Source organism: Sinohyriopsis cumingii, unplaced genomic scaffold (genome assembly GCF_028554795.1).
Source record: "Sinohyriopsis cumingii isolate HCF-2022 unplaced genomic scaffold, ASM2855479v2 utg002414l, whole genome shotgun sequence".
NCBI lineage: Eukaryota > Metazoa > Mollusca > Bivalvia > Unionida > Unionidae > Sinohyriopsis > Sinohyriopsis cumingii.
In genome coordinates this window covers 480,072-624,250 of record NW_028316202.1, presented here as the reverse complement: position 1 = coordinate 624,250, position 144,179 = coordinate 480,072, and the positions used below count along the sequence as shown (strand labels likewise).

At 34.5% G+C, this 144,179-nt stretch overlaps 1 protein-coding gene across 1 annotated transcript; it reads right to left on the bottom strand.

Moving 5' to 3' along the window:
* Nucleotides 1-35,832: 35,832 nt before the first annotated feature.
* Nucleotides 35,833-123,318, bottom strand: LOC149770756 (E3 ubiquitin-protein ligase TRIM56-like). The gene is made up of 8 exons (XM_089949163.1): nucleotides 122,197-123,318; nucleotides 105,837-105,860; nucleotides 103,911-103,934; nucleotides 98,421-98,444; nucleotides 76,951-76,974; nucleotides 73,675-73,698; nucleotides 73,215-73,229; nucleotides 35,833-37,808 (listed from the first exon to the last, which is right to left on the bottom strand). Exons 1-8 carry the CDS (start codon nucleotides 123,229-123,231, stop codon nucleotides 37,770-37,772), a joined length of 1,209 nt encoding a protein of 402 aa, XP_089805289.1. The 5' UTR covers nucleotides 123,232-123,318; the 3' UTR covers nucleotides 35,833-37,769.
* Nucleotides 123,319-144,179: the final 20,861 nt, after the last annotated feature.

Below are 144,179 nucleotides of genomic sequence, written 5' to 3'. Positions count from 1 at the left end.
AGTTATCTTGATCACCTTATTATCTTGGGTAACATTTTGAATATAAACAATTAATGTATAGCACTTGATAAAATCGGTTTTTATATGTGGCATAATAATGCTGCAGTCAGAATGTTTTCAATCGTGTTCACAACGTTCATTGGAAATACAAGCAATCTCCTTGACGAGTTATTTAAAATAATGCGGCCCTGTTGAGATTGAATTATGTATATTTCACATCTCCTTGACGAGTTGTTTAAAATAATGCCGCCCTGTTGAGACTGAATTATGTATATTTCACATTGTATGATATGGACAGGTCATGACATGTAATCTCTAACCTTGTTTGAGCAAACTGGCCGAAAGAGGGAAGCTTGGAAACGACACATTTACACTGTTTACGTATTTAATAAAAATAAAACTCGATTTGATGGGAAAATCATAAATATGCCATCATTCCTTCTTTTAGATCTATGCAGTGTTCAGGTGGAAAGAACGTTGGTTGTTTGTTGATGATGGTGTTAAATGGTCAACACAATGGAAACTTGCATCAAATTGAGTTAGCTTTTCGAAAGGAAAAATCAACCACATATGTGATATCCATTTTGAATGCTGATAAATCAGAAGTTGTAAATTCGGAAATTCAGTTCAGTTGGGCATCCATAGATTATACAATATATCTAATGTTCGCTTTTTTTGAATAGTTTAATATGGTCTGAAGACACGATATAGACAAGGTCATGTAATCTCTAACGTTTATTGATCCAGAAAACAAATCCATACTCAGAAGTTCACTCAAAGTTTTTTTTAGTAAAATCAAACCATGAAATGGGAATCGTTGTAATAGAAAAATGGCGTGTATGACAATAAGTAATATGAATTTCTTTACTGTGTTAATGACGTCTATGGATGAGAGCTATGAAACAGACATCGCATGTCTGCTTTCCACTTGGTTCGAATATGTGTCGATTTCGTCTATGCTATGAGCCAAGTATTTAAAGACACGAGGAAGAGTAATTTGTATGATGTAATAAGAGTGTGCATTCGAAATGTAAGATATGGTATGTCAATGAAAATGTCATTGTTCCTAGTACAGCACAAATTGAAACCCGTTAAAGCCTTGAATAGTTTGTTAATGGAAATGTCAAACAGTTTTCATATAATATCTGACTATAAAACCAAAGGGCTGCACTTATATATTTCAAAGGCAATGATCAATGGGTTTATCTTCGGATATGGTTTTGCCATAATGGTGTAAAACTAAACCTTCGAAAATGACTTTTCATTTGGTATGAATCAATCTGTATACTCATTTGTTAATAAACATATATTATTCAGTTATATCCGCCAAAATTGTCGTGCTTTCCACTGTCTTGAAATGATTGTCATGGCGTTTACTTGTGGCATATACAATTTGTATATTCAAAAATCTATGAGTATGGCGATAACAACGGAAACATCGGATTTTAGTTTATCTCAGAGAAAAATGTCCAACTGACATCAAACTAAGCACGAATTTATAATGAATTATTATACCTTAAAAATAATTGTCTAAAATATATGTTGAATGTGAATCAATATTCTGCTGGTCAAAATCATTTAATTGTACGTCAGGGTGGTAGCTGATGTCGACACTTAGAATATTCTCCCACGACATGGTTGTTACGGCCCAATACACATAAAGTCGCAAAAATGAATAGACTGAAGTGTAACGTAACGAACTGAATTAGAATCAGAATTATACGAGTCATTTTGATGTGATCTATGTAATAAACATTGCTTGGCAATTCGCACATTATTTCACGCAGAAACAAAGAAATAAATCGAAATCAAGCATTAATATCTTAGAGTATGCATTTTGTGGCCCACGTGTACATGCATTTATTTACAGGCCACGACACCAGATCTTCGCATATAAAGCAACTTCACTATCCTTAGTTTAACATTGTCAGCCTTTTCACAATACTAAGTAAACATTTCCAAAGAATTGTTAGGACTTAATAATGACGAAGACCAAAAGCAGACCCGAGTACACTAGATTACGACATGGGGTGACAAGTGGTATATTGGATCAGTACGTGTGTATAGTTTTCTGAATATCAGTTTTAACAAAGCAGGGAGATTTTAAATAGATCTTCAGGACTTCAAAACTTGAATCGAAATTAAGTACCTCAGAGTCAAAGAAAATTATAGAATGTGGAATACCGTATAATGAACGGGAGACACTCAGAGAGGAAGTCAGTAATATGCAAGACCTAGTCGCAATTATACACACAAATTCTTCGAATTCACCGCAACCTTATGGTGTTAATGAATGTGTGTGTGTGTGTGTGTGTGTGTGTGTGTTACGATATCTGCATTATGCAGTTTATGGCGATGTCCAGCACTGGGGGACCAGGCTACATACCTGACGCATCATATTCTATCGTGCCACAATATCCTGACACCAGACCGACCAGTCCTAACACTAACCTCTCAATGCTCAACAACAAGCGAGGTATGCAGCTAGTTATCATTTTTTATACGTTTTTCGTATGAACCCAAGAACTACGCATCTGAATCGTACGCTCAGACCACTAAGCAACCAGATTGGTATGGTGTTAGTGAAAAAAGGGAAAGCTGGATCAAAAAATGCGATGCACATAGTTTGTAAAAAAAAAATTGTTTTTGATGCCACACCGGAGCAATAAATATATGGAATGTTTTCAAAATTGGCAATGCACCACTATTCCAAATTTGGATCTCGCTGAAGAATATTGCAGCAGCCAATCGCAGATAAGGCCACAAATAACCGTCAATCTCAAAATTTAGTTACGTTGACGATCTACTGGTTTACAAATCTTCCCAGGAATATGATTGTACAGCTTTAATAAACTTTTTCGGCAAATTCAACAAAGTCAATAGCAGAGCGAGCAATTCCAAGTGCAATATAGTATGGAAAATATTGTCAGTCTATTACGTCTGTCATGGTAATTGAAATTAAACAGTGACAACATTAAAGCAATCAGAGACGAGTCTAGATTAGAAACAAAGAAACTGTTTCTATCTCGCCTTTGGTTAGTCGGGTTGTACATGAAGTTTGTACCAACGTTAGCCGGTATGTCAAGCTTCTTAAATAAATTCACTATAGCAGGGCGAGCCAATAAACTTAGATTCACGCCCGTAGTGACGTTATAACACTCTTAACAGATAGTTGATCAGTGCACCAACCCTAAATTTGACAGAGTCTCCGACACGACACAGTTTCTTATACGACAACTAAAGGCTAAACGTGTCTGATACTAATGCAAGTACGCAGTTGCAGTCTTGGGAGCAAAAGCGGCTATAACATCTAAAATACTCGATGAGGCCAAAGAGTGAGTCCCATTTTTCTTTGGTAATGCTTATGATATGATGACTGAGGGTGGGAGAAAATTTTCTAGGGAAAATGTTGATGGTATGATGACCATCGGTGGGGGCAAATTGCCATGGGAGTTGGGGCCAGTATTTGTGTGGAAATGATCTAACTCACTGAAATAATTTTCTAATTTGTTAATCTGCTATTCCTCTAGATAGGTATATAGATATAGATGGATAGATAGATGCATAGATCGGAAACCACTGAAAATATGTTCTAATTGGTTATTGTTCTATTCCTCTAGACAGAGAGGTATATATATTTATTTTATTTTATTTCATGATATATTGATGACGTAACACGTTTGTTGAACTTGACAATGTCCAAAATTATGTTAATGTTCTACTTTACCTAAATCATTGATTTTTCTAAATACTGTCAACAACTAATGCATAGGTAAAAACATATTTGTGTGTATGGGTTTAATTTTAGGATGATTATTAATCTAATTAAGCATATTCATTTGGGTGTGGGTGTAGGTTATTGAATGTTCCTATAAATATGCATGGTCTATCTGCTGTATTCTACATTCTACATGATACATTTCCTAAGAACTATTACATTAATAACTAAATTTCTATCTTGAAAACATTATGAACCATCTTGGAGGATTTTATGCATTACGTAATAATTGTTTTTTTTATAAAATGCTAACTCTGACGAGCGGTCAAGTAGAGACTATGTATAATATTGTTTTCAAGAAAGAATTAATTCGTGCTGTAAGATCTTTGCTGTGTAGATTAATTAGATTTGACAGGAATTTATATATTCAAAATATGTATTCAATTGAAATACGAAGTGCTCTTCAAAAATAACATTGTTTAAAGAATAACTTAAATTTGTAGTGAAGTTTCAAATATGGGTATATTCTTGGATTGTATTATTGTGGTCCAACAAAAAATTATTTCCACATCATCACCGCACGGGCCACCACAGTCATATCAACAATTCTAGCATTATATTAAATTCGGATTTCTACTAACATTAATTCAAAACTTTAATGAATTGGACTTGAGTCCGTTATTATATGGTTTTATGGGGTTATTTAAAGTGCACATTATGTATGGTTGCTACAAATTGAAAAATAAACAATAATCCTGACGCAGATGGAGATAAGATTGTGGTTAATCTACATGTCACTGGCAAACTTTGTTTGGATCATAAAATCGATCCTATTGAAAACGAAATCCCTAATTTATATCAAGCTTGTGCAGTTAATAGAGCTATGACGAAGAACGTTTTTGAGAAAGATGCTGATGGGAAAAATATTCCTTTAGCTGACACGTGTTTTGGACAGGCTTTTGATGAGATCACTTCTGCTCCTCGTATTGATCAATAAACAGACATGGATCACAGTAAACATTTTTAACATAATGTAGCTTCCTAATCTATCCATTCTGATTAAGGGTCAAATTGTATGTGCAGACCTTTTCAGCAATTTATGCATGAGTGACTCGTCCAGCTATTCAGTCCAATATACGGAGAACTTCAATATGAAAACTTGAAACAAGTAATGTAACTAGAGATCAACGTGTATCCTTGTACCAACACCAGATAATACTTTCAGCATGTGCACTTACTATATAAAAGTTAATAGTGTGATTAAATCAGATTTATTTCAATTGCCATGAAGCGATGACAGCAGTTATACTATTGGATATGCAAACTATTTCACAAACGTTGACCTTTTGAAAGGAATCTGGAAAATTCAACTGAAGAAAAGGAAATGTCAGAATGTATGACTCCATATCAACTTCATCAATATAAGTGTATTATGTTCTGCATGAAAGGCCCTCCTTGTTCTTTCCAACGTTTAGTGAACATGATTACATCTAGTCTACATAATTGTGATGCTTACTTATTCCATGCCATCATCTACAACGACACCTGGAAAGATCACTTAGAGACAATATTTTTGACAAACTTATCGATACAAATATGGCAATTAATCTATCCACAAGCGGGTTTCGTTGTGCTTTTTTTTTTTACATTCCCAGAGGATATTATGGGACATGGACAGGTTAAACCTGTAGATAGTAATGGCACGGCTATCTTTGAATAGCATGTGCCAATTAGTGAAAAGCAAGAGATGCGATGACTGGATACTATCGGAATTTGTGCTCAAATTTCACTATCATTGCTGAACCCCTGACAAATTTGTTGAGTAAGACAACCAAGCGTTATTGGTTTGAACAATGCTTGCTAGTTGATATAAACATTAGTTCAAACATATACCAGATGCAAAATATACCAAACGTTTTTGATAAGTTGAACAAAAATCAAACGCGATAAATGTTTAGGAAAACACAAATATCGCTATAAAATGTATGGAAATTCAAACTGAAGAATGTGGTATTGTTCCTAAATCAGAAGAGAATGTAACTAGAAGAAAGAAATCATATCAACGTCGAATCAAAATTGTAAAGCTACAAATGATTGTCCTTATATTTCACATGGTTAGTATTGCAAATGTTTCCAGTGGAATTTGTGTTGTAGTTGCCAGACTTAGTTCTTGAGTTCCGAGGACAGTTGCACGATGTGGTATGCCGCGAAATTGTATAGGGTTTGTTGAAACCTTCCTTGGTTTGGGAGTAAATGTTGAAAACGACAAGGTACCAGAAAGTACAGTTTTAACTCACGATGAGATTTTAACATCTGCTTAAAGAAAGTTGGAGAGTGCTAATGCAATGGTAAGTAAAATGATAAGCGATACTGTAATAACGCAAGCAGAAGCCAATGCAATAGACACAGAATAGAACACATGGTTAAATATGCAGTAATATGAAAAGGGGCTTTTATAACCAAAACCAAGCTACAGCTCTGGGAATGTGCCTTCATTACCGCAAGCCTTTTCCCTGCAACATACATTAGTAAATCAGAGACAAGATCGTACGGGTGAGTTGAATTCGTTCTGGGCCATTGTATATAAGCTCCTCGTGCGGCAAAAGCCCCATGACCCTGTGCTTTCAGAGTGATTACATGATTGTTTTCCATATATACATTATTCGCGAATGCAGAATGTAAAGACTATATTTTACCAGAGCAGAAAACCAAACGACGTACTAATCTTGTAACCCAAGAATCAAATGCGACTAACATGCCCAAAACAGTTACTATTGTAATAATTATAACATATTCTGTGCCATAAATGGTCGCTGTAGCAAGTAAACCAGTAACAACTACAACGTTAAACCTGCGCTTATATTCTCCAAATATAACGGTTCCCTTTGAGTTGTTGTTCCTCTTCGATTGTCTATTTCGCGATCAGTCAGTCATTTTATATTAATATTCTTCAAGATTTGCTTAGACCCATATAAATAGGGCCCTTGCGTGGTGTTGTTAGTGATTGTTCTCGCTTTTGTCCAAGAACGTTTGAACGGTAATATGCGTCTTTGATAAATAGGTGTCTGCATTTTTCGTTCGCCAGTCACGTTGATATTGTTAATTCGATATAGCTGACTTTGAATGTTAACACAGTGTCTTTCTCGGAATATAAACAATTTTCTACTAAATGTTCTGTTTGCTTTCTTTGTCGGGGGTGTTTTAGTTCTACAAATCATTTGATACGTATAAAATACGATTCAATGTCTCAAGAAATAAAGTAGCTCTTTAAGGATGCTTCCGTGTGCACACGTTAAAATAAAGGCCATGTAGCCCCAGGGGTCCATATTCTATGGAAAGGCAACACACAGAAGTCTCAATTAAGTCATATCTGCTAATGATATGCACCGTAGATACAACTTCCAGTGAAATAGTTATTTTCTTACGGATAATAAAACATAAAGTTAGTGACTAGGTTATATAGAAAGGAGAGAATCGGTTGTTTTCTTACGACCACTTTTTAATCCATTACTGGTCATATCATACCGGGGAAATGAAAGATAAACGTAATTCCAAAGGACATACTAAAGCAGCAGACCTGGGTTGCCTAGAGAACTTCTCGAACACGCTAACCTTCGATTGCGAGTCTGAGGTTTTGAAATCTAGCTAGTGTATTCAATAATATGATTTATATATTGTTCTAAATGGCGATAAACAACGATTTACATTGGAAACAATATGACCTCTAAGTATTCAGGGATATAATACTACCATTTAGATGCAGAAAAAATAACATCGTATGGAAGCGTCATATACCACAAAAATAGACAACATCTAACTTAAGGATTTTTTTTCGTTTACCGTCTGTGCGACTTGCAGTAAAGAACAATCAGCTCGAGACATGAATAAAGGTACGAGGTTCACGTTATAAAATATTGAATTTACAATTAAACATGTTGAAAAGGCAAAGACAGACGAGTTTGAAAGAAAGCAATTTAAAAAGTGTGCACTTTTATATCAATTAAATATCACATATGTACGTATCTACGAGCTCTCTGTCTGTCTCTCTCTCTCTCTATCTATCTGTCGATATATCTATATATCTCAAATTCTTTCTCTCTCTTTCAACACGATCAGTTTTAACAAAGCAGGGGGAATTTAATTAGCTATGCAGATTTGTTTACATGCATGATATTTCAGAAATAGTAAAGATTGAAGTAACTTAAGTACATCAGTCAATGGAAATTACAGGATATTAATTACCTATAATGAACTGTAGGCAATCAGAGATGAAATAAGTATACTGCAGGACCTGGCGATACATGAAAAGTTAAACTGTCCGGATTCATCCCCACCCCACACTTTGGTGTTGTTGAAAGAGAAGGAAGGAAGAAAATAGTTAAATAACTGCTTTCTATAAGGCACCGATGACAAAAACAGAAAATTTGTTTTGTTTTCACAATTAGCAATGCACCATTATTTCAGAACTTGATCACAATAAGTACTATTGGCAGGTGCGCATCGCAGATGACGCCGCACGTAAATGCCATCGGCAAACTATAGTGTCTTTGATGATATACTCGTGTACAAGCATTGCCGGGAACAGCACTTTACAGATGTAATAACATTTTTCGACAAACTATTAATGGCTAATATCACATGTAGCACCAATAAGTGTACTATGCTATAGATGCATTTTGACCATTTATTAAGTCAGTCCGATTAATTGAAACCCGGCCTTGAGAAAATTGAATACAACATACGATTCTAAACTAGAAACATATACGCAGGTCCCATCGCTATTGGTTAGTCGTGTTATACAGGAAATTCGCACACAATTATGTGGCTGTTCCAAGTTCATTGACTAACGTGGCTTGATAAAGGTAAATCAGTAAATCGGGCTTCACGCCATAATAGACATTATAACACTCAGTGTACCAACCCTACATTTGTAAGAGGTTTGGATCAAGAGAGATTAAAATTACGCACATTAATACATATATATATATATATATATATATATATATATATATATATATATATATATATATATATATATATATATATATATATATATATATATATCTGTGTGTGTGTGTGTGTGTGCGTGTGTGTGTGTCTGTGTGTGTAATTGTTATAACTCTAACAATTTCTTGCATTGTATAAACTGATATCGTGAGATAGACGTTGTGTATTTAAGTGCATTCCAGTTTGCAATTACACAAAGACAGATATCGGAATCCTTTATAATTCGCTTGCACCTAAATATCAATAGTACTGTTCCACTTTAATTATGTATACAATGAGTTTTCAATTAATGTTTCATATTTCTAGTAGTTCAGTTTCATTGAATCTTAAGCGAATCAAGCCATACACATTAAGAATTTATTTCCTAAAACGATAGGGTCCATTTCCTCTATGAGTTATATGATTCATGTGAGGTTAATAATATATGGATTGATAGCGAGTTCCTTTGATATTTGTGTCATACATCGATAACATTATCTGAGGTATGGTTAAATTGGTAGAAACCAGCAAAATCAGTAAAACATGTTCAAGAATTTCTCCCTTTTCAGGTACAAGTAAAAAATCATCTAAAAGTTTATTAAACTAGTCTTGCGTTTATTATATACTAATTTTTCCTTTTAATAAATCCGACATACGCATCAGTCTCCTAACTCGATTAGCTGATTTTATTACTTTTGCTGTAATACCACTGTGATTTCATTATAATACTTAGTTTTTGTATCGTATTTATCTTGTATTTCCTTACTCCATCTTACCAAATATTTATTTTAATGACAAAAAAAGAAAAAAAACGCGGAATAACTATTGAATATGTATCGTAGAAAATTGTTATAGCATGTCTTTAACATAGATGTTTCTATTGACTTATATTAGGACTACTAATCTGCACCTAATATAGAGAAATAACATTTTCTTCGGGCTCGCAACTCTCAAATGACCTATGCAATTCTTTCCGTTTTACCAACGCAACATTGCCACAAGTATTATTTTTAAGTTTCTAAATTGTCTGTCTTAATGAAGCCATATTGCTTGTCTTATGGACATAATTCTTCCTAATCAAATATGTATTCACCATTCTTTCCCTTTAGTCATCCAGTCCTTAACCACATGGTCTCCTAAAAGTGCTTGTTTGACTATAAACAAAGTCTCTTCCATGACAACTTTTCGAAACAATAGTCTTATATATTCAGATTCTAACATTTTAACTGCTGTTTTGTTTAGATGTTTCATGCGTAATTATTGGCCGAATGATAGCTATGACATGTTATTAGATTGTTGGATCCAACTGGCGACATGTCTATTGACAACTTATAAGACCGATCAATCCTGACACAAAGTGTTATTCTAGTTACATAAATGAATGAATATATAAATAGATGAAATTACAACTACTGCTAGTACTACAGTTTATTCTACTATGCTTACTACTATTGCCAATACTACTACAACTACGACTACAGCCACTACTACTCGCAAAGTAATTATTATTATTTTCATCATTATTATTATTAGTAGTAGTAATAGTAGTAGTAGTAATATTGTTATTATTGTTAGTATTATTATTGATATTAGCAGAATTAGTAGTAGTAGTAGTAGTACTGGCATTATAATTATTAATATCGAAGGCACCATCCTTTCCACATATGTTAAATACTAATATGTAATATGTTTTATCAACTGGTACCTTTTTCTTTATTTAAAAGTTTACACCTGGCAGCAGAGGTATTACACTGAACAATAATATACTGCATAATTTTGAAACTGCTTTCTGGAAACAAATCAAAAACATTTCAGTTTGGGTATTGATTAGGTTTCTTGCATACAATATGTTAGCATGAAACAGAAATTGCATTTACGTGTCTTCATCAAACTACACATTGCAGTTTTTACTGTTTACGACATACTTATTACGGGTAAGATCTGGAGTGACTTAATTATAAAATGAGGCTTGTGATATGGTATGGCTTACATAGATCGAATGCAAGCTTGTCATGCCAGGAAAGTATAGTGATTTTTCCAAACAGGATCATTAAGAGTTACTATAGCTGAGTTAATTGACTCTATCCTATATAGCTATTTCTTGTATTAGTAGTGTTATGGCAATACATTTCTTAGAAGAGTTGTATATTATTCATTATACTACGGTGCACTTGAAAGAGTTAATAACATACGTTTAAACCTCAATTACATGGTGAGCAATACATTTTTAACAAGCCAAAAGCATTGGCTCTGTATCTGCCAAAAACAACTTTCACCTAATATTCAATATGCTCAATAGTACTGATATACATTGCACCGGATTGATTCAAAATTTGAAAATATATCGAATTAAATAATTAATTATTCTAAATTCCCATCAAAGTCTAATGAAATTTTGTAGTTTCTGTTAAAGCTGTGTACACAATAAGGCATAACAATTGTTTTGTTTTCTGTGCTAAAATAACCCGTCCAACAGTATGACTATAGATGGGGTAAAGCGGATAAAGCTGTACATGAGTAATTTGAATGCCATCAATTAGTTTCAAAGAGTTTATTTTGATTTGACTTTGACCATACTGTAGTGCAAGATGTTGAAATACCTTATGATGATAACATGTCATGACCATGCAGACTATCTTGCTTAAAATGGGTTTTTTCTTTCGACAAACTATTATTAAATAAATATTTATGTCTGAGGAAACTCGCTTTAACAATGCCACATGCAACATACTCTCACATTTGTTAATGTTTATCTCGTTTAATACCGTTCATGTCTCTAAATTATTACAAAATATCCTAACTAAATTCATCGATGTTAATTAAAGATTCAACGGAAATGTAATAGCAACCTTGAAACACTACACTAAAGACAGTGTCAGAAAAAGTAAAACATTCGTACGGCAAAAATAAAAAAAACATACCATTGTGATGCGGGAATTTCATAAGAGCAATTACACGTGGATAAAATCAGATTATATTTCTCATTTCTGGTTGGGTATCATACAATTTGCGTAATTTCCAAAATTCGAATTTTGCAGCAAGAATATGACAGTGATTATCTTTAATGTCATAGCTTTTGCTTTTGTTCGAACCCATTATAGACATTTTATCAAAATCGAATTCTCTCTGATAAGTCTAAGGGATAATCGTTGGTGCTGATAACATATTTTTATTTGAAATCTCTTTTTTAATATCCTCTTGCAACATTTCATTAATACTGATTTGTATTATTTGTCTTTAATCTTGGCTGCGTTTTTTGATCATACTCCTCAAGTGTTTGACATTGTTGGCCTTGTGGTGCTGATGACCGCGGTATAATGATCAGCTGGAATGGTTATTCTCTTATGTCTAAATGATGTGGCCTCCAGCATCCGAGGCTGATACTTTAAAAACTACATGTATGTGTTGAATATTGGGATGATTATTAATAAAAGTAAATATGTATTTGGGTCACGGCCTAGGCTATTTAATGCCCCGATAAATATACATGGTTATCCTTATATATTCCACATCCGATGTTATAACTTAGTAACAGACCTTTTATTTATAACTGATGTTCTATCTTGAAAATATTAGGAACATTCTAGAAAGATATTTTCCATCAGATAATAGTCATTGTTTAGAAAATGCTAACAACGACCTGAGTTAAAGTAGAAGACTACATACTCTTATTTTTCTAGAAAGTATTAATTCGTGATGTAAGGTCTTTGCATAATCGGTTGTATTATTGTTCTGTTCGGTGATTTATTGGGGCAGGAATTTATTTTTAAAATTTATTTATTTACTGGATATACAACGTGGCCTTAAGAAATAATATGTTTGGAAATTGAGACTTGCATTTATAGTGAAATTTCAAATAAGGATATATTTGGAATTGTATTATTGTGATTTAACAAAATGGCATGTGCAAAACACCATTACACGACCTACCACAGGCACATCAGCACTTCCAGCATTGGGTTTACTTTGGATTTCCGCTAAAGAAGTTTCTTCAGATAATTGATCATTAGCACTTGCTACGACTATTATCTTTCAGTTGATGGTTTTTATCGGACTTAAGTCGCAATAACGAATTTCTTTCTTTACATTTGTATTCTAAGGATATACATTATTTGCTGAATCGTACAAAACCTGTTCCTTCTCACTCTTGTATATTACTTGAATTGAGATCATCGATTATATATATATATATATATATATATATATATATATATATATATATATATATATATATATATATATATATATATATATATATATATAATGCGAATAATTAAGTCGAATCATATATGGTAATGGAATGAAATACTATATAATAATGTAATTCATAACCAGAATCGAGCAATAATGTAATATCACGCGGCAAGTAACGCTTTATACATCATAGAGAAACGAGAAAATGAACACATATAAAGCAGCTTGGCTTCGCTTAATGGCTTCCTCTGTTGATATTCTGAATTTAACACAACTTTTATCAATCTGTACATTTTGCAATATCTATTTGATTGTGTACATGCTGGTAAGCCTATCTTATCCTACCATAACATTGATATGTACATTACTCGATTTTAAATTCATTCATTTTTATTTTTGTATTCAAATGATACTTTTCAAACAATTATTGCCTTTTTTAATAATCAGCACTAAAATGTAGGCAAGACTGAATAAAACGACGACATACTGAAGCATATTAAAAGATATTGTTGCGTACGACTGGTTGCCTACAGTGTTGCTTACAACCGGTTGCCATATAGTGAGTTTATCCTCATTTCACATATTCGGATACAACGATTATTTTACTAATGTTGTCACTCACTCTCCACATTACCAGATCAACACGTGCCGAACATTTTGTCGATTTTGTAATGCTATATAGTTATTTACGACTATAAAGCTGGCTTACACTGATCTGCTACAGACATAATATTTTCCAGACACACGACGCCTGATGCTTCACAAACAAACTTCACTTTTTTGTTCTAATATACGTATATCCCATGTAATGGTCAGCTACATGTACTTACGTAACATCATGCTGTATGTTCATCGTTAATATAAACACTTACCAACTGAAAAGAAAGAAACAAATGCAATTAATGTTGTATCGTTATTCAAATGTACTATAACAACAGCAAGTTTAGTATGTTGTAGCATTCTTCAGACGTAATATAACAAGTGCATGCTCCATATGATGTAAGAACACAAGCTCCTGCATCACACCGACCGAAATCAAAATACATCATCGAAATGCTATTAGACACTATTACTATAATGGTAATACAACTTTTAATACAACAATGTTGTGTCTCGTGTTCGTTTCAAACATTAAAGTATTCATGCTGATTTTACTCGGGAGCACCTCAATGTTTACTCCGATAACCTCTGCGCTATGTAAATCATTTGCAATAACGTTACACATCATCTCTGAACGACCAACCATATGCACATCAACACTTCCAGCGCTGGAATTAATTTCGGTTTCAACTAAGGAACTAACATCTATCAGAAGTTTGATCTTAAGAAGACTTGTTAAGACCTTTATCCCTAATTGTATGATTTTATCGGACTTAATTCGCAATAACGAAAGTTCAATCTTTAAATTTGTATTCTAAGGGCATGCCATATTTGTTGAACTGCAGAAAACTCGTTACTGATCATTCTTGTCTATTACTGGAACTGAGTCCACATACTCCTTACATATATATATATATATATATATATATATATATATATATATATATGCGAAAAAATAAGTCGAGTTATATATGACAATGAAATGTTTGACTTCCTAATAATGTAGTGCATAACCAAACTCGTGAAATAATGTAATATCACGCGGAAATTGACGTTTTATACCTCAAAGTGAAACAAGAAATGGAACACATATAAATCAGCTTGGCTTTCTTCAACGGCTTCCTCTGGTGATTTTCTGAAGTGAACATAACTTTATCGATATGTAACATTTGAAATATATTTTTGATTTTTACATGCTGGTATGCAGGTCTTATCATACAGTGACAATGATATATACAATAATCGATTTTAGTTTTATTCATTATTATTTGTGTATTCAAAGTTTGTTTCAAACAGTTATTACCTTTTTTAATAATCAGCACTGAAATGTAGGCTAGATGTTATAAAAGTGACGACATACTTAAGCATAATAAAATATATTGTTGCTTAAGACGGGTTGCCAAGTAATAATTTCCTCCTCATTTTAAATAATATGATACAACGATTATGGTAATAATGTAGTCATCCATTATCAACATTACCAGATTAGCACGTGCGGAACGTTTTGTCGAGTCTGTAATGATATATAGTTAGGTACAACTATAAAGCTGGTTCACATTGAACTCATACAAAATTAATATTTTCCAGACAAACGTCGCCTTATGCTTCACAAACAATCTTCACCGTTTTGTGCCAATGTACGTAGAACCTATGTAATGGTCAGCTACATGTACTTACGTGACATAATGATGTATGTTCATCGTTAATGTAAACACTTATCAGCGGAAAGGAAATTACAAAATGCAAATAAAGTTGTGTCATTATTAACATGTACTATAACGAGAGCACGTTTCATATGTTGTATAATTATTCAGACGCACTATAACAGGAGCATGTTCCATAAGATGTAATAACTCAAGCTCCTGCATCACACTGACCGAAATCAAAATACATAACCGAGATGATATTAGACAATATGTCTATTCTGGTAAAACAACTTTGAATATAACATGTTCGTGTCTAGTGTTGGTTTCCAACATTGAAGCGCTCATGCTGATTTTACTGCGGGAACACTTAAATCTTTACACTGAATAAGTCTGCGCTATTTTAGTAATTTGCTACTATGAACAAAGTTCTCACTTATGTATAAGGTTATATTGCATTAGTTCATTCATCAACAAAATATCGTAAAACATAAGCAGTACTTAATATCAGTATATCAGGAGAAATGTGCCCCAACAATCAATGTTTGGACCACGTTTACTTGTACTATAGTAAAAGATATTGTCATTTAAATGCATTTTGATGGAAATTGTTGCAGCCGACACGTCATTATTAATGAATAGCGATTACACAATCTTAGCAGCTGACGCCTTGAAAGTGGACTTATATAAACTCAGTAGGTGGTCAGATTAGTGATTAAATCCATGTGTTTTCACAAGGAATATCAGCAACCACACTTAGGAATGACATAATCATATATTTATTAGAAATATCAATTATCATCAATAACTGTATTTACCTATTGACACTATTAAAATAAAAAACACTTTTGTATAAAACAAATGTAATGTGGTATGACATTTAGAACATCGTAGGCCTTGATTTCACCATATGCCCCACATGCAAACAATATAGGACATAGTAAGAGATCGAACGCAACACATATTGTATCAGGAATATATGTTTGTTTCAACAGGAGGTTTTTTCTTCATGTATACATTCAAAACAGCTTTCATACACACGTACATTCGTTTACGTTATAATTCAATATTAACCTAGAACAAAATCCTAAATTGTTACTCTCAACGTCAATTAGGACATAGAAGCATCTGATACACTGTAGCTCTTTAAAAAGATTTCTTTAAACCTTCGATTTACATGGAATGATAAAATAAATGCAGTAAACAAGAAAACAGAAAAAACTATATTTCAAATAAATGTGCATTTGAATTTGTCATTAAATTACAATTTTATCCTCTAAATGGAAAGTTTTCCAGGAGGAACTCTGACTGGACTAATATAATTTGCAGGTCCTTAATATATTTATAAGGAAACTGTCAGATCCACACACAGCCGACCAGCCTACGTAAGACACACTTTGCAACTAATTAAAATTTCTTACTGCGCGATTGTCTTGTAACTTTCTGAGCTATGACTCCACAAACTGTGTTGACCACTGTGTACTAATATATATCGTCCAGTAATGGAAGAAGGAACTTATGCAATATTTAATGTATATTTGAAGATTTAACCACACACTTCCCGTTTTCTAATCTGCATTGGGATAAAACAAAGATATATTCCATAACTGAATTGGGATTAAATGCACTGTTCTACAGTATGACTGTAAAGGGTGTATTTCATAATTCTCTTTTTGCATGCATCGATCTGTCTTAATCCAATGAGGCACATGTAACACCGACTTCAGGCCTAATGTTACACTGTGGTCTAGAAGTGTCAAACAAGTGAAATTCTTGGAACTGAGTATGACATGGGAAGGTATAATAGAGGAAAATGGCCAGGTATCAGCTTCTCGTCCTTGAAGGTTGTGTGGTGGACCTGGAGTCCTCCCGTGTAAATAGGGTGTTGTGGCTATGCCGGTACGACCCCTTGGCGTGCTATGGACTCCATCCGGTTAACTAGACATAGCCGCAGTGACACGCTCGTGGAAATGGGATCCTCTCCATTATATAACCGGTTACAGTGCTCTCTCTTTCTCTCTCTCTGTATGTGTGTGTATATCTATCTATCTATCTATCTATCTATATCTATATATATATATATATATATATAAACATTTATCTGCAGAAAAAAGGAAAGCACTGTGAGCCACCTAATTAGCATTTTATAACACAAACGCACACACACTCATAATATTGGTTATATAGTGACATAATAAATTTATTAAAGGTTGAATGTTCAATTGTTCTGTATGCTCTGTGTGAAATAATTAAACGATTCCAGAGATGCAGTCATGTGCTTCAAAACATGCATATAGGTAGAATTAGAGAAGAACGTTATAACAGAGTAAGTAGAACGTGTACGTGTCCACAACGATGATTTAAATGTGGTAAGGTTAAACAACATTAAAGAGTCAAATAGACTTCATCTCAAAACGCAATTGTAAAAATCATGCGGTAAAAGCAGTATCTGTTTCTGAGGCAAATATCCTTCACAAGTATCTCTCACATTGCTGCACAAGAACATTATATCGCTAACACTTCGTTTCCAAAACCAATGTAAAGACACGGCACTCACATGAAACAAGAAAACGTGCTTATGAGGAGAGAGTTTTATAGTTTGGAAGGTTGCTATTCGTATGGAAAAGGGTTTGTCCAAAAGGTAGAATATATATATATATATATATATATATATATATATATATATATATATATATATATATATATATATATATATATATATATATATATATATATATATATATATATATATATATATCTATATATATATCTATATCTATATATATATATATATATATATATATATATATATATATATATATATATATATATATATATATATATATATATATATATATAGCTCCGTTTTACGTGTGCAAACACCTTTAGTCATGTTATTCGGTTGAGTATCTATTGTCTTTTCCACAATTCGAAGAGACTGTAAGCAAACAGTATTGCGGTGGTTAGGACGGTAAGGTTTCACTCGACACCGTCTGTATAGACGTAGGGGTATCTCGGAGACTTCTTAGAGATAACCAAATGTCTGGCTTGAAATCGCACAATTCATCGTGTGTCGTGAAATGAAACATCGAAGCAATATATATGGACTATCCCATATACAACGTAACAATTCGAAATATTGAGTGTTCTAGACCCCATCTTTGTTACATTTTCAATTTCCCACTAGCATAGCGGAATAAACTAGGTCACATGTGGATAACAAGAAACAACTGCTCCGCTGTGTAGAAGGTGATATTGTCCAGTGTGATAAAACTTTGAAACACCGGAATGAAGACATTCAGGGTACATAAATACGTATAAGCTCTAAGATTAATATTACTCAGTTACAGAAAAAAAAATACTTTAAAAGAAAAAAGAAAAATCTTGTATGTGGTCTTGCACAATAACGTGATACCATTTTATTTGGATAGTTTCGTACTGGAAGCAAACACATTGAAGTATAAGCAATACTGTCCCATTGAAACCCCAAGACGTACAAGAGATGACGTAGTTCACGTGAAATTTTAATTGTATTTTTCAAGAATAGTCAGCTTCATAAATCGTATCGTTGTATATATATATATATATATAATTTGTTTTCTTTAACTATATGTTTCTAATAGTATGCATTTTTGTACTAAAATTTCTTCGAATAAAAAAAACTATTCGGATTCCACTTCCAGTTATTTTAGTATCAGGTGCTAATGTCAACAGACCATATATAAGGCATTACTGAGTCAACCCCACAAACTATATTTTTTTTGTACGAGAGGTCAGATTTTCATTGTAAGGTGATTTAGTGTAAATTACTAAATATTATCTGATACAAAAGGGTTTTTATAGCCAAAAGTAAAACAGCAATCGAGAGACAGACAGACGGATATACATAGAGGCCAACTACAAGTAAATATAAAACTGAAGAACTACTTTAGTACTGGAATTAGACGAATGAAATTACATTGGGGATCAATACGCAATTTGACCCGACCTTTGACACGTTTTGTCGGTTAAGGCAACAAACCATCCCTCAAAGCTGGACATATAGATATTAGACCTTATAATGACTTCCATAGCTGATGTTCTCGAGTACACGTACATTCTGCCTTCATTAAGATATACTCCCTTTTATCATTTATCAATCAATACATTGTGTCCATATCTAAAAATTATTTACCTAATGGTGGGAATATTTTCAAATATAGCAATGCTGATTATTTGTTGTTTTGAATTAGTGGATATGAATAGGAATGTTGCTACGCTGAGTGAAAACATATAATTAAAATAGTAGTTAAAAGACCAGTAAGAACTTCTACAAGATACCTAATGGGTATATCAATTTACGAAGCATACTGAGAATATGGAAGTCAAGTTAGGGCGAAAACAAAACTTTCTTAACTTCGAGAAGGCTTCTGGTGAATGTAGAGATATAGATGAACACGTAATTCTTTAAAAATATATAAAAACAAGCTAGAAGCAGCAGAGGCCGAGCAAATGGCATTGAGCGAACATGCAAAATGTAAGCTGTGACGAAGAAAAATAGACCGATAATATTCAAGTTTACATAGTTCAAAGACATTACTTCACGTGCTTGTGTTGCCCGGAATAAAATTAATCCAGTTTCAGTTACTAACAGATGCTAGGAATGTTAATAAGATAGCTACGGTAAACTATGACAAATTTATTATTGACGGTAGTGGATATGTATTTGATTTACATTTGAATGGTTTAATGTGTGACTATAAAGAACTTGCCTTGTATAAATCAGTAGTTGAATGATGAAGCGAAGATGACATACCAAGATCATATCGACAAATAGGTTTGTTGTTCATTAGCAAAAATTTAGTCAGAATAAACATTGGTTATCGTTTGTCTTTAAATCAAGATATCAAAATTATGGTTATATTATGGCACAGACCCACCTTTATTATTACAAAAAAGTATATCTTGTACAAATTTCAAAACAATTTCAAAATGCTATATACATGAAGTATGTTTGTATGTGTGTGGTAAGCGAATACAGGTTTAACTAAAATAAATTAATGTATTAGTTCTTTTCCTGTGTCTGATTAGATGTATGCATGGGCATTCTAATATTACTGTGTTACAGCTATTAGGATGCATTATAATGGCGTCACTATATATATTATCACGCAGCCTCTGTATGTGTATATACTTGCTCTACATTATTGAGCTTATCTCACCACAATTGTATTTTTATACGAATAATGTCTTGAGTGCTTAAAAAATTTTAGATGTTAATATAACTAGTATAACTTGTACTGCTCGTTTAAATTTCATTTTATCTCGCCAAATACACTGTAAAACGTTATTCCAATCATCATTATTTGTTATGTTTGCATGGATTAGAATACAATGCATTGTTACAGAGTTAGGTAAAACTATAGAGAATGATTACAATTCACCCATACAGCAACACGATTTTCCAGACAAAATCGCCTGATACTTCACAACAAACTTCATATTTTTTTTCTAATGTAAGCAGATCCCATGAAATTTTCTGCTATGTCTACTTTTGTAACATTATGGTGCATGTTCATCGTCAATGTAAACACGTACCCTAAACTGAAATGAATAACACATACACCGTATTGTTCGACGGTTTGTAGTAGATAAGACTATTATGCTGTTTATTGTGTTGTCACTTAGAACAAATCATCAGTTTACTCTTTACTGACACGTATTGTTCTTTGCACTCGCAACTACCAAGCGATTATTCTTACCAACACTAAGTTGATACTATTGATAGCTACATATTTGTTCAAATTTTCAAGGTCTTAAATATGTTATTGTAGCTTTCAGTATGGAGAGATCTTACCCTCGTAATGTACACAATTCAACTAAGTCCCCTTATGTCTACTAATTTCTGTACAACTTTCTTTCCTTAAACTACTTATATAATTATGCAAATAATCTCTTACAAGAAATTAGGAAGATACAATTTAGCAAAGATAAACATATATTTTGAGTAACATTCTTGGCAGACATCCAAGTATGTCAACTCATACTTTTGACATGTTACTATGTTACTGGTTTCGACTAGCGACAAGTCTATTAATCTGTGTCACTGCTTATTATATCCACCAATCCAGTTTATAAATATATCTACACATGTCCGGGAGTTAATTTCATTCAAATATATGACCATTGTGCTTGAAAAGAGTCCGAATAATGTCTCTCGCTAGTGTAAACACAGTTATTCGAATGAAGAAGCTATAGTAATCAATGATAACGGAGAAGGTGGTTACCACATTGATTATCAATTGTCAACATGCAAACACAGGATAAGCAACGGCAAGAAATACCATATGCAACATCAACTCGGATGACAAAGACAGGGATTAGGCGTCATAAAAAATTAAGTTAACACAACTAACATACAATAAGGGCCTCGGAAAGGTTAACAATTCATATCAACGGCTAGTTCTTATTTCAAGGATACAAGTAGACAGTTGTTGGGAAGAAACGATAAAGTGTATCAGAAAAAAAGCATTGGAATAAAATATGTATAGGTGAGAAACCAAACATATTAAAACATTTTATTGTAAGCGGTGTCTGATTTTTAAAAGGTTTCAGAGAATGGTTATATTGGACAAGAATTATATAAGCACTGCAATAGTATGAGAATTATATTGATAAGAATAATGTTCGTTATTAGCGAATATAGAGAAACGAGCGTAATACACCATACATAGATTATGTTTCAGCAGTTAATAATCTATCCCACACTTTTATGAAAATTGCCTCTTTACGTCGCCGAGTCTCTGAGTATACCTTTCGTTAAATGACTTGAAACATAAAGAAGTACTTTTAGATTCCTGTTATATTTTCTCTTCAATAAAAGGAGTAAACATTACAGTAACTCAATGAGTAGCAAATTATTCCCGATTATCTTAATATCATGGACACTATATGTCACGTGTTTAAATATTTCTCAAGTTTGGACAGTAGGCTAACGGTGAAATTTGAATAAGACTGAAGGGCACGTATTTCGGGATATCGCATATAGAAGATTCATCAATAACTGGTAAAATATAATATTTAATGTAGGGCTAAAATGTCTAGATGAATATCAATATATGTATATGGAGCCCTTTTGCCATCAATGCTAATTATTTTAGCATGTTGCTTGAAAACAATGTCAGAATTGGAGAAGAAAATAATACTGGAAACGTTTTGCCATGAAAGCATCTAAATTTCTGACAGACCATACACTATTACAAAAAAGTAAGTTTAGTGATTATGTCCAATATCTCTATGAATATATGATGTTATGATGTAATTGTGCAGTTGGTCACGACATGTGTTCAAAACACGACGAGGAATGAGAGCATAATCAAATAAGTAACCTGCAAGATAGCATGGAAAGAACAGATGAGTATGTATCAGAAAGGAATAAGCACTGAACTTTTAACGCAACAACATGGGGAGAAGGAGCAAATATTGTGTATATTGGAGTTATTGAAGTTATTGTAAACATATAGTATATGACGAGGCGTCAAATTTTCTGCCGTTAAAGTGACGTTGTGCGTATACTAATCCGTTTTCGGAACCATTAAACATACAAAACATATTCACGCGAAAATGCGGCAGAAACTTAGAGAATGGAACTAGTCTGATGGTCACAATGCTGCGAATATATGTCATAAGCGAATGAAAAAGGGGAAACTCTTTTGTCTGAAAATTATTTTGGAACACAACTTATATTTGGAACGTTTCTTGATTATAATCACAACTAACACTTTGTAGACTTTATTCAAAACTAAATATTTCCCGTATACCGTTGCATAATCACTATGACTATACCCTTTATTTAACTCTATCTCTCTCTTCCTTTCTCCTCCCTTAGAGCTACATTTGAAGCTTTATTGTTCAAATGTGTGCAAGCTTTATTCATTATACCATGGCACATTCACTCTAATTACTTGCGTCATATAACTATCTATATATCTCGTCTTCTTTAATGTTCGAATATGTGCACGTTAAGCACATTTTGTATACTGCATGAATTACCATCAATGATAATTTAAAGTCCCACGTTGATTCCAAGAAATATATGTAGTCATTGTTCCCTTGTTCGGTTTATTTGTTTCTGTTTTGCTTATATCTCTCTCAGTGTGTGCATACTTTGAATAGTTGTATCGGTTAATGTATAAAATCTTCACCAGCAGGATAACGTAAATATATACAGAAGTCTGATAGGTGAAGCCACACTTTCTAAATATCCATTTATATAAATTTGTTTTAAATTAAACTTAGTTACTGGTTCAAAACTAATGTCATATCAAGTTTGTCTCTTCTTTTCTTATCAGATTTATATTGTACCAGCACATATTTTGCATCCCAGTTATCTTGATCACCTTATTATCTTGGGTAACATTTTGAATAGAAACAATTAATGCATAGCACTTGATAAAATCGGTTTTTATATGTGGCATAATAATGCTCCAGTCAGAATGTTTTCAATCGTGTTCACAACGTTCATTGGAAATACAAGCAATCTCCTTGACGAGTTGTTTAAAATAATGCGGCCCTGTTGAGACTGAATTATGTATATTTCACATCTCCTTGACGAGTTGTTTAAAATAATGCCGCCCTGTTGAGACTGAATTATGTATATTTCACATTGTATGATATGGACAGGTCATGACATGTAATCTCTAACCTTGTTTGAGCAAACTGGCCGAGAGAGGGAAGCTTGGAAACGACACATTTACACTGTTTACGTATTTAATAAAAATAAAGCTCGATTTGATGGGAAAATCATAAATATGCCATCATTCCTTCTTTTAGATCTATGCAGTGTTCAGGTGGAAAGAACGTTGGTTGTTTGTTGATGATGGTGTTAAATGGTCAACACAATGGAAACTTGCATCAAATTGAGTTAGCTTTTCGAAAGGAAAAATCAACCACATATGTGATATCCATTTTGAATGCTGATAAATCAGAAGTTGTAAATTCGGAAATTCAGTTCAGTTGGGCATCCATAGATTATACAATATATTTAATGTTCGCTTTTTTTTGAATAGTTTAATATGGTCTGAAGACATGATATAGACAAGGTCATGTAATCTCTAACGTTTATTGATCCAGAAAACAAATCCATACTCAGAAGTTCACTCAATGTTTTTTTTAGTAGAATCAAACCATGAAATGGGAATCGTTGTAATAGAAAAATGGCGTGTATGACAATAAGTAATATGAATTTCTTTACTGTGTTAATGACGTCTATGGATGAGAGCTATGAAACAGACATCGCATGTCTGCTTTCCACTTGGTTCGAATATGTGTCGATTTCGTCTATGCTATGAGCCAAGTATTTAAAGACACGAGGAAGAGTAATTTGTATGATGTAATAAGAGTGTGCATTCGAAATGTAAGATATGGTATGTCAATGAAAATGTCATTGTTCCTAGTACAGCACAAATTGAAACCCGTTAAAGCCTTGAATAGTTTGTTAATGGAAATGTCAAACAGTTTTCATATAATATCTGACTATAAAACCAAAGGGCTGAACTTATATATTTCAAAGGCAATGATCAATGGGTTTATCTTCGGATATGATTTTGCCATAATGGTGTAAAACTAAACCTTCGAAAATGACTTTTCATTTGGTATGAATCAATCTGTATACACATTTGTTAATAAACATATATTATTCAGTTATATCCGCCAAAATTGTCGTGCTTTCCTCTGTCTTGAAATGATTGTCATGGCGTTTACTTGTGGCATATACAATTTGTATATTCACAAATCTATGAGTATGGCGATAACAACGGAAACATCGGATTTTAGTTTATCTCAGTGAAAAATGTCCAACTGACATCAAACTAAGCACGAATTTATAATGAATTATTATACCTTAAAAATAATTGTCTAAAATATATGTTGAACGTGAATCAATATTCTTCTGGTCAAAATCATTTAATTGTACGTCAGGTTTGTAGCTGATGTCGACACTGAGAATATTCTCCCACAACAAGGTTGTTACAGCCCAATAACCTTAGAGTCGCAGATATGAATATAACGAAGTGTAACGTAACGAACTGAATTAGAATCAGAATTATACGAGTCATTTTGATGTGATCTATGTAATAAACATGGCTTGGCAATTCGCACATTATTTCACGCAGAAACAAAGAAATAAATCGAAATCAAGCATTAATATCTTAGAGTATGCATTTTGTGGCCCAGGTGTAAATGCATTTATTTACATGCCACGACACCAGATCTTCGCATATTAAGCAACTTCACTATCCTTCTTTTAACATTGTCAGCCTTTTCACAATACTAAGTAAACATTTCCAAAGAATTGTTAGGACTTAATAATGTTTGTCTAAGACGTTATATAGAAAGAAAACCATGATTCTTCGCATCAAAATAATTGAGTTATACGTGAGTTAGGTAGCTGATATGGACAGTAGGCATATTCTCCATAATCAAGGATGTAATAGTCCGACAAAAATAAAGTCACGCAAATAGAATAAAACTAATTAGAACATCGCAATCGGCACAGAATTGAAAATATAAGATTTATGTTTACATTGATGACGCCTGCCACATATAGAGTTTCCTTCTCTATGTTTCTGTATCTCTCTAACTCCATTGCGAATTTCATCTTACTGTGAATTATTTAAAAGAGGTATTGTATAATGCCATTCTGATAAATCACTACTGTTGGCACTTTAGCATGTTTCAGGATATTGGTGGTATATTAGCACAATCGGGACCTGGAATTCGTTCGTACGACATACATATGTAGGACTGTTTTGGAATTAGTTCACAATACTGTAGGTTTCTCTTCAATTCTAGTTTTTCTAATTTAAGTAATTAAATTATTCCTTCCGTTTTACAAAACTTGTTCATTGTGCTGCCTTATATTGCCCTGTCTAAGACCAGAGAGTAACAACCTTGTATAAAATTTATTATGTAATTTTCCATGACGAAGACCAAAAGCAGACCCGAGTACACTAGATTACGACATGGGGTGAAAAGTGGTATATTGGATCAGTACGTGTGTATAGTTTTCTGAATATCAGTTTTAACAAAGAAGGGAGATTTTAAATAGATCTTCAGGACTTCAAAACTTGAATCGAAATTAAGTACCTCAGAGTCAAATAAAATTATAGAATGTGGAATACCGTATAATGAACGGGAGACACTCAGAGAGGAAGTCAGTAATATGCAAGACCTAGTCGCAATTATACACACAAATTCTTCGAATTCACCGCAACCTTATGGTGTTAATGAATGTGTGTGTGTGTGTGTGTGTGTGTGTGTGTGTGTGTGTTACGATATCTGCATTATGCAGTTTATGGCGATGTCCAGCACTGGGGACCAGGCCACATACCTGACGCATCATATTCTAACGTGCCACAATATTCTGACACCAGACCGACCAGTCCTAACACTAACCTCTCAATGCTCAACAACAAGCGAGGTATGCAGCTAGTATCATTTTTTATACGTTTTTCGTATGAACCCAAGAACTACGCATCTGAATCGTACGCTCAGACCACTAAGCAACCAGATTGGTATGGTGTTAGTGAAAAAAGGGAAAGCTGGATAAAAAAATGCGATGTACATAGTTTGTAAAAAAAAATTGTTTTTGATGCCACACCGGAGCAATAAATATATGGAATGTTTTCAAAATTGGCAATGCACCACTATTCCAAATTTGGATCTCGCTGAAGAATATTGCAGCAGCCAATCGCAGATAAGGCCACAAATAACCGTCAATCTCAAAATTTAGTTACGTTGACGATCTACTGGTTTACAAATCTTCCCAGGAATATGATTGTACAGCTTTAATAAACTTTTTCGGCAAATTCAACAAAGTCAATAGCAGAGCGAGCAAATCCAAGTGCAATATAGTATGGAAAATATTGTCAGTCTATTACGTCTGTCATGGTAATTGAAATTAAACAGTGACAACATTAAAGCAATCAGAGACGAGTCTAGATTAGAAACAAAGAAACTGTTTCTATCTCGCCTTTGTTTAGTCGGATTGTACCAATTTTAGCAGGTATGTCAAGCTTCTTAAATAAATTCTCTATAGCAGGGCGAGCCAATAAACTTAGATTCACGCCCGTAGTGACGTTATAACACTCTTAACAGATAGTTGATCAGTGCACCAACCCTAAATTTGACAGAGTCTCCGACACGACACATTTTCTTATACGACAACTAAAGGCTAAACGTGTCTGATACTAATGCAAGTACGCAGTTGCAGTCTTGGGAGCAAAAGCGGCTATAACATCTAAAATACTCGATGAGGCCAAAGAGTGAGTCCCATTTTTCTTTGGTAATGCTTATGATATGATGACTGAGGGTGGGAGAAAATTTTCTAGGGAAAATGTTGATAGTATGATGACCATCGGTGGGGGCAAATTGCCATGGGAGTTGGGGCCAGTATTTGTGTGGAAATGATCTAACTCACTGAAATAATTTTCTAATTTGTTAATCTGCTATTCCTCTAGATAGGTATATAGATATAGATGGATAGATAGATGCATAGATCGGAAACCACTGAAATTATGTTCTAATTGGTTATTGTTCTATTCCTCTAGACAGAGAGGTATATATATTTATTTTATTTTATTTCATGATATATTGATGACGTAACACGTTTGTTGAACTTAACAATGTCCAAAATTATGTTAATGTTCTACTTTACCTAAATCATTGATTTTTCTAAATACTGTCAACAACTAATGCATAGGTAAAAACATATTTGTGTGTATGGGTTTAATTTTAGGATGATTATTAATCTAATTAAGCATATTTATTTGGGTGTGGGTCTAGGTTATTGAATGTTCCTATAAATATGCATGGTCTATCTGCTGTATTCTACATTCTACATGATACATTTCCTAAGAACTATTACATTAATAACTAAATTTCTATCTTGAAAACATTATGAACCATCTTGGAGGATTTTATGCATTACGTAATAATTGTTTTTTTTATAAAATGCTAACTCTGACGAGCGGTCAAGTAGAGACTATGTATAATATTGTTTTCTAGAAAGAATTAATTCGTGCTGTAAGATCTTTGCTGTGTAGACTAATTAGATTTGACAGGAATTTATATATTCAAAATATGTATTCAATTGAAATACGAAGTGCTCTTCAAAAATAACATTGTTTAAAGAATAACTTAAATTTGTAGTGAAGTTTCAAATATGGGTATATTCTTGGATTGTATTATTGTGGTCCAACAAAAAATTATTTCCACATCATCACCGCACGGGCCACCACAGTCATATCAACAATTCTAGCATTATATTAAATTCGGATTTCTACTAACATTAATTCAAAACTTTAATGAATTGGACTTGAGTCCGTTATTATATGGTTTTATGGGGTTATTTAAAGTGCACATTATGTATGGTTGCTACAAATTGAAAAATAAACAATAATCCTGACGCAGATGGAGATAAGATTGTGGTTAATCTACATGTCGACAAACTTTGTTTGGATCATAAAATCGATCCTATTGAAAACGAAATCCCTAATTTATATCAAGCTTGTGCAGTTAATAGAGCTATGACGAAGAACGTTTTTGAGAAAGATGCTGATGGGAAAAATATTCCTTTAGCTGACACGTGTTTTGGACAGGCTTTTGATGAGATCACTTCTGCTCCTCGTATTGATCAATAAACAGACATGGATCACAGTAAACATTTTTAACATAATGTAGCTTCCTAATCTATCCATTCTGATTAAGGGTCAAATTGTATGTGCGGACCTTTTCAGCAATTTATGCATGAGTGACTCGTCCAGCTATTCAGTCCAATATACGGAGAACTTCAATATGAAAACTTGAAACAAGTAATGTAACTAGAGATCAACGTGTATCCTTGTACCAACACCAGATAATACTTTCAGCTTGTGCACTTACTATATAAAAGTTAATAGTGTGATTAAATCAGATTTATTTCAATTGCCATGAAGCGATTACAGCAGTTATACTATTGGATATGCAAACTATTTCACAAACGTTGACCTTTTGAAAGGAATCTGGAAAATTCAACTGAAGAAAAGGAAATGTCAGAATGTATGACTCCATATCAACTTCATCAATATAAGTTTATTATGTTCTGCATGAAAGGCTCTCCTTGTTCTTTCCAACGTTTAGTGAACATGATTACATTTAGTCTACATAATTGTGATGCTTACTTATTCCATGCCATCATCTACAACGACACCTGGAAAGATCACTTAGAGACAATATTTTTGACAAACTTATCGATACAAATATGGCAATTAATCTATCCACACGCGGGTTTCGTTGTGCTTTTTTTTACATTCCCAGAGGATATTATGGGACATGGACAGGTTAAACCTGTAGATAGTAATGGCACGGCTATCTTTGAATAGCATGTGCCAATTAGTGAAAAGCAAGAGATGCGATGACTGGATACTATCGGAATTTGTGCTCAAATTTCACTATCATTGCTGAACCCCTGACAAATTTGTTGAGTAAGACAACCAAGCGTTATTGGTTTGAACAATGCTTGCTAGCTGATATAAACATTAGTTCAAACATATACCAGATGCAAAATATACCAAACGTTTTTGATAAGTTGAACAAAAATCAAACGCGATAAATGTTTAGGAAAACACAAATATCGCTATAAAATGTATGGAAATTCAAACTGAAGAATGTGGTATTGTTCCTAAATCAGAAGAGAATATAACTAGAAGAAAGAAATCATATCAACGTCGAATCAAAATTGTAAAGCTACAAATGATTGTCCTTATATTTCACATGGTTAGTATTGCAAATGTTTCCAGTGGAATTTGTGTTGTAGTTGCCAGACTTAGTTCTTGAGTTCCGAGGACAGTTGCACGATGTGGTATGCCGCGAAATTGTATAGGGTTTGTTGAAACCTTCCTTGGTTTGGGAGTAAATGTTGAAAACGACAAGGTACCAGAAAGTACAGTTTTAACTCACGATGAGATTTTAACATCTGCTTAAAGAAAGTTGGAGAGTGCTAATGCAATGGTAAGTAAAATGATAAGCGATACTGTAATAATGCAAGCAGAAGCCAATGCAATAGACACAGAATATAACACATGGTTAAATATGCAGTAATATGAAAAGGGGCTTTTATAACCAAAACCAAGCTACAGCTCTGGGAATGTGCCTTCATTACCGCAAGCCTTTTCCCTGCAACATACATTAGTAAATCAGAGACAAGATCGTACGGGTGAGTTGAATTCGTTCTGGGCCATTGTATATAAGCTCCTCGTGCGGCAAAAGCCCCATGACCCTGTGCTTTCAGAGTGATTACATGATTGTTTTCCATATATACATTATTCGCGAATGCAGAATGTAAAGACTATATTTTACCAGAGCAGAAAGCCAAACGACGTACTAATCTTGTAACCCAAGAATCAAATGCGACTAACATGCCCAAAACAGTTACTATTGTAATAATTATAACATATTCTGTGCCATAAATGGTCGCTGTAGCAAGTAAACCAGTAACAACTACAACGTTAAACCTGCGCTTATATTCTCCAAATATAACGGTTCCCTTTGAGTTGTTGTTCCTCTTCGATTGTCTATTTCGCGATCAGTCAGTCATTTTATATTAATATTCTTCAAGAGTTGCTTAGACCCATATAAATAGGGCCCTTGCGTGGTGTTGTTAGTGATTGTTCTCGCTTTTGTCCAAGAACGTTTGAACGGTCATATGCGTCTTTGATAAATAGGTGTCTGCATTTTTCGTTCGCCAGTCACGTTGATATTGTTAATTCGATATAGCTGACTTTGAATGTTAACACAGTGTCTTTCTCGGAATATAAACAATTTTCTACTAAATGTTCTGTTTGCTTTCTTTGTCGGGGGTGTTTTAGTTCTACAAATCATTTGATACGTATAAAATACGATTCAATGTCTCAAGAAATAAAGTAGCTCTTTAAGGATGCTTCCGTGTGCACACGTTAAAATAAAGGCCATGTAGCCCCAGGGGTCCATATTCTATGGAAAGGCAACACACAGAAGTCTCAATTAAGTCATATCTGCTAATGATATGCACCGTAGATACAACTTCCAGTGAAATAGTTATTTTCTTACGGAAAATAAAACATAAAGTTAGTGACTAGGTTATATAGAAAGGAGAGAATCGGTTGTTTTCTTACGACCACTTTTTAATCCATTACTGGTCATATCATACCGGGGAAATGAAAGATAAACGTAATTCCAAAGGACATACTAATGCAGCAGACATGGGTTGCCTAGAGAACTTCTCGAACACGCTAACCTTCGATTGCGAGTCTGAGGTTTTGCAATCTAGCTAGTGTATTCTATAATAAGATTTATATATTATTCTAGATGGTGATAAACAATGATTTACACTGGAAACAATATGACCTCTAAGTATTCAGGGATATAATACTACCATTTAGATGCAGAAAAAATAACATCGTATGGAAGCGTCATATACCACAAAAATAGACAACATATAACTTAAGGATTTTTTTCGTTTACCGTCTGTGCGACTTGCAGTAAAGAACAATCAGCTCGAGACATGAATAAAGGTACGAGGTTCACGTTATAAAATATTGAATTTACAATGAAACATGTTGAAAAGGCAAAGACAGACGAGTTTGAAAGAAAGCAATTTAAAAAGTGTGCACTTTTATATCAATTAAATATCACATATGTACGTATCTACGAGCTCTCTGTCTGTCTGTCTCTCTCTATCTATCTGTCGATATATCTATATATCTCAAATTCTTTCTCTCTCTTTCAACAAGATCAGTTTTAACAAAGCAGGGGGAATTTAATTAGCTATGCAGATTTGTTTACATGCATGATATTTCAGAAATAGTAAAGATTGAAGTAACTTAAGTACATCAGTCAATGGAAATTACAGGATATTAATTACCTATAATGAACTGTAGGCAATCAGAGATGAAATAAGTATACTGCAGGACCTGGCGATACATGAAAAGTTAAACTGTCCGGATTCATCCCCACCCCACACTTTGGTGTTGTTGAAAGAGAAGGAAGGAAGAAAATAGTTAAATAACTGCTTTCTATAAGACACCGATGACAAAAACAGAAAATTTGTTTTGTTTTCACAATTAGCAATGCACCATTATTTCAGAACTTGATCACAATAAGTATTATTGGCAGGTGCGCATCGCAGATGACGCCGCACGTAAATGCCATCGGCAAACTATAGTGTCTTTGATGATATACTCGTGTACAAGCATTGCCGGGAACAGCACTTTACAGATGTAATAACATTTTTCGACAAACTATTAATGGCTAATATCACATGTAGCACCAATAAGTGTACTATGCTATAGATGCATTTTGACCATTTATTAAGTCAGTCCGATTAATTGAAACAAGGCCTTGAGAAAATTGAATACAACATACGATTCTAAATTAGAAACATATACGCAGGTCCCATTGCTCTGTTTGGTTAGTCGTGTTATACAGGAAATTCGCACACAATTATGTCGCTGTTCCAAGTTCATTGACTAACGTGGCTTGATAAAGGTAAATCAATAAATGTGGCTTCACGACATAATAGACATTATAACACTCAGTGTACCAACCCTACATTTGTAAGAGGTTTGGATCAAGAGAGATTAAAATTACGCACATTAATATATACATACATATATATATATATATATATATATATATATATATATATATATATATATATATATATATATATATATATATATATATATATATATATATATATATATATATATATATATATATATGTGTGTGTGTGTGTGCGTGTGTGTGTGTCTGTGTGTGTAATTGTTATAACTCTAACAATTTCTTGCATTGTATAAACTGATATCGTGAGATAGACGTTGTGTATTTAAGTGCATTCCAGTTTGCAATTACACAAAGACAGATATCGGAATCCTTTATAATTCGCTTGCACCTATATATCAATAGTACTGTGCCACTTTACTTATGTATACAATGAGTTTTCAATCAATGTTTCATATTTCTAGTAGTTCAGTTTCATTAAATCTTAAGCGAATCAAGCCATACACATTAAGAATTTATTTCCTAAAACGATAGGGTCCATTTCCTCTATGAGTTCTATGATTCATGTGACGTTAATAATATATGGATTGATAGCGAGTTCCTTTGATATTTGTGTCATACACCGATAACATTATCTGAGGTATGGTTAAATTGGTAGAAACCAGCAAAATCAGTAAAACATGTTCAAGAATTTCTCCCTTTTCAGGTACAAGTAAAAAATCATCTAAAAGTTTATTAAACTAGTCTTGCGTTTATTATATACTAATTTTTCCTTTTAATAAATCCGACATAGGCATCAGTCTCCTAACTCAATTAGCTGATTTTATTACTTTTGCTGTAATACCACTGTGATTTCATTATAATGCTTAGTTTTTGTATCGTATTTATCTTGTATTTCCTTACTCCATCTTACCAAATATTTATTTTAATGACAAAAAAACGCGGAATAACTATTGAATATGTATCGTAGAAAATTGTTATAGTATGTCTTTAACACAGATGTTTCTATTGACTTACATTATGTCTATTAATCGGCACCTAATATAGAGAAATCGCAACTCTCAAATGACCTATGCAATTCTTTCCGTTTTACCAACGTAAAATTGCTACAAGTATTATTTTTAAGTTTCTAAATTGTCTGTCTTAATGAAGGCATGTTGCTTGTAATAAGGAGATAATTCTTCCTAATCAAATATGTATTCACCATTCTTTCCCTTTAGTCATCCAATCCTTAACCACATGGTCTCCTAAAAGTGCTTGTTTGACTATAAACAAAGTCTCTTCCATGACAACTTTTCGAAACAATAGTCTTATATATTCAGATTCTAACATTTTAACTGCTGTTTTGTTTAGATGTTTCATGCGTAATTATTGGCCGAATGATAGCTATGACATGTTATTAGATTGTTGGATCCAACTAGCGACATTTCTATTGACAACTTATAAGACCGATCAATCCTGACACAAAGTGTTATTCTAGTTACATAAATGAATGAATATATAAATAGATGAAATTACAACTACTGCTAGTACTACAGTTTATTCTAATACGATTACTACTATTGCCAATACTACTACAACTACGACTACAGCCACTACTACTAGCAAAGTAATTATTATTATTTTCATCATTATTATTATTAGTAGTAGTAGTACTGGCATTATAATTATTAATATCGAAGGCACCATCCTTTCCACATATGTTAAATACTAATATGGAATATGTTTTATCAACTGGTACCTTTTTCTTTATTTAAAAATTTACACCTGGCAGCAGAGGTATTACACTGAACAATAATATACTGCATAATTTTGAAACTGCATTCTGGAAACAAATCAAAAACATTTCAGTTTGGGTATTGATTAGGTTTCTTGCATACAATATGTTAGCATGAAACAGAAATTGCATTTACATGTCTTCATCAAACTACACATTGCAGTTTTTACTGTTTACGACATACTTATTACGGGTAAGATCTGGAGTGACTTAATTATAAAATGAGGCTTGTGATATGGTATGGCTTATATAGATCGAATGCAAGATTGTCATGCCAGGAAAGTATAGTGATTTTTCCAAACAGGATCATTAAGAGTTAATATAGCTGAGTTAATTGACTCTATCCTATATAGCTATTTCTTGTATTAGTAGTGTTATGGCAATAAATTTCTTAGAAGAGTTGTATATTATTCATTATACTATGGTGCACTTGAAAGAGTTAATAACATACGTTTTAACCTCAATTACATGGTGAGCAATAAATTTTTAACAAGCCAAAAGCATTGGCTCTGTATCTGCCAAAAACAACTTTCACCTAATATTCAATATGCTCAATAGTACTGATATACATTGCACCGGATTGATTCAAAATTTGAAAATATATCGAATTAAATAATTAATTATTCTACATTCCCATCAAAGTCTAATGAAATTTTGTAGTTTCTGTTAAAGCTGTGTACACAATAAGGCATAACAATTGTTTTGTTTTCTGTACTAAAATAACCCATCCAACAGTATGACTATAGATGGGGTAAAGCGGATAAAGCTGTACAAGAGTAATTTGAATGCCATCGATTAGTTTCAAAGAGTTTAATTTGATTTGACTTTGACCATACTGTAGTGCAAGATGTTGAAATACCTTATGATGATAACATGTCATGACCATGCAGACTATCTTACTTAAAATGGATTTTTTCTTTCGACAAACTATTATTAAATAAATATTTATGTCTGAGGAAACTCGCTTTAACAATGCCACATGCAACATACTCTCACATTTGTTAATGTTTATCTCGTTTAATACCGTTCATGTCTCTAAATTATTACAAAATATCCTAACTAAATTCATCGATTTTAATTAAAGATTCAACGGAAATTTAATAGCAACCTTGAAACACTACACTAAAGACAGTGTCAGAAAAAGTAAAACATTCGTACGGCAAAATAAAAAAAACATACCATTGTGATGCGGGAATTTCATAAGAGCAATTACACGTGGATAAAATCAGATTATATTTCTCATTTCTGGTTGGGTATCAGACAATTAGGAGACAGTCCACCTTTGCGTAATTTCCAAAATTCGAATTTTGCAGCAAGAATATGACAGTGATTATCTTTAATGTCATAGCTTTTGCTTTTGTTCGAACCCATTATAGACATTTTATCAAAATCGAATTCTCTCTGATAAGTCTAAGGGATTATCGTTGGTGCTGATAACATATTTTTATTTGAAATCTCTTTTTTAATATCCTCTTGCAACATTTCATTAATACTGATTTGTATTATTTGTCTTTAATCTTGGCTGCGTTTTTTGATCATACTCCTCAAGTGTTTGACATTGTTGGCCTTGTGGTGCTGATGACCGCGGTATAATGATCAGCTGGAATGGTTATTCTCTTATGTCTAAATGATGTGGCCTCCAGCATCCGAGGCTGATACTTTAAAAACTACATGTATGTGTTGAATATTGGGATGATTATTAATAAAAGTAAATATGTATTTGGGTCACGGCCTAGGCTATTTAATGCCCCGATAAATATACATGGTTATCCTTATATATTCCACATCCGATGTTATAACTTAGTAACAGACCTTTTATTTATAACTGATGTTCTATCTTGAAAATATTAGGAACATTCTAGAAAGATATTTTCCATCAGATAATAGTCATTGTTTAGAAAATGCTAACAACGACCTGAGTTAAAGTAGAAGACTACATACTCTTATTTTTCTAGAAAGTATTAATTCGTGATGTAAGGTCTTTGCATAATCGGTTGTATTATTGTTCTGTTCGGTGATTTATTGGGGCAGGAATTTATTTTTAAAATTTATTTATTTACTGGATATACAACGTGGCCTTAAGAAATAATATGTTTGGAAATTGAGACTTGCATTTATAGTGAAATTTCAAATAAGGATATATTTGGAATTGTATTATTGTGATTTAACAAAATGGCATGTGCAAAACACCATTACACGACCTACCACAGGCACATCAGCACTTCCAGCATTGGGTTTACTTTGGATTTCCGCTAAAGAAGTTTCTTCAGATAATTGATCATTAGCACTTGCTACGACTATTATCTTTCAGTTGATGGTTTTTATCGGACTTAAGTCGCAATAACGAATTTCTTTCTTTACATTTGTATTCTAAGGATATACATTATTTGCTGAATCGTACAAAACCTGTTCCTTCTCACTCTTGTATATTACTTGAATTGAGATCATCGATTATATATATATATATATATATATATATATATATATATATATATATATATATATATATATATATATATATATATATAATGCGAATAATTAAGTCGAATCATATATGGTAATGGAATGAAATACTATATAATAATGTAATTCATAACCAGAATCGAGCAATAATGTAATATCACGCGGCAAGTAACGCTTTATACATCATAGAGAAACGAGAAAATGAACACATATAAAGCAGCTTGGCTTCGCTTAATGGCTTCCTCTGTTGATATTCTGAATTTAACACAACTTTTATCAATCTGTACATTTTGCAATATCTATTTGATTGTGTACATGCTGGTAAGCCTATCTTATCATACCATGACATTGATATGTACATTACTCGATTTTAAATTCATTCATTTTTATTTTTGTATTCAAATGATACTTTTCAAACAATTATTGCCTTTTTTAATAATCAGCACTAAAATGTAGGCAAGACTGAATAAAACGACGACATACTTAAGCATATTAAAAGATATTGTTGCGTACGACTGGTTGCCTACAGTGTTGCTTACAACCGGTTGCCATATAGTGAGTTTATCCTCATTTCACATATTCGGATACAACGATTATTTTACTAATGTTGTCACTCACTCTCCACATTACCAGATCAACACGTGCCGAACATTTTGTCGATTTTGTAATGCTATATAGTTATTCACGACTATAAAGCTGGCTTACACTGATCTGCTACAGACATAATATTTTCCAGACACACGACGCCTGATGCTTCACAAACAAACTTCACTTTTTTGTTCTAATATACGTATAACCCATGTAATGGTCAGCTACATGTACTTACGTAACATCATGCTCTATGTTCATCGTTAATGTAAACACTTACCCACTGAAAGGAAAGAAAAAAATGCAATTAATGTTGTATCATTATTCAAATGTACTATAACAACAGCAAGTTTCATATGTTGTAGCATTCTTCCGACGTTATATAACAAGTGCATGCTCCATATGATGTAAGAACACAAGCTCCTGCATCACACCGATCGAAATCAAAATACATCATCGAAATGCTATTAGACAATATTACTATAATGGTAATACAACTTTTAATACAACAATGTTGTGTCTCGTGTTCGTTTCCAAGATTAAAGCATTCATGCTGATTTTACTCGGGAGCACCTTAATGTTTACTCCGATAACCTCTGCGCTATGTAAATCATTTGCAATAACGTTACACATCATCACTGAACGACCAACCATATGCACATCAACACTTCCAGCGCTGGAATTAATTTCGGTTTCAACTAAGGAACTAACATCTATCAGAAGTTTGATCTTAAGAAGACTTGTTAAGACCTTTATCCCTAATTGTATGATTTTATCGGACTTAATTCGCAATAACGAAAGTTCAATCTTTAAATTTGTATTCTAAGGGCATGCCATATTTGTTGAACTGCAGAAAACTCGTTACTGATCATTCTTGTCTATTACTGGAACTGAGTCCACATACTCCTTACATATATATATATATATATATATATATATATATATATATATATATATATATATATATATATATATATATATATATATATATATATATATATATGCGAAAAAATAAGTCGAGTTATATATGACAATGAAATGTTTGACTTCCTAATAATGTAGTGCATAACCAAACTCGTGAAATAATGTAATATCACGCGGAAATTGACGTTTTATACCTCAAAGTGAAACAAGAAATGGAACACATATAAATCATCTTGGCTTTCTTCAACGGCTTCCTCTGGTGATTTTCTGAAGTGAACATAACTTTATCGATATGTAACATTTGAAATATATTTTTGATTTTTACGTGCTGGTATGCATGTCTTATCACACAGTGACAATGATATATACAATAATCGATTTTAGTTTTATTCATTATTATTTGTGTATTCAAAGTTTGTTTCAAACAGTTATTACCTTTTTTAATAATCAGCACTGAAATGTAGGCTAGATGTTATAAAAGTGACGACATACTTAAGCATAATAAAATATATTGTTGCTTAAGACGGGTTGCCAAGTAATAATTTCCTCCTCATTTTAAATAATATGATACAACGATTATGGTAATAATGTAGTCATCCATTATCAACATTACCAGATTAACACGTGCGGAACGTTTTGTCGAGTCTGTAATGATATACAGTTAGGTACAACTATAAAGCTGGTTCACGTTGAACTCATACAAAATTAATATTTTCCAGACAAACGTCGCCTTATGCTTCACAAACAAACTTCACCGTTTTGTGCCAATGTACGTAGAACCTATGTAATGGTCAGCTACATGTACTTACGTGACATAATGATGTATGTTCATCGTTAATGTAAACACTTATCAGCGGAAAGGAAATTACAAAATGCAAATAAAGTTGTGTCATTATTAACATGTACTATAACGAGAGCACGTTTCATATGTTGTATAATTATTCAGACGCACTATAACAGGAGCATGTTCCATAAGATGTAATAACTCAAGCTCCTGCATCACACTGACAGAAATCAAAATACATAACCGAGATGATATTAGACAATATGTCTATTCTGGTAAAACAACTTTGAATATAACATGTTCGTGTCTAGTGTTGGTTTCCAACATTGAAGCGCTCATGCTGATTTTACTGCGGGAACACTTAAATCTTTCCACTGAATAAGTCTGCGCTATTTTAGTAATTTGCTACTATGAACAAAGTTCTCACTTATGTATAAGGTTATATTGCATTAGTTCATTCATCAACAAAATATCGTAAAACATAAGCAGTACTTAATATCAGTATATCAGGAGAAATGTGCCCCAACAATCAATGTTTGGACCACGTTTACTTGTACCATAGTAAAATATATTGTCATTTAAATGCATTTTGATGGAAATTGTTGCAGCCGACACGTCATTATTAATGAATAGCGATTACACAATCCTAGCAGCTGACGCCTTGAAAGTGGACTTATATAAACTCAGTAGGTGGTCAGATTAGTGATTAAATCCATGTGTTTTCACAAGGAATATCAGCAACCACACTTAGGAATGACATAATCATATATTTATTAGAAATATCAATTATCATCAATAACTGTATTTACCTATTGACACTATTAAAATAAAAAACACTTTTGTATAAAACAAATGTAATGTGGTATGACATTTAGAACATCGTAGGCCTTGATTTCACCATATGCCCCACATGCAAACAGTATAGGATATAGTGAGAGATCGAACGCAACACATATTGTATCAGGAATATATGTTTGTTTCAACAGGAGGTTTTTTCTTCATGTATACATTCAAAACAGCTTTCATACACACGTACATTCGTTTACGTTATAATTCAATATTAACCTAGAACAAAATCCTAAATCGTTACCCTCAACTTCAATTAGGACATAGAAGCATCTGATACACTGTAGCTCTTTAAAAAGATTTCTTTAAACCTTCGATTTACATGGAATGATAAAATAAATGCAGTAAACAAGAGAACAGAAAAAACTATATTTCAAATAAATGTGCATTTGAATTTGTCATTAAATTACAATTTTATCCTCTAAATGGAAAGTTTTCCAGGAGGAACTCTGACTGGACTAATATAATTTGCAGGTCCTTAATATATGTATAAGGAAACTGTCAGATCCACACACAGCCGACCAGCCTACGTAAGACACACTTTGCAACTAATTAAAATTTCTTACTGCGCGATTGTCTTGTAACTTTCTGAGCTATGACTCCCCAAACTGTGTTGACCACTGTGTACTAATATATATCGTCCAGTAATGGAAGAAGGAACTTATGCAATATTTAATGTATATTTGAAGATTTAACCACACACTTCCCGTTTTCTAATCTGCATTGGGATAAAACAAAGATATATTCCATAACTGAATTGGGATTAAATGCACTGTTCTACAATATGACTGTAAGGCGTGTATTTCATAATTCTCTTTTTGCATGCATCGATCTGTCTTAATCCAATGAGGCACATGTAACACCGACTTCAGGCCTAATGTTACACTGTGGTCTAGAAGTGTCAAACACGTGACATTCTTGGAACTGAGTATGACATGGGAAGGTATAATAGAGGAAAATGGCCAGGTATCAGCTTCTCGTCCTTGAAGGTTGTGTGGTGGACCTGGAGTCCTCCAGTGTAAATAGGGTGTTGTGGCTATGCCGGTACGACCCCTTGGCGTGCTATGGACTCCATCCGGTTAACTAGACATAGCCGCAGTGACACGCTCGTGGAAATGGGATCCTCTCCATTATATAACCGGTTACAGTGCTCTCTCTTTCTCTCTCTCTGTATGTGTGTGTGTGTATATATATCTATCTATCTATATATCTATCTATCTATCTATCTATATATATATATATATATATATATATATATATATATATATATATATATATATATATATATATATATATATATATATATATATATATATATATGTATATATGCATACATACATACCCATATATGAGCAAGAATTTGTTGACCAAGGTGTAAAACTGACTCAACGTATGCAGCTGTGACAATTGGTTTAGATATAACTACAAGAATATACTAAAATAACACATGTAAACGAAATATCTAATGTAAACAAAAACTGGAAAGCTGGCTCAGTGTTCACATCAAATGACAAAAGCGTATTGTACTAATGCACTGCATTAATATGCAGCTGGTTTTGTATCCAGGAATAAATGTAACCAGCAGTGATTTGATGGCCTTTGCATAACACATATCTACTTTGAAGGTAGGATATATGTTGTTCAATTGAAGATAAATGTGGATGTAGGAAACAAGCATAAAGAGGTACATGCGTTCAGCCACTTATCTTGGTCGTGTACGTCCAGAAAACCCCTATGAATAGGATTAAAATGTACCTCTCATGCAAATATTTCCGATGTTTATCGAAGTATAAAATGATACTGATCATAATTACGTCACCAATTACGGAATAATTATGCACATCAACCACGTTATTTCATTGTCATGCTTACAAATAAAATGACTAACAGCATTCATATTAATAGCAAAAATATGAACAGTTAATTTTGCAAATGTACATATATTGGCAATGATGCCAATTTTCTCTAGTATAACCAATGAATAGTATAATTAATATCACACACCTATATACATCTATCAATGTATATATCTATCTATCTATCTCTCTCTCTTTCTCTCTCTCTCTCTTTATATATATATATATATATATATATATATATATATATATATATATATATATATATATATATATATATATAAACATTTATCTGCAGAAAAAAGGAAAGCACTGTGAGCCACCTAATTAGCATTTTATAACACAAACGCACACACACTCATAATATTGGTTAAATAGTGACATAATAAATTTATTAAAGGTTGAATGTTCAATTGTTCTGTATGCTCTGTGTGAAATAATTAAACGATTCCAGAGATGCAGTCATGTGTTTCAAAACATGCATATAGGTAGAATTAAAGAAGAACGTTATAACAGAGTAAGTAGAACGTGTACGTGTCCACAACGATGATTTAAATGTGGTAAGGTTAAACAACATTAAAGAGTCAAATAGACTTCATCTCAAAACGCAATTGTAAAAAACATGCGGTAAAAGCAGTATCTGTTTCTGAGGCAAATATCCTTCACAAGTATCTCTAACATTGCTGCACAAGAACATTATATCGCTAACACTTTGTTTCCAAAACCAATGTAAAGACACGGCACTCACATGAAACAAGAAAACGTGCTTATGAGGAGAGAGTTTTATAGTTTGGAAGGTTGCTATTCGTATGGACAGGGAATGCTCCGCATGTGTGGAAAAGGGTTTGTCCAAAAGGTAGAATGTATATATATATATATATATATATATATATATATATATATATATATATATATATATATATATATATATATATATATATATATAGCTCTCTTTTACGTGTGCAAACACCTTTAGTCATGTTATTCGGTTGAGTATCTATTGTCTTTTCCACAATTCGAAGAGACTGTGAGCAAACAGTATTGCGGTGGTTAGGACGGTAAGGTTTCACTCGACACCGTGTGTGTAGACGTAGGGGTATCTCGGAGACTTCTTAGAGATAACCAAATGTCTGGCTTGAAATCGCACAATTCATCGTGTGTCGTGAAATGAAACATCGAAGCAATATATATGGACTATCCCATATACAACGTAACAATTTGAAATATTGAGTGTTCTAGACCCCATCTTTGTTACATTTTCAATTTCCCACTAGCATAGCGGAATAAACTAGGTCACATGTGGATAATAAGAAACAACTGCTCCATGGACTCTAAGGTTCAGAAAACTTAACAGATATTTCGCCTGATCAATTTAAGCTATAGCAAAGACAAAAATTGGCATTGATCTCATCATCGGAGAACAATGTGACCGGTACCTTTCCTAAGATTTTAAACCGGTGGTAAGAATCAATGTAAAAAAGAATTTACCACGTCGGATGGTAGCAATTTTTTCACCTTTAGATATGGAATACGGTATATCATTGTATTGTTCTAGGATAATTCTGCACCAGGAACTCGCGATGTCGGCTGGCAAATGTGCGAAATATTGTAACCGTGGAGCTCGAAGTAGGTGATAAAGTGTTTATACATCTTCCCTCTAGTAGTGGCACATTGTAAGTCAAACGTAAAGGGTCATTTTATGTCATACTGGTGAAAGGCTAAATGTACAACATATTAGGAATGGACATAGTTTGGAACATATATGGAATATTTCATGCAAATAAGTTAAAGCGAGAAGTAGTAATGCCTGAGCAAATGATAGGATAGATATGATGAATATGGTATGTACTATGGTCATCGAAGACGAGTCGGGTGGCAAACTAAACGTATTCCCCAGTAACGAAATTGCTCTTGACTTCCCCATGTAGGTGGGAAAAGACGTAGTAGCTAATATTAGCATGTGTTTCTGTACAGCATCATTCTTTCAAATAGATTTTCTAATTTGTATAAGGACAGGATAACAAGCATGAAAAAGACGTAAGCACCTCACAATCAATCAAACTTAAAGGACATACAATACACTCTAACAATCGACTTAAAATTAGGTAAAATGCCATCATGAGGGTAATTGAACCATCACACTACACCTTCCCGTTCCGCTTGGTGTTGGTCAGAATGAAAGATGGCAGAAACATTGTTTTGTACTGACCTTCGCAAAACTATCGTTTTTGATGCGGAGCCGGTGGAAAATATGGAATGTTTTAAACGTGGTAGGGAAACAACATTTATAAATTGGGTCTCATGACCATTGCATCTAGCATATGTTGAAAGCCGATTATGCCATACGTTAAAGACATACCTAACCCCAAAATATTTATATAACTTGAAGTTTGTGTCTTTCGTACTAATCACTTCAGTCGCATCAGCATCCGTCATATGCGCAAATTGTTAAAAGGAATGGGAAATGTAATTATATTGACGATACTCTTCTGCACACGAATTACAGCAAGAAGTATATTACGGCTTTAATCAACTTGTTTGACAAAACCTATATCGCCAATCTCACAGAAAGAACCAGCAGATGTAATACGGTATGGAATGCTTTGACCATCGAATAAGTGAGTCTTGGTAGATGGCACCGAAACCTGAAACAAATTCAAGCAAACAGATTTGCTTCTGGACCAGAAACCAAGAAAAAAAATTAAATTGATCCTTTCTTAAATAGACCTTTACATGAAATGTGTATTAAAACATTCATTTAAAACTAACCCGCTGACTGACATGACTAGTAAAGAACAAGCCAATAACGTGTCTTGGGCTTTGTTCCCGAAAGAAAGATTTAACTCTCTTCTGTTAAAGTAGAGAAGTACATTAACCATAATTTGTCAGAGCTAAATAACCCATTATTTTAAAATACGGAGGCAACATGAGTGGAAGTTTTACTATTGGCGGAAAAGGGGAAAGCGTAAATTGCTCACTCTGGAGCAAAACTAATTCCTGATCGAAAATAATCAGCAGGCTGTGGTGAATAGGAAAATGTCGCGCACGCCTTTTCGGAAAGGAATGTGTTCATGAAATGTGTCATAAGCCAATTGTTTTTATAATAAACAGACATTTGCCGTCTCAAGATTAACAGATTTGGCGTTGATTATACATATGCATCGCTTACAGATCGAGGAAATTAATATATTATGTAGTAGCGATAAATCAGCAGCAGTAAGATCAAGGTGCAAAATTATAACCATTAAAATGTTCTTGCAAACACCTTATCATTTATTTGGATTCTTTAAATTTGTCAACCATCACTTGTTGACATCATGGATTATTTGTTTCGTTTAGATATGTTTCTATCCATTTAAGGAAATCAAAAGCATATGGACCATCAACATAGATTGTCGACGTTTGGATCCATTGACACGTATGTATATTAATTTCGATTATTTCCTGGTTTATCATCATTAGGTTTGTTAAAATACACATTGTTTGCTTTAGCGTCGATACTGAGTCAATCAATCATATCATAGTCTCTCAATATTTGTTTGATGTTTAATATTTTGTTTCAAACGGGCACCATGAGCTAGCACATGTTTACCAACAAAATGCATTGAGTGTACTTTGTAATTATCTAAAGAAACCAATATAAGTTATGTTTGATGGTTTGTACATATTATAAGGTAGAAATATGCCTCATATCTTTTTACGCTGAGTTTTCTATAAACTTGTTCGAGTTATTGTATTTCAGTTTAATTAAATCTTTGAATTGTATCAATGCCTGCTGATTGCTGGTTTTTTTCTGGAGGTAAGCGTTTGATCTACATCCTTGTTGTCTTATTGTGTTCTGGTTGTATTCATTTTTATATTGGGTTCAGTTATGTTCTGATGCAGTTTAGGAGGAGTTGTTTATTTAAAATTTGCTCATTTGGGAGTAGCAGGGTGATCATTGACATCCTTGTTGTCTTATTGTATCCTGGTTGTATTCATTTTTAAATTGGGTTCAGTTGTGTTCCGATGCAGTTTAGGAGGAGCTGTTTATTTAACATTTGCTCATTTGTGAGTAGCAGGGTGATCAATGACATTTTAGACTATATCATTTATTTAGAATCATTGCGAATTTATTCAAGGGCACTCTGGATTATACAATTATGATACATCAATACTTTTAGCACATCAGCTCTTCCTAGACTATTAGCACAACAGCACATTATATACTGGATTTCCTGGACTTGGGATAGCATCTTAAAGATTATTTGGAATTGAAATCACAATATTGTAATGTCATTTCAAATGTTCGTTTACCTTGTGTTTTACCTTGTATTCTAGGAAAATAAATTATTTCATGAATTATATTAAACTTGTTAATGTTTTTATTATTTTTCTGATGCATAGTGTAAAACCATATTGTAGTCCGAATTAAATAGGTTAATCAAGTTATACTTTGAATTGCCCTAATTCACTAGGTTTTCTATCTAATTGTATACAAAACCAATCAAATTAGTAAAGTGTTGTTATTGCATTTATACGCTTTCAGGTACAAATGAAATTTCATGTCATAATTTATTAAACGCTTATTTTTGATAGTTTGTACTAAGTATTTTCTTAGATTCTGTCGACATGCGTATAATATAAGCTTTTAGTTAACAAAGTGCTAATTATATCAGGCATTACAATTTCCACCTTTTTGTTATTTTTGCCATATAGCAAGCAAGTAGCTGCTATTTGCTTTCGTAGCTTTCTTAAATGCTAAGGAACACAGAATCAGTGAAGCCACTGCTAGCTACACCTAGAATTTGAATTTCTACACCTTGGAAAGTTATTTGCATTGTACTACTTTCTTTCGGTGAAACTGTAAGTAAAAAATCTTCATGAAAGAAGCGTTAGTGCACCGTTTTATAATAAAAAATCGAGTTGGTTTAGTAACTTTCTCGTGTTCACTTGCAAGTTATTGAGAGATTGTATTCACTGATTCTTTTGTTTCTACCTCTCCATTACTACACAGATTTCGTTATATTTGAACCGTATTTACATTATTTTATTCATCTATCATATCAAAAGTATCATTTGATAACAAATTCACCGTCTAATTGGTTCAATGCACACAATAAACAATTGTTATATATGATTAGTACTCTGCTTCTAGTGTTATAACTCTGGTCTAACTATCAGCAGCTACTTTAATGAAACAAGGTTTTCTCCCGGATTGCAATTATCAAATGATTAATCTCAATGTTTTTTTTCCATTATACAAGCACACAACTGCTCACCATTAACATTCGTAGTTTTTCAAATCGTCTCAGTTATTAATACAACATATATATATCGTTGTCTGAAAATAGCTCTTCGTCATACAATATTAATTACCTATTTGTCCGTTTCAGTCTTCAAATTTATGTACCACTCACTCTCCTTAAATTACATGGCTGATGACAAGCAAAGTGTAATATACCTATAGAAAAATTAGACAACTTTTTAGATTCTGTCTCTCTACCTATTTCATCTATTGGTATTGGTTATGATGTATCTATTGGCAATGAGCCAAATAAGTCAACTCATACATTTTGAAATGTTGCTAGGTTACTGGTTTAAATGGGCGACATGTTTATTGAAATGTGATGCGACTTATTAAATCCTTCAATAGGTCCCATGTTATATCTACCAATTTTCCGGATTCATTATACGTACAATAATTTTCCAATTAATCGTAGAAGACTCCAAATAAATTCATTCACTGGTACAAACGTTTCGTCTGAGTAAGTGGATATGTATCTATTTTACATTTCTTCATTTAATAACGCCATAATGTGAGGTCATATAACTTATTCCAAGGACAACACTGCATTTTGGCTGATTTTAACTTACGAAATAAGTAAACGCATGGTGTACACACTTTACCTAACTTAGTTTTACTTTCTTAGTCTAGGCATCTTTTGCAGTGACAAAGATCACTGGTGGAATACATTCATGGCGATTATTATAATTTTATTATGTCTGTATATCAACTATGCCTGACTTGAACTAGTCACCTACGTGACTAACGTAATAACAATATAGGGATTTTTTAAAACTACTTTTGTAATGTGTAAATAAAATATTTTCTCAAGCAATCTATACGCTTGAAACGCTTTATCCTATTGTGGACAGTCAGTTTAATTTGACCCCAACTGATTAATAGTTATGAAGACAGCGAGACTTAATAAACATGCCATATCTCCTTTAGGTATGGTTCCATATAATAAGAAAAGTAAGTTTCACTTAATTGTTATGGTCGATATCATCGATGATCAGCAAATTATGTAATACGTAGGCATAATAAGCAATGCAGTTATAAATGTACAATGGGTAGTAAGAAAGACAAATGTCGATATTAGAATTACTATTCAAGATATAAATATTACATGACTCGTGCACATATATTCGTAACAAAACATATCGCATACGGAAATTGGACATAAACTTAGAGGATAGATCTCGACTGGCAGGTGATGAGGCTGGGGATTCCTGCCATTCGCGAATAATACGAAAATGAACAAACTTTTTGGATAGTTTGTATGCCTATTAAGAAATATACGAAAGAGAGCAATTCAGAAAACTTGAAAAGGCTATTTCGGTGGAATGATAGCTGTAAACAGGACCGAAGCAGACGGAATAGTTATATGCGACCTTGACTCAATTTAAGTTATGGACAAATCATTTTTCTAGATTGTTACTCCATGACGATACTTATCCGCATGATTATAAATATACCCGGATCGACCTAACAGGCCTTAATCAACACAGCAAAAGAAAACTGTTCCAACTTGTATAAATCCTTTCATCCAATGCATAGGATAGAAGGCATCAGCTGTGAAACTGTGTCTTCCAATAATAAAAAATAACTGGTCATGACGGTATTGATGATGATAAGTTACTGTTTCCGGACTTTCAAAGCAGTATACCGTTATTTGGAATTTGATTCACACAATAATATGAGACAAACAAATACCCAAACCTCATTAAATAATTAATGGCAATAACGCTCTTTAAAGATAGGACGAAGGGCTAATTTTACATGAATACTTATAGGAATATAACTATAGCTCCAGTCACAAACGCCTAAAAGAAAGTTCTATAAAGAGAACAAGTTATTGTTTACTGAACAAACTCTCTATTCCAAACCCGTTACTACAGGGGTTTAGAAATAAATTCGGTAATGTCAAGTTATGAATTAGTTTTTATGGGAAACAGTCTGTAGAAATACTTTTTAAGCAATGCTTATGTCAGGGCCATACTTTGCGTGGTTCGTTTCCTAATGATACATGAGTTGATCACTAAACTAAATAATCTTTGCGTGGTTACGTGATTATCTCAGCATGAATTACGTTTATTTAGGAGACGAAACCACTTGAATGGTTCATTCGCATCATTACATGCAACATTTGCTTAAAGAAATGTCAAGCTATACGAAATTATGGAGTCTTATATAACACAAAAGAAAAGCTCTGCTGTTTTATTCGCTAGCAAAGAACTGTTTGTTTTTTTCCCGATTTTCTCTTTGACAATGCTCAAAACCTCTTAGTCAAAAATACGACTTATGCGCTGTTCATCTAACATGCTATTTAAAACCAAAAGAAATAAAGAGAAGCACAATGTGATGAAGACAAACATATGTATATGCCCTTTTATTTTATCTGTATCGGTAACGGCGAAAACAAGCCCTTAGCAAGTTTTAAAATCGAGGAATAATTAAAGTACCTTCTGTTGTATACGTATGTAAACTACGGCATTTTGCATTCAATGACAGAACAACTCGAGTTGTATCAGAACTATACAGTGACGCGTCACTGTACAGAGAAGCCGCATGATATACTTTAGGACTTTGGCAAATGAATCAAGGGTAGAGAAGGCGAAATATTCATCGTTCAATAGATTGTGCTCGGGGAATGATAATGTATATGGAACATACATTAACTATATGTTAATGTCAGTATTTGACAAATTCGTTCAAAATCCAGAAAGAGAACGCATTCTCAGAAAGTAGAACGTGATTTTTCTTCGAAAAAATGTAAAATAATAAAGCGTCGATATCGCGTTTACAACGAGTTGGATAAATTTGGTAAGTTACCAAAGGATGTTTCTCAAATCATTGATCATTCTGAAAATCATAAAGTGCATTGGTAAACTGTTAAAACAGCACACTATCCCATGGCCACTGAATTAAAGGCGGGAAATTGAAGATGGTGGTCTTGGTGCAGAACATGAAAACAAACCACCGGCCATTAAGCCTTCTGCCTTTATTGCATTTATTTAGCATTATGTTTTGACTTTGAATATAAATTAGGATGGAGATCTCACGAAACGTACCCTATCGTTTATATTTTTTGCAACAAGTAGGAGTGTTACTAAAGTAAAGATCGATGATTTATATTCACACAACATATTTCAACGAATGCGAATCTCAAACTTAAAGTCATCTTTCAGCTATAGAAAAACGTGTGTGTAGTGTTACTGCTGTAGGTTATGTTTGGCGACATACCGCCTAGGACTCACTAAGGTGCTAAATTCCCAAGCGGCTATTGGGAACGAACACAATATAATCTTTGACCACTAAATAACTGAATTTAAATAATGTAATCACTTGCTATATCCTGTTAAGAATAACGCAAACAACCAACGATTGAGGTTTGCATTTGTTGCATGGAGATTTACAATATTCTAAAATATTGACATTCTAGAAGTAAAACCTTTCAGTCTGTAACTTTGGACAACAGGGTGACCGAGTGGTCGAATTCTGACGCCTTACCGATCACTGATATCTCACTTGCGCCAGCTAGGCCGATGTATCTATGTGAGAAAGCTGCCAGTAGCTTCCAGTGGGTCTGATGTTCTTAATGTGGCTTCTTAATCCACCACTTTAGCTGGCCGCCATATATGGCTGAGAATTGGCGTTAGACCTCAAACCAATAACAATGTTTAAGTTTTCTTTTAGAAACTAGATCCTATCAATAATATACCGAGTGGATTAAAATTATGCTGAATATATTTGTTGTTTGTTTTTTTCCACAGACAAACAAATCATTTGTAGGTGAGCGCAACTGTGTGTGCTGTGTATATGTTTTCTTGTCTGAGAGAGAGAAGATGCCGGACAAATAAACATATGAATCATCTTCGCAGACGTGTTGGATTTGAAAGCAGCTACCTAGTAAATACCAGCCTTCCTTATCTTCGATCGATTTCAGCATAATTTACTAGACAAAATGATATATTACCGATATTATCAATTAATATGTACGAATAATGTATATTTTATAGTGGATACAACAGTGAGTAACATATTTGTTATCCTTAAGACGTTGTTCCAAGTTATCGTTTTAAAAGTTAACTATCACACACTGCAACTCAAGCAGGTAACTCCTAAAAGTTTTCACTTTACCGCAATCGCCACATCGTAAGTCTGTCATAGCCCATTTCAAATGGAGCATATTCCACTCCAAGCTATCTCTGTGTGCATGTGTAATGGTGTATCTGTTAATTCACTGCATTCATAATGCCGTTTGCTATACTTGAATTATGTTGGGTTATACTATGTTTTCCTACTCAGAAACAAATTATTATATGTCAAGTAATTATATTATTCAAGTCTAATTATGGATTTTTAATTCCTTTATTCTGTCAGTCTATCCATTTTGCCCCATTCCTTTTTCACTTCGTATTCTTTTTATTTTTCTTTTGTTAGAAAATCACAGTATGCATGTCTTCATTCATGGTAGATTTTGTGACATATTGCATTATGCGCACATCGGAAAATACATATATTGACTTCTCTTTGAACTTATATTATTCTTTTGCAAAGCATGCAACTCAACTGATGATAAATTATTTCGAAATAATGTTTATTGATTATACTATCAGCTGTCATTTCTCTACTCGAAACACTGGCAAAGCATATTAAGCGACATTGTATCCTCTTCTCATGGTGAGACGTTACTAAAGTACACTCTCTGCCATTGTTTTCAAATATGAATGTCATTCATTGGCTGAAGTCAATGTAGTGCGCTTAAAATACCGGCAAATATTGTTTTACAAGTTCTAGCAGAATTAAACCTAAATGGAGTGGAATATAGTGCCTTAAGGTCTCACGGTATTACCGATATGGAAAAATTAACAGCTGTTGAAATTTGAAAGAACATAATATGGAAAACAAATGGTTCCTTCTGGTAAAGACTAGTTCCTAATGAATGTAAAATTTAGTGACAAGAATATTGTGGGGGTTTACTTGATTCCTTACTGACAACAATATAGACAATGTAGTAGTCGTTAATTCTCTACCTCTTCCTAGACTTGAATTTGAAAAATGCATTACTGATATTAACACTTCACACCTCAATACGCAAAAAACGAGATTGATAAATATTTGAAACAAAAATTGTTATTTGTCCGAACGCTAATAATAACATAGTTCTTTTATCGATACCATAGAGCAGGGTAGACTCTAAACAAAAAATAGTTATTATTTTAGACATGCTAGATAGCACACTTTGTATTGTACAAACAATCAGGGAATATTTAAAAGAGTTTTACCTCTCTGTTGTCTTAAACTAAGTAAGCGAAATAGCTACAACTACAACAATATGATTTCTTCACCGCGATGTTTGCAGTAAACAATAGTTAAAATCAGTTAGTATATTAGTTATAGCTATTATGTAGCAATAAGTGTAATATTTCAGACGATATTGTACACAAACATATCTCAGTGATATATGTCATGCTAATAAAATGTAAACATTTTTTAAGATGGTTCCGATCGTGTTGTATCAGCTCAGGATTATATATCAAGCGTCACAAATATTTATATATAAGAAAAAGACGCTAATGATAGGACAATTAATGCAATATCAGAATTGTATTGTGACATGAATGAAATAAAGACATCTCTAAACAATCACTATATTTTACTATAAACGAGGATAATATGCACAATGTTGCATTTATAAAAGTACTGATAAAGACTATAGCAATGGTGAGAAAAAGTTGGAAACTGGACTGACAAACGATAACAACTATCTTGCGCAGCTACAAAAGAAGAATGTGTTTAAAGACGTGAATACAAAGGTAGTCAATAATGGTAATATAATAACAATTATAATTATATTTCATTACATATAATAAATTATTACTTGATTTTGGTTGAAAACAATCGTGATTGAGCAACTCCCAAATATGAAATATCTGAAATATCTGATGGGAGAGAAATAGTCATAGTACAATCTCCGTTGTGTAGATGGTTCTATTTTCCAGTGTGATAAAAATGTGAAACAACTAAATGAAGATATTTAGGTTATATAACTAAGTATAACTTAATTCTTAGAAACAGAAAATAATTACTTTAAAAATAGCTAAAACGAGGTATTGTGCATGGTAAAGTGATATCATTATTTGCATACTTCATAAACAACATTATTCCATTGTACCCTCAGGAGTGGAAGATATGGCATAGTTCTAGTGTCATTTTGTACTCTTCTAAAACTGTCAGCTTCAGAAAACTTGCCATTCTATATACCTCTAATTTGAATACTGCAACTATTTGTTGTCTAATTGTCTCTGTCTTTGTACCAAAAATTCGTTTAATCAATAACTATGCGGGTCCCACTATATCACACCACGACGCATATATTTCATACATTGCAACCTCACACTTGTTTGTAATCAGACAGACTTTGTGTGAAGACGATTGCTTGATGCCCGCTAACACGTATTGGCCGTAGATAGTTGTTTCAATATGGTTAAAAATTTGTCGGCCAGAGAAATGACTTTCCGTAAAAGCACAATATAAAAAATTCATAATGGAATGACCTCTGCCAATGTTCCAGCTTGACCAAAGCATAGAACAAGCAACCCAAAATCGTAGCGATTCTGAACATCACTTATATAATCATCTAGCTGGCATTTCAAGACAAAAGTGTGCATCATGATATGTATTATGCTACCTCCAGTCAATAAAATATTAGTACAGTTATCAAGTAAAGGCGCAAATTTTATAAATGAGTAAAACTTGGAGTGGACTGTGACGTGGAGTTAGGCAAACCTATGTATTCTTGGATACTGGCACGACTCACGCAATGTAATAATTCAAATTGCACCTTCACAGTCTATAATGTAACCGTATATCAAGGAAACCAAGGGATTATTGTGACTTTTGCCGTTACAAAACAGTATGTATAGCTTCCGAATCGTAATCGATGCGTTGCTTTAACGGCATTATCGAAGACGTAAATATATTGAACTATATGCCTTATATATAGGAAAGGGACATCAAAAACAAACCAATTTTACAACCAATTTCCTTGGTTATGATCCACGAAAATTCGATATAATCAAAACATTTCGAATCAGAAGATTAAAATTAAAATAAATGTGTAAGCTCCCTTATCCTGGTGTATATCATACCAATATTATATCGAGGGGACTAACATTTCTACGTTGATGACTCTGCATATCTTCTTTCTGTATTTGTTATGAATTCAATGGTAGTCAGTGCTGATCATTTCAAATTTCTTGTTATTTCCACGTACAGAGTGATCATTATCATGTTCATTTGTGTGTTGCTGATGCATTTCATATGCTAGAGTGTAGGCATGAGACAGATGAGATAGATACAATAAATACAATTTAGACCAATTCCATATATACGTCGTGGCCGACATTAGCATAAATAAGAACCTTGAAAGGAGTGCACAGTTCACGGTTTGTAAAATAAATAATAAATAAAACACGGCACGCATAACAAGATACAAAGTTTTATTTGTTAAATAATTATTTGCCGTTATATTATATAATTTATCATGTTACTGGATCATATGTGAAGTGACACTTTCGAAGGGAAATAAAGTCGAGTATTTCAATATATCATCAAAACATACTACACTGTAAAATCATTATGTTTCTAAACATGCTCTGTATATTTTTTCTCCGTCTCTTACACTTTATATATTCAAATTAGTCTTTATTTATTTTTAAATTGTCTTAATATTCCCGACATACTCCATTTGTATTTTCGTACTGTACATATTTTATTATTTACTTATTATATCTGCATTATAATAATTTATGTATTGTTCTATTTTTGTTTGAAGAGGTATTTTTGCACACAAGTTATCGTTGGAACGTTTCTTGCCTATAATCACAAGTAACACTTTTTCGACTTGATTCCAAACTATATATGTCCCGTATACCGTTGCATAATCAATATGATTACACCCTTTATTTAACTTTTCTCTCTTTCTTTCTTTCTCCTAGACCTACATGTGAAGCTTTATTGTTCAAATTTGTGCAGGATTTTTTTCCTTATACCATGATACATTCACTCTAATTACTTGTTTCATGTGACTCTCTCTATCTCGCATCATCTTCTTCTTCTTTAATTTTCGAATATGTGCAGTTAAGCACATTTTATATACTGTATGCAATAACATTAAGGATAATATAAAGTCCAACGATGATTCTAAGAAAAATATTAAAATATGTGGTCATTGTTCCTTGTTCAGTTTATTAAATTTCTGTCCTGCTTATATCTCCCCCAGTGTGTGCATATTTTAAATAGTTGTAACGGCTGATAGACAACATAAACACCAGTAGCATAACGTAAATATATACAGAAGTATGTTATGTGAAGCCACACTTTCTAAATATCCCATTACATAAATTTGTTTTAACTTAGACAAAGTTACCGGTTCAAAACTAATGTCATATCAAGTTTATATCTACTTTTCTTATCACATATATATTATACCTAGACATATTTTGCATCCCAGCTACCTTAATAGCCTTGTTACCTTGGATAAGATTTCTTTTATAAAAACAATGCATTTATAACACTTAATATAATCGGTTTTTATATGTTGAATAATAATGGTCCAATCAGAAAGTTTTTAATGATGTTCACAATGTTCATTGGAAATACAGGCAATCTCTTTGACGAGCTGTTTAAAATGATGCAGCCCTGTTGAGATTGAATTGTGTATATTTCACATTATATGATATGGACAAGGTCATGTCATGTCATCTCTAACGTTTCTTGAGCAAACTGGCAAAAAGAGGGAAGCTTGGAACGACAAATTTATAATGTTTACGTATTTAATAAAAAAGCTCGATTTGATGGGAAAAACATAAGTATGTCATCGTTCCTTCTTTTAGATATATGTAGTGTTCAAGTGGATAGAACGTTGGTTGTTTGTTGATGATGGTGATAAATGATCGACACAATGGAAACTTGCTTCAAATTGAGTTAGCTTTTCGAAAGGAAAACTCAACCACATATGTGATAACCATTTTGAATGCTGGTAAAACAGAAGTTGTACATTAGGAAATTCAGTTCAGCTGAGAATCCATAGATCCTAAAATGTCTTTAAAGTTCGCTTTGTGTAGTTTAAGATGGTCTGCAGACATGGATACGTTATGTGTGTGAGAAAATAACTAAAACGTGCACAAGACATGAAAATATGTAATCAGATTATGTTTGTGTACGTATTGATTTCATACATAATCTTCATTTATTCCGTGTGTTGTGCATAATATGTATATCATATATTTTCACACATATAACATGTAGTATTCACCACATTTGTACAGTAAATTATATCGATTTGGTTATTATTTTATAGCTAAATGACGCTGTTGTTTCCTCGTTGTCGAAAAAAGAGTTGATATATCAGAGCATTTGGAATCAAAGTAAGTATCAGTAAAACTAAATTGTTGAGTTGGCAAAGACAGCAACAAAATCCACTTCAAATATATTTTTCACACTACAGCATATAAGGCTGTTACATAGTTCACAGTTTTAAAAATTAAATTTGGCTTAAGTGTTAATATGTATCCATCTATAAATATTTGCCAGGTCGTATTTCAATGTCATTACCGGCACGATAGTCTTTAATGAATATGCTAGTTTGATAGCAAAAGTTGTTAGTTATTCGATACTACCATCAGGTCGAACGTATAGCTTACCTTATTCCAACGAACAAATTTTGCCTAGCATATATCCGGTGTGAGAAAATCTGCAAATACACTGATGTTCGCTACAGGTTATCTACGTGAAATCTTAATAAGCAAATCCTGGTGGTGATAGGAAAAGCACTGTTCAATGTGCATTGTATAATTTCGCGGTATACGTTGCAAATGAAAATACATTTAATTGGAAAACGTCAAACTTTTATGGTGTGGAATAATTTGCTACATTTAGTTTACTCCAATGAGCTAACGCACTGGATATGACTAATACATGCTTAGAACGTTATAATATCAATATCAACTTAATTTCGGATAAGATTTCCATAAAATATGTACTGATATGTGAATATAATAAATATATAGCACAAATTGTACCACATAAAAACACAAAACATGATGTGTCGCATTTACTATAAAAAGTAAAAGGTAATGATCAGAGGAATACGTAGGAGAGAAATACAGTAAGAGATAGTCAAAAAGACGGTTTGTTGAGCACCATACAATTGCATTTTTATTGTGACATCCTTTGGACACTGATTACTATTACATATTATATTCGAATTTAAGCACATTATGGTTGTGATACGTTTGACACCGAGTACAATAACAAAGATTATCCTAATTTAAGAACATTACAAGGATGAGGATTTTGAGACTGGGTATAAAAATGTTGGAATTTCACTGGTCATAACTCTGACTTAAATGTCTGGCTCCAGCATGCGGTCTCTAACATTAAAACAAAACCGGAACGTTGGAAGAGTGGTTGGATCAGGGATATGCAATGTATTGTCTTTTTCATATGTCACACGTAATACAATACAGTCTTTCAACTCCAGTGATTCAGTATACACTTTTCACACTATATCAGATCTATATTCATTGCATATCCCCACTGTATAACAGTTAAATCTGGAATTAATTTGATCAAGAAAGGCTTCTAATACTCTTGGTGCTATAACATATATTTGTTACGTTCTGACGCCTCTTAATTAGTGTACGAGAAACTTACACCATGATGCCAACTCCATGACAGTTTACTGTAAACTTCACTGGGAATTTATGATTTGAAAGCTCTGTTATTCACCATATTTTCAAAGTTAATATTAATCCACTGAACATTAGTCGATAAAGCTATAACTTTTAAACCTATTAGTAAATATGCATATATCCAATATTAGGTGAAAGCTTGAGTAGCTACGGAGCTCGAAGTGATGTAGTTTCATCATATATTGTTCACCAGTGTGAATACAGTGTGCGTTTCGTTCTTTAAACTGTACACATATCATAAATATGTAAATACGCGCATTCATTAGAACGCTTTACTTACAAAAAACTGGGTCATATTATCAGATAATCTAGCCCTGAGTCTCACTGCAAATTATTTGTTGGAACCTCAGCTGTTTCGTTTAGGTTTCGACGTTGAGTACCATATTGGTAAATTAAAACCACGATCACCCATGTATATGCTATCGGAACGTGATCAAATCTTTCCAAAGCTGCATTTTCAGCAACATACTTGAAGACATTTCTGCTATCCCAAGTACACTTTCGAACATGGTTTTCCTGTCTTATGCCAGCTAGTTATTAGAAACCAAGGATCATGAATTATAACGCAGGTTTAGAGAGAAGACGAAGATAATAAGGGAAGACACGTATTTTATATCATTGCAGGACTAACAAGGCAAGATTTTCTGCGTTATTGCAAGCTACGTAGAGAAAAACTTTTTCCACTGATTTGGAGTTCAAGTACATGTTTGAGTCAGCATTACAAGAGAAGAAACAATACTACTAAATATGAATATATTCCGAGATTTTTGTAACTGTGCTTGGTTAGTTTTCTACATTGAGACTTTAATCTTAGTTTGCTAATGTTACTTTGATGCACTGATGTCAGTATGTTAAGTATCAGGCAGCTACCTCTCTGCTAATGTTACTTTGATGTATTGATGTCAGTATATTTAGTATCAGGTAGGTGTCTCTCTGCTAATGTCAATAAACCATATATATATATAAAGAGAGAGAGAGAGAGAAAGTCATTCCCACAACATGATATTTGTACGAATGGTGAGATTTTCATTGTACGCTGATTCAGTGTAAATCCCTAACGAGTAGCTGACACAAGAGGTTTTCATATACAGGAGTAAAACATCGATCAAGTACAGACAGGCAGACAGAGAGGCAAAATAGAAGTCAATAAAAAAAATAAAGAACTATTTTAGTACTGGAATTAGACCAATAAAATTATATTATCGATCAATATGCAATTTGACCCGACGTTTGACACGTTTTGTCGCTTAAGGCATTAAAGCCACTTTACACACGGGACATACAGATTTTGGACTATGTAATCACTTCCATTATTGTTGTTCTTCTGCTTTCATCAAGATCTAATTCGTGCCATCATGCGTCAATCAATACACTGTGTCCATATCTATAAATCTTCACCTAGTGGTAGGAATATTTTCTCATATAGTAATGTTGATTATTTGTTGCATTGAATTAGTAGATATTAACAGGAATGTTGCCACACTGGGGAAAATATACAGTAAATAAATTAGTAAAAAGTATATTAAGAACTACTACAATGTACCGACGTGGTTATATTAATTTGCGGAGCATACTGACAATATATAAGCCAAATCATGGTGAAAAACAAAACTTCCTTAACTTTGATTTCAGGAGTCTTCTGGTGAATTTAGGAACATAAATGAAGAAACAATTGTTTAAAAAGTTATAAAATAACCTAGAGGTACCAGAGGCTGCTCAAATGCACAGTGAGCAAACATGCACGATGTAAGCCGTGACGAAGAAAAATAGACTGATAATTGTATACAATTTAAAGACCGGTATACTATATAACTAATGGTATGAACAATTCTAACAAGTTTTTCTAGAGAAGTTGTTACCGAAAACCTTACTTCATGTATTTGTTTTGCCCAGAATAGAGTATAATCCCGTTTCACCGTTTCAGTTTCTTACTGATGCGAGAAATATTAGTCAGATAGCTATGCTAAACATAAACTATGACAAATGTATTATTGACGATAGTGGATATGAATTTGATTCAATTTTGAATGGCTTAATGTGTGTCAATAAAGCACGTGTCTTGCATAAATTAGCAGTTGAATCAAGACGCGAAGATGGCTTATCAAGATCACACCAACAAATATGTTTGGTTTTCATTAGGCAAAATTCAATCGGAATATAATTTGGTTCTTGTTTGCCTGTAAATCCCGATAACAGAATTCGGGTTATACTCGTTCACAAATATATCTACAACTTATTGGAATTTCTTTGAAATTTTTACGATATATATTCTTGTTAAAATAATAAACGTGGGTCTGTGGCAGAGTGTGGTAAGGAAATAAAGCTTTAACTAAAATAAATTAATTTGTTGGTTAATTTGTCTGGTTCAATGGCTCCATGGTTATTCTATTCTTACAGTTACAGTTATTAGGATGCATTACAAAGACGTCCCTATATATATTCTCGCGCAGTCTATGTATGTTTATATGCTTGCTTAATCTACATTATTGAGCTTATCTCACCACAATTGTATTTTCTTTTTACGAATTGTGTTTTTATTACTTATCATAGTTTATATGCTAACATAACTAGTATAACTTGTATTACCTCTTAAATTTCATTTTATCTCGCCCAATACACTGTAAAACGTTATTCCAATCATCATTAAATTTTTTGCTTGCATGGATTCACATACGTGAATTATTTTTTGCCACTTATATAAAATAATAATTACTTTAGAATTATTCTTGTAGCAGCACAATCAGTTTGTTTCGGGCATTCATTATTATTTATATAATAAAATTTAAAGCTTCAAACAATCAACGCCTTTGTATTAATCAACACAGAAATGCATGCTATAATTTATTACATCTATGACATTCTTATCAGTATTTAAATACAGTGTTGCATACCAAGGATTGCCATCTATTTTCTTACCCATTTGAAATATTAGGATGGAACGAGTGTGATACTAATGTCCTCAGGCATTTTCCCACTACCGCATTAACATTTTTGAACGTTTTGTCGAATCCGCAGTGCTAAAGAATAGATAAAACTATATGGTTAGCTTATAATTCACCTCCTACAGCAATGATATTTTCCAGACAAACATCACCTGATGTTCCACAATAAACTAAATATATTTTTGTACTGTAAATACACCCCATGACATTTTCAACTATGCCTACTTACGTAATGTCATGGAGAACGTTCATCGTTAATGTAAAATCATACCCTAAACTGAAAGAAATAACACAAACACCGTATTGTTGGACGGTTTGTAAAATACACAGAAATACATATGACTATTACGCTGCTCTTTGTATCATCGCTTAGGACAATTAATCAATATAATCTCTATTGACATGTAATATTCTTCGCACTCGCAACTACCAAACAAATTTTCTACCAACGCTAAATTGCTACCATTGATATTTACATTTTTGTTCATATTGTCACCGTCTTAGCAACATTATATAGCTTTTCGTATGAAGATAGCTCCTCCTCTTGATATACGCTTAACAATTAAATCCCCTTATGTCCACAAATGTATGCAACACTTTCGTTATTAAAGTACATATCTGATTATGCAAAAGATCTCCTCCAAGAAATTAGAAAAATATTCTTTATTAAAGATAAACTTGTATTTTGAGTAACTGTCACACCGATTAGCTTTTTGGTCGTTTCATATGTATCTCTTTGCATACAGCCAAGAATGTCAACTCATACTTTTGACATGTTAATATGTTACTGGTTTAAACTAGCGACATATCTATTGATCTGTGTCATTACTTATTATATCCACCAATCCAGTTTTGAAATATATCTACCCATATCCTTGAGTTAATTGCAGCTAAACATAAGAGCATTGTACTTGAAAAGAGCCGACTGAGGTGTTCCACTAGTGTAAACACGGTTCATCGAATGAAACAGTTTTGATAATCAATGATAACGGATAAAGTGGTTACCACAGTGATCATCAATTATCAACATGCAAACATATCATAAGCAGCTGCAAGAACAAAACACCATATGCAATAACATCAGCTCTCACAAGGAAGACAGAGACTAAGCGTAATATAAAATGAAGTTATGACAATTAACATACGTAAAAGAGCCTTGGAAAGGTTAACAATTCCTATTAATGCATAATTCTTATATCAAGGATTCATTTAGACAGATGTTCATAATAGAACATTCATGTGCCATCTGATGCATACAACTTAAACTTTGCTTTAGCGTCGATAATGATCTTGAATCTCACTTTCGCCGAGTTGATTTATCGTTATAATTTGTCTGACATCAGTAGCACCCTTTAGCAACACAATACATGCTACATCATTTATATGTCTTAACTGATAAAAACAAAACATAAAGACTCATTTAAACTAGAAAATAGCTTTATGTTCCATTTTAAATTAATCCATTTGTCGTTATATTATATAATTTATATTATTGCTATCTATTCTTCGAATTGAAACCTAAAAATGAAAATAACGAGTCTTTCACTATCTTGTCAAAGTAAATTACAGTATATAGTCATTATATGGTTCTAAACAAGCCCTGTAGATTGTCTCTGTCTCTTGATCTTTATCGTTCTCGCTTATTTAGCATTTACATTTTAATTGTCTTAATAAACCCGACATACGCCACTTCTATTTTTGTATTCTATATATTGTATTATATATTTATTTTATTTGCATAACAACAATTTATATATTGTTTTGTTTTTGTAAACAGGTACGTTTGGCTCATTAGTTATCTTTAGAATGTTTCCTATTATAAAAACAACAAGCATTCTGTAGATTTTATTCAACAATATACATCTCCCGTATACTGTGGCATAATCACTAAGACTACACACATTATTAAACTCCCCCGTCTCTCTGTCTTTCTCTCCCTGTCTTGCAGTTATATCTGAAGCTTTATTGTTTCAATATGTGCAAGCTTTTTCCCTTATACAATTGCATAATCGCTATGAGTCCATGCTTCATTTATCTGTCTCTGTCTATCTCAAAGTAAAATGTGACCTTCTTATTGTTTAAAAATGTGAAAGCCGAGTTCGTGTATTGTAGGCAATAACATCAATGAGGTTTCCGAGAGAAATAAAATCCAATATATGATCAAGGTTTTCTTTTATGTTTGTCTGTTTCTTACTGTCCTGTTTATATTTCTCTGTATAATTTTGATAGAAAGCCTGCTATATAAATCTTCATCAATGCGTTACATATGCGTGTACAGAAATCTTCCACATGAAGTCACACTTTGTAAATATTCCTTTCTATAAATATGTTTTAACTTAAACCTATTTACGGATTCAATATTAATGTCATCTACAGTTAGTCTTTTTTTTTTTCTTATCCGATATATATTCTGCATGGACAAAGTTTGTATCCCAGTTACCTCAATCACCTAGTTTCCTTGAGTAAGATACACATATCTTATTGACAACACTTAATTTAATCAGTTTGTATATATTACATAATAATGGTCTCAAAGTTTCCATTCATTTTCACGACGTCCAATGGAAATAATCACCATTTCCAAGATGAATGGCTTGAAATGAAGACACATGGTTGGAGTTGAATAATTTTTATTTATAACTACCATTGTACGAAATTTAACGGGAATTATTTAATATTTCAAACGTAAGTTCTTTAACTTGGTACTTTTATATAAGAATGTGATTGACCCTACGTTAACATACTATTTGGTACCTAGTGTCCGAGTGTTCTAAGGGGCTCGCCTTTACCAATCACTGACATCTTATTTCTCTCCGCTTGGATTTGGGTCTCGTGTTCTGTTAATGTGTTTAAATGTCAGAAAGCTTGAAGGTATCTTCGGGTGGGTCGGTGGTTCTTCACGGAATTTTACCGGGTTCTTCCACCACCATATATACTGTCCGCCATGTATGGCTAACACGTGCTGAAAATGGGTTACACCAAAACAAAATACTACTGCCATAGTAATATATACCATAATAGGGTATATCTACATAGGCTTAAAAATAGCCTGAAGTTTTACCTCAAAATGTATAGTTTTGGATGTTGAATAAAAACTGTTGCATAATGTGTAGCACCAAATAAAAAGTAGCGTGTTTCAATTATATATATATATATATATATATATATATATATATATATATATATATATATATATATATATATATATATATATATATATATAATGCTAATAATTTCCAATGCTTTTAGTGTTTATTGCTTTGTGTCAGATATTTACAATTATTATATTAACAATTGATCTCACGTAAAAGTGCCCAGTGTAACGCTTCGCAAAGAATGTATCTTAAGCATCGCGTTAGACCTACTGTCACTGATGGTTGCACGAAAATGTGTGTGTGTGTGTGTGTGTGTGTGTGTGTGTGTGTGTGTGTGTATGATTTTGGAGTTTTAACGTAGCTTTGACAATTGTTTAGTCATATCGCTACGATGTCTGCAGTGTGACAGTTTATAGTGATGCCTATCACTGGGGCATCATACCGCAGATATGTAGCATAATGTCCCACCCAGTCACATTATCCTGAAAGCAGGCCCACCAGTGTTAACACTGACCTCCTATTGCTGAACGCCAAGAGAGGCAGCTGTAGGTACCATTTTTTGGCAAGTCCTTGGTACAATTCGGCCGGGGATCGAACGCATGACCTTCCGCATCCGAGGCGGACGCCCTAACCAACAGGCCACCTAAGTGGTTTTGCACGGAAGAACATGCCTTCCTAAAAGCGTTGTGTTTAAAGAAAACCACACCGATGTAAGTAAGCGTCCATACACTGAGTATAGGAATCACATGCCATCACTTTTTAAGGAATATTGTATCATGAATAATAATGATGATTATTTGTTTGATGATGGTGATAATTGGTCTCGGGAATGCTGACTTTCATTAAGACTGGTTTATCTGAAGAAATATGTGACATATATATATATATATATATATATATATATATATATATATATATATATATATATATATATATATATATATATAAGGTTGATTACTCTGAAATGTACCAAGGAAATGCGTGTGTGGGCTTCATAAAATGTATTTTGCATTTAAAAATGTATCATATTTTAGGGGAGAAAAACATTTATATCCTCTTTGATGGAATTTGCATGCGACCTAGCCAATCCATTTGTTAAATGTACGGACTTGGATGTAAATATTCCGCCAAAGTGACCATAGTTAAGGTTATTTCTCTTAGTCACACTATGTGATGTTTGATGTTTTTTTGGATGTATAAGACTAGGACCGACTTTGTATTTAGTGTCTTAGATCATGAATAATATTATGCTTTCTGGTGCGTACATTGGATTTGATGTGAACTTTTAGGTGCTAAATTTTATCAACAACTTCATTAATTTTTTAAATATCATATACAGTTTCGAATATGGTGCTATATCCTGTGTTTGGAAAGGTAAACTGCATCATGTCAGCACGAATAAGGCTGCGGTTTTGTAAGACGAACAAACTAGACTATCACTATCTCTAGGCAAGATAGAAAGGGATTTCACCAACAAGTGTGTATCATGATGAACCTAAACATTTCATCCAAAAATCAAATTGAAACTCAATGAGTTTCTCTTAATATGTTGTCCTTAAAATGTACCATTATGCAATATAATCGTTTTAAAACTGGTTGGCAGCTATAGCTAGAAGCATCGAGAGTAGGATCAATACTTCGAAAATGCCCTATTACGGAATTTGTTTGTTTTGAAACGTATTGGAGAAATGTATAATCTGGATGAAAGTGATAAACATTTTTTCACTCTACGAGATCTATGCTCGCCTGTAAATAAGCAAAAAAATATCATCTTTGACCTCAACAAAATTGAATTTAAATGATTTAATCACTTGCAAGTTCGTAATATATTCTTTTGAATAATCTGTTTTACAAACAAAAAAGCAGGGTCATTGTTAAACGCAAACATAATATAGCTTGGTTTATATAGCTTAGAGATCATTTCCCTATAAACTGTTATTCAATATTGATAGACTGAACAGCCCCAAAATGATACTGCATGAAGGTAATACTCAAAATGATGAACAGAAACGTCCTTTATAATCAGGTAAAATAAAACTGATTGTTCTAAATAATCGATATGAATATATTAAAACGTATGTGCACTTCTAACGATTTTGAGGGAAACTATTTGAAACAAGACAGAAGAAGTAATAGCCTTTGCAGACATTACTATGACATAGGAAGGACAATATATAGCCTACCCCATATTGTAATACTGTCAAAGTTGTTCATATAATAAGCGTTGTCCCTCATCTCCTAATGATTTTAAGAAGAATGTCAATGACTGATGTTGCCCCCAGAATTGACTACCTCTTGTATGATGGAGATCAAAATGGAACCAAACGGACTTACCTACAAACTAAGCTTCGAAGAAAGAGAAAAAAGAAAGAATAACCAAATCAGCAAACGATTTGGGGTTTGAATTTCTTAAACGTAGATTTGCTATATTATAAAACATTTAAATTAATGAAGTAAAAGCTCTCATTCTGTAACTTTCGGGAACCGGGTGACCGACTCGTCCAAAGCGCTCGCCTTCTCGATCACTGACATTTCACTTCTGCCCTCTTGGGTTCGAGTTTCGCACTAGGCCAATCTAGATATGTGAGAAAGCTACCAGTAGTTTCATGTGGGTAAGAGGTTCTTGCTGGAGATTCTACCTAGACCACATATACTGGCAGCCATATATTTCCTATCGTGTACCGAGAAATGGCATTAAGCATCAAAACAAGAATAACATCTTTAAGTTTCCTTTTATACCACTAGCTCATATCAATAACTAAAAGGGCAATGTTACAGTGTAAACTCTGAATGAGGGCACAGGGTGCGTTTAGTGTTTTTAAGAACACCTAGTTCAAGTATTTTGACAAAGTTTATTATTTTCACATGCAAGCAGGTCATTTGTAACTGATGGCAACTGTCAATGTTGTGTATATCTTTTTGATAGAGAGAGATAGAGAGAGAAAGATAGAGTAAATTCACCTGGCTAATAAACATGGGAATCATCTTCGCAGATGTATTGACTTTGTAAGCAGCTAACTAGTAAATGGCAGTCTTCATATTTAAAGTTGTATAATGTATTACAATTCTATAATGCAAGCCTTCCTTATTTTCGATTTACTAGGAAAAATGGATATACTACAGACAGTAATATATTTGCTATCCTAAAGAAGTTATTACGCGTTATCCTTTTTAATGTTAACTATCACACACTACAACTCAAAGAGTTATCTCTTTAAAGGTTTCTCTTTACCACAATCGGACCATCGTAACTCTGTCATGACCCAGTTCAAGTGGAACAAATTCCACTCTAAGTTATGCATATCTGTGTGTTGGTGTATATGTTAATTTAATTATATCTTAATGGGATATGCTATAATTGAGTTAGTTTGGGTTATATTATATTTCCCACCCAGAAGCAAAGTCGGGAGTGTGGGGTAATTATCTTGTTCAAGTCAAATTATGTATTTTTAATTCCTTCATTCTGCCTGTCTTTTCTGTTCTCACTCTACCATCTTCACATAGCACTACGTTTTATTCTTCTTTTGTTAGAACATCACATTATACTTGTCTTTATGTTTGGTACATTTTGCAATTCATTTCATTATATGCAAATAGGAGCTATGTACAAGTTCAAACGTTGTATTATTCCTTTTCAAATCATCCAGCTAAACTAATTAAAAATAACTTTGGAATAATGTTGCTTGATTATAATATCAACTGTCAATCTGTAAGTAGGATTTATCAACGTAAATTTACAGCGTACAATATCATATTCACTAATTAGTTGTACGGAACCACTTATATATCTTTATCTCTCTTTATTTATTGATTGGATTATTAACAGCTCTATAATGGCTAAAAATGTGAAAAATAAGTGTATTTGTTCTGCTGCAAGTTTACCGACAAAGGTATTCAGCTTCAAAGGTCCAGACACATTTCGATGGCAACAAGTAATAGCACAATTGTTTTCACCACTTTCTCTCCTTAAAGTATTTATCTGATTCTGCCAAAAATATCTTCTAAGCTATTAGGAAGATAACCTTTAGCAATGCAAAACGGTTAATTTGGGTAACTTTCGTACCAATTTGCTTTCTGGGAGTTCCATACGTTTCTCGTTATAGGATGTTGAGTTAGGAAACTCATACATTTGACATGTTGTTATGCTACTGGTTTCAATTGACGACAAGCCTTTTAATATGTAACATGACTTATTATACTGACTAATATAGTTTTCAAATATATATACACATCTTCGTGACTTAATTTCAGTCAAACATATCAACTTGACAAGGGACCGACTGAGCTGTCGCATTGGTAAACATAGTTCTTGAATGAAGAAGTGATGGTAATCACTAATAGCGGAGAGGAAGGTTACCAATATTATCATGACTCGTCAAAATGAGAAAGATTGGAGAAGCAACTGCAAGAACAAAACGCTAAGATCTCAACAACAAGAGCTCCCACGACAAAGAAAGGGATAAAATTCATAAAAACAAAGTTACCGCAACTAACATAAAATAAGGGATCAGAACTGTTATCAATTCATATTAATGTCGAGTTATAATCTGAAGGATACAAGTAAATATTTGTTGCGTAGAGATAAACAAGTGTACCAGGAAGGATGATGGAACAAAGCGGATTCAGGCGAGACACGCAAACCTTTTAAAACTTTGGCTAGTATGAAGGGTCAGATTTTGAAAAGGTTTCATAGAAAGGTTATTAGACGCCAGTTATCTGTGCATGTTTATAATATGAGAAATATGTCGATGGTGACAATAGCCGCTATTATCGAATTTAGAGAAATGAACATTTTATAACATACGTAAATTATGGTTCAGCAATCAATGATCTTTGCTGCACTTCATCAAAATTATTTATTTTGGCCGTCAAATATCTGACTATACGTATCGGCAAATGACATGGAACGTAAAAGGGACAACCTACGATTCACCGTACATCAATTGATTATTAAACGGTGTAGACATTACACTAACTCAATGGGTAATATATTATACAAGGAGAGCTTAATTTCCTGCACAGCATAAATCCCGTGATTAAATCCTTTCATATTCGAGCAGTAGGCTAACAGTGAAATTTGAAGAAGACCAAGGGACATGGTGCTCTGGGAATAGCAATCTTGTACTGAAAGTCCATGTGCGTTATTATTGTGTTGGGAGCTCGTAAAAATCGAACGTTAGATGTAGTTGTAAAATCTAAATATAAATGTAAATAGTATGCATCAGGAACCATGTTGCCAGTATCTACTTACTAGTTTAGCAAGCCACTTCAAAACAATGAAAGAATTGAAACAATATTGTATAAGTTTTGCCTCGAAACCATCTAAATCTCTGACAGACCATATTGCATTGCAAAAATAAGTTTGTTTTAGTGGTTAAGGCCAATATCTCTATGAATAGTTGAAATTATCATGTTGTTGTCGTTTGTGCAAATCACGACAAGGCATGGGGTATATAACAACGTATGTAAAATGGAAGAGAACATCGACAAGACAGATGAGTGAGTAATTAAAAAAAAAAAAACAATAGGCTCCAAACTTTTAAAGTTACTGCATATGGTCAAACGAGCGACGAATGTCGTTATTGGAGTTGTTTTTGATAGCATGATGAACAGACTGGAGGACGAGACATCTACGTTTCTGTCCGTAACATGAGTTTGTTCGTATGGTAATCCGTTTTCTGAACAACTAACCGTAAAAAAATGTGTTCATGACGAAACGCAGTAGATACGTAGAAAATGGAACTCGTTTGGTGTTCACAAGGCTGGGAATATCGGTCACTCACGAATTATAAGAATGTTAAACAATTGTTGCAGACGAAGTAGTGAAAATAAAAAATGTACGACATAGTACAGTGTAGTAAGCTTGAGAAAACTGCAGAGTTTTCTAAACTCAGTGAGATTGTTTTCATGGAAGGAAATATTTAAACAGGATTGCATTTCTGAAATTTTAGCAAACGGAATAATAGTTCTATGCGACCTCAACTCTCAACTCTCTTGGAGAGTTATGGGCAAGATGATTTATCTAGTTGTCATTACATGACGATACTTATCCGTATGACAATAATCCTAGCATCGGTTTGAAGCAAAGAAAGATACCTAATTTGATAAATTATTAAGAAAGTCATGCTAAAGAAGAACTCCGCTCTGACGTTAGATCCCTCAATAAAGACAAGACTTGACATTATATTCACAAAAGTGTACTAGACAGGGCAATCCCCGAGCCGCTTCAAACAATGCAAAGTTATACCTTACAAGTTCGGAGGAAGAAGAAATTAGATATTAATTATAAGCAGGATATAACAATAGCTCCAGTGTTTCAAACAGTCGTATGACAATATATACAATAGTATTTCTATCTTTTTTTTTTCAGAACAGATCTCTTTCCAACATCCATTATAACTGTTTTAGAAACCACTCCGTTAGTAGAACTACAGCTACCTGTATCAAGAAAACGATATGATATTATATGGATAGAGATATCGATGTATACGTTACGTGTCTTGTTAATTTTACCACATGCTATGCAGTTGGCACTGTTATTTAATGTACAAGATGTTAAGACTTGGAATACGATAAATAACATTTCGCATCATGAAAGACTCGTTCGAGAGCGCGACATTTGTTTTTATTTTGTAGAAAACAGCTGATCATAATAAACATATCTTATCAAACTTTAACAGATCTTGATCGTATTAACAGATAATGTGATCACTGAATTGAACCATTCCTTGTGTGGTCTATAACATTGCTGGTGTCCACGTGTATTGCTTCTTTTACATGACGAAATCACTAAAATGGTTCCTTCGCATCATTCGATATAACAGTTACTTGGGAAAAGATCTAAGTACGCAAAAAGGTGAAGACATATATAACGCCGCAAAGACTCTGTTTTGAATTAATTAACAAAAGAATGTATACTTTCTTCCGCTTTTCTGTTTGACAAATCTCAAAACCATCCATTTTAAACTAAGTAGTATCCTGGCGTTCCTCTAACACACAACTTAAAACCATATAACGCTGGAGAAGGAGCACGTGACGGGAGAAAACTACTGTTAAAGTCATTTTTATTGTATCTATATCACAAACGGCGAAATAAATCCCTTAACAATTTGGAAAAATAAGTATTCTACCATCTGTTCTATTCAAATGTGTAACATGGTAGCACACACTCAATGACAGAAAAACCGTGTTATGTAATAGAAATGCAGCCAAACATATACAGATAAGGCGAAAGTATCCCTTTTCAACAGAATATCAACGGGTAAGGAGTGACATATATCTGAAAAAGTATGCTTACTACGTTTACCTGTCTATATCAGTATTTAAAAGACTCTTTAAATCAGTAAGGATAGAATAAGTCATTTACAAAATTGCTAAGAATTACGGCACGGACGATATCATTTCAGACATGTAGCAAGAGCATAAAAAATCGTTTGGAATCGACACATTAGTTATGCTATTCCTTAGTTATGCTGTTGAATGTCAAGAATGAACAGTCTGGAGAGAAAATGTTGAATTAATGGTTAATGGAACTAACTTCAGATATATTCATTCGGATTTAACGATATGTAACATGTGGTTTTCTTTGAACTATTGACACTGAGTGAATGGCCTCTGTCTGAAGTAGTGAAAAGTATTTGTGCATCGCGTATCTAATTATATATTGTGTTAATATATGGAAAAGAGAGTGACGACAGAGTGAACCACCTTTTTTTAGGCTACGAGAAGCTACTTGTAGAAGGCAATGATTTATTTGAGAGACTGATTGACACTTTAAAGGTGTCAGATGTAATGTATTGTTGTTTCAATCAAGAAAGTGATAGAGATACTTCCTATAAGCAGTGTTGACTGTTTGTTTTATATCAATGACGATGTATGCAATAGATTAATGTTGGTGAAGGTAGGTGGTATAGCTTCCTTATGCAATAAAATGCATCCCCTAATTAGGTCTAACATCTCGTACCATAGCAATGACATATTATCGTTTCATGAAACCAAATCTGTAAAGACCAATTATAAAACTTGGCAAATCTTTTTGAATAACAACCTATTGATATGTAATGCCCTTTATTTCATATATAGTACTTACTGCCACATACAAACACTTTTTTATTTACCTGGTGCTTGATCCTGGTTACACTTACTTTAGTTACAATTGTGTGGCTTTATTAATTTTGTCACTGTTCCATTTCTCTATCGTTTCTTTAATAGTACATGTTTATCTGTCCCAAGACTAATCCGCTTCTTGCAAAGTATCTATTATTTAAGAACAGTGATCGTATCAGAAACTAAATCTCACTGAAAAGTAGCCACATTTATCTCTAAACAAGAACGACACATACTGCTACAACCCGTACATATTTTGTCATGAAGCAAGAAATACACAAACTGCTACATCAGTATACATTTTCCTTTCTGTTTATCCCATATGTGCTTGAGATGATTAAGTGTAAAGTAAAGAAGATTAATACTATCAAACATGTTCCAAGCTTACAAAGTACATATTCCTCGCTTAGCACCAGGTTTCACATGTACGTACATTATGTATGGTACAATTACTAATTTCAGGTAAATGTCTATATAATTCTCAGAGAAGCTAAAGGTAAACAGAGCCTATATATCTACAAACACAGTTGTTATGTGATACATAAGTATTATTCCAATTTATTAAAAAATAACACCATATGTCCGTCTCTACAACACAAACATGATGTAAACATAATCAATGATAGGTAGTCAATATACCCTTGAGGAAGATGAAATCAAGTAAAACAACGAAGGCTTTACCAGGCAAATGCATGGGGAATGCATCATTATGCAATGATTAGTTCATAATTACTTAGCAATAATGACGAACGTCTGGTCGTTACCTTGCCAATGAGCATACGTTCGTTATAATCTTCACTGTCCACTATGTATTTCTTATTTGTTATAACAGTGTACGCCTTGATTACTCTGCAGAATATTTATACCCATATAATAACACGAATCCTGTGATATTGAATAATATGAAAGAAAACTTCGATACTCCCTCTAGAAAAACCTTTAGTAGACTTTAATGTAACCTAAACTATTGCTATGAACATCTGATTCTCAAAATGATTGTTAAATTATATGATAAATGAATTGATGACTTTGCTATCAGTGGTCAAATAACATTTAAATTCGAGTAATATCTATCATGTAATGCGTGTTCGTGCACAGTTTAGTACTTACATATCCCGCCGAGCGCTGAAAGAACACAATAAACTGATATTAGAAACTGTGAAATATACTTTCGGTGGTGTAGCATGAACAAAACTCTAAATAAAGGACGCGCCTTCAATTGGGTTTCTCATATTTGTATTAAAAAATTACGTCTCCCTTTGTCGGTAGAGAAAATAAACCTGTATTAAGAATGTCTTAATGTACAGTATGAGTCAAAAAGAGGATAATCTCATTATGCGGGAATCTAAAGCATTTATAAAACCTGGTGTGATCTGAAATAATGTTATTGAAATTTCATCCAAAATATGAAAAAGGTGCATGATAATAAAACGGTAACTATACTTTATAGTAAAGCATAACTTAAACTTTAACGAATACCTATTTTAATGCATGTACGCGTCTTGCGAACCATATAAAATACATAACTTGTTCATAGTAGACTGAGGGGACATATATTTTTTATACTTACAGATGCCTGAATCTGTTTTTCTTCCTGAAAAAAAATATAACAAAGGTGATATTAGAAACAAACGTTGCTATTTGGTCTCAAAAATGGGACGTACAAGTACAACTGTCACTACTTTAGCTGAGTATTCCACAATAGTTGCCGTTTAACGTAATCTACTAGACAGGCTGTGTCATATGCAAATATCCGTATTTGAACGTTTTTCTTTGTCTTTATTCAGAAAAGTTAAAAAAGGAGCCGCAATAACTTGCGCTACATAAAATAGGCGTGACTGTATAGGTACAAACGACGTACTTAATCATACAGATACCAACAAACAAACATATTTATATGTTCTTATTTTCCTATTCAAAAATATAACTTCCTGATGTGTCTGATATACTGGCGCATGGTTAAGTCGCATTAGCACAATTAACCCTTCTGTCAATCAGATATAGATGTCAATCAGATGGCTATTTGTTTGCAATTTGTTTTCACATCGACAGGTGTTATCAATACAGTTTATCCGAAGAAGAATAAAATGACTAAAATTGCTTTGAGTTATCAATCGTGTAGAAGGCGAACGTACTAGTATATGAGTCTACGTGTGATAAAATTGTATAACTCATAAAAAATGAATTGCATGTCGACGGATGTTGTTTGACTTCATTTCCTATAACAATGAAAACTCCTTGATCCCAATCAACATTACCCTCGGCATAGAGATAGACGTAGCTTATTAAAGAAAATCAGCTTCTCGATGTCAATTTTTAAATGATTGGAATTCAACATTTTCTATAAATATAGAACACTTTACCCCGCCATCAAGGACAAAGATTACACCAAAATATAAAAAACACAACAACATGGTTGCAATATCAAGTCGGGCTGGTGTGGGCTAATTTCCTATTAATAATGTGGAAATATTCATTATCATACGCAATATCGACTAGGTACGTGACGAGTCGTCTTGTCGCAACCATGCTGATGTTAGTCACAATTTTACAGTGCTGACTGAGGAAAATTCCTATTAAAATAGTTCTCAATCAACAGTAACATACCCGATTTTACATAAGGCTTGACGACTTGATCAAGTCTAAGTTATTTAATATTAACGAGGTATAGATGGTAATGCTCTCGTGTGATCCCCAGTTTGATATCTGCATGCATTTCGCGTAATAATATTGATTATTGTATACACCTGGAATTCGGCATTATGGCCGTGTAATGGTATGATCCCTGCGTGAGGGATGAAAGTTGCCTTTCATTGAAACTCTCGTATCCTTATCTTCTCAAATTGTGTCCAAATAGCATCGCATATTTATTTGCCACGGCTGAGTTGTTCACATAAGTTTCTGGAAGCAAGTTATGTATTTGCAATATTGATTTAACCCAGACTATGTTAGCAGCTTTGGTTTAAACTCGGTGGAGTAATGTTCGTTCCATGATGTGTATTACTTCGCTAAACATATTTCGCTTTCGAATACGCTCCTCGATCACATTCACCTTAGGGCAATAGTCCCTAGCTCCTCCAGAATCCACGAGTCCCAATAACCGAGAACTCGTCGATTCGGTTTGTGTTATATAGGTAAAGGCAATAACTCTTGTATATTAATCGCCTTGGCGACTACAGGCGGCGCCAGTTTAGACGTTTCAGTAGTGAACTGATAAGATTGTTTACTTCGACTCCCAAAATATACTGGAAATGTGTTCTACTTTTCGTTTCATCTATTCAGTATTTTGTTAATTTTTTATGTATTCAGGACTATATTGCACGTGACATAAATTATTCTTTGAATTTGGATCATAATTATTTGAAATATTTACCTTTGAGGACTAGTGTTCTGACCGTACGTCATAGTTTCAGCACTACGGTCTCCCACATATGGTTGTTGATCGCAGTGATTTCATTGTACTTATTTTTGAAATAGTTTCCATCCCACTGTAAGCACGAGTCGAAGACATAGCAGTGTTTAATTTATTTTGGGTTGCATTTGATTTTATTTATACCGGTTTATCTTGTCAAGGATGCTACGAAGTCTTCTACACTTTGATCATTCGTGGAAAAAAGTCCGTATCTGTCACAGGGGTTGTTCAAATAATAACGTTTATATATTGCTTCAGTACATTTCTTGTTATTACATCTGTGTCATCTGTGGGAGCAGGAACATTTTGAATGGCGCTAATCGACCACATTATAGTTCTGCCGACTAGTGGCAACACATTTAGGGTGGATGTTATAAATGACCTTCAGCGGAGAAACTTCAACACACGCACATCTGGAAACTACCTAAATTAGTCTAAACTGCCGGGACAAACAGCCGTACGGATTTATACTGGGCTGTGTATAATTTGTTTATCAAGCTGGTTTTCGAAACTGAAATTATAGTCGTTGTGATTATGTTCTTGTTTTCATCAATCGGTCAATCTACGGTTTCCCCGTCAGGACTTAGTAACGACATAGTTACGCATTTAACTCAACGGAAAGTTTCCGAAACTTCAGTATGGTTTAAGGCATCCTCACGAAATTGTATCGTCAGCTCGATAATAAACCCAATTTGATCCCGCTCAAACGAAGATTAGTAGCGTTATAATCTCGCTCCTCGAATAACTGCTCTGCAAGTAAATACAGTTTGCAAGCAAGTAATGGGACCCCGATGGAGGCTGTTGGTAGATATTTCTTTGATTTACATGGACGAGTATTCGATCATAATTGTATAAACCCAATAGGCGCTGTTGATATATATATCAAAACAAAACGTTCATTTAGAATCAACTAGACATAATAAAACGTCTTCTTTTGAAACCACCATTTCAATATGTCTTTTTGTTGAGCTATAGAGAGATTTTCAAAATATGCATTGTATCGGCGATAATGGACATCAGAATGTCACCAATTTTCATTTTCGATCATTTGGTCGAAAAAAGCGTCCATCTTAACGTATTTATTTAGCAAAGCATTGTCGTTTTGCAACTAAGTAAAAAATTACTTTTTTTGAACAAACACAATAATTGCACTATATACTGAAAAAGGTTAAATGCACTAGGAAAAATTGTTGGTTTCTAAGCGGTATGGCTATATTGATAATGACATGACAGGAAACGTTTATGGATCTTTTATATCTTTCCAGATCATGAAACATATAATTAATATTAGCAATGTTCGATTAAATACGAGGTAAATTCGAGAAATAGTTTGTTTTTGTTTTAATAAATTCACTAGTCTTAGCAGTGAAATAATAGTCGTATGCATTGCATTATTTCGTCTTATTTTGTGAAAGCAGATGTCTCAATACTTACTCTTTCTTTTATCTCTCTTTCTTCCTGAAATCATATAATAATGTTTATATTAAAATGCAAATGAAATGCGGATATTGCTTCAAAGGATTAGTCCACAACAGCGTTCATTTAAATTAAATTACTACGCGGACTGTCCCGTATTTAAAAGTACGAATGTTACAATTCCGTCCAGTCCTTATTTTGATGAGACAAAACAAATTAACTAACCACAAAGTACATACAATACCTCTAAATGTTTAACTAAACCTGCATATTTTGTTACTTAGACTCAACATAACAAAGAAATAGACTGATTTGTCAGTGACGAGTATCATATCCATAATTGACAGAGTTGGCTGCTTCATAATACAACAAATGAGATGGCATCCAAATCTGCACTTTCTACTGTTTGCGTTTTGTTTCCTTATTTATTTATTTTTTTGTTCTTTTTCACTCACTGAGCCCTCGAACGGCGTATATAATATTACATTTGCACTTCGCTGAATTTAAATCTGAACAGATTAAAGAAAATTGTACCGAGGAGGCCGTAAAATGTGCTCTGAAAAGTGGCAGGGAGAACGAAGTGTTCAGAATAGAATAAACCTTTCAACCATAGTTCATCTTCTTATGTCTGCTCAAACTGTATATGTCATTAGTTTCTGCTTTCCTGTCTTTGCAAATTTATGATAATTTTTTACTTGTTAAATGATCATTTCATATACAACATGTGTAAATATTATAGTGAACATTATTTTTGACTGAAATACTGTGCTGACATTTTGATTCATAAACGCCATGCAACCTATTAGTCAAGCACCTGGTCATTGGACTATTTCAATACAAGAACGAAAATGGACACTCTATGTTGTATTCTTGCACTATGAAAAGACACAATGCCATTTCTGTATGTGTATGTGTGGACATTCTTGAAAGACAAACTAGCAGAATCAGGTTCGAAATATTTGACAACTTGATTTCATTCTCTTTTACATGAGATTTCATATTTGAGTGGACAATTATAGTACATAGTAACATTTAAATAACTGATGGCAAACGAGGAGAATTAAAGTCAAATTCAAGAAAATACATTAGAGCATTCAACATCCGTTATGTAAGCGTTATGAAGTTCCCGTTTTGGAGGGTGAGATTTATAACAATGATAAGTATTTGTAGGAGTATTCATGCATTACCCTTTGCCCTGTGAGCGAAGTAATTCTGCTATAATAAAAAAATATAATGCATGCACTTCGATATCACATTTATATGTTCCACTGGACAGTCAAATAAAGAGCTTTGTCTTGTAGCCCAGTACCTCCGTGCGTGTCGGACTGCATCATAATGGTAACAAATGCATTCTGTTTTTCTTGCCAAATTCTCATATTTATAGGTTTGTCACACAAAGATGCCTAATACGTTATTGATAATGTGCTGTCATTGTTTTGGGTTTAACGCAATTTCCTGGCACAAGATAGGCAATACATTGTACATACTATCAGTGGTGGAGAACGAATCCGGAAAAAAAAAACAGACGAGGACCACCGATCAACGATAACCTACTGGTAGCTATATCATATAACCACATCGGCCAAGGCCGAGACTCGAATATTTCGGACAGAGGTGAAATGGTAGTGATCGGTAAAAACAAGCGCTTTAGACCACTCGGTAAACCTGGATCCCTGCTTGACAAAAAGTAAGAGAATAAATTACATACTGTCATGCTTTCAATATCTCTTTTCGGCTGTCAATTTCCATTGAGACTGGCTGACATTGTAACCATGTGATACCTTATCTGGATAATTATGTAACATGGGAGATTTAATAAATAAAATAAGTGATGCATGGTAGAAGGAGAGCATAATGAACAGACAACATTGTAAAAATGGGCGAGAAGTGTAAATGATATGTTCACTGTGGGCTTTCAGCTCACTTTCTCCGCTTTTTTAACTACGGATCCCATTGCAAATTTTTTCTACATCTAAATTTTGAACAGTGTTATATCGAGAAACTCCGATTAGAATCAAAAAGGAATAAAAAGCAAAGCAGCACCTTTCAGTACTAATTCAAACAAAATAATAAAAACTATTGTGTACCCTTCCTTACAGCGTATTATAGAATGTTTTATTTTACCACTATTATGATGACATGCAAGTTTAGTCCGATGTAGAAACGTGTGAATTATGTCAACATGAATAACAAAATAGAAAACATGGAGCAAAAACTCAATAACCATTGTAAATGATGATTATTATGTCAATATTACAAATTGGAATTAAGACAAAGTTTTGTTTACTTAACACGTTTTTTGTTTTTGTTTTTTGGCTTTCTATGTTATCATGCCCATACTAGCAGGGTTATTGCCATTTGAAAATTTCATCAGACATACGGAGAAACGGTCTCATTTTTTTCCGATCGAGACAACGCAGTAATTTTAATTTGTCCTGAACATTTAGACACAAAATGAAGGAAAACAACATCATTGTATAAATTTGTTTCTTATGTCTGATGTTTTATTAAAATCACTAACGCTTATGTACCTGAACGTCTCTCAATGATGTGGCAGTACAATCGCTACAATACAACAATTATTGCAATACAGTCCATATATATATACTATACAGTCTATATATACGCAGAAATCAACAAAACACGAATGTACACATATATGCATAGTGATGTGGCAACATTAGACGCTCTGTAAATGTACATATGTAAGTATATATTTCTCTCTCTCGCTCTCTCTCTCTCTCTCTCTCTCTCTCTCTTTATATTTATAGGTTACTGCATTTATATGGGAAATATGAGAGAGTTTTTCAGATGGAAATACTGCATGACCTTGATAGTGCATTATATCTATCCAAAAATACGAGTTCATATTTTCCCATATAAATGCAGTAAACTTTGTATTATCTTCTCATTTTCTTATTCTTCCTAAGGCTTAATTATGTAAACAAAAATACACTACACGAAACAAATTAACTGAATGTATGCCGTATTCTAAACTAAATACACAAGCGCAGACTCATCATTACACAACAACAACATTATTAATGAGCACTAAATTCCGCCCAGACATAACTTTCGAAAGAAAACGGCATTTTGGTCTACTAAAAATTGAAATTTGGAGTCATATTGTGATTGAATGTGCGTTTTCTATTTGATCTGGAATGAACAGAGTTAGGTAATTTTGTCATTTCTTCGAAATTGTGTGATTATGGACTGGATGTGCCAATTCTACACGAAGTACATTGGATTTCAGCGGCGACGGAGGAGCGTCTTGACATCTGCAAGTGTGTATCTGTTCTGCCATTGAATGTTTAAAATTATAATGTGGGAAAAATATGAAGTTATTCAATTTCAATCATCACATGGACACTATGGAATATAATGTTTATTTCATTTGGATTGGAGTAAGGGGTGTGTAATTGCATTAGGAATGTAGTCGAAATAACAGTACAAATGCATAATCAAGCTTGAGAAATCATGGCATGGCTCATGTAATTCGTATTTGCAGAACTAAGAAAGTACATTTTGAGGAAATTCAGGATGTAAAACTGTAATACTCGAAGTATATTTTTGCCATTCTTATTAAAAGCTAAAGGAGACAGTTTATGCTTTGTAACTTGCATGTCTTTTGTGGTTACCCACCAATTTTATGAAATCTTGCGTCTATCGCCAAAATCCGAAACATTGTAAAGTTAACACGGAATGCAGCAAAGTAGCTAGTATGTGGCAGTCCACGAAACATGTGCTTTAATTCAATCAGAAACAAATTTTATCAACCTAAACTCAAAGCGTCTGCTACACGAGTGTACATGAATTGTTTACAAAGTAGTTCCTAATGCACTATTGGGAACACGTGTCCTGCAAGTGAGTGGAATATGGAGGTATGCAATATCGCAAAATACTGAACGATTCTGACGATGTAAAGTTAACGGAGAAAAAAAAAATGAGCATATAATAAATGTGGGTATCCGTTCCATATCCCACAGATTATAGAAGTCGAAGTATATATAACTGAAATTAATTTGAAAAATCTTAGAAGAGGACATTATATAATGTGATGTATTTATGAGAAGAATTAGTTTGACAGCATGTAGGTTCAGGGATATAAGAAACAGCAAATGTTGCATTGTGTAGAAGTAATGAAGGTGAATAGTGAATTGGAAAACATGCAATTTAGTTAACACGTTATATCCATGCAACAGACTGCTAGATAAGTAGAATTCAGCAGTACAATACAGCAGCTCTCTACACTCGGAGTAAGAACACCTTAGCTAGATGATTTCTCAGCTAAAGATAAGGTGCCTGATTGCAAAAGATACAAGCACCTAATGTCTACCTTAATATCTGAATAGGGATAAGCTTCGCAGAATCAGCAATAAATTATATAAAACTTATCGAAATGAATGGTCCATAATTTTCCAAACTAAAATCAGATAGAGGATTGGTGACCCAACTAGTGCATAACTTTCAATGAAAACCGTGACCATGATATCTTTGAAATAAGACCACTTGCAATTGCTACTGACTTTATTATATTGTTTGTGTTCAAAAAGACCTACATCAGTCCTAAATGATGTGTCATTTCTTTAAAACTAAGTGCATTTAGGTAATGATAGGGATTTCTGATTGGTCTTATAAGAAGTTTATTTATCCATTTAACAATAGAAAAGAAGCGAAAGTAAAATTTATGAAAAGTGCAACAAACACTTTATAATATATAGTGAATATTTAAGAGGTACTTACATTAGTATGAATTAAATCCCAAATAATACTAAATGCCCTATCACAAATATAAAATACAGTATGTTCCGTAATCAATTTCGATAGTCTTGAATGCCATGATATTTCGAGTGTCTTGAAATTCCCAACGTACCACAATTATTGAATGTCCTGATGCACCACAATATTACAATCCAAGCGCTTTTTGAATTATTTCTCAGTAGTCCCTATTTAGTTTGTATAGCCCAAACCTTCAATGTGTACCTTGTCTTTGCACTGAATAATTTAAATAAATAAATAGTTTATAATTTTATATGAACACAAGAGTACATTATGATCCCCACATATTGATATAAATAGGTATTCAAAATTGCTTTAACTTAACTTCCATTTATTTATTTATACCGACGCTTTGCAACAATAGATTGCTCTGGATAACAACACATATGATAGAAAATGCCACTAAGTCTTGAACTCAAATTGGAATGAGCTTCTTGTTTAGTAGTTATAATCATGGAAAATCTTAAGCACAATCAGGCCGAACGTCAAGAATGCTATAGAAATCAAATATATATAAGAGAATGATAAGAACAATCCCCAATTACGTATGACAATATGTTCAGCAGGAGATGCAAAAGAGTTTACAACTGCAATGTCCATATTGGATCTCCAAGTAGCAACATGTTCGTCAGGGATGAATTAGCTCATATGATAAATGTGTTTGCAAAGTTTCGTCTAAGTACTTTAGGAAAGGTATCCATGAAAAACTTGAGACATGGGATAGAACACCAGAGGTAATGACAACATTTTTTATTCCCTCAGGTTTTCTTCGCTATGTCTGAAATTGACCATGCAAAAAACTAAATAAGGAGAGACATTATATTTTGTCATTAGTTATTAGTTATTTGGACATACCATAATGGATGTATAGGATGTATAACTGTCATTGGATTACACATGTACTGTATTAGTTATTTAGACATACCATAATGGATATATAGGATGTATAACAGTCATTGGATTACACATGTACTGTATTAGTTATTTGGACATACCATAATGGATGTATATGATGTAGAACAGTCATTGGATTACACGTGTACTGTATTAGTTATTTCGACATACCATAAAGGATATATAGGATGTGTAACAGTCATTAATATGAATGGATTTAATGCCTTGATAACATAGGAATTTCTTCTTCTTTGAAGAAAAAATGGAGGCGGAGGGTGTTTATTAGAAGAACCTTTATTATAGTAACTACAATATTCACGGCAGTGTATAACTTCATCTTTTGTGTTAGTGTCATGGTGTGTAAAGCAATGCGTATCGTGTCAAAATTGTAAGTCTTATAAGAATATTCATGTGTGGTTGTTGTTGTATACTTACCATTATATTTCTTTTCCAATTTCATTGATGCATTACTATTTATGGTGAGGGTTTGTAGAGACTCTTATACTTCATTATCATAAACATTATAAACATTTCATTTGCATACAGTGTGTTTTAGTCTTTACACTTAATCCTATTATGGTAACCCATTCATTTTCAATCTTGTTTCAGTCCATTTTTTTTTAAACCGGGGCACATGCTATTCATATGTCCATTCATCAGTCTCTCCATTTTTTCATTCATTGTTCATTCACCTACTTGTCCATCTGTCTAACACACGTTTGCCACTATGTACTTCTCCATATGTATAATACATTTTTCCTCACTCTGTACTTCTCCATCTAACACACGTTTCCACCCATTATATACTTGTCCATCTAGTACACCTTATCCCCACCCTGAATATGTCCATCACATGCCTATTTGTCTAACCCAGGTTGGCTGCCTTGTTGCCTCAATTGCAATCGGATGTTATAGCAAATAATCAGCTAAAAGTGTCATAAGTTTATAAACCAAGTCTATACATGCAGGTGCTTCATCAGATGCACAATTATTGACATAGACTTCGTCTGTCAACATTTAGAAATTCCCATTTTAAAATCTGACTGTTTAATTGTGAGATGTGAACTCAGTTAAGAAACTCTATGAGGTACTATCATAATATTGTTTGACTTTTTAAACATATATATATATATATATATATATATATATATATATATATATATCATGTGTTACCCTTTATTTTGATGCCTTTAAAAGAAATTATCTTTTTTATAACATTTAAGGAATTTTAACAAATTTACATATTATTATTCATCCTGTAGGACATCATATTTGCAAGAATTTTTCTTCTTAATTTTTTTGGATCTTTTTATCATAGCATTTTTAAAACCTAACTTATAATTGGTAATATAAAGCCAGTAGTGTGCTGATATGCTGTTAAACTCTGTTCATACCAGTTCATTTGTTATCATACGTAGTGTAAACAATCATAATATTTCACATGGTTGATAATTATAATTACATGCTGGACAGTTTCTTTAATTCATACCACATACAATTATAATTACATATTGTACAGTTTCTTTCACCTATAATATATGATTATCTGTTATAATTATATATTGTATATTGTTCAATTTAAATCACATGCAGTGGCTATAACTCATTAAAATAATCCATATAGCGTGGTGAAAACACATATACAAAAGAGAAGGGAGGTAAATGCTGTTGTTTGATTGTGATAGTTATTTATCTTGCTAAAATTAATTTATTCTCTATTAGCACATTTATATCTGGCTAGGTTCAGTAACTATGTTTCTTATTTTATGTTCACATTACTGGTATGAGATGGTGTTATTAGAGGTGGTATGCCTGAATAAAATTAACCTTGCCTGAATCAATTCATGCAGACTATTGTTGCTAAAAAAGGGAAGATAACAGCAAACGAATTAACTGATCCGTGCTCTTTTATTACTATTATTATCATTATTATTTGCTGAAATTATTGACACCACATGTGAAATGTTGGACTTGATATCCAGCAGGGCAAATGGTGAATACTATGATAGACAGGAAAGATAAGATGGACACTGTAACAGTTTGAATGGGTCAGAGATGTTGGATTGTAAGTGTTTTATATGTGCAAGTATACGTATAACATATAATTATACCATAGGTTACTGATTTGGTCAAGTACTAATTAGGGAATCGAGTATTAATCAGGAAGTCAAGCACTAATGAAGGCATTATTATAGTATGACTACTGATAAAACATTTGCTACATTATTAAACTCTTAGTATACTTTGCAACTGTATTGATTTCAAGATCTAGAAATACATTTCAATGAAATATTCTTAGGTTTATTAGATTCAGAACAAAAAAATTGTTTTTATTTTACAATAGCATTGAGAATGACGCTTTTATATTCAAATTTTTATTTTATCAGCTTCTATACTTATTTTTACAGAGCTATTATGCCCTTCCATTTTACATTGTATCTTGTACTACATATATTTATGATATCTTAATATAAGGTGACCTCACAATTAGCCTGCAGTCTTCTTAGCATGGCTCTCATAAACAGTGTTACAATGAGGGAGTACTTATATAGTATCAAGATTTTTACAACAGCAGTTAATGATATTTGACTGTCCAAAATTTACCTTGCAGGTGTCATATTTGTTCAGTATGACTATCCTACATTAACCTTACAAGTACCTAGATTTTACAGTTTGAATGTCCTAAATTATCCTCACAGGCACCTAGATTGTGCAGTTTGACTGCCCTAAATTAGCCTTACAGGTACTGTGTTTGTACAGATGATCTATTAAAGCACCCAACTACTATATCTGTCTGGATATAGCTAATGTAAACATAATAAACCCTCCCCTGCCATCACTTGATGCACCAATATACATGTATCAGTATATATATATATATATATATATATATATATATATATATATATATATATATATATATATATATATATATATACACCACTCTGGGTTGCTTGCACAGCAGGTGTTGATACGTGGGTGACCCTTCTTCTTGGCGTGGTGCAGCTTCTTGGGTAATATTCGCACCTTGCTGGCCACGAGGGAATGGTCCGTGTCACAATCGGCACTGTGGTAGCTGCGGGTAAGGAGGACACTGGCCAGTTCTGCACGCCTGGTGATGACGAGATCTAGCTGGTGCCAGTGGCGTGAACGTGGGTGTCTCCATGACACCTGGTGGATCTCCTTGCATTTGAAGAAAGTGTTGGTCACACATAGGCTATGGGAGCAGCACAACTCCAGCAGTCGCTGACCATTCTCGTTGATCTTGCCCCTTCCGTAAAAGCCGAGACAGGTGGACCAGGCCTCATGGTCAGCTCCCACTCTTGCATTGAAGTCTCCTAGTAAGTAAAGGCTTTCATTGTTGGGGATACTGGATATTGCCTGATCCAGAGCCTCATAAAACTTGTCTTTCTCCTCGTAGGTGGAGTAGAGGGTTGGGGCATACACACTTAAGATGTTGACCGGGCTTAAGGATGTTGACAGCCGGAGGACAAGGATTCTCTCAGTACCTGATGATGGAGGTTCAATGAAGGCGATTAGCGTGTTCTTCACGGCAAAGCCTATACCATGCTGCCTAGGTTCATCCAAGGGCTTCCCCTGCCAAAATAATGTGTAATTGGCTTCCCTGATGGTGCCGCTGTCAGCCAGTTGGGTCTCCTGGAGGCAGGCAATGTCGATGTTCAGTCGGGAGAGTTCTCTGTCAATGACGGCAGTCTTCCGTGCATCGTCGATCTGCTGTAGGTCAGTGGTCAATAAACAACTGCAGCGATGGTTTGAGCACTATCTCGAGCTATATGCAACCCAAAACAATGTCACTGGAACTGCCCTGGATGCCATTCCAGACCTGCCTGTCATGGAGGAGCTAGACACACAGCCCACCCTGGAAGAGCTCGGAAAAGCCATCGATTGCCTTGCCTGTGGGAAGGCTCCTGGAAGCGACGGCATTCCGCCTGAAGTCCTCAAGAGCGGAAAACCAGCACTGCTCCAGCCCCTACACACACTCCTCTGCCTTTGCTGGGTACAGGGATACATCCCACAGGACATGCGTGACGCCAACATCGTCACTTGGTACAAAAACAAAGGAGACCGTAGCGACTGCAACAACTATCGGGGCATTTCCCTCCTCAGCATCGTCGGAAAGGCCTTCGCCCGTGCTGCCTTGGCGCGCTTGCAGATCCTAGCCTCCCGCGTCTACCCAGAATCCCAGTGTGGATTTCGAGCCGGCAGGTCAAGTGTAGACATGATCTTCTCACTACGTCAGCTGCAGGAGAAGTGTCGCGAGCAGTGGATGCCCCTCTACATTGCCTTCATAAACTTGACGAAGGCGTTTGACATGGTTAGTCGGAGTGGACTCCTCAGACTCCTGCAAAAGATCGGCTGCCCCCCACGTCTGCTTGCTGTCATTATGTCGTTCCACGAGAACATGCACAGCACAGTGTGCTTCAATGGCGCAACATCTGAAGCATTCCAAGTCATTAGCGGAGTCAAACAAGGCTGTGTCCATGCATCGACGCTCTTTGCCATCTTCTTCTTCATGCTTCTCCAGTACGCATTCAAGGACTGCAGCGAGGGAGTGTACATCCATACCAGGGCTGACGGCAAGCTGTTCAACATCGCCCGTCTCCGTGCTAAGACTAAAGTCACAGAGATACTCATCCGTGAATTGCTCTTTGCCGACGATGCAGCCTTGACATCACACACGGAAGATGGACTTCAGCAGCTGGTATGCTGCCTCTCCCATGCATGTAAGGAATTTGGACTGACCATCAGTTTGAAGAAAACGAATGTCATGGCACAGGACACAGACTCCCCTCCCTCTGTCTCCATCGATGGGTACAATTTGGAAGTTGTCGAGAACTTCACATACCTCGGGTCTAACATCTCCAGCTCACTCTCCATTGATTCTGAGGTGGGCGGCAGGATTGCCAAGGCAGCAGCAGTGATGGTCAGACTTAACCAGAGAGTCTGGAACAACCCCAACCTCACAGAGAAGACCAAACTGCGCGTCTACCAAGCGTGCGTGCTCAGCTCACTTCTCTACAGCAGCGAAACATGGACCACCTATGCAAGACACGAGAGGAAACTCAACAGCTTCCACCTGAGATGTCTGCGGCGCATTCTGCACATCCAGTGGCAGGACAAAGTACCCAACACAGAGGTTCTAGAACGCGCCAACATGAACAGCATGTTCTCCATACTCAGCGAGAGGCGCCTTCGCTGGCTCGGCCATGTCAAGAGAATGGATCCAGGTCGCATTCCCAAGGACCTGTTATATGGGGAGTCAGCAGAAGGTGCACGACCAACTGGACGACCACATCTGCCTACAAAGATGTTTGCAAGAAGGATATGAAGACAGCAAACATCAATGTCAACGACTGGGAGAGCTATGCAAACAACCGTTCCAGCTGGCGTCTAGCTGTCAGGCAGGGAGTTCAAAACGCAGAGGAAAAGAGAAGAATAAAGCAAGCTGAAAAGAGAGCTAAAAAGAAGGATAAGCAAAAGCGTACTTTGGAGCTATGCCATCGTCTCTCGTAGACGGACGGATGCCAAGATATACCACTCTCAATTTATTATCAATGAATCACATGTTCTCTCTCAATATATTATAAATGAATCACATGTTCTCTATCATTATATTCTCAACGAATCACATGTTCTCTCTCATTATGTTCTCAACGAATCACATGTTCTCTCTCAATATATTTTCCAAGAATCACATGTTCTCTCTCAACGCATCTTACGAAGGCTAGCACAACTACATAAAAATCTACAGGAAACATCTATCTTCACTATATATTTCCTGTTCGGTGTTTAAAATAAAATAAAAAATATCTGATTCAGAACAATCTCGAACAGTTAACTTTTATTATTTTACAGAAGCAGCCCTATTCTGACCTTCAAATCTCAGTGAACCAATCAAATGCTCGAGCAGTTCAGTTGTTGATTTCACCATGATCAGCTGTACGAATGAATTCTACTACAAAGTATAGATATACTTGTATGACAGTACTAACTATTGAATTAAACAACTTAAATTGTATGCATGTGTGGTTGGGTGGGTGACTTGGATTTTTAATGTAGCTTTGACAATTGTTCAGTCATATCGCTATGATGTCTACATTGTGTCAGTTTATATTAATGTCTAGCACTGGGGCATCATGCCGCAGACATGTAGCATGATGTCCCACCTAGTCATATTATCCTGACACAAGCCCGACCAGTCCTAACATTAACCTCTGAATGCTGAGCGCCAAGCGAGGCAGCTGTTAGAGCCATCTTTGCAAGTCTCAAGTATGATTCGGCCGGGGATGCTTCTTCAAACTGTATCCAATTTTTAGTTAGTACAGAACTCTGTCTGATGATAACTTTTGCTTGGTCCTATTGATATCAACTAAATCTTATATGCAGTGCTATATTGACAAGGTCTCAAATGAATGTATTCTACATCATTATCTGATTGAGTTATGCCCCCTGATTGTTGATCGTAATAGACTTTTGCTCTCATTGGTTCACAAAAACAACTTGTACTCTTCTTCTCATGAGATACACATTGTGCCATGTACCAATATCACTTGTCCTAGTGCTCAGGTAATGATGATTCACACCAAGTGAATAATTTTGTATATATTTCCACCATTAACAATTAGCAATGTTCAACATTGCTTAATATCAAGGATTGTCATATATTATTTACTTTTGCATAGTTTTAGTTTCTGTACCTGTCAGTCAAGGATTTGTTGAAGAAGTGGCTGGTGTTTGTTTGTACACAGGTATCTGACACCAATTTGATACAAACATGGGTCATGAAAATAATGTTTAGAGAGAAGACAAGATTTAAACTGTTTCTTATGTACAATATATGTATATAACATATACAATGAGGCAAAGTTTGCATACTAAATTTAAAAATTTCTGTTTCACACCAGGTCTTCGACTAATGAGGTATATTATCATTTACATTGTCACATTTCAGTAATATAGGCATAACTCTATTGTTAGAGACATGTTACCATTAATGTAGAGAAGCCATGAAATAACTATTTTTGTATATCAACAAATTTGGACAAAAAATTATAAAAAATCATCCTATTGACTGAGATTTCCTAGTCAACTACTTTCGTTGGCTAGTTGCATATGTCAGTCTAGTGTGCAATCAGTCCCATTTTAATATCTTTTTGTTTGTTTTTTGTCCTGTTTGTTTAATGTCCAAATATGTCAGAGTACTTTAACATAGACTTTTGCCATAGTTACTTCTCGGGGTATGTAAATATGACTTTCCATACGAATATGGATGCATGAGGATCCAAATAAAGTGAATAATTGCTATATAAAGGTATGCATGACAAAACAGTTATGACACCTGTTACTGAAAGAATCTATATTGAATGCATGCGTGACCAGGTCTAACTTTTACTTTAACCATATATAGGTTATTGGACATATGACATAATTAGACACATTCTGTATAAACCCCGGCAAGGGTACCTGCCCCTGAACCTGAATACAAATAATACTATCATACAGGTTAGATAACATTTAATTTGTACTCTACATATATTTAAATTGAGACCCACAAGCCTGGGTTTAAATCTCCATAGAGTATGAATTAAACATTCTCAGGATACCATATAAAGATGAAAAAGAAGATATAATTTATGGACGTATTCTAACTAAATGACATGTACATGCTAAATTTATACATGTTTAAGAGATCCTGAGTGACTACCATCAGTACACTAAATTACAACAGGTAATGTATTTTTGAGTATTCCATATTAGCCATACATATCAATCATAAAATGTTAGGGCAGCACATTGACATTTCTAACAAAACAATGTAATGTATAATCTATTCATATTTGCTCCACATTACTTGACCTCCTACACTTTGTCCTATATCTTTAATGTCCTTGCTCTTTTTATCACCTACACATATACTTTCATTTTTCAGCATCATGTATAAATTAGGTGAACACTTTATTCAGTTTGTTAGAGCTAAAAGTGATACATGTTCAATATTGATATTATCTTGCATATAGGTAAGATAACATTTGAGAAAGAGTAGTATGAGTGCATTGTATATATACACAATGAGCTATCAAATATCAAGCGCAATGTCCCAAAGGTAATTAAATACCTCGATCAGTCCCTTGCTATGTGGAATAACTAAGCATCATTCAGAGATGAATATATCATATCAAGGAAATCTAATTTGACTCATATATGCTCCAGTTTTCCAGGAGAAGATTAGACCTTCAAGGATTAGAAAGTTAATGGTTCGAGATATATCAGCTAGAAAGGTTCAATAATAATTGCCTTTTTGAAGAGTGTATATACAGCTGAAACAGTTAATAAAAATATAATCGCCCTAATACATATCATATTATCTTCACGTGCAATCTAAATATATTTTCTTTTTGTAATGGCCAAACTAGGTCTTGATAATACTACATTAGAGTATGTTACCAGTAGACTAAGGAACGGAGAAGGAAGTACAGTCTTGATTTATTTTCAACCAAAACACAAATGATTCAATGATAAAGAAACATTGATTAAAGCTACAGTTCATAACCATGACAGCCTTGTTTTTTTATACAAGGCCTGATTACTATCATTGTTTTGATGTACAGTTCGGTACATGAAAATGTCACACAAGTTCAGGATATATATTTGCCCTATTCAATTAATTCATTATATAACGTCTTTTGATGAATGGACATTATATAAGGAGTATTACATTTATATTAACTTCCAATTAGGTTTACTACAGACACAAAAATATGACTTGATTGTAATGAGTCAAATATAAAATCTGGAGCGAGAATGATTTTTTATTTACATTTCAACTATATCGTAATAAGTACCTGAATTTAATTGATATAAATGACAATAAATTGGTTGTCAGGTCGGTGAGGATAACAATAAGAATGACTTAAACAGCTAGTAAATTATACAATAAGCATGATATAAGATATGTTTTATAGATTGCTAGATTAGTTAGGTATTATTGAATTGAATTCGCATATTTAGTCAATGAGGATCACTCTCAATGCTGTATTTTACCGAAGGTCTCTTCGAACATTTCATATTCGATATTTATCGCATATAATGTGTCGGAGAGTGACTCGTGTTAATTTGCAACTTTGGCTCGAATTGCTGTTCATTCTCGAGCGGCTTGTCGTCCAAGAGTGGAATCAACAACATTTATGTGGATCGTTTGTGTGCTTCCGGGTCCTCGTTATGGCATTTTGCATTTATCCATCAGTCGTATTTAAAAGCAATTGGATTTGTAATGAAAACCACTGATTAGCCTTTCGTTCTAGTCATATGTGGTTCATTTTTATATCAACAATGTTTTTCCCCGTTCATCCACGCGATTGTCCCGGACATTGTTAAAAAAAAACACAGCTTATACCTATCATCAGTGACATTTCTAAATATTACATCGGTGACATATGAAGGATCTAAAATATTTGGGACGATATTGTGATTCGTTTCGATACCACATTTCATACACCCATTAAGCAATGGCAACGAAACGCTGTTAATAATTAAAGTTTTAGGCATTGATGTAGAATGAACATTCTTTAAAATCATAGGGACTATATGTCGGGTATTTCTCCCCGACAATCGATATGTACATAGAATAGTAATATATAGATGTCATACACTGTAGCAATGGGAATTCGTATATTCATTTATTTGCGTCACCAATAGCGATTTGATCTTATAAATTTGTTTATGAATTTATTACCGCCGTTTTTTGCCATCGTCAAAGTTCCTTCGACGAGTTGCAGCCCATTCGGTGCGATACAATACATGCACTCCCGATGAGTAATGACGATAAAATCAAGTACTGACCCTGCATTAGGACTCACGTGTTTGGGAACGGCGTCGAATATGTGTAAATTGCAGAGACTAACGCTAATAAAGATATATAGAGATCCGTTTATTATTTCCTTACCAGGTTGGTTTCCAAAGGAAGTATTGGTATATTTGTTAATGTATTGTTTTTCATATCAAATGATTCATCCGTTGTGCCAACATAAAGACTTATAATCGACATAAGTATGCATTTATCACAATAGCAATTTCCCGAGATATCTCTGATGACAAAATTCAACATGAATTCCATAAATCGTATCGTGACCTTGTTAATATATCCTGATCTTAGCCTACACCACATGAAGATTGATACTCTTATAAACTCGCTCCTTTCCGAACACTTCCACAAATACATCCATGCTTATCACGTATACATTATAAAACTTACTGAGAGTAGGCTCGAGTTTACTGATTTAGTTTACATGGACTTATATTTGAGGTGAAGCTGTTGATATATATTCATATGAGATAAATATAGTTTTAATCAACCCATACAAATTCACCAACGATCCGAACTCAGTCAAGTTCGCATTATGGTTAGTAAAAACCACGCTGAAATGTACAATACATAGTTGTATATATGCTGTCAGTCAGTCATAGCATAATTATGTCTTTTATAATCTTGTTGAAATGTAACACCCGTCGTTGTACTTGCCGTTTACGTGTCTCTGTGTTTAAATAACCCGCGGAGATAGTCACAACAATGATAGTAGAAATGTCAGCTGAACACTTGAAATAGGCCCATAAGAATATAGACAAACGAAATTACTTAATGGAATCCCTTCAAAGAGATTTTGAACGTGGCCAGCACTATTTCGATTGTTAAATATAATTCACCCGGATCCCCCAAGGTAACACCGTTCAGAGCTAAGTAAAACATGTTGTATAAAATTCATCATATATAGACACATGATGACAGTGGAGAGGGACAAATGTTATGATACACTTCCCTGCGACGACGCGGCCAACGAGTAGCTGCATACAAATTTACCAACGTTGGCTGACAAAGGGAAGCCGCCGCGGAGAAAATCGAATAGACCTTACTTCAGGAACGTGTACATACTGCGCAACGTAATCTTGATTAGACTGAATACTACACGACAACTAATCGCTGCAACCTCATTGGTACATAAACCATATTTGTTATCATCGTCGTTGTGGTTTATCTCGTTACAATTTCCACGCGGTTTAGCCTGCTGCTATCGGTATGATTAACGCCACTACTGTATCACAGGCGACTATTCCGACAACCGCAGCGGCCATTTAAACAAATTCCACACCATAGCTCAAATTATACCCAGACAACCTCTCGAAGCAGCCACACATTTTAACAATCAGAGTAAGAGTATGTTTCTCCACCACTGAACGATGTCCCACGCAGACCGATGTAATTCCTGATGATGCAGGTGCTTGTGGTACAGGTACTTTGGATGAAATCGTTGGTGCCGAGGAAGGGACATGTAGTGCGGGTGACATAGTGATTCATTTTGTGGCTGATGCCATTTTTAGGCGATACGTCTTACAGCTAGAATGCCTATTACCTTCGAGGTAGATAAAAACTAACAACCGCTATTCCCTCTGAGAAATATAGTCCCGGGAACGAAATATAGTCGCAATAAGGCTCCGTAAGGCTCACAATAAATGGCATATCTTTCCTCTAATTTGTCATGTAGCAGAATTACCCCTGCTCGAACGTGTTCGATATCTGCAATTTCTTCTGTACGGGAACTTATTTAATCTTGTTCTACTTGCATTTCCTCAAGACTCGATCCACGGTTTTCAAGGTCGGCTGTTTTATCTGTGGGAATATCTGCACTCATCCGTCCGATAAATTATAAACAGCCCAACAAGACAACTTAAAATCAGCATCAGCTGTAATTGTGTCGTCGACAAATTTTGATATATTCACGGAATCAGCTATGGCATTATTTTAGATAAATAATCTTGTGGTGAATGCGTGTTTGTGCGTAGTCGTAGTGTCGTAGTCATCAGGATATAACTCGTAAAACTCTTCTACGACGGCCTGACCTTACTTGTGGTTTTCCGAACATCAACAGTGGTTTTCTGCTTTCCAACACAGTTATCTACAATTGTTCCCTGATCTGACTATGACATATAAATTCACGTTGGTATCTGTACCACATTTTGCAGAAATTTCCAAAGTACAGTTTTCAGTGTCGCGATTAAATCTGTTTCATCCGGTTAATATATTTCACTTTGTATAGGAGACTATATTTTTATAACCATGTAGCATTTGTAAAACGTGTATTATGAGAATGCAGATACATATGACAGTAAATTATACCACTGAAATGTACTGAACAACTTTTGTTTCCTTTTCCTCGACGTCAAAACTTTGGTGTGGCTTTTGCTATATCGTGTACACGTTGTGTATCCACATATTTGTACTTGGCAATGTCCACTCCGAGGTCCTTTTGGAATATGTCCACTTCAGGAGTGGGATGTTCTGCTATACATTGAGATGGTGCTATTTCTGCCATTTGTGTGCTTATCCAAATAAATTCACTTAATAGTATACAATTTGTTAAAAATTACATAATCAGCAATGCACCTAGACTCCATTAGAATATCCTGATGTATGGATCACTCATCTACTAGCGGCGACATGGGTTCGGATACATACGGGCTCCCCATTGAACCGATTAATCTACTGATTAATAAATAACAATAAAACATTACAAAGTTACATAGTTTAGTTGTTACAGCAGCGTGAGCTACGGTGATTGTTCAGTCACATTTCGGCGAATGTGAATTTGCTTGTAATATTTTCAAGGACGATTCGACGAATAAGTATCATTTGCACGACTGGTAATACAAATCGCTAAAGACACGCTGCAGGACCGCCGATACATGAAATGGATACAAATCATTGAAATTTTGCCACATTTAGAAAAATGTTAAATGTCTAATATTACCGATCCCACAGAAATGATCATACTCTTTCTAAGATTCATGTCAATCGTAATGTAATCTCGTTGCTGACATTTATGTCAATATACTCAAAAATCAGTGTGTGGGTAATTACACAAAAGGCAACCATGTGTTCTGATTGTTTCGAGAACAAACATCATTCCTGGTTACATTTAGCTATAAAGATTAATTTCGTTCGATAAAGAAATACGTGAAACTAATGTGGTTTTGGTGTTATTTTGTTTTGTTTTTGTTTGTTTTCCTTTTTTGCTAGACTGACATTTAGCGACTTGACAATATTTAGAACAAAATAATTACGCGGAAAATTATAATTAGAACCGGTCTCCCTATTGGATATGTATCAATATGACTGATTTTTTCGAGTTGAGGATAATGGCGCCAACACATATCAAGGTAGTGTTCACGGTAGTCATACATACGGTCACTAAAGTATTATATATGTGAACACAATGTCTGAGTTCGTCGCGAACTGTTGAGTGACAAGAAGACCATGGATGATAAGCGTATTATATCAGCGGCACGTAATAATATACAGAATGGCTTCGTCCACGGAACGTATCGGGAATATATTTGTAAAAATATGACAGCGACGGGTGCTTGTAAATTATCTGACGACGAAGTGATTTTGTAATCATATCGTTTCAATACCATAATCTGTGCCGCTATGATAATATCACTTGGTTAAACCCTGTTGGTGTGTTATGCGACATTGATTCGTTGCATAATAAACACAGACAATAAAGAAAACCTCTCCGTGGATCTGACAAACATTTAAGGAATATGACCCACGTTGAAATTCATGTCAAGTAATATTGTTATTGAAGTTCGTTGTACTTATCTCGTGATAACTGTAGTCGTGGTTGGTTGAAGATAGCGCACCAACCTAACGACAATTTATGAAGGATGTTATCACCGGAAGAGCAAATATGATCTACTCAAACTTGAGATGGACGCTAGTCCGAACAGACGTCGGCCCGCATCCAATGGATTTCAACCATATATTCGCGAGAGTGACCGTAATGACTTCATTAACAACAACCCACACCCCCCATTTATACTATAGGCAATCTAAGCGGCTCATTAAAATACATACTTGATTGTGTCATTATCGTACATCAGCACATTCAAGACTTTTGAAATTCGTTCCAAACCAGTATTTACTTTTGAAATTATGATAGGACATTTGAAATTATTTGGAATATAAATCACAATAATGTCTGTTTGGAATATTCACATCTGTAATCTAGATATATGAAATGTCTTTTGTAATTTCTTGTTTAAATTCTTTACTCTATTTAGTTAAAGATCTAGAGTCGTAACAACAGCAATGACAAGATGTTCAAGATGGATGCCATTGTGCCATACTTCATATAAGATTAACAACATTTCTAGTTATTACGTATATACTATACATTGTAAGAAGGATTTGAAGGAAAGCACAATTTAGAGTTGAACAGTCATGAGGAATACGTAGTTATTCCAAGCTTGTCAGGATGCCAATTGACAAACATATTACCAGCAGCGTGGGCATTTTTTTAATTTAAAACCAAATAAGCATCAATATTAGTATTTCGGCGAAATCGCTATGCTGATATAATCACTGATTCAGGAAAAAATATTGATAACAAGGTTTTCAAGATCACCACCGTGACAGGAATATTCGATGCCTGAATGGCATCGCTAGGACAAACTTAATTTCAAATGACCAGCCATTCAGGAGGAGCGGGTTTTACAAGAATTTTAATGATATCCGTTATTTAATATTTTAGAAGGAGTAGCAGCAACAAACTCCTTGTGCTGACTGGCGAAATAACAGAGCTAACGCACATATTTTGGACTACAACCGATATATTTTCAGCGAGAAATTAAACATACATTTAGATCTAGCATACGTTGCCATCAAAGATAATGGTTAGAATGTATATATTTGACATTGTTCTGAAGAGTGTTTCAGACACTATTTAATACCAATGAAACCAAATACACTTTAGAAAATTTACCAATATAGAGTAAGTATGGTCACGAATTTGAGATTTGGCGGCTATTTTGAAACATAGTTACGCCATTTGTACTGCCTCCGTCATATTTTCATTGGAAAATCAAGCGGACATTTAAATATAACAAATGTTGCTATGAAACGGAAGGTGTAGAATGTATATATTCGATAATGTTATGTGCAGAGTTTTAGACACTATTTACTATCTATTTAATGAAGTACATTTTAGACAATGCACCATTTACAGAGTAATTGTGATCACTAATTAGAGTTGTGCCTACTGTGCTTTGAAACATAGTTGCGCAGGGATTGTTAGGCCATATGTACATATAAACTAAACGTTCACTTAATGTTAATTTCATCTTTTGGCGCTCAATAATCAATTGTAGCCTAAACAAAACCGAATGTCATACAAGTAAATCGGTAATTTTTGTGACATTATCATTTTAACAACGACATGACTATATTATACTCAAGATACGCATCCCGTATATTTTGTTGAATATGATAAGAAAATGATGTCCGTATTTCTAAAATCAAGTTTCATGGTTACATTTCCCTGCTTGTGACCTTGAAATGTAAGATATAACAAAACAATGTTAATCATAGTATATATTTAGAAAAGTGCAACTAATTATCATGTCAAGGCTTGTAAAGTTCAAGGCCGGGCAGTCAATGATTTAACAGGATGTACAGCTGGTCGGTCAATGTAGAACTATAATATTCACATCATGAACCAAAGGTATAATTAATTAGCCAATACAAGTGCCGGGTTGTACGGATTTGCTAAAAGAAGGACGTTATTTCTTTTTCCCACAAAGCAATAAATGCGCGATATAGAACCAATATGACAAGGGTATGAATAAAAATTTTGGATAATAATTACTTTTCATAAATATATTCGTCTCAGACATCGCATAATAAATGCAAGTAATACATGATTTGTGCTTATTTACGCAGAGTATCTTTATTGTTTACTTACTCTTTCTTTTTTCTCTCTTTCTTCCTGAAAGAAAAGAATAAGTCTGATGTTAGAGAAGATGATCTAAATGCCTATAATATGCTCTCCAGAAAGGGAGAGGACACGAAATAGTTGTCGTTTTAAAAAGTATATTGTACGCTTTGCTTCGTATGTAAATCTTTGAATATGAACTTTTCTTTCCTTTCTTTATCCTGCAATGTTTCATCAGTTTGGTAATATCTAAATGTAGGCAAAAAGTAAAGTGCGCTGCTAATTCCAACAACAAATTAAACGGCAGACAGCCTATCATCAAATATACACTGCCTCTCTGAAGTTCTTGTTTTATTATTGTTTCACTGCATTTGCCCTCAAACTGTGTGTATAATTATGAAGTCACTCATCTCTCAATTGTCGTGTGGACTGGTATAAGTAAAACGTACCGCGGATGCGGTAATTTGTGATCAGGAAAGTGGGCAAACAAAACCAATATTGTTTTATTTCAGAAAAGTATAACGTTTTCAAACATGCTCATCTGCTTATTTTTTCGAAGACATTAGCTGTCATTCTTTTTTTCCAAATCCATGCTCTTTCTTCAGTATTTGATTAGTTTGTATAATTAAAGAGTTTTTTGCTGCACAAATGCCTGCAGAACATTTCTCTTTCTCTCTCTCTCTCTCTCTCTACAGTACAGTATATCCAAAATGATAGTTCAGTACATTGGTATAAATTGGCAATGTATGTTTATTTCTTACACACAAATGATACAAATGTGTTTTGTGTATGTACTGGTGTGGACATTCTTGAAAGACCAAGATAATATGATTAGAAAATCTTATCAGGTTTCCTCACTATTTTCATCAAGGAAAAGGAATAGGTAGTACATTATGCAAATACGACACTGTCCTAATTAAATTCACATTGCACACTTGATACGTCTTCCAGAAGATAATCATTTGTTGATATTTGAATATTAGAAGAAAGGAAAATAAGAAACTTGCACTTTTCATAACAGTTCATCTTACGCTATGAGATTGTAAGAACCGTTCTCTCTGCATTAGATCATAAAATATTATTTTCGTCAATCGATGTAATTTGAAAAAGAAAAGAAAAACGTGGATCAAGCACGGTCATATGACGGCAAAATGCTATTTTACTAGATTTGTATAAATTGGCAGTGTGTGTTTCATTTTTTATACAAAATAATGATAAAAAGTGTTTTTGTGTCTGTGCTGGTGTGTACATTCTCGAACAATAACGAGAATCTGATTATAAAATCTTACACTATGGGTATTTCAGACCAATCTGAATACACTTCTTTGGAAGTGTTAGGCAACGTCAACTGCATCATTTTTGTCAAAGCTGATTGATTCATATCCCTATATATGGAGCATGGACTTAAATGTTATAATTATCGGCGTGGATAAGTATAAAACGTGATGATTTTTATGACAAAACAAGATGTCAACCATGGTCGCGTGCACATAAGCTTGTTTAACTATCTTTATACTGGCTGAATCCAATGAACCATTATTAATGCCAAAACATGTATTATATGTTGATGAAATATATCTGTAATAATTGCATAATTTGTCTTGTATAAATGGCTGATATAGTCCATTCACAATGGCATTTTTCTGACCCGAATTCGTTGTACTATCCCCACCGAATTAATGAATAAACATCAAATGTATATTAGCCGTAAATGCAAAATGGATGACAGCAGTTAATTCTACTTCATTTAAAGCTTGAATTTAACGCGATGTTTAAATATAATGATACTGATGCAACTAACGTAGGACACCAAGTCCAATGGTAGCTAAAAGCACAATATCAGAATCAAAAGCACTAATGCAAATACAATCCACACATCTGCTAAGATATATTCCTATCATTTGGCAGACTTTCGATTAAAATTAAAGTAAACGTTTTCGGTACTGAAGCATTAAGGGATACACAAATTGAAAACAGTTCCACTTTGAAAACATCAATGATTAAATAAAAATAAAATGATTAAATACGGATAAAATGATTAAGTACTAATAAAATGGTTAAGTACAAATAAAAAGGCCATGAGGATATTGCATATAGTATTTGTTGTTTTCACGCATCATTCAAATTAGAATTTTGTATTGTAAGGAACACTTTGTAAAAAACACAAGAAAATGATTTTGGATGATTTAGCAGATGGAAAAATGGCTGTTTGATTTTTATGTTATTATTATAGGGGTTAACGTCATTTTTCAGCACAAGATAGACTTATACATGACGGCCAGTATAAATGGTGCAGGAATAACTCGCGGAAAACCCCGAAAAGGACCACCGACCCACGAGAAGCTACTGGCGTGAGATAGCAGTGATCCATAACGCTGAGCGCTTTAGACCACTCGGCCACTAGGGGCCCCCGGTGATTGTTTGATATAAACGATATAAACGATTTAATAATCTTGACGACGGGTCCGGTTGCCTAGTGCTTAGAGCGTCCGCCTCGGATTCGGGAGGTCGCGGGTTCGAACCCCCGCCGAATCATAAGAAAAATGGTATCAGCAGCTACCTCGCTAGACGCTCAGCATTAAGAGGTTAGTGTTAGGACTGGTCAGCATAATGTAAATGGGTGGGTCATGACGTTATATGTCTCCGGCATGATGTTTGTGTGTCATCTTTAAGAACAAAATCATTAAGTTTATCACGACATGACTAATGTGCTGAGTACTACGTATGTATTTTAAATATAAAAATTAAGCGCTACATAACCTTTTCTTGTAAGACATTGTAAATAACTTTTATTTTGATGTTGTTTTTCTTGCTCTGGGTTAACGCCATTCCTCAGTGAAATATAGGCTATACATGGCGGCAAGTACACCTGGTGCAGGAAGAACTACGGAAAAAAAATCCTTTAAGAACCACCGGCCCAAGAAATTCCACTAGCAAGCTTTCTCACATACCCACATTGGCCGAGTCAGAGACTCGAACCCACGTGGACAGAGGTGAGATAGCCGTGATCGGCAAAGGTAAGCGCTTTCGAACACTAGGCCCCTCTTAAGAAGCATCCTAGTGGAAACCCTATCTCAATATTACATTTCATTCAGAAGTAGCAATAACAAAGATTTTCAAGATGACCATACTGGTGCACATATTTGACATCAGATCGGCCCCATTTTCATCATAATAAGTCTCTTAGTAACAATATCACGTTGACATGACCGTCCTTTCAGCAGGAGCGGCTATTACGAGATTTGCAAGATGGCATCAATTGCCAGAATGTCAATGATATATTATATTGCCGATTTTCACGTCTAGTATGCAATTAAGATAATAATTAAATTTCTCAATTGTTTGCATAATACATGTTTCCTAAATAATTTAAAGTCGATTAAAAGGCAGGCACAACCCGACCCGTTTTCATTTATTTGTTTTAGAACTTATTTCATAATGTCGAGGTTTCCTCTGATATTCTTCTATATTCCATCCACATTTGATTTTTAGTTGGTAATATGGCATTCGATACAGCTGTCCCATCGCACACCTATAATGTTGTTTTCGTACATAATTTCTGGACTTACTTTTGAGAACTAAATATTCATTAAACAATCAGATGTTAAAATATCAGGAATCAGTTATTGCAATAAATTTTAAAACTAGTGTGTAATTTAATTTTCTTTTAGATTAATGGCGGGTCGGAGGATGCAGTTTTGGTGCATACAGTATCTGATGAAAACTGCTGATTTATTTACCTTCGGCTTTATGGGGGATACCGCAGGTAACGACTAAGATTGTCCAGGAAAATCACAATACCTACCGCTGACAAATTATACTTGAGGGTGACAACATTTTGGACAGATTGCTTAGATTGCATATGAAGCTGGTGTAATATTGGTAACCACACAAATTGTGTTCTGTGGCATAAATGGGATAGACAATTTTTCAAAATACCTCCATTTATGCGAGCAGTACTTTGTGTTTAGTCAATAATAATTTTGAAACCTGTTTCTCCTCAACTTGAATTTCTAGAGTTTTTACAGTATCTGCACAATTAGCAATATCACCACCAGTCAGTATAGTAAATTGTCAAGTATGGAAAAGATTACACACACACACACACACACACACACACACACACACATATATATATATATATATATATATATATATATATATATATAGTAATCGAATAATTGACAAATTCAACTTTAAACGACTTATAATGCAATTGTGTCTGTTTCCTATGTGACAAGGATAAATTGTGTATAATGCCGATCAGCGTATACACGTACACAAAACTATAATATACATTGATAATATACAACGAAAAAACTTTATTCGATACCCTACTTCTCTAAACATTCCTAACACTATGAGGGAGTATCGAATCAAATGGCTTGAAACAAGTCAGTAGAGGAAAAAATAATCTGAAACCAGGTCTGCTTAACTATTTATATACCAATGTTTGAAGACTAAACATGTTAATATAGGCGAGTATCCTTTTCGGAAACCAGTTTGAGTTTCATAGATTACCCCCCTTTGACTTGTCTATGCAGTCCGTCTTTATTCAATATAGCAATGACGTTCTTATTTAGCACAACGATGCGTAGAACGCCTTGGCAATTGTTAGGATCATTTAATACATTTTTTTGGTGACAAAAGATAATGTGTACCCACGCATGCCTGCCAGAATGAAACGTAGAATTAGACAAATTTTGCAATATTGGAGTAGTGTATGTCACAGTGTTTGAATATCTCATTGAACATACTCCAGAGTAATTACGTATAGTTTAAAGTGTTAACGCTTTATACTAACTCGACAGATTCATTGAAATATTGTTACTGCATAGCTACTTTGCTCGAGATAAACTCATTGCTCCTTATTAAATACCAATATGTCTTAGCTGGTCACGTAGCAACAGAAACCGTGCAGACGTCGTATCTTGTGTGGCTCCATCATTGATTCAGGGACTACGCATCGCGTATGTTTTGTTGAATATGATAAGAAAGTGTTTCCGGTATTTCTAAAATTGTATTCCGCACATGGAAACAAGTTTCATTATTACATTTTCCTTCGTGTGACCTTTACGTTTGGGATAAAATATACAATGTTAGCCACATTATACATTTAGAAAAAGAAACCCACTAGTTATCATATCAGTGCTTCTAAAAGTTTGGACCCGACAGTCAATACTTTAACAGGACAGAAAGTTGGTAGGACAATGTCATATCATTATAGACACTTCTTGAGACAAACGTATAATGTATTAGTCCATTAAAGTGTCCGCTTGCATGCATTTATTGAACAAACGATGCTACTTCGTTTTCCGTCGAAAGTAATACATGTGCAATATCGAAAAAAAAAATTAAATAGACACGGGTTTGAAAATAATCCTTCTTTGGTAATGGTAAAAAAATGAGGAAAGGTTGGCAATAATTATTTTTCGTAAATATTGTTATATTAGAAATCATATAATTGTAGGTAACGCATGATTTGATATATTTACTGAAAGCAACTATAATTTTACTTACTCTTTCTTTTTTCTCTCTTTCTTCCTGAAAGAATAGGATAAATCTGATATTAGTCAAGATGAAATATCCTACATATTTGTTCTCAAGAGGGGAAGTATATACGCCTCCACGTATTCATCCATTGTAAGGTAGGACAAAATTATATAAATGATGATTCATAGTTTACATTTCGCTATAAAATACTAAAACTGTCAATATAACGTAGGATAGTGGCGATAAAATAAACCATCAACAAAGTTTTTGTTGCATGACTAAGAAACCTTTGAGCACAAGAACTAGCATTAATGTAAACATTTTGTCTGTACTTTCAAACGATACAATCTGGTCACGCACATAAGCTACAAATATATACATTTTTGGTGAAGCCATGACGTGTGAACTAAAATCCCTGTTTTGTACAGAACAAAATTTCCTCGTGGTAATAAATGTTAACCAACCATCCAGATTATATGCACATTTAAAACCTTAATGTCCAGGCTCCAAAACAGGTTACTTTCTTTCATTCCTTTCTTGTAGTATCGACCAATGTCAAGAACGCTACGTCACATTATGTATATGGATAAAGTTTTCTGTCAACATCTCAGGAAAGCTTGGAATGGTAAGGACCGAATAATCAATAATTAACATAGCATATCATGCACTTTTTAAATGATTACGATAATTCGGTGGTCGGTAAAGCTCACTGTGTACACTTAGTGACTGAGAATGTATTCACACTTGTAAACGTATAAAACGGCATTATCAGTTTAATGGGGGTTCTGGCTCACTATTTTCTGCGTGAAAAAGTGAGCGATGCCCCCTTGATATATACAGCTAGGGTATCGTGCTTTCTGGCTCAATTGTTTGTTTTGTTTTGTGCGTGAGAGTCTGTGTTTTTTGTGTCAGTGTGTTTATAATATATATTATCATTTTTGTATGCATGTGTGCATCCGATGGCGAATATTTGAATGTCATATGCTGAGTATCGTTTGTCATCAAAGGAGCACGTCATGTTGTGTTAATGAGTAGCGTAGAGATGTGATGTCGATGGGATTGGGATGTTCTCATGGTCTAATAATGTATATGTCCTTGTAGTTTGCTTGTCTGCAGTGATCGATGGTAGCGATTTTATCGACGATTTTTTTTTAAAATTTGACACTTGGCTTTTTATTGACGGTGCCATCGTGAGGAGGATGTGATCCCCACTCATCATGGTGCGTTGGTGTTGTTTATGTTGGAGATGATTGACGTTGGTATTATTGATAGGATGAAATATGAAATTAATAGATGGCATAATATCGATATGAGCAGGAATATATAATAGAACAACACAAGCCACCGTATGTAAAATATAAAAATCTGATCAATTACATAAACTAAATTAAACTGAAAATTATATTTCAGTTATTAAATTTTCTTAGACATATACATACTAAATTTACGCGCAAGTCAATTAGTGGTCCTGTCATACCGATAAAACAAATATCATCTAATAATCAAGTGACTGTTCAGACTCAAATTGCCGTCATCTCAGCATAAACTGGTTGGCTGCCGATACTTTCCAAATCACCGTTTGTGACAGGTCAGCACCACCCACCCACCCTCTCTCTCTGTCCAGCCGCTTCGGATCATCAGCCGTAACTTGGTTGTAGACTGCGCACTTTCACACTATGCGGTACAAGTAAATAAACGAACTGCAGATGGTTCTACCAGACAGTACAACTAATTAATAAGGTAGAGAGTGGTTACATACAACATAATCACAAAACCTGTATCTCGCTATGACCATGTGGTACAGTCCCAACACTATACATTATAATGATAAAGTCAATGCACATAAACAATCCAGTTCTGGATGTCCTTCCTTATCACATAAGTTTTAAAAGGTGTATTAGGGATGAACATTATGTGCACTTACTGGCTGAATGAACGCATCTTAATACTTACTTTTCCTTTTTTCTCTCTTTCTTCCTGAAACAATATAATAATTTGATATCAGACAATGTGAATGAAACATCCATTAAATGCAATCAAAAGAGATGTTAAACATATCATCGCCAATGCCAACACACATATGTCATTACTTGAGCAGAGTATTCAAGAATCAATGTCGTTAGAACGAATCTATTTTACAGCTTGGCTTGTATTTAGGTCTCTGAATTTTAACTCTTCTCTCTTTTCTGTATCCTAAAGTGATAACCAGTACTGAGCTGCAATGTTTTCCGCCATAAAGTACATTTATATTTTTATGGAAAAAGTGCATTAAACATGCGATCAGACATAAACAAGCAAATAAATAAAGAGATTTTCGGTATTTTTCATAATTTCCCGGAACTTGTAAAATATGCATCTTTGTCTACAGCAGTTAAGAAAAAGAATGTTGGTCAGTCATCAAATATGCCCCATCTGGGCTAACAAAGGAAACGAATATTGTATCAACGTAATCTATCCTTTTTAACTGAATACAACATTTATATATGACACATTATGCTGCACAGTAAAATTAATATTTTCGAGGAGATTGAAGAAAGAAGCATGAGCCATTTCTTTGCAATAATGAAAATGATCATTGTATTATTAATTCTTATACGAAATAGCTTTACAAACGTGTTGATGGGTATGGTCATGATGACATTCTTAAGAAGACAAACCAAAATTATCAGATTTTTTTTTAAGATAGTATTCAAGATTCTTGCTTTTATTACGGACATCAGACAAGAAAAAACAGCAAATTGTACAATGATGACACTTCATAAAAATTAAGCGCATATACGGTTTCCAGTAGATGGTCGTTTGAGTTGCACGTTTCAAATCAAGACATCTTACACTAAGATATTTCATGTTGATCTGTTTAAATTTTTTTCTGGAAGAGATAGGTAATGTCAATCGCAGCTTTGCAGGTTTCTTTTTCGTTCTTGTTGTGCTTGGCTTAACATGATAACAATGGCTCAGTGTATAACATATAGTGAATTTGTTATGACGAAACGATGCCAAAGGCCTTGCACTACAACCTTGATTACCAAAGACTTAAATAAAAGTACATTAAAACGTGCCACTTCTGTTATGCATTAAGTAAGCGGAGTGCTCTCATCCTTGTTCAGCTTGAACATTATAACAATTATAAAAGGTCTACAAGTAATTGAGTGTAAATAAACATTTAAGCTTTCTCTTTTGAACATTTATTCAGGTAAGGACACTCTGACGTACCTTATAAATAGCAACGTGTAACATTTTCTTTTGTTCCTGGGTAGAATGTGTTATTTCCTAATTGTTTATGCCTCAAAAGTATAGAAAATGGCTAGCATTCCCGATAAAGACTGATTTTGTGACCAAGACAGTGATATTTTCAAACTTACATATTTTCCAAGCATTCCAGATATATACAGTGCTGCGTAAACTTGGAGTATCTTATAGAACATTCTGAAACTTTCCAGTAATATAAATAGTAATATAAATACAGGGGTCTTAAGCCCACCAGTTTAGTTTAGTTACAGCAGCCTAAGTGGATACATATCTACATTTTTCTGAGATGGCATCAAGAGGCTGCAAGAGCCTGTAATATGTGTTATTTCCTAATTGCATTTTCCTATGTCTGCGGACAATGTACCAAGACAAGAGCGAAAAAGTACTCCGTGGAATCTTTTCAATGACAGCTCATCCACGCGCCTCAAAGCCGTGCTGCTCCATAATAGAAACAAGTACCCGTCTCTTCCCTTGGCTCACTCCGTGCACCTCAAAAAAAGATTACAACAGCATCAAGACCTTGCTGTTACGCCTTGACGTATGATGAAAACGGATGAGGTCATCGAATGCTTCAAAATGATTTCATTCCTGATGGGTCTCTAAGGCGGCTTTACCAATTTTCACTGATATCTTTGCTTTGGGACAGCAGGGACACCAAGGACAACACAGGTGGGACTGGCCACAGCGCACCGAGTTTTCTGTGGGGAGGAACAACGTCAAGTGGGAGCCATAGGTGGACACCGGAAGGTACTAATGACCAACATTGCACATTACATTGGACCTTATTAAACAATTTGTCAGAACTCTAGATAAGGAGTCGGCAGCCTTCAAATACCTTCAAGACTTCTTCCCTAAGCTATCTGAGGCAAAGATCAAAGTCGGCGATTCGTCGGACCACATATAAATAAGATGCTGAAGTGCAATGAATTCCCCAAGAAGCTCACTAATAAGGAGAAAGCGAATTGGAACAGCTTTGTCGCAGTGGTTCGGGGCTTCCTGGGCAATCACAAGGCCAAAAACAATGTGGAGCTGGTTGAGATTGTGGTGAAAACGCACGGCACGATCGGCTGCAGGATGTCCCTCAAAGTCCATATCCTTGATGCTCATCTTGATAAATTTAAGGAGAAAATGGAAGCGTACTTGGAGGAACAAAGCGAGCGCTTCCAACATGATATACTGAATGTTCAACGCAACAACAATCAATATTAAAACGAATACATGATGGTAGACTACATGTGGGAGCTGATGCGTGAACGTAGTTTACAGTATAATCGTAAATCTCGAAAACCTACTCACTTCTAAACCTGTTGTAGTCATTTTTTTTATTATTTTAGTATAAATACATGTTAATTTTGATTCATATGTTGTTGTATTTTTACTTTATGTGAACTAAAAGACACATACTCCCGTGTTCTCATTGGAAATATATACATTTCAAAATATCACTGTCCTGGTCACAAACGCAAAGTTTCTGGGGCATGTTCTATATTGTTTAGGCATATGCAATTACGAAATAACACTTACTACCCAGGAACCAAACTTGTGTTGCATAATGTAGTTATAGTGTTATTTGTGTAATGTGAATTGTTTATATAAGCGAGATAATCATTTATATAAGCGAGATAATCATTTATATAAGCGAGATAATCATTTATATAAGCGAGATAATCATACCTTACTATGCAAGCATAACATTTATTCATGAGCATATGCTTATTTCATTTAAACGTATAAAGACGATTGTTTCTGTTGTTTGTTTCTTGTTTATCTTTCCTTTATTCGAATCGTCACTACTTGGATATTATAAATGATACATACTGAATATAATATTCTCCTGGCACCAGAACCTGCATTTAGTCCCCATATTTTGGACACAATATTTATTATAGAAGAAAGTATTTTTTTGAATGTGTTCATGTCATTTCGATTTTTAAAACAAGCCGAAAGTATGGACAAAGCAATGGGTCACGAAAGACAATTCTTTTTCAGTACATTAGAGAAAATGGCTACTTTATACTTAATTCTTAAACTAAGAAATTAAAAAGATCTTCTGTATATGTTCTGGTGTGGGCATTCTTCAACACTACACTAGCATAATCCGACTATAAAATTATCTGACATTTCAGTACTGTTTTGAATAACGAATAGTGAGTAAATCTGGTACTGAATTATCAATTTTCATTTTTCTGGGACACGGCTTCACATGATACAATTGACAGAGATGATAAATATCCACGTGGTAGTTTTGTATGACACGTTTAAAGCATTGTATTGTCTAACATTTGAGTCTGAGGCCTACCCTTGCTTACCAGTTAGCGGAATTTCTCATTGGAATGGTCACGTTTCCATAATAATCTACTGCGTCGTAGGACAATAATTGAGATGTGCGTATATAGTGAGCTTGTGAGAAAATAAGTTTCATTCCAATATTAAATCAGTTTATGGGAAACAATTTAGCTTACAGTCTCGATGCAATTAGAAATCATTTGAAAGGAAATATTGTTAAATCATTCATTGGAATTACTTACGTGCTCATTGACTTTTCGGATTAACATATATTACTTTTGATTTTATTTTAAATTCATTCCAAGACCTTCGTGACGGTATCATTAATATATTCAGACATAGAAGACCATGGTATATCAGGACATTCAAGACTACTTACTTCGAGACAACTGTAGTTCATCGAGAACATTATATATTATTAGACATTCGGACAGTTATGATTATTTAGAATTTAATTCACAAAACTGTATTTTTACCTTTTTCAGTGGTGTCTATGGAAATAATGTGTTTGTTGACTTATTTTTCACTTATTGGCCTTACATCTTTTTGTTAGTTATTTTAAGAACTAGAATAGCAATCACTGCATGTGTATGGTTGTTTCTTTTGATAGACTGTATCTAACTGTATCATATAAATCCGTGAGCCACATCACAGTTTTCATTATGTAAATCTGAGTAGCCGTAAATTATATCCTGGATATTTCACTCTTTTTAATAGTAAGTATAGATTATTGGTGAGTAACAAGGGAATCGAAATAATTACTTAAATACAAATAAACAGGCTGCAAATAGATGATAATTTTACTTGTGCATATCTATCTTTGTATAGTGTCCTAGGATTAAACATTTTTCAATGCGGTGTATCAAGACAGATTCCTTTTCTTTCCTGTCCTCGGAACTCCAGTTGCGGTTGCGAGCAATTGCCATAAGTGTTAGACTACTGAAAGTGTGCCACAGGAAGGGAACTGTTCTGCAACTTGACTTATGCACACCTTCTTTGCCATCAAATCATATATGCAAAGACTGAGCCGTATATGTAACTTTTTAATTTTCTCTGACATAAAAAAGCTACATATCTTACATGTGATGGGATAAATTAGATTCTCTGTTTTACAAGTTCTGTTTGGATCATGTTTGTTTATTTTCTCGCAAGTCGGTTTGCAAGAGAATGTGGTGGTCATTGTAATATATAGAATGGTTTGAAAGTTTTTAGCGCTACAAAGTCCATATTTATTATAGTGGTCTTAATTAGTGATTATCTTAGCTTTGCCCCGACTAGGGCATATTTGAGCATTCTGGTCTCCGGTAGGTTAATATTAGTTTTTTCGGGAAGTTTAAGTTTAGCGTGTCATATGATTTGATGATGAGCCAGTGACTATGCGTATAAATAGTGATTTGGTCAAACAGAAATTCATTCCTGTTTTAGATCAGTATGTGGGGATCCATTTTGTGATCAGAGTTTATTGGGTTGTTCTTGCAATAACAACAATTGGAAAGGAATCATGTATTGTAAGTGGTCACTGACCTGTGGATTAACACTTTGGATTTGTGTAATATTAGTTAAAGACATTACCATTGCTAAAGATCATTGGTATATCAGGACATTCGTCACTCTTTGAACATTCTATATCGCTGGACTTGTGATAGTACAATTGTATTCTACTGACATCAATAGATTGTTGAATTTCGTAAAGTATTGGCACAATTATATATAAAGCATTGGTTTCACTGTGTATATATATATATATATATATATATATATATATATATATATATATATATATATATATATATATATATATATATCTGTGTGTGTGTGTGTGTGTGTGTCTATGCATGTATGTGTTTGTGAGCGTGCCTGTATTCGTGCATACAACGATGCTTATATCACTTTGTCGCTTAAATGTTGCCATTTTCAGATTAACATAAGTCGTGCCTATTTTATTTTAATCTGATTAATAACCTAGCCAAGTCGATAAATAATAGGAAGTGCACCTGATTAAGAATGTCCAGTTCAACCTTATAACGCTCTTAAAACTGCTCTAACCGCAACATCACTTGCAGCAACAGACAACTTAACTGATTGGCTGACATTTGGAGTTGTAGTAACTGGCGCGCTTTTAAGTATGGCTTTCAACTTGTCGAAAACCTCCTGACATTTTTCAGTCCAAAGGAACTTGGTTTTCTTACTCTATACATTTGTCAGGGGTTCAGCAGTTATAGAAAAATTGGAATAAATTTTTTTATAGTATCCGGCCATAATTACAAATCGCATCAATTGCTTTTTATTTACAGGAACAGGGAATCAGAGATAGCCTTCACCTTATAATCTATAGGTTTAACTTGTCCATGTCCCATGATGTGTCCTAGAAAAGTTACATTAGCATGGCATAACTCACTTTTAGATAAATTAATTGTCAAACATGCATCTGTGAGACGGTAAAAGAATTTCCGAGTTGTTGCTTAATGTTATTTTCAGATGTCATTGTAAATCATCCATGTAAGCATCACAATTGTCTGGACCAGAGGTAATCATATTCATCAGATGTTGAAATGTACTTGGTGACCCTATCATCCCAAGCGGCATTACTTTATATTGGTAAAGTCCATCTCCAATGACGAATGCCGAAAATCCCTTTGATGTTTCCGTTACTGGAATTTACCAAAATCTTTTAAGAAGGTCAAATTTAGTGACATATTAGGCATTCCCAATCTTATCGATGCAGTCATCGATTCTAGGCAACGGAAATAAATCTATTGTGTCGCACTATTCACCTTCTTATAATCAATGCACATACGGAAAGTTTCATCTGTTTCTGGAAAAAGTATACACTGTTAACTCCAGTCATTTTTACTGGGCTCTATAAAATCAGTCTCTAGTAGAAGGAAAAAAAAATCCTTTTTCAAATATTTCTGTCTGAGAGGGTGTTGTTTCACAGGTTTGGAATTTACAATTTCTTCGTCATGGAAAATGTTGTTGGTTCTTGAAGGGACATCTGGAAATAAGTGCTCATATTCAAATAATAACTGTTTAAGTTCATTTCTTTTTTGCTCGTGCAAATGTGAAAACGTCTTGTCCAGATAGTTCATAATTTCTGGATTCCTATGATTTGTTACTCCAATGTCAGTAGAATCCGATGGTATTCCTTCACATACATGTTCACTGAGTGGGACAGGTACAACTAAATTAATTGCATGTTTAACCTGGCTATCTCTTTCAGTATAATGGTACTCCTATAATATATTTAGATCCCAGGAGCACTAATATTATTTTTAATTCATACACTGTCTTCTTAACCTTGTAAGGGCCATAATATATAATTTGAAGAACAGTATGAAGAATGAACAAGAGAGACAGAACTGGATTACTACAAAAATCACAAGTTCTCTCCACAATAGTTCTTTCAAACCATATTTTCGCTTTTGACTTGACTTGCTGGATGCCAGATTCAACAACATAGACTGGGAAGTTCCAAACAAAAAGGTGATCCTTGATCGGATTGGACAGAGCTGGAAAGGCTAAACTGAGTAAAAAAATCTTTATCAAAGTTTTAATATTCCTCAAAGGAATTGCCTCTTGAAACCTTGTTGACGCACACATAATGGTCAACAGGTAAAGGTTAACTGACTTGGTCTTAGGGAAGGGACCAACACAATATACCATAATTCTACTAAATGGTTCGTCAAAGGCAGGTATTGGCTGTAGATGAGCCTTGGGAATTTTCTGAATAGGTGTTCCAACCATTTGACAGGTATGACAAGATCTACATTACTTACAAGCATCACTTTTGATTGTTGGCCAATATAAGTGGATTAAGATCCTGTGATACGTTGTATTGATCCCTAAATGACCAGCCAAAGGAGTTTCATGGGCCAGACTAGGTATTTCTGTCTGTAAGGTTTTGGAACTACAATTTAATAGTTCACTTTCCATTCGTCATCAGCAAGTACATCGGGAAGTCTCCATTGTCTCATAAGAATTCCATTTTTAATGAAATAACAGATAGAAACTTCAGTAGCTTCAGTTTCACTAATGTTTCTTTAAAACAAACAGGACATCTCAGAATCTTGTTTCCTTTTCGACAAGTGATCGTCGTTTATCACCCTGATTAGAATAAAGAGAACGAGTCGTTAAAAGAGGATCACTGTGATCAATACATTCTGATTGACCCAAACAAGAAGTGAAAGTGATCTCATCAAAAGCCTGGCCAATACATGTGTCAGCTAAATGAATACTTTCCTTATCTACATCATTCTCAAGAGCTTTCTTTGCCATAGCTCTGGTAACTGCACAATCTGGAAATAAATCAGGGATATTTTTTCAACTGGATCGACTTTCTGATCCAACCAAGGCTTGTCAGTTACAAGTGGATTAACCACAACCTTACCTCCAGCTATGTCGTTGCCTAGTAATAAATGAATGCCCTCAAATAGTAAAACAGAGAGTGTCAAAAGTCCTGAGACTAAGTCCGAGAAGCTTCTTTGTCCCTTAACATATTACTAGGGATATGATTGGCCAAATCACCCACGATTGATATAGAACCCTTCGATAGGAATGGTTCATAATTCTCCATAATAAAATCAGACTTGTCTTTGTTAGACCCAGCAGATGTATTGCTTTCAATACATGGCCGTGACCTTGACCTCTTAGATATAAACACATTTGGAATAGGCCTGTCTTGATTCTGATGCCTATTTTATAATTTGTAGCAATCAGAAATCACGTGTCATTTTTTCTTTCGACAGGTACACGTATGAAAAGACAAGGACCTTGAATCAAGCTTCTCTGAAATTTGATTTTTATAAGTCGTGCAAGTTTGATTTTTAGAAGGGCTTGTATTAGGCTGAAATACTCTTCTGCCAGAAGAGTGTTGAGTATAAGTCTTATTTACAAAAGGAACTGTATGAGTTAAATAATAATGAGCTGCATTGTCCAAAGTTTCGATATGATGCTGGTCAAGATAAGACTTAATGTCACTATGGACACAGATTTTGAACTCTTCAAGTAATATAAGTTGTTTGAGACTTTGATAATCTTGTTCAACATTCTTGGCTAAGTAACATCTATCAAATAACTGCTCTTTTTGTCTAGCAAATTCGATATGAGTTTTTATAGCTTTTTATCTATAGTTTCTGATTTTTTGCCGATAAGCTTCAGGGACTAACTCGTACCTTAAGATGAATTCTTAGACCGTATCAAAGTCACCACTTTGTTGAACTGACAGTGAACGGTAAATAACACTAGCTTTACCAATGAGTACACATTGTAATAATTGAGTCCAATGCTCCCTTGGCCATTTCACATTTTCAGCAACTTCGTCAAAATAAGGAAAATATTTGTCTACTTCTTTTTCTCTGAAAGGGAGCACTAATCTAATATTCTTTGCGGGATCAAAACTGAAATTTGGATTGGAAGTATGAATGTGCCTTCACTTGCAAGTTCCATTTATTTCATTCTAAACTTATATTCCCTCTCTTTCTTCTCTCTTTGGATTTGCATTTGTTCTTTTTGTAATTGCATTTGTCTTTATTTCTCGTTTTCTTCTGCCTGTAAATACATTTGTTTTTCTTTCTCTCATAGCGATCTGCCTCTCCTCTTTCTCAAATTGCAATTTTATTGGTTCTTTTTGTAATAATATTTGTTCTTTTTTATTTCTCCAATTTCTTTTCTTCTTTCTCTTTCTCCAATTTCATTTGTTCTTTTTTTTCAATTGCTTTGGTTCTTTTTCTTTTTCTTTTTCCAATTGTGGTTGGATTTGCATGTGTTATTCTTTTTTATCTGTCTAAGTTCCAGCTTCCTCAAATCCAATTCTGTTTTGTATTTTAATTTTAATTCCTTCATTTTTGTGTCAGTCTGATACAGATTTACTGATCGAAACCAAAGCACTTGTATCCAAAACAGTCTTTTGTACCAAATATTGAATCAAACTATTTCTTGTTTCCTGTTTCGTTAAGGAAGCCTTAACCTACGATATATCGTATTTTCTGGCAAGTTGAATCAACTCATCTTTTTGGAGAAGATCTAATTGTTCCTGGACAGAATTTGAAAGAAAGATTTCTACTTTTGATAACATTTTAGAAAAAGCTTGCTGATTTCACTAAGATTTAAAAAACTAAGAAAATTAAAATTTAAAAAACAACGTTTTTCTGAAATATTCCATCCAAAGTTCAAAGTTATCTAGAACAAGTCGCCAATTTCTTATGTCATGTGTTTAGACTCTAATAAACAGTAACACAATAAAGAATGACAACAACAAGGTTTGAAAAAATACAAATATTTATTTCTTTAAAAAAAATTATGTAAAAATGAAAAAGTATGAACTTACGGTTTTAAGAATCAAACCCCAAAATAATCCAAGAATAATCCAATAATAAAATTTTAGCATTGCTAATAACAAAATGAAACTCGTAGAATTGTGTACTTTTTAAAGGTCGCGTACATCCAGTGTGATCCTGACGAAAACCAATCATTTTACCCATATAAATAAAAAAAGACCTCGACAACAAGGAATCATTTTACACTAAAATAGAACTTGTTTACGTGGTTGCTACTAATGTTCAATCAAGGTCAGGATCTAGATCAACAACTCATATTTATAAAACAGTCAAAGTCAAACTATTTTCTGAAAAAGTATCATCTCTAGTGAAAAAAATTGCATTACAGCGGCATGTAATGGAAAACAAAAAATAAAAACTGACAAACAATTAAATTTATATAAATATATATTAAATCTGATAAAATTAAATCAAATATGCATAACACCAAGTTGCGAATTTTAGGGGAATTATTTTTAGAGAATTCACCAATTCAACCTTGCAGAATTGGTACAAAATAAGGACAGAAAACATCAAGCACTGTTTCATTTTGTCAGCTTAGATGGTCCATGGTCAAATGTTTTGCGCTTTTTGCTCAAAATGTGGAATGCCTCCTCAAATGCAGGAACGCCCTCTTATCTTTTCGCAAAATATATCAATTGACTATCACATATCGTTCATTTATCAATAGTGTTTGCGCATGAGTGTCGTATACCATTGTTTTTTTTTTTTTTTTTTACACTTATCTTGTTTAATTTTACGTTAGCTTATCCTGCTAGAGTTATGTTTTGTTTCCTTTCATTCAGTTTGTTTTGTTTATCGTTTGCGTGTTTAATTCGTGCTTTTTGTTTGTTTCTTCCGGCATTTGTTTTGTTTTCACCTCGTTTGTTTTGTTTTTACCTCGTTTGTTTTGTGTCCACCTCGTTTGTTTTGTTTTCACCTCGTTTGGTTTGTTCGAGTGTTGTGCTTATTATTTAGATGCCGTTACTTTGTCATCTGATTGGTTCAATTTAGTTTACTTTGTTTTCTTTCCTATTTCTCTGTTTCATTTTTGATTCGTTTGTTTTATTGAGGACAGAAAACACCACACACTTTTTCATTTTGTCAGCTCAGATGGTCCATGGTCAAATATTTTGCGCTCTTGGCTCAATATGTGGAATACCTCCTCAAATGCAGAAGCACCCTCTCATCTTTTCGCAAAATATATCAACTGACTATTACCTATAGTCCATTTGTCAATAGTGTTTGCGCATGAGTGTTGTATATCAGTGCTTCTTTACACTTTCTGATCTATCATTTTTAATTTTACGTTTGCTTATCCTGATAGAGTTATGTTTTGTTCCCTCTTTGTTAAGTCTATTTTGTTTTTCGTTTACGTGTTTCATTCGTGCTTTGTTTGCTTCTTCTGGCATTTGTTTTGTGTTCACCTCGTTTGTTTTGTGTTCACCTCGTTTGTTTTGTTTTCACCTCGTCTGTTTTGTTTTCACCTTGTTTGTTTTGTTAGAGTATTGCGCTTATTATTTAGATGCCGTTATTTTGTTTGTCGTCTGATTGGTTCATTTTAGTTTACTTTGTTTTCTTTCATATTTCTTTCTTTCATTTTTTGACTCGCTTGTTTTATTGAGTTTCAATGTTTTAATTTTAAATGCCGTTGTTTCGTTTGGCATCTTCTTGTCTCATTCTTGTCTCATTGGGTGTTTTATTTTGACATTTGCCTCTTTAGTTTGTATTGATCTTAATGTATGAGCTCTAATGTTTTTATTTTACAAGGATGATTTTGCATTTTATCTTGTCTTCTTTTGTTTGAATGTTACTTTGTTTTTATTTCATATTGTTAGCGGCGATGGCCTTCCATAAAATAATCCTTTATTATAAAATAAAATATTATGAAGGCAATAACCTCTCTCACGCTGTTTACGCCTTAGGTTACCATTTTGGTTTGTCACGTGATCATATTACACGAGACTAGATTTATTTTTAGATGAGGATAACCCTTCGTACATCACAGTCTGACTGTCTTTAAATGCGAGTTTTCTGTCTTTTTTAATTGAACACAAGATTAATAGAAAAACAAAATTGTTATTCAAATCAAATGGAAATCCAAATGAAAGTAAAATATTTGAAAAAAGTATGTAGTAGTGTTCCCCTTGTAAGTAAACAAATGCACATATTTAAATTTAGTCGTACTCGGGAGTTATGGAGGACAATTACTGCCATAATTGCATTCGTGTATTTTATTTATGTGTATGCATTTTCTATTATGATATGATGAATATTCGATCCGACATTATCTTAGTGCATTTTATATTAGTTCCGTGTTGCATATTCTATTTTATATAAAATGCAGAATATAAAAATGAAGAATAGAATATGCATCATATAGTAATATAAAATACATGAGAATAATTATGGCTATAGCTGCCGATAAACGTCTTAAATCCAGATAAAGAAACGAACTTATCCATTATATTGCGGAATATAAGCATGAAAGAAATAGCCACGGATCCCCTATTGAACCCACAAACTATGACTAAATTGCATTTTCTTGCAAAAACAAAATGAAAAGCAAAACACTGCTTTGAATAATTTTTTAAAGCTAAGATATACCTTCACAGACAACCATATTTTGAAGCTAACCGTATACGGTAGTTCATTTAATTTAATTTATTTTAACTTTAGTAATTGGAGCATTTCATGTAGACCGCAATTATAACATAAATATAGTGTTTTGATTCGCTGCCATTGTTTAACAAGTCGTTATACCTGGATGCAACATCACAACAGCCGTTCGACCCCCATTATTTCCCACTCATTTTCAAGCAATTACTTTAAAATATTTCATTTTTTAGTGTAAGATCCCGGTTTTGTGAGGTAATTAAGATGGAAACATTCCTCACTGAAACTGTTTATCTTTTGCACATTATTTTGTGAAAGGCTTTGAAAGATGGAACTTCGTTAACAAAACAGTACTGTAACTAATAATTTTGGGATTTTTTTATGTTTAATTGGGAGGGGGTGGTGGGGCTAGGGGCTAAGTGATTGTGTATGCTTTAAGATAACTGTCTTGCTAAATATAAAATATAGGCTTTAATTTAGTTTTATTTTATAGCTGTACAAAAAAGAATTAAAAGTAGATAAGATGATGTTTTCTTTTAATCTTACAAACCGACTAAACATTATGGAGGAATAGACATATTTCATATCACGTGATGGCCTCTTGTGAAATTACCCTTGTTAAGAATGAATTGTTTGGTTTGAAACGAATGACAGAATGCGCATGCGTGCATTATATTTATCGGTTGTATGAGTACATGAACTTAAAAAGCTGCATGAGCACACGAATCTAAAGGCTGTATGACTACATGAAGTTAAATGACTTTATGAGTACATGAACATTAAAAGCTGTAAGAGTACTTGAAATTAAATGCCTGTATGAATACTTGAAGTTAAATGCATGCATGAATACTTTAAGTTAAATGCCTGTATGAGTACTTTAATTTAAATGCCTGTATGAATGCTTGAATTTAAATGCCTGTAAGAGTACTTGAATTTAAATGCCTGTAAGAGTACTTGAATTTAAATGCCTGTATGAATACTTTAATTTAAATGCCTGCATGAATACTTTCATTTAAATGCCTGTATGAATACTTGAATTTAAATGCCTGTATGAATACTTGTAGTTAAATGCCTGTATGAATACTTGAAGTTAAATGCCTGTATGAGTACTTTAATTTAAATGCCTGTATGAATGCTTGAATTTAAATGCCTGTAAGAGTATTTGAATTTAAATGCCTGTAAGAGTACTTGAATTTAAATGCCTGTATGAATACTTGAATTTAAATGCCTGTATGAATACTTTAATTTGAATGCCTGTATGAATACTTTAATTTAAATGCCTGTATGAATACTTGAATTTAAATGCCTGTATGAATACTTTAATTTAAATGCCTGTATGAATACTTGAATTTAAATGCCTGTATGAATACTTTAAGTTAAATGCCTGTATGAATACTTAAAGTTAAAATGTTATTTGGTGTGTGATTTGGATTTTTAACGTAGCTTTAACAATGTTTCAGTCATATCGCTACGATGTCTGCACTGTGGTAGTTTATAGTGATGTCTAGCACTGAGGCATCATGCCGCAGACATGTAGCATGACGTCCCACCCAATCACATTATCCTGACACCAGGTCGACCAGTCCTAGCACTAACCTCTTAATGCTGAACACCAAGCGAGGCAGCTGTTAGTACCATTTTTGTAAGTCTATGGTATGACTTGGACGGGGATCGCACCCACGACCTGCCGCATCCGAGGCGGACGCCCTAACCACTAGGCCACCGGAGCGGTTTGAAGTTAAAAAGCTGCATTAATGCATGAAGGTAAAGGGCTATACAAGTGCATGCAGTTAAATGGCCGTATTAATACATGAAGTTAAATGACCGTATGAGTACATGAAGTTAAATGGCTGAATGAGTACATGTAGTTAGAAAGCTGCATGCGAACATTAAGCTAGATGTTTGTATGAGTGCATTAAGTTATATGGCTGTATGAGTACAAGAAGTTAAAATCTCGCCAAACGTATCGCAATAAACTCGTACGTTTCGGACCAAACAATGCATCAAATGTTTTTACTCAGTACTATAGTCATGGTGTCCATATATTTTTAGGATGGGTCTGTGCTGCTAATATATTTGACTGATTGTATATAAATTTATATCGAAAGGCCACAATGTGTGTGTGTGTGTGTGTGTGTGTGTGTGTGTGTGTGTGTGAGAGAGAGAGAGAGAGAGAGTTGATAGTGGAACACTTAAATGCTTTTGGAGAGTGTTTCAATTCAACCTCTAGCTAACTTGCGGTATGATCATTAATTTAGACAAATGAATGTTTAATATAATAAACAAGATATCATAAATAATACAACCGGATATTACACAAGATCTTCTAACGAAAGGAGAGGGTGAAGTTTGGTTTCTTGACAATTTGTATCATTTGGTTGGACCATTCACATGATTATTAAATATAAATCTCTAGAAGAAGAAAGCAATTATCCACAGTTCAGTGCTCCGTGATTAAAATGAACATTACTTAACCCGCGTCCCTAGTTTCATTCCTATCGGAACTTTTTCTTCAAGTAGGAATATAAACTTCGAATATAATTAGTCGTTCAAATGGAATAACATGGCGCTAAAAAGATGCGAAATCAGTCAGAACAATGTATGCTTGCTGTTGCAACAATTGTGGTGAACTTCGCCAGGGAGAGGGGGTAGGACAACAAAAGACATCAAAGTGATGTGTATTTCTACAACAACGTCCGAGATTATTTCACGACTGGACTAAAATGATCAAGAGCTAATCCAATCTGTTTCATTCATCTATCACTGCGCCTTCTGTTATCATAATGGGGCATACCAGTTTCATACTTAATAGAGTTTTATCAACTTAAATATTTCAATAGCACCGAACAAAATTCAAGCTGGAAAGAAACAATTAAAAATGCTACTACGTGTAATTAAAAATGCACACAAAATCACTCATGTGGAATCTGAAGAAACGATTTTTGTATTGTATTCATACACTTAACATGTTCTGTAATAAATATTGGCAGATGTAATGACACAATCTAGAATGATAGATAATACAAAACTGAATCGTACAAGATAGAAGAAGCAACATACAATAGTAGAAAACACGAGCATAAAATTAAAATACAATTACGCACTTATGGCGGTAATGGCCATACATAATAAAAGTGTATGGTTCGAAATATTCACTCTTGTATTACTGTATATTATTTATGACCCATAACCAGACCATTATCTTAATAAATGACGTCACCTTATCTAAATAGCTTACTCAAAACAAACTCGGCGCATTGATGTTTAGTAAATGCACTATAGGTAGAATCTATTCCAGTATATGGTCGTACACGTTAAGGCTTGGGACGTTTTGTTTGCGATATTAAATTCCAAATTGTCTTCATGTAACAGTATCTGCTAAACATGGAAACGCGAGGGCAATCATGTATGTCTCATTTCCAAATGCTGTCCAAGCATGTGGAGTAAAATCGATGACAACACCAAATTATGTATTTCCTTTAATTAGTTTGCGCTTTGTAGTTAAAGTGAACTAAGGAATCTGCGTCAACATTCATTGTAATTTTATTGACAAACATACGGAAATCTGGATACCGTTTATATTATTTCCTAAAACGTAAATATCACAGAATATACATGTAAATCTTATGTTGCTAATCGTCTTGTACGCTGAGCCTAATGTATGGCATAGTAAAGTTCAGACTTCATCAACGAAGTTCAAAAATATATACACAACAACTCAATGTAAGAAGATGTTTGGTTTTTAATCTATTGAGACTGCAGTCATTGCTTATTTAGTAAAAGGTAAGAGAAAAGACTTAAAATTATTTAGCACATTGTGACTGAAATTTACGAGCACTGATACTTACGGCGTCAGTGGAATCTTGCAAGATGCCAATCAAGGGAATCAGTTTATTTTCGATGATTTTGGCTGGCGAAAACAATTTGTTATCCAGACGTATGGTGGGTGTTGTTTCAGTCTTTAATATTGCTGCAGAAAGTATTTGTTCAATATCAGGACCTTTATTTACTATCTCTATGTCTGCCCCCTGATCTCTTAGCTTTTGTGCATTGTCCCTGGTGTTAGAACACGAGCTGAATTCTTCCTGCATATATCTTCTGAAAACTTCGTTTTGCTCTCTAAGGAGGTGATAAACATTTTTTATTTTGTCTTTAAATTTTGCAGCTTCTTGGTCAATTGCTTTGTGCAGTTGTGCACACTGGTCGTCAACTGCTTTTAATTCCTCCCGCTCAGCATCATTAATGCTTCTATCAAGCTCCTCTCCTTTTGCTGTGGAAGCCTTGATACGACTCAGCCTGTCTGAACATTGATTCAATTTCGTATCAAGGGTCTTTTTCACTTCGGCTGCAACATCAGCTACGGATTTTGTCGGATGTGTGTCGTGCTTAATCACTTTGCACATGAACCAAATAGGCACTGTACAATCTTGGCAAACAAGCTTAATTTCCTCTTCTGGATGTTGATCACAGAACACACGTTGTCGGATTTTACCTTTCGTTTCAGAATCCAGAGTTCCCAAATCACATATTTTGTGATGCCTACTCAGTTTCGATTTTTCGTGGACATAGCAACATGTTTGACACAAATTCTCCTCGCAGTCCAAACATCTACTGCATGCAATGTTTTTCGGACCACAAATCTCACAAGGGAATTTCTCACTCGATTCCGTATCGATGTAGAAATTACTTTGAAATCCCGAAATCCCACTTTTCGGTAAATGTACACTTGTTCTGCATATGGGGCAATTAAACTGACCATTGTGAAGGTTAACCTGTACATAATCTTCCAGACACTTGTAACAAAAGCTGTGGTGACATGAGATTAGCTTCGGATTCTTAAAACTATCCATGCAAATACTGCATTCCTGTCGACTTGCTGCCATTTTCGAAGGCACTTTCGTTTTGTTCCACCAACAAGGAGATACGTGTATAGCAAGCAGACGTGTTAGCGCCACCTGTTGGATGAAAGTGTTCAGTGATTGTCATACGTTCAATGATTGCTCCCTAGCTCGGGCCATTTTAAGTCAGGTTTTGAAACAACTACCTTAAGGATATGACCGAGCGATGATCCGATCGGGATGAGGGCCTTTAGAGGCAAGAATACTTAGGGTGAAAGGTTAACAAGACAAAACGTACTCAACGAAAAACGTATTAACGTCAAAAACCATACCAAATTGTATATTTATTCAAATTAAATCAAGTCCAAGCAGGCGGAGACATTTAGTGATGTTGTGTAGTATATTGCATGTTTCGTGTATCATACTATACTACTTCTCCATAAGTCTTACATAGGCCAGATTGGTTCTAGGTTGATTTCACTGATCATCATTATAAATTTATTTCGGAGTATATGTTGTTCAGTGATATAGGAAACAAATTCCGTGAGATGATGTGACGACGTCTGACTTTTCAATAAATGAAGATCTAAGCGACTTTTGATACATTTCATCGATCTGAGTACCAAACATATGTACAGATATGGTTTGTTTTTACTTTGTCTTTTGTGTTGGTTTTTGTTGTTTTGTTGCTTTGTTTTTGTTTGGGAGGTCCTTATGGGGGTGTTGTTCTTGTTATTTTTTTATTTTTGTTTTTTGGGGGGTGGGTAGATTTTTGGGGGCCTTTTGGGTATGTGTGGGCGGGAGTTTAGTTTTAAATTTTGCCACAAATATCCTTTGATGATCAGAACCCTCTGATTCAATTATTTCACAATTCTAAGCTCCACAGTCTGAAGTACAGCTATGTTCCACAACCTTGGCCAGTTATCATACTGAGTGCAAACTTACATTTGTCTCGGCAAGGTCAGTTAAGTACAGTCGTGGTGGTGGATGACAAAGTCGAGAAGAAAACTAACGAAGTAATTCATTCATTATATAAAGTATGATTATATTTCATTAATGAATAATCCTATCCCTGGCATACTCCTTGTAATAATAACATCAACATGAATAATCCTATCCCTGGCATACTCCTTGTAATAATATATCAACATGAATAATCCTATCCCTGGCATACTCCTTGTAATAACATATCAACATGAATACCTATCCCTGGCATACTCCTTGTAATAATATATCAACATGAATAATCCTATCCCTGGCATACTCCTTGTAATAACATATCAACATGAATACCTATCCCTGGCATACTCCTTGTAATAACATATCAGCATGAATAATCCTATCCCTGGCATACTCCTTGTAATAACATATCAACATGAATAATCCTATCCCTGGCATACTCCTTGTAATAACATATCAACATGAATACCTATCCCTGGCATACTCCTTGTAATAATATATCAACATTAATAATCCTATCCCTGGCATACTCCTTGTAATAACATATCAACATGATTACCTATCCCTGGCATACTCCTTGTAATAATATATCAACATGAATAATCCTATCCCTGGCATACTCCTTGTAATAACATATCAGCATGAATACCTATCCCTGGCATACTCCTTGTAATAATATATCAACATGAATATCTATCCCTGGCATACTCCTTGTAATAATATATCAACATGAATAATCCTATCCCTGGCACAGTCCTTGTAATAACATATCAACATGAATACCTATCCCTGGCATACTCCTTGTAATAATATATCAACATGAATAATCCTATCCCTGGCATACTCCTTGTAATAACATATCAACATGAATACATATCCCTGGCATACTCCTTGTAATAATATATCAACATGAATGATCCTATCCCTGGCATACTCCTTGTAGTAATTTATCAAAATGAATATGTTCACATACAGAGAGAGATAGAGAGAGAGAGATGCCAAACATTTTCAAAAACAAAGCACGAAAAAATAATGTAGCTTTGAAATTTTCTCATGCAATAGCTTTAATATTGGAAACCAACGCGTCAATTTGAAAATCACAATCTGCAAAACTGCAAATTCAAAATGAAGAAAATTAACTGAAATACAAGGTCATGTTTTATAACAGAAATATGTGAAACAACAGTTTTGATATACATCAAACTATCTCATACAACAACAAATCATAATGTTTATATTCAGCTAGAAATGGCTATTTATTTTACGAAAAACCTTGTTATCTGCATGCACTATTGAAACTATCCATTAAGATAAATTCTAAATAAAACCAACAAATCTTGGATGATTGATGCCTGACTAGGGTCCTGAATATTTTTGTATTTTTATTTATGAATGCCGCTTCTGAATTCGCATGGAAGAGAGAATACTGAGGCGATTGCTACATTATGTCACATGATGCCCTTGTCGCCTGGAAACATCTTTACTAATGTGCATAAACATGTGCACAAATAAAAACAAATAACACAGCAAGTAATTTGCATATCGTTGTTGTAAACGGCAGGACCTACATCACTGGCCGGAATATGACCATGTTACATACATATACATATATATATATATATATATATATATATATATATATATATATATATATATATATATATATATATATAAGGATGGGTACCCGGTCAGGTCTCTAGTCTCCTGGGTTTGCACTGTCCAGAAATACCCAGCCGGGATTTTCTTTTATTTAAGAAAATGATCTTTCCAGACACGCACCCCCACCCCCCCGTAATACATTTTCCCACACAGAAAACAAAGTATAAAATAAATAAAAAATAATGTGTATGGTTGACAAAAATGAGAGTTAAAAAGAGATGGGGAAAGCAGACAAATTGGGATTGGAGAAACCCACCCTGCAGTACTTTATTATAAGATGTACATTTCTAATTATACATTGTGTATTTTCAATATGCTGTGCATGTATTCATATGTAATGTTAATTTGTTCATTATGTGATGTGGATGTTTTATTACATGCTTTCCTAGCTTAATTATATGATGTGTTTTTGCATGATATGCTGACTTTATTATTGTGTTCATGTTTTATTAAACGCTTTGCAAATCCCTTTGTGTGATATGGATGGTTTATTACATGATGTGCAAGCTTTATTATGTGATGTCGATGTTTTATTACACGTTGTGCAAACAACAGGTGATGTGGATGTTTTATCAAATGTTGTTTAAACATCATGTGATGTGGGTGTTTAATTGCATCATGTACAAACATCAGGTTATGTGGATGTTTTATCACATGTTGTACAAACATAAGTTGATGTGGATGTTTATTTTCATGTATGCTTGAAAACATTACATGTGGACATTTTATTACATGCTTTGCTAACATCTTTTTTGTTGTGGACGTTTTACAACATGTTGTGCAAACATCAGGTGATGTGGATGTTTTGTAACATGTTCAGACATCAGTTTCTGTGGATGTTTTATTACATGTTGTACAAACATCAGGTTATGTGGATGTTTTATATATGTTGTACACACATCAGGTGATGTGGATGTTTTATTTCATGTTGGGCAAACATCATGTGATGCAGATTTGTTACATGCTTTGCTAACATCGTTTTTGTTGTGGATATTTTAGAGCATGTTGTTCAATACCATCATGTGATGTGGATCTTTATGTTCCAATCAATAATAAAGTTCTGCATGTCCCCATTTTACTTGTAAATCCTTTTAGATAATATTGACTGTCATAATGAAAAACTACAGACATATTGTACTGAGTATTATATAGAAAGCATGACATTTCTCTTGCAGTGGTAAAAACATCTGATAGCCCAACACCCATCTGATTTCAGAAGTGGCTACACCTGCATGTGTGTTCTAAGTGGTGTCCATCGGCCTGCTGAAAAAAATCTAATTTGCCTGAGAAAACTTCAGTTAAGTGAACGAAGTGCAGATATTAGCAAATAGCTAATCTGTATCCCCTGCCATTATGAAGATTGTTGCCTTATCATCTTTCAAAAGCTGACAACTTTGTGTACAAAATTGAAGCATCTGACCTTGTAATGGAGAACACATGACCCAAGTTACCTATAATTAGTGTTCACTTGGCTTTAACATTTTTTGTGATTCAACGGGCAGTAGGACAAATATACCAGATTTAAGGCCGTATAAAGCACATACTATTTTATAGTTAAAACCTATCACTTTTGAAACTTAAGTTTATTTGTGAAAAACTGAAGCAAAAGAAAAACTACAGTAGTGTTATGCTTTCTTTCCATGCAATACAGATATCAGCCAGAACCAGTCTATGGGGGACCAGACCTTCTCCAGTAGTTGCTGCAGTCAGTGCAACTATGCATGGCTGAGTAATTGTGTTAAGGCTAACATGTGTACACAACAAGCTGTTGATTACTCTAATGTTGTAATCTAGATAGTTTATGCCACATGCAGGATGTTTTTTGTTAGGTCTTATAAATACTAAAGAGATCCAATGTGGTACATGATCATATGATGGCTTTTGAGACTTTGACTACAAATAACCTGTGTTTTTGGAAGAAGTGTAATAAAAGGGAAAGACCAACACAATAATTATTTCAGGATAAACACCATAGTAGTTATGTTTGCCGAATTGATAGGTTGATGTTCAAGCCATTTCAAGTTAAGTTTAATGAAGTATAATTGAGCTGTCCTTAGTGTAATGTAAAGCTGACTAAATGTGTCAAGTTACACCTATGATCAACATCAAAGTGTAAATGGAAACTATAAAGTAAGACACGATGCAGATGCTACCTAACATCAAAGTGTTAATGGAAACTATAAAGTAAGACACGATGCAGATGCTACCTAACATCAAAGTGTAAATGGAAACTATAAAGTAAGGCATGATGCAGATGCTACCTAACATCAATGTGAAAATGGAAACTATAAAGTAAGACATGACGCAGATGCTACCTAACATCAAAGTGTAGAAACTATAAAGTAAGACACAATGCAGATGCTACCTAACATCAATGTGAAAATGGAAACTATAAAGTAAGACATGATGCAGATGCTACCTAACATCAAAGTGTAAATAGAAACTATAAAGTAAGACATGATGCAGATGCTACCTAACATCAAAGTGTAAATGGAAACTATAAAGTAAGATATGATGCAGATGCTACCTAACATCAAAGTGTAAATGGAAACTATAAAGTAAGACATGATGCAGATGCTACCTAACATCAAAGTGTAAATGGAAACTATAAAGTAAGACACGATGCAGATGCCACCTAACATCAGTACTACTGATCCAAGGAGTAAGGAGAAGATTATTAATGAAACTGAGCTATAGCTGACATCAGGACCTGCTGGAAAACATTGCTTTACATGAAATAATTTGAGATCTGAATAAACAAACAAGTCAATTTCATATGATTTTGCCTTTTTTCTTTTCATATTCAAAGTACAACATTTTGCAGCATTTTGTAACAAATGACAGTAGAAAAGGCTTACAACTGTGTTCTTCTGACTTTACTGAAAATGTCTTATTGTGGGGGCTTTGATACAGACTTGACTGAAAATGTCTTATAATGGGGACTTTGACTGATACAGACTTGACTGAAAATGTCTTATAGTGTGGACCTTTTGTGTCTTATGGTGGGAACTTTGCTATTGACTTTACTGAAAATGTCTTATAGTGGGGGACTTTTCTTCTGACTTGACTGAAAATGTCTAATAGTGGGGACTTTTTTGTGTCTTATAGTGGGGACTTTGCTACTGACTTGACTGAAAATGTCTTATAGTGGGGACTTTGCTACAGACTTGACTGAAAATGTCTTATAGTGGGGATTTTGCTACTGACTTGACTGAAAATGTCTTATAGTGGGGACTGAGCTAAAGTCAGCTGAATTAACAGTTTAAGCAAATTTGCCAAATCCTGAAAGTCTGGTTATTGAGACAACCTCACAGTAGTTCTGTATGAATTTTACCAAGAAAAAGCCATTGCTTATGTATTGCTTTATTATAAAAGACTATTTAAGCCATTGGAAAATTCCATACTGGAAAAAACAGGTCTGTAACCAATTTGTATAGTAATTCACGTGAACATGGTTCAAAAAATAGGTTTTCTAATACCATAATAATTTTCTTTTCCTAAAATCAATGCAAAAATAATTTACAACCAAAGTCAACTGCCATACCCTGACCTTAATTCTAAATTCTCCACAATAAGAAAAACAGAAATGGAGTTTTAGAGCTCGCAATGTACAGGAATATAATTGAGCTGTAATGCAAAGCTGGTAAAATGTCAAGTGGCAACTATGAAGAACATCAAATTGAAACTGTATAAAATAAGACATGAAGCGAACATCACCACTGCTGATCTAATGAGCAATGAGAAGATTGTCCAAGAAATTGGAAAGAGGTTATCTAATACCAGAACAATTTTCTTTTCCTAAAATCAATGCAAAAATAATTTACAACCCATGTCAATTGCCATACCCTGACCTTAATTCTAAATTCTCCACAATAAGAAAAACAGAAATGGAGTTGTAGAGCTAGCAATGTACAAACTAACTGTTATTAATGATTATTTGAAAGAGTTTTGTAGTTAAACTTTGGAGATAATCAAATACACATACAACATGCATTCTGAATAGAACACTATGTTTGGAGTGATACACCCTTGGCAATGATAACAAACATCCTTGATCCATTCCCATTATCTGGATGCATCATTTGCATAAATCACACCCAAAATAATGCCTGATCTTGTGTCAGTGGTTGGCAATAACATATAAAAATGTTACATTTAACAAGAAGGTCATGACCTTAATGTCAAAATCAATGTTCATGCTGTATATTATGAATCTGGCCTTGACCTTAAGGTCAAAAACATATGGAGATGTGTTGCATAATAAATTTCTTTGCATCAGAACGACTTGTCCCCAATAATCCATCAATGGATTAAAGAAATATAAAGAAAGAAAATATTTTAACTAAAACCTACCAGTAATCTTCCGCAGTTCAAGACCATGATACCAAGGTCAAGGATGGATCATGGAAATCATAGAATGCAACATATTTGATGTATGATAAATCATTTTTCAAGTGTTAAAAAGTTCAGCAAATCATATGGAATATCTCCTCATAGCAGCAGGGAAGTTCTACAGACCAGACGTTTCAGACCAAATAAGCCTTCCTACGAGAACTTTCTCCGTAGAAGCCTCAGATTTCAAAAATAAGCCTTCCTACGAAAATTAATTTGCGTAAATTCGTTACCGATTGCAATTTTTGTGTGCAAATTCAATGATTCTGGACAAGTAAAAAACAATGATTTGGGGGGGGGGGGTGGAAAATTTATTCTGGTGTCGTTTTTGCACAAAGGATTTGGCTGCTGATCCTAATTTTACCTCGCATTAAAACAATATAGTTGAAAATAATATGAGTCCGAAAGCTAGTACAGTTGGAGAGCCTCATTCTGCCAGATTAGCGCGAGAGCAATTAGCGGCATTAAAGAAGTTTATTCCGACAAAACAATTATTTAAGAGAAATGTTCGTGGTTACGAAGATGTACAACATGGAATTGCCGAGGTATCATCGAAATGGTTGAAGCCAGTTACCGGAACAATCGAGCAAGTTGTATTTGGCGACGAAAAAGATCCGGATACTAAGAAAAAGGGAATTTTTCCCATGTTGAAAGGTATTGAGGAACAATCACGAACATTACCCGAGCGATTAGCAATAGCAGCAGCAGCACAAGGGCGACAACCTGCAATTGCTTATAAAATAGGTAGTAAGGGAAAAACCGTAGTAGGAAAACCGAGAGTAAAAAAAGGGAAGTTTAATATCGAGAATTTAAGAGAAAATTTCACCGATGAGGGATGGGAAATAATATCACGACCACTCTCGACACTGTATACCATAGATCGAATTGGTCAATTTGCGGAAGATATGTTTAGTGTTCGAAATGAATATTTGACTGAAATAGGAAAGGGAAAATATAAAACCCGTAATAGTTGGTATGGTATGTTATATAAAGTTTATGCGGAAAAAACACAGGCGAGTGAAAGGGATCCATTTTTTAGAAGATTTTTAGAAGCAGCAGACGATAGATATAATTATAATAAGCAATTAGCGGAAGATATAAAACAGCAAGCGAAGGAAAGAAAACAACAGGAGAAGGAAGAAAAAACTAAAACACGGAAAAGAAAAGTAATACCACAGGAACCAATAATTCAACTACATGAAGAAGATATTCAACCACAGGAATTAGGAGCTAGACCAAAAGAAAAAATTCCACCTCAGAAAAAAGAGAGAAAATCAAAAAAGAAAAAAGATCAGAGTGATCAGGAACCAGTAACTCAACCAAGCGAATATAAACCATCTGCGGACAATGGTTCGTTTGTAATTGATTCTAAAATATCAGCTGATAATTATTTGAACAAGAACTTGTTGCATTTACTCAGTAACTATGATTCAAAAATTCAGATGGCTGCGGATGATTCTCTGGAAAATAAAAGATTTTTTTTGAATAAGGATATTGCCGATAAAATTGACGAAATTGATTGGCTGGCGATAATTTATTTTGGTAGTTTAGGAAAACCAATAAAATATTCTGATGAAAATTTTACAAAATTTTTATCGGATGTTAGTAAATACAGATTAATGAAGATAAGTACAATTCCGTCACCTACAGTGGCGAGTGACACGTTAATCCCCCTGATCTCCCCCCCTTCCTTCCACCTCCCTTCAGAACAATCACCTAAGAGTGATAGTCCTATATCTTTCTCCCCTTTTGATCTTCGCCACCCCCCCTCTTTCTCCTTCAATATATCCAAGGGGGAGTCCTACAAAACGCCCTCTCTGGGCCGGCTCCCCACCTCCAGAACCAACATCGACAAACTGGAAACCACAGGAACTTTCACCCCCAGGAAAATGGAATATTCCGAAAGATGAGGCTTGGCCACTTGGTAAACGCGATACTCCACCAGAAATATATTCGCCACTAACGTCGTCATCAGGGACATCGTCAGGAGAAGTATTCGAGGAAGCGTTATCGCCATCGTTATTTCCAAAACCAAAAACAGGAAGCGGATATACCGTTTGCCCTGACAGCGTTGTCAACGATGTATCTCGCCCCGAGGTATTAATCGGAGGAAAACGAGCCGGAAATAACTCTCGCGAAATAATCAACGAAGCCTCAGATATTTGTCAGCGGTTATTCCGCGGTGGCATTATTAATTCTCACATTTACAAGGAACTTGTCGATGAACTCATCGATTAAAACAACACAATTGAAATAACATGATTGTTCACAAACATCAGCGCAGACCCAAACAGGTCCGCATAGTAAACTCTAGATTGCCCGTGTACAAATATATACACGGTAATGGATTCGGCGATATCATTGGAAGTCTCGTTACGCGAATAATACCTAAAATCGGACCCGTGATCAAACAATTCGGGTTAAAAGCAATAGGAAAGATCGGCGAGACTGCCATTTCTTGTATCGGTAATTTGGCCAGTAAAGGCTTCAATGTTGTCAAAAGTAAAATATTAAATTTAATGAGCAAAAAACAACCCGTCAAATTACCTAGCACCAGAGAAATGCCACCCGAAATCAGCAAAGCCATAAACGACGCGGCAAATAAAAAAATAAATGATCTCGCAAAGGAAGTTGCTAAGACAAATATAGCGCAGGAAGTTGCTAAGACAAATCTAGCAAAGGAAGTTGCTAAGACAAATCTAGCAAAGGAAGTTGCTAAGACAAATCTCGCAAATGAAGTTGCTAATACAAATCTTGTAAATACAAGCTTCATTTCAGGCAGCGGTCTTCGTTTTAGATGATATTCTTAATAATAAATGTTCGCACAAGTGTCAAATGAAGTGTTTGACATGGACGAGCCTGTAGGCAGAGACACATCCGTGCGAGATTTCCAGTATTTTTCATACGACGCAGTGACACCAAATGCACCTAATCGCATTGAAATTCAAGTTCACGATACAACAAGATATTTTCTTCCATCAGAGGCATATATCGAATTTGGTGGCGAACTAAGGAGAGCTAATGATACCGATTATCCAGCAGATTCCAAAGTTGGATTTGTCAATAACGGAATTATGGCTTTATTCAAGAGAGTCACCTACACGATTGATGGAAGAGAAATTGAATCAATTACAGATAACGCTGATGTCGCAACGACGGTGATAGGTATGGCCAGATACTCGGATGATTTTACCAGGTCAGCTGGTCCTAGTATGATGTTCGCCAAGGATACTAACGACACCGCAGATCATAGCCAGTATAATATCGCTATACCAAATGATCCAACTGGTGCTGCAGCCACCCAGATGGCGGTAATGATCAACCCCAATGGCGATTACAACCTTGGATTTGCCACGCGGAAATTAATGCTGGTTGGTCCTAGTTTAAGATTCTCCTGTGCAATTCCGCTATCCCACATTTTTGGATTTTGTAGACACTTCAGAAAAGTTATTTACGGGGCGAAACACACAATTTCCTTCATTCGAGACCCCGCGAGTAATGATAGAGCTATTTGGAGAGACAATGCTACTGTTCCTGATGCAGGTAAGGTAATCCTAAACAAATTTACCTTGTGGATGCCAGCAATAACTCCATCGATACTTGTGGAAGAAAAATTATTGTCATTTATGAATCAAGGTGGTAAATCCGTTATGTCCTGGTTAACAACAACAACCGACTTTACCGACATTAATATTAACGGAATTTTTACCTGGCGAATTGCATCACAGCAGGGCTTTTCGGCACCTAGGCATATCTTTATAGTTCTCCAAAACACAAATAGATAAGATCAAACTCACAGTCATATGATATTTGACAATTTCGCAGCAACAAACGTATCACTGAGAATAAACGGGCAGCAAGAACCATCCCAGGAAATATCAATTAATTTTCCCACTTTTTCGACAGCCCGCGCGTATCATCGCTTGTTAAGTTTCATGGGACGCGATCAAAATATCGATACAGGATTACAAATATCACAGATGGATTTTAATACTCGCTATCCTATCTATTACTTCTCCTTGGAACATCTCGACCTGGTAAAACAATCCGTCGTTGATATCCATTTCAAAGCCAGAATTGACACAGGTGGACAAGTAGCAAGAGCCATCGCGGTGATTCTCGGTGATAGAACAATGATCCTGGAAGGCATCAGTGGTAGAATGAGAATTATTGATGCTCCTGTCGAGAATATGTGACAAATTCCAAATTTAGATTAAGCGATTATTAATATGCCATACGAACACGTCAGCGTAACTCTGACCCCGGGTCAGATAAAAAAACTCCAAACAGCGATATCAAAGCGATGCGGTATGAAATTAACCCTGAAAAACGATCAAATTCATGGTGGGCCTAACAAACTATCGCTAACCAGAGGTCAACGTGAACGATTTACCAAGGCCAAATCAGCAAATTCCGGTGTTCATGTGAGTCTCTCCATAGGCGCCATCAGAGATAAGGTCAAAACAGGTGGTTTTCTTCCTCTATTGGGGCTAGTGAAAATGGCTCTTCCGGCGATTGGAAAGGCACTAGGATTAGGCGCGCTCACAGGAATAGGTTCCCAAATAGGTTCCGCAGTAACGAGTAAAATTACCGGAAGGGGATACGGTAAAAAAAGGGGGAACGGCCTTTATCTAAGACGCCCCCCATACGGATCCGGCCTAAGATTAGCACGGCCTATTCAAATTTAGATCTAATCAACGAAGCAAAGAATAAAAAAATAAAATTTTTCAGAGGTGTATTTATGCGGGATCAACTACCAGAAAAACCAAACCCTACCGAGACAGGAATAATAAATCTCGATAAAAATACCGGCCCTGGAACTCACTGGGTTGCCTACGCGATTAATCCTCGCGAAGTTATTTACTTTGACTCGTACGGATTAGCACCACCGAAAGAATTTATCAACTACGTGTCTTCGCTGAGACTTCCGGTTTGGTATTCGACTCTTCCAACACAAACATTAGCGGATCCACCGATATGCGGCCCGGAGTCAATTAATGTTCTTGACGCAATTTCAAAATCATCCGGTCCTTATCACAAAATTGTATTTGAATATGCCATAGATAAATATCATGGTTGACATTTATGGTAGATCCCTCTACAGGAAGGAAAAAACAGAAGTGACTGACGTTGATCTATCAAATTTCGCAACCAAGAGCGATATTAACAATCTCCTATCGCTGTCAGAAGTAGATCCTGGCGAAGTTGCTGTTTTTCAAAATACCGAGGGAAGATTACACACCAGCAATGTCAAAATAACTGATATAATCAAGCGAGAAGAATATAATGATCATATCAGTCAATTTACTCGCCAATCGGAGATGGTATTAAAATCTATAGCTGATATTACCGATATTATCGCGGAGTTCCCACCAAATGCCGATCTCGTGTATATAAAACAAAAAAATAGCGAGTTATCAGCGGCGATGCTTCTAAAGGCTGATAAGGCACCAACCGACGATTTCCAGGAAAAAATAACAAAAAGATTTAACAAACTAACTAACGATCTTAAAAATCTCAATAAAAAACTCGACGAGGATATAAAAAAGTTCATCGATACCTCCTCAACTACACACAGCGATCTCATCGAGAGAGTAAAATCCATTAACGAGGAAATTACCAAAATAAATGTCTCGTTGGGTCAGAGAACAACAATCGACGATCTCAACAAAAAAATCAGCGAGGAAATTACTAAACTCAGCGATGTTGTTGTTCCCGAATTTACCAAGGGGTTTAACGCGGCGCGTGAATCGACAGATGAGAAAATAAAAAAAATTAACGATGAAATTAACGTGGTGCGTGAATTAGCGCGTCAAAAATTTGATACATCAGTGTACGGCGGAGAAATTCGAGATTTAAACGCGAAACTTCTCGACGCAACTACAAAAATTCAAGAAATTAGCGTAGAAGTATCATCGTTGGATATTCCTACGTTGATGCGTATTTCGATACCAGATCAGATGATAACAGAGAGAATACACTTCGATATGACATTTGTTGTTAAAAATTTATCTCTCACTTGGACACCCGAGAATAATTCTTTTAACTTTACCGCGCCAATTCGGGGTGCATATCGAGTTTATGTTATATCCAATATAAAATTCAATATAAATTCGACTTTTTATGAAATTCATGAATATTATCCTGGATTTTTCATTATTTCGTTAAATGAAGGTACCATCGCAAATTTCACACTAGAACCACAAGACAGAACCACCATGGGACCAACGTCTTATTATGTAATATTCGAATATTTATCCAGATAGACTACAATTGACTAGATAAATAACTAATAAATGACCGCATCTGACTACCGTTACAATCAGGCGCGGTCATGGCAGGATTCGCTAAAAAAGCTCCTAGACGAGTATCAGATAAAAATAAAAAAATACCAGCGTAGATTAGTTATCATTGACGTCGCCGTGTACGCAGTATCCGCGGTAGTCGCTGGTGCTGGAATTATTTTATCCGCGGTAACAACAATCGCGCCGATCGTAGTAACGATAATAATCTCGTCAACAACAACAATCGCTGGTGTTCTCAATATCGTAGCGAAAAAGATATCCTCGTGCACGAGTGAAAAGTTATCATTGTACAAGAATAAACTAACCAAGGTCAATGACGCGTATTCGAAATTATCATCGCTGCTTTCCGAGAGTCTCAACGATGGCGTTATCTCCGATCCAGAATTTTCCTCGATGATCAGTATTTACTCGGAGATTGAACAAATGAATATTAATAATGTCCGAACTAGCCCAGATCGTGACAAACACGACACCGCCGACAACAACGTTAATATCGTTAAGCTCCACCAAACCTGAATTTAGCATTAATTTTCCAACGCCAATTAGCGTCAAAGAAATTGCGTTAACACAATTGCGTGTCTACAACAGCTGGCCAAATGTTAGATCGAAATCATTCGGCAGATTATCATCGAATAATTCGCTTGTTTTTGCCAACAAAAACAAACTCGATGGAACACCTGATTGGATCGTCGTTGGTATACCAACAGGCAGTTACGAAATTGAGCAACTAGGTAAGGAATTTACCAGTAGAATATCAAATATAACCGGCGATGCTACCCCGGGAATAAAGATATCCTCGCACGATCCAACGCTGTCATCGATGATAGAAGTGAAATCACCTTACATGGTAGATATTTACCAATCATCGATTAGGACCATATTAGGTTGGCCTGAAATCGCACCTCTGGCAAAACCAGAAAAATCTGATTTTATTATTCCAGGTTGGTACGAGGAAGCTCCTCCAGAGCAACCGGAGCCAAAAAAGGAAGATTTTACCACCGACGAAGGATGGTACGGAGATATCAAACACAAACCTCTAATCCACACTGCCATCAACCTCATGAATAACCACAAATTTAACCTGGTGGTGTTCGCTTTTACTTTTAGGGACGAAAGAATTCTCTCGTGGTTGCCTCTTCCTAAAATTCCCCCCGGTGTGAAAATCTTCGACGCTACCCACATTAACAGGATAATAGCCCCCATAGACGGTATCTTGGTAAGAAGAACCCTCGACGAATTTATTCAAGAACATAAATTACAATTAAATTTATTGCGGGAATCTTTTCATGAATGTATCTTAAATAAATCAGACTCATGTAGCGAAATTATCGGACGCGTGAAAATTTTAAATCAACTCGCGAATGATGTTGAATATTATCATGGAATGTTTATTCAGGCGATAGTCGACGATATATCAATTGCCGATTATGTTCTTCCTATTAGCAAATTCGAATTGATCAAAAATTCAGGAGAAAAACAAAAATTCATGAGAGTATTTGGATTAACCGAGGAAACGCTACCAAATTTCAAATTTCCCGATTATGATGTTGATAAAATGAGAAAATCCGTCACTGATACCATCGATGATTTATTTCCGAAGTTACATGCCGCGTGGACTAAAAAAATACAATCAGAATTAATTCTCAAACACAATAACGATCCCGCCGGGCAGGGGCGGCATATCTCGCCAGGTATCGTTAATATAACGGAAGTTATCGCGATTTATCTTCACGCGGATGTCGTTGAAGGTAGCTACAACGCAGATGCGTCAGAGTCAAATCAGGCGCAGCAGGGATTTATCTTGTATTCGTTTTCACCTAGCGCCTCTCCGGGTTATTTGATAATAAAAGAACCAGTAAATCCGTTTTACCTGCGATGTCATAATCGATTATTGTCGAAGATAAATTTCAAACTGACGGATCAAAATGGACATTTGCTTGATATCCGCGGAGAAACGCTAAGTATCAATCTGCTGGTAAAATCATAGATTTTCAAATCGTGAGAGTCTTCGAATCTGTCTGCCAGGGAAAAACAGGCCAAAAAAATAAATAAAATCCAGGGAAATTTTCAAAATTAATATATTTTTTTAATTTTTGTTTTTTTTTTGTTGCAGAAATCTTCAAGATTCAAGAATCAGGAATCGGGGATTCCCTAACTTTACTTTCATCGACAAGTTTTTTCAACTGCCTGACGCGTGAACTTGTAATTTTTCTTGATTCATATGCTTCTGATAAAATCAATCTAGCTTTTTCTACCAGCGTCGATAATTTAACAAAATCCTCGACGCGATCATCGCTGACTGTCGCAAGTGATTGATACATGGCAATTTGGATCTTTTTTATTAATTTGTATTCGGATGGTAGCGTGTATTTGTATTCGAGTTTCCCTTGAACAATCGTCTCGAATTCGGATCGGATTTTATTCGCGTCCAACTCCGATGGAAGATTTATTTTTTTCTTTCTCAGGTCATCGATAGCTTCGATGATGTTGCTTATGGTTTGTTCGTTCATGTTATATTAATTCTGTTAATATTCAATTATTTTTCTTCGGATATTATTGGGATATAGTAAAACTCGATCCACTCACCAAATTTGTAGGAAAATGCTGCGCTAGTTATTTTTTCTGCCGCACATTGCACCGATCGTGGGTTAATACAGAAATATCTTGCGGCGGCGGTCATCGACGTGAATACAATTTCCTCATTTGTCTCTTTATTTATCGATTTGACCGCCTTAGCTGATCGATATCCGCCGGTATTACCAGATTTACAATTTTCACTTTGCGTTACAGCCCGGATATTGGATATTTTGTTATTGAGTTTATTTCCATCGATGTGGTCGATAACAAGGCCGACTTTGATAGGTCCTTTGTGACATTCGAATACAAATTTATGGTTGTAATACGCAATTCTTCTCTTTGCTGGACCGAAAGTAAATATAAGATAACCCGAATTGCTAACCTTACCAACAGGATTCTTCGTTTTGATATTTCTGACGATGCCATCCGATGACGACTCGTAACCCTCGATGGTTGGATGCGATTTATACTCGTGTGTAATTGTCATTGCAGGAATCGTTGATTTCAGATCCATTATATAATATTTATCTGTCTAAATCATAATTTGCCTTGAATCGATTAATATAATCTTCTTCACAAGTTATCACCGACGAGGATCTTTTTTCATAATATCGGCGCAACTCTCGATAATTTTTCCCTCCACAAGATAAACACAATCGAGTTTTCCCTCGCGTGCCAACTTGACAAACTAAACACCTCTGTGGTCCTTTACTGCCTCGTCGAATTGCATATATATGAGCGCCACAATAATCGCCTCTGCAGGATTTGTCGCATGATTTTGTTGATCCGATTGGTATCCACGAACATTTATTCATTATAATTTAGATATTTGTCTAAAATATAATAATGGACACATTTGATCTTGATGAGGCAGAATATATCATTCCTGAGGTTGATCGTGCCAAAAAAGAATTTTTCGATGATGGAGCGGTTCACACTTGGTCGACGTGGAAAACTAACTTTGTTGATGCTACGATGAATCTGGAACGGGCCAAGAAGATAATCGAGCACATAAAATCCGAACACAAAGAAGAACGATTTATCTTCGGAATAAAATTTATTGCACAAATGCCTGACGATACTTGGATTATTCGCGATAAACGAGATCCAGTGCGTGGCAGTAAGAAAAACGTCGTTCTTGATAAAAATTCGAAGCCAGGATTATTATTGGGAATTGACGGTCCTTATTATGCCAGGGCATATCCTTCTAGCGCTGTTGTTTATGGAATTTATCGGCTAAATAATAATCCCGACATGAAAAATCTACCTGCGATGAAAGAATCACCGATGATAAATTGCGTGGCTGAGCGTGTTATCGAGCACATGAAAAACGCTCGTCGTGGATCTGGTCTGACCCAGTTGAGGTTGGATAAAATTAACTCATGGGCGAAGACAGTTGTTGATGGCGCATCGATTGACGATGTTGCTGTGTTGAGCAAGAAACTTAAATTTCCTATTACCGTGAAAACGCTATCGGGAGAAATATTATATTCGTCGCCGTATAGATCTCGAGGGGTTCCAATCGAAATTATTGATCATAATTCACATGCGTGGTCGCAATCGGTAATGATTTTCCCGCGAGATCGCGCTGTTAAATTTTATCCCACAGATAGTAAATCTGCGGATGGCGCAAAGGACAATTCCGATGTTATGTTCAGATATATCAAAATATTAGCCGCATCTGATCCGATATCGGTTTGGTTATTCTCGAGCGAAGAAAAATACGATCAGTTTATATTGCCGCGAGGAGATATTTACCGTGATGAAAAATTACATGAATCTATGAAAAATATCGCGGTGAAATATTCGTCAAATCCTGATCAGTTATTAACGAACTGCTTTACGGTTCCATCTGTTGCTGCTCACGCTGCCAGAGAAAGAAATTCGTGGAAACCCACAAGGAATGAATTTCTCGCTGATATTCAACTTAGCTGTATCGAATACGGTCATGGCGGATTGTGGAATACCAAATATTATTTCGAAGATATGATCTCCGTTGATATGAGCGCGTGCTATCCTGGAAGTTTCCTTGGATATGGCGATTGTGCGGATTATTTTGCTAAATTTGGCCATCCCACCAACGAAATGACAAGGGTAGCAATTAACGGACCGTTACCTGATTTTGTCATGACGGGATTCGCTTATGTTACTTCATTCGAGTTTGCTGAAAATTTACATAAAATTTGTTATATTTGGTTTGGTCGGCATTTTTCGCAGCGTCGTTGGGTCCCTACGGTGTTGCTGAGATATATGCTGGATTCGTCAATGTTAATATCGTTGACGGTTAGCGAGGCGATTATATCATACAGGAAACAAACTGAAGTGTGGTTGCCGACGGATTGTGAAAACGCGAAAGATATTGGAAGAAAAATAATTGGCAAATTTACTCAAGGAGGATCCGTTGATCATAAACACCGACACGCTAGGTTATTTATCAATGATGCCGAGATGGACTTTATTATTGCCGATACGGTATCGCGTGGAATATTTTGTAACAGAGAGAATATTATCATTGACGGAGTAAAGTTGGGTACCGTAATTAGCTATCTCGATGGAGAATCAGCGCAGTATACGCATTTGAGATCATCGATGCTCGCTTATGTGAGTATAAATTTACTGTCGATGATAAATAAATTTTCTGATATCGCGGTAAGGGTCGCAACGGATTCATTTTATATTGATAAGAAATACCATTATAGGCTGGATAATTTAATCGCCGATGGCTCTTGGGGCACTTGGAGGATAAAAAACGAAGATATCCTAGATTATTGTGAGGACGCCGATGTCGAAGATTGCGATAAATTTCATCGAGATAAATTTGAGGAAATATCGACGGCTGCATCCGCATTTGACCCGATTTCACGTAACAAATTCGTTTACATGAATGGTCCTGGTGGTAGCGGTAAAACAACGCGAGCGATAAATTTATTTGCGAAATCTGATATGATAGTGTTGACTCCAACTCACAGATTAGCGCGAGAAATAAGGCAACGCGGCGTTGATTCTTGCACTTATCACAGTTATTTCAAATACAGCGGTGAATTATGGGATTCGGCTCGCATGGGAAATAAATATATCAACAGAATTATAATATTTGATGAAATTTGCACAGTAAATTTAGTTGTATTAAAATCATTCCTGATCTGGCTGGAGGAGAAAAATACCGCCGTGGTAATGTGCGGAGATCACGGCCAGCCTGATCCGATTGATGGAGAATCTCCTCATGAGTGGCTCAGGAATTTCGTTGACTATTATGAGGAAATCGACGCCGATTATAGATCCGATGATATTTTACTGACTGAATTTAAGAAAATAATTCGATTACAACCGAATAAATTTCAATGCGATGTGATGAGAAGAATAATCGACGAGACTCCGATGGATATTTTTCTAAATTTGTGGCGTCCCGATCATTTGATTGTTGCTAGTAGGAAAATTGTTCGCGATGTTATTCAGGATATGTTATTCAAGCTGCATTGCGAGAAATTTCCAACATTGCAGGTACCGTTATGTTACAGGCCCGCTGATACCAGGAAACAAAATATCAGTGTTACTTTACCCTGCGGAGAGGAAAAGATCTTGGTACTGAACGATATTATTCTTGTTGATATTGATCTTGTTAATGACGCGATAAATGCAGAAAGATCGCCATGGAAATTAGGTTACGCAACAACGATACATTCATCGCAGGGATTAACCGTGCATGGCCAGGTTTGGATCGTCGATGATAGAATTTCCTGGTCAAATCTAGTGTATTTAGCCGTGTCAAGAGTAAGAAAATTATCTCAGTTAGGTAGAATTCGATTTCACATTAATGACGCTGGCGGTAATTGAGTATCTTTCGGTATTATTTGTAATTCCTCCTTGGTAAATCCGCGTTGTGGCGCTAGTGAATCTAGGAAATAAATTGCTGGTCTTCCTGATGATCTTGTTACGGCGGATATTTTATGTGTTGTAACGCTCCAGTTTGGATCGGTTGCTCTTTTTCTTCCTCCTTCAGCCTTGCCTTCTTTATATAAATACCTGACCGTGACGCTACCTAGCACAGGCGGAATTGTGGAATCTCGCTTTAGGGGTATATTCGATTTTGTAATTGCAATTGCGGGTTTCATTGCTATTGTTCGAGTTACTTCATTATTTAGTGCGTTAATCACGTGAGGCAACCTCGATACCCAATCGTGAGATCGATTATCTTGGATGAATTCACGCGCGTACTGATATCCGAATAATCGTTCTGCAAGAGTTTTATTGAATCTTTCGACGATAGCTTGATTGTGATGAACACCTACGATACCGCGTCGAATTTTAACATTATTCTTTTTCATCAATGAAGTAACTGCGCCGAGAAATTCTCGACCTGGATCAACCTGGAGAAGCTTCGGCCATGTTAATGGAGATCGTGAATAAATTTCGCTAAACGCCTTAGCAATCTCTGTTGCTGTTTTATTCGATAACGGTTCCGCTTCCTTGTATCTGCTAGCGATATCAACAACCGTCAACACATACTTGTATGTGACTCCGTCAACGGTATCATGAGGAAGAAACATAAGATCAGCCTGATGGACTTCATTAGGGACACTGACGGAGAAACTCGCATACGGTATTTTCTTAGGCGGAGGAAGATAAATTTGCCAGACTGCCTGTTTCGATAGCCACGATTCAGCAACGGACTGTTTTACTTTAGCGGCCTTGGCGAGTTTGGCTATTGCTGATTTTCCTCGCCAAAAACCTCGCGGAGAATAATATATTTGCTCCATTATTATTTACCAGCACCGAGTACTAATTTACCTTTCATTGCACCTTTTACCAGCCAAGTTGCCAATTTTTCTTTGAAACTTTTGTCAGGAATCGCGTCTATTGCATGAATTAGCCTAATATCAGCGAGATGTCGTTGTTGTAAATCCCTGCTGCGATACGCAAGATCGTGATAGTAACACGCGTTATCGATGGCGTTTACTGGATCCTCGCCGAGATTTGGTTGATTTTTATTGTTGAGTCTTATATCGAGTCTTGTTCCGGGTCCGCAGTAATTGTACCCTGGCAGATGCTTTTCTCCAGGATATTTCGCCCAGGGCAACCCAGGTAGATTTTTCAAGGAGG

Coding starts and splice junctions, on each gene's coding strand:
- LOC149770756 (XM_089949163.1), bottom strand. CDS start 123,231: ATGGCAGCAAGTCGACAGGAATGCAGTATTTGCATGGATAGTTTTAAG. Junction 105,861..122,196: donor TGCAAGATTCCACTGACGCC/GTAAGTATCAGT, acceptor ATATTGTTTCAG/GAAGAAAGAGAGAAAAAAGG. Junction 73,699..76,950: donor AAAGAGAGATAAAAGAAAGA/GTAAGTATTGAG, acceptor ATTTTTTTTCAG/GAAGAAAAACAGATTCAGGC.